The 144179-nt window shown below is 40.9% G+C and overlaps 2 protein-coding genes and 1 long non-coding RNA gene across 12 annotated transcripts in view; 1 reads left to right on the top strand and 2 right to left on the bottom strand.

Annotated features, from left to right (window-relative positions):
* The window catches only part of PDCD4 (programmed cell death 4), an 18329-nt gene extending 1895 nt beyond the window's left edge, over positions 1–16434 (bottom strand). Inside the window, exons 1-12 of one of the 4 annotated variants that reach the window (XM_041415601.1) lie at positions 16415–16434; positions 12496–12643; positions 11238–11333; positions 7875–8171; positions 7259–7353; positions 5511–5624; positions 5028–5249; positions 4664–4761; positions 3032–3146; positions 2090–2197; positions 895–1005; positions 65–204 (exon numbers count right to left, since the gene is read on the bottom strand). In XM_041415601.1, coding sequence (XP_041271535.1) covers positions 65–204; positions 895–1005; positions 2090–2197; positions 3032–3146; positions 4664–4761; positions 5028–5249; positions 5511–5624; positions 7259–7353; positions 7875–8171; positions 11238–11277 — 1340 coding nt within the window. In that variant the 5' untranslated portion in view covers positions 11278–11333; positions 12496–12643; positions 16415–16434. Of the gene's footprint in view, positions 1–64; positions 205–894; positions 1006–2089; positions 2198–3031; positions 3147–4663; positions 4762–5027; positions 5250–5510; positions 5625–7258; positions 7354–7874; positions 8172–11237; positions 11353–12495; positions 12644–13566; positions 13787–16119; positions 16210–16414 lie in introns of those variants that run through there. The other 3 variants (XM_041415600.1, XM_041415602.1, XM_041415599.1) reach the window with 3 other exon arrangements.
* Positions 16435–26541: 10107 nt separating this feature from the next.
* Positions 26542–129641, bottom strand: RBM20 (RNA binding motif protein 20). Of its 7 annotated transcripts, XR_005953471.1 has the most exons (15): positions 129196–129639; positions 52828–54007; positions 51149–51210; positions 50900–50991; positions 50459–50550; positions 46429–46572; positions 45411–45542; positions 43473–43552; positions 41983–42667; positions 40056–40154; positions 37988–38654; positions 35501–35620; positions 34682–34803; positions 29029–30776; positions 26542–28493 (listed from the first exon to the last, which is right to left on the bottom strand). XR_005953471.1 is itself a non-coding variant. In XM_041415816.1 (14 exons), the coding sequence occupies exons 1-14, from the start codon at positions 129327–129329 to the stop codon at positions 30666–30668; spliced, it is 3717 nt and encodes a 1238-aa protein (XP_041271750.1). In that variant the 5' UTR covers positions 129330–129640; the 3' UTR covers positions 26542–30665. The 7 variants fall into 7 exon arrangements, 6 of the variants coding, with proteins under 6 accessions (XP_041271750.1, XP_041271749.1, XP_041271754.1 ...); XM_041415816.1 differs by having other exon boundaries at positions 26542–30776; positions 41983–42664; positions 129196–129640; XM_041415815.1 differs by having other exon boundaries at positions 26542–30776.
* LOC121341886 lies at positions 98009–111614 on the top strand. The gene is made up of 3 exons (XR_005953472.1): positions 98009–98089; positions 103322–103441; positions 111072–111614. It is a non-coding gene; the product is annotated as an uncharacterized LOC121341886 (long non-coding RNA).
* Positions 129642–144179: the final 14538 nt, after the last annotated feature.

Genomic DNA, 144179 nt, shown 5'->3' with positions numbered 1-144179 from the left:
CTTTCTGTAACCTGTGATAGGAATGAAAAGCAGTGCCTTGGCCTATCTGCAATGAAAGAAGTACCTCGAGGGGCAGAGGTCTCTCAGGGGTTTGGAGATGATTCCAGCCTGGAAACATTCCTCTACAAAGCGCTCCAGCACAGAATAGGAGTGTGGCACATCCAGGTTGATGTCTGGGATTTCACAGTAAACCCGTTCATAGCCCTGCAGTAAGGATTCAAATAAACATCAGGTTATTCTATGATTTATTACAATGCTTTTAAATACCCTTCTGCATTCCAGAGGATTTTTATACGGTTTCACAAACCTAAAGCATTGCAACTACAAGTAGAGAAATAACATATATCAGCCCATACCATTATACAAATATCTATTCAGAAATCCAGACAGTATGAATGAAATCTGTATGTTAACCTGCCTGTTACTACAAGCCTAGTAACACGGGAAGAAAATTATCAAGTCTTCCATGTAAGTGAACGAAATGTGGCCACAAATGACCAACACAAGTTAATGCAGCAGGGGAGACTGGGGACAACCAGAGATGACTTCATCACTTCCCACCAGCAACACAGCTGGGTCAATTTTTATGTAAGTGTTGGTGCGGTCCCCAGTCTGCCCTGGGACAGAATTGCTGTCCAACACTCATCCTAAGAAGACACAGGTGATTCCAACTGTGCAAAATACTGCTTTTTATACTGCTCTACTTAACATTTGTAATTAGTAGGCCTTTATTGTACTACTTCAGTTATAAAGAACTACCAGATAAAAAGACAAATTTAAAAGATGAAGCAATATTTCAGCAGTTTAGATTATTAGTTTTAACCATTTAACTGCATAAAGGCAGCTGGAAATTTTGGAAGACTTTATGCAAAGTTATCTAAATGCCATACTTACTCTTTTCATTTGGTCCACAGTAATGACAGAAGACTTCCACAGAGTTTTCAGCAAATCCAGTATCATTTTAAAGGTCTTTTCTCCAGTTGACTCCAAAACCAGTACAATGGCCTAAAACAAATCATGCAAGTGTTTTGACTAAAATGACAACACTGGCTCAGGTACAAGGTGTGTGACCATATGAGGTACAGAAAGGAGTGAATGTGTTATTATGAATTTTCTGGGGAAAAAAAAGCCCATTTGCTACATGCACTCACAATTTCAGTTTAATATTATTATTATTAGAAAAGAAAAAACGAATGAAAATTCTTTGGATAAAATAAAAGGTAAGAAAAACTAGAAAGGACTAGACAGAGTGAAAAGCATTGCCTCTCTCTCTCTGGTTTTAGCACTACATGACTATATCCATATGGCTGCTGCAGTTCAGATGGCAATTAATTAATTGTGTGAAATTAATTTTGTATCCATGCAGGGGGTTTTAATTTTGTATCCATGGGGGTTTCTTATATGTGATTTTAGGAGGACTCATAAGCTTAAAATCTACTTAAAATACTGCACAACCTCCATCAACTGAAAAGATTCTGTAGTTCTGTTGTGAAGGAGTTTTCTATAACAAGTCAATTTACTGAAAAGGAGATTTTGTAGATTGTGGGTGTTCAGCTTTATTGGTAAACAACCATTTCCCAATTTGGCAGATAAAAGAGTACAAATGGGAACAGTCTCCCATATAGGCTGGGTCTGAAATATGTAAGCTTTTACAAATGTGCTGGGTGAAACAATTCCACCCTGAAAAAGGAAGCTCTATAACTTAACAAAAACAGGTTAACACCCATTAGAGTACTCAGATATCTGAAACTAGGGGGAAATAAACACCAAAACAAAGCGTGAGAGGATTTTCTTTGTTGCTATTCCTCAGCAGAAAATAATCTGAGATTTTATTTTCAGTAGCTTATAATAATCTGAATTCAACTATTTAACCCCCAGAAATTACTTCTGGATTTTCCCAGAGTCAGCAGCAGCTTACTTGTTGCACAATGCACACACAAATGAGCACACAAACCTTTAACTTGACATGAAACAATTTAGTTATTCAAATAACAGAACAAGCAACCTAAGCTTCAAATGGCAGTTATATTATTTGCATGCCCACATCAAAACACCAACAATTATTAAAGGGACCCTGATTTCTCCTTACTTCATATACAAGTTCATGGTGAAAATGGGGTACTTCCAGTTCCTGAAGGCAGCGTTCTGCTTCCAATACATCTCCAGAAAGCAAATACTCTTTCAGCAACATATCAATCTATTGAATTTTAAAACAAAACCCCAGCAATAATTAGATATAAAATGTAAAAGCTGTTAACCATTTTGATAATCCACTAGCAACCCAGCAGCAAGTTAGTTCCTCGAACTTGCTGCCAATGCTTTTATAAATGTAATTAAATTTAGGCATTAATTAAAATGGAGACATTATCAGTAACCTGAAACACTGTGTAAGCCAAATACCTATCCACAGTGTTGATACAGAAGCATTAAAATCATTGTTTTATAAGCTGTGTGTCACCATAAAAGGAGCATGTGGGTGGCATTAAGTTTATCCTCTCCCTTGAATGCCTCCTCCTATCATCTGTTAGGCTCCCAACCTAGAAATTGTAACATGACCTTTTCCTTTAGACCGGCTTACGTTATGGCATGGATCTCTGAACATTCCTCTTTCTTCCTCTCTTTTTTTTTGAGTTATTACTGTGCTTTTGATCAGCAATGCCAAAAAATAATAGTTTATCTAGTTTAGCCGGTTTCATCTTGGCTCTTTTAATTACTTCATCACTTTATACTGTGAGGTCCTAAAAACCTGAATGCTTACAAGTTTTGCTTGAAGCAAAAATAAACACATACAGAATGTTGTACCAGCATGCTCACACCAGTGACAAATACTACAAAATCAACTTATCTACATCAGTTCTACTACTTTGTCTAAATCAATTATATAAAAAAAGAAAGCCCAAACAGAACAAAACCAACACTCACGACGTAAGACATCATTGTAGTATGGGATACTTGTCTCTCCTTCCCTCTACCCCAAACAAAGCAAGCTCAGGCCAACAGCCCACTGGAGAGTGGGGCGTGTTGTCATTACCTCTTTGACCAGGTGTTTCACAGACTGCTGGCCCCCTCCGGCCCCCCAGACGCTGTCGATGCGCTTGCCTCCCTTGCTCATGCTCAGCAGCACCGTGGCGCGGTCCAGCGCAGCTCTAAAGGCAAAGGCAGTGCTTTAAACCTGATCACAGAACTTCATTCAAATGCATCTGCAACTTCCCCCATGGCCACGTCTCCTCAGGCAAAGCTACCAGATCTTCGGGAAGAGGTCAGGGTTATCAACTCCAGGTGACCATCCAGATCAAAAAACAGCAAAAAATAAGCTCCCCACATTGTCTTTCTGTCACTCTTACATTCCTGCTCGTATCAAGGACAGGTAACAATGGTGTGATGGCAGTAGATTAAATCACCAATTCAGAAGCTGAAACATCCTCACAAAAAACACCTGAATATTTTTCTTATGCAGAAATGGTTTGTATCCAGACTCCTCCAAGAATGCAGCTTGGCAGGCAGGTCTCAAACATAAAAGGCCTGCGTTGCTGCCACACTCAAGAACAGTTTTCTACTGAAATACTATTTTCCTTTTGGGTCTGAAGAATTATGAAACCTTTAGAATTTAAGCCAAAAAAAACACTTCAGAAGGTAAATATGTAGTTGGAAAAATAGCACAAGCTAGGGATGGCTGCCAGTTTATTGAAAAAAGAATAAAAAGGGAAGTGAGGTGACAAAAAAGAAGTCTGGGATACAGTATGTACCGTCCATGTAAAGGAGGAACAGTTCTCCCAGTCCTCATGCTGGGGGCAAGCCAATAACAATAACTCTATTCACCAAGATTTAATGAGCAGGAAAGACTGGCCAAGAAATAACAAAGGCAGCAAAGCATCCCAGATGTGGAGAATGCAGACTACAATCCTTCAAATCACAGGACACATTTATATAAGTGACAGACAGTTTTCTCAATTTGAGCCCCCAAGGTAGGCAGCTAAGAACCGCTTTTCCTTCTGAAAGTGCCAAACTAAAATCATGGTAAATGCAACTTCTGGAAGAAACAGGAGTTCAGCACCTCCAAATCAAGCCTGAAACATACACTTATGGGGGTAAGAAAAATAAAACATGACTCATTATTAAAACATCCCTCTTTGTCAGAGACTGTTCCTTCAAACTTCTCACACTGACATGGAAAACAATTGTACGTCTTGACAAACAGAGCATTACAGAGAAAGTCTCGGAAATCGCTGCACAGGCTTCAAACCTTTGCAAGGCAAAACAGTTAATCCCTTGTGTATTTCACAACATATTTACAGCAGCTGTCCTGATGCTATATTTACCCATTAATCACATTAAAGCTTTTTCTCAGACAAAACCTTCCATAACCACTTCTTCTTTCAGCTCATTTTTCACCCTTGAACATAAGCTGGACAACAAACCTGACAACCTCAACTCAAATGTATTAATACATTTTTCAGAACTCAGTATTTCTCGTCTGACTTGAGTCATTCTGGATTTTGTTGGTTTTGTTGCAGGTTTTGTGGTTAGGTTTTTTTTCATTTCAAATTTAAAAAAAAAAAAAGTTAAAGAACTGCATGATTTATTCTGAAGCTGTAAATTCCTGATCATCATCTTTGACATGTGGAATAGAAAACTGTCTGTGTAGAGAAAGCAAGGAAATTACCGAGCTTGGACACAATCCACAGTGCCTTTGTAGCCATCTATGTAGGTACTGCTTAGGATCCCATCTCCAACAGCTCTAGCAATGAACTGGCCCACCAACTGCAACACAACAGAAGCATTTTTAATTAAATGCGGAATTTCAAACAAGTTCTAAGTAGATAATTATAATGTGCTTGGTTTTCAGATTTTATTTAAATGAGCTGTTTCAAAGTGAAAACACAGCCCGGGTTAACTGGGAGACGATTACAGACAGTAAGAAAATCAATAGATACTTTTCAAAACACAGAAGTCTTATTTAATTTTATTTGATCTACTTTAGCCACACAAAGCTTTTGACTACTGGCATAAAGATTTATATAACATACCTGTGGTGCCCTGGGAGAATCCAACACCAATTCAGGTAGTTCTTTGAGCAGTCTATCAAAGGATTTTTCCACATCGGTTTTGCTGACTACTGTCCCACAAAGGTCAGAGATAAGCTTAGATGTCATTTCCCTGTGACTAGCCTTCCCCTCTAATGCCAAGGAAACAGCCAGCACTGGCACACTGTATTTCATTTCTCCAAGGTTTAAGTTCTTCAGCATCTCCTAGATACGATTTGAAAAACAAAACAATGAGATTTAATAGTTTTTACAATTTAAATATATACATAGAGCTCAAATAAATATGTCCTTATACAATTACAGATATGCTTCTGCTGCCATAATTACTATAACTGCTTGGGTATTCTTATAGTACCTTTCTTGCCAACTTCTCTATAAACTCATTCACAGCTGGCAATTGCATTATCCTGTATGCTACAGCTCTGACCCCTAAAACAAAGGAAAAAAAAAAGGCACATAACATACCGAAACTTCGTTAGTATCTCCATGTTCAAAATACTCCTGGATGATTGGTGTTAAAGTTTTTTCAAATGCTCTTTCATCAAGAGGTAAAACTACTGTTTCATAGACACAGTTCTCCTGTTTTAAAAGACAACAGAAGCAGATATCCTTACTGTCTTTTCTTGCACTTTATGCAGCACCAATGGCATCAAAATAGTGGTTTTTTAATCCTTAATGCTTTGTTCTTGGTAGTCAATAATCTGCCAAAAAACATTAGGCTGTGTCTCTACTATTAAAGTGCAGACAATGCTGGCTAACTGTCATACTTCTTCATATTTTGACTTTGCTGTTAGCTGAACTCAACTGAAAGGCTGAATTTACTGTTAAACAATGGTAAATGCACCCAGCTCTGTTCCTAGGATTCAGTTGATACCACAGTGCCTCCATACTGAAGGGAGAGCAGCAGAAGCTCCTGCCCCAGCCCAGCAGAGCTGGCTGTGCCACAGCACCTTCCCCTGCAAGTGGCACTCCTGTCCCTGGCAGGAACCCTGCCTTGTTCCCTCCCCCTTGGTGACTGTGTGACCAGACAGGTGATGCCATGCACAAATCACAGAAAAGGCATTTTCAGAATATTTGTGAGCAAAGACATTCCCTGTGGGGGAAAAAAGAGGCACACAGCAACTGCCTCAAGGATCACCTGTCCTGCAAAGTTCCAGCAGCACCAGACCTCCCTGCTCTAGTTTAGTTCCCTACTCTGCACCTAGAGAAGCAACATTCAGAGCAATACTACAGAGCTGAACAAAGACATCTGATCAAAGATGATTTTCAACCAATGTTTAATGGAAAGAAACTCCTCATGATCAAGAAGTATAGTAGAAATCAAAAAACCTATCCTTCCATCACACCAAAGTTACAAAAAATATTCATTCTTAATTAAATTTTGTTCTGTGCACTTGCCAGCCCCCTTTTTAATGGCTATTTCTGTTCATGTAAAGTGTCAAATTTTAGGGAAAATTGATCCTGGAAGGTTTTGGTAATCTCACACACCACAGTATCAGCAGCTATGGCTACAGCAAACAGCCTCTACTCAAAGGACACCAGCATTGTTCTGCTTATGTCACATACAGTGTATTCATGGTCAGTCTTGCAATTGTATTGATCTCAGAGACTTCAGCAATCTCTGTTCCTGATCACCATTTCCCTTTCAATGATAGAAAGCCCCTCTGCCCAATAAGCTTTGCTTTCTCTCCCCTTCTCCCAGTAATAAGGCTGTAAGATATATTTATTTAGAATATGTTTGTTATGGAAGATTGTATGTTAACAAAATGTCCAAGCTATCAATTTCATGAAGTATTTGTACCAAGCAGACAAGACATTGGGCAGGCTGGGAATAGATGGAAGAGAAAAATCTATAAAGGATACTGTCCCCACTGAACTCCCAACTTGAGCAAGTCTGTGTTGCAATTTTAACACAGTGTCTGTGTGCAGTATGGAGCAGCACTGCAACATCCATCTCTAGGGGAACCAGCAAGGGACAACACACCTGGGGAAGGGATGCTGCTTACTCAGGCACAGAAAGAGGGCTTAGGGATAAGATTTGTGAGTATTACACTGTGACTGCTACACCAGCTTTTTACTAGCCAATAATCTATTATTGAGCATAAAAATGAGCACTTCAGTGTAGCCAGGCTAACATTCATGTTAACTCACAAGACCATTGAAATCAATAAAAGGAAATATAAACCAACACTGCAAAGAAACTATTTGCATACCTGGTCATCATCATAATTAGGATCCTTAATATCTACTTCTTCCACATCATAAACTTGACCTGGTGTTCCCCAAACTCCTTTACCACCCGCTCCACCTGGAAATATATGGGAGAGTAAGTAAGGACCACCAGTTTACAAACAACACTTCTGATTTCAACACAGCATTCTTCCACTCAAAAGTGATCTATCACTGCTTGTGCCCATCTCCTGACTAACAATATATGCTGAAAAGGGTGTGTTTATCTGACAAGTTCCCACTTCCTCAGCCACTTTTCATCACTTTCCAGTAAGACATGGAATGGAATGCACAACAAGTCCTGAAGGCTGAAACTGTATTTTCAAATACAATAATGATTTAAATTTGCATTAATAACAGTTCAGATTTGTGCACTAAGCCTGCTAAGGAAATGTACTTCCCTCAAAGACAGATGTTGATTGCTTACAGACATTAGATTTGCTGCCACCTGCTATTGCCACCCACTAAATAACATAAAGGGCCAAATGCTTGCACAGAGACTGTGGTTTATGACAATGATTCCCAGCAGAAAAAAACGTACTGTGCTTTGAACAAACCTTTATCTTTCTCATTGTACTCTCTCCACTAAGCTACACCAACCTTTCTTTGGCAGACCTCTTCCCTTTCCAGAGCGGGATCGCCTGTCCAGGAGCTTCCCCTTTGGGCTCGTGGGTACCACTCCAACCTTCAGTGTCTCTCCATTCTCACTAACAGAGTCTCCTCTCCCGGAATCTCTAGAGGAGTTTTTCCTCAACCGCCTCTTTGCTTTAGCATTTATTTTGGCTTCAGTAATTGAAGTTGCAGGAATCCAATTTCCATTGATTTCAGTTTTTCGTTCCTCAGACCCACCATTTTCTTCATCACCAGAAAATGGAGCATCATTTAGATTCTCAAGTTCTTAAAAAGAAGACAGAAAAAAAAAACCCTTATAATTTTAAACAGTTTTATACTAGAATACCAAAACACATTGCATTTAGAAAAGATTATAACATCATATAGAACTCTTGTTTTCAACAGTGTAAAGGCAAACATTGTTTTTAAGGTATGTCTACATACTGCAGTAATAAGGAGTTCCTTATTCCCCTGCACAAAATATCCACAATCTAAACAGAGCAGATGTCAAGAGCTGCAGAGCAAATTAATAAAACCATACATAAATACATAAACCACAGAAAACCCCACCCTTGTTAAACAAAAACTATCCAAACTCCGGAGTGCATAGATCTAAGTGCCTCATTCTCACTCCTCCCACTCTTCTCTTGATTTAGAAACAAATGAAACTGCCAATACAGTAAATTCTGTAGGAACTCACCAATGTTACAAGACTCATCACCAAAGTGAAATTAAGTCCCTAAATCATCGACCAACATTCACCTTATTCAATTCAAGGAATTTCAAACACAGCTCACTAGCAAGAAAAGCAACAATTTAGACATAGAAGAATACAAAAACATTACTAATTTTATTTTTTGAAGTTATGGGGGAAAAATGCTGTTCACTAGAAAGCTTGGAGAGCTTGGTAATGAAGCTCCTAGAATGTACAGCCCTTTGAATCAGTGGGATCTCTCTTCTCTATGGATTGTCCCTCACTGTAGCTGCTGTCAAAACTGTTTCTAAACACAGCACAATCAAATATAATAGGGCTGTTTTGTACCCAACAAAAACTCTCTCACTACTTAAGGACCTGTAAATATCTCAGAGCACTGAGAAGCACAAAAACTTCACTCTCTGAGGAAGCACATTTAATGTTTAGGTCTAACGTCTTATTTCACAAAGTTAAGTTGTTACACAGGTCTCCATTTCTTCAGAACTGAGTAGAGTCCTAAAGACACAACCCACAGCCCCAACACTAGCAGGACAAGAAGAGGGCACTCAGAAGAAGCTGCCTTTCCAAAACTGCTCTACAGAAGAGTTCACTGCCATAAACCCAGAATATGAAGAGTATTCAAAATATACATTTGAACTTAGCTAACATAATAATTCACCCTTCCAATATCTGCTCACCAGCAACATGTATTTGGCAATATTTTTCAGAATTATGTTTTTTTCACTTTGAAACAAGTTCATGAAAAATTGTTTTTAAAGCAAAGTGGACTATAAAATATTGCCAATCTCCAAGTATTTACCCCTATCAAAGATTATTTTAAATTGAGCAAAAGTTGATGGAAAGTTGATCCTTTTGTGATCACAGAAATAACATTTAGATACTGGTGTTCAGAGATGTGAATGCTACAGCTGAGCAATAATGCAGCCATTCCAGGCTAAGCTTCATCTTTCCACTCATTACTCCCACAAAAGCATTCCTTTTATGCTTGCAGCAAGCTAAAAAAGAAAAGCATACATCACATCCAGGAAAAGATTTCTCACAAGCAGCTTTCTCTGTTTGTCTAACATTTTAATAAAACAATGAGAGATTTGCATAAAGCTAACAGAGGGGAAAAAAAGAGCAAACCCAAACAGGTTTCCTTCCTCTCATTCCCCAGGAGACCCCATGAGCAACAACCAGCTCCTCTCAGTCAAATCCACTCAAATTCTTCTTCATGCTCAGTCTGGCATGAATTCCTCCAGTTTAGACCTCAGAAGGCTGTCCAGAAACTCCACTCTTCAATGACCGCTTACTTCTCTCTCAGTTTCCAAAGGAAACTGCCAACAATTAACACAAGTCAGTCCTGACTCTGACAGCTAAGGATTAAAGGCAGGCTACAGTCCAACCTCCTTACACAATCCTGATCTCAGGTTCAAGACTAAAGGAAACATCTAACCCACAAGAATTAGTATTTCTCACTGCACTAGTACACTGGTTTTTATATAATACTGTAACTTCCAGCTTCAGCCTCCTTCTCCATAAGATGGCAACCAACTGGTCCTTCACTATGAGTTACCTAGCTGGGCTTGAAAAACAGACTGAACACATATACTATTTCCCTAAAACTTATATAATAAATTAAAATAATAAGAACCTATAAAATGGTGAAGATCTTTCTCCTAGCCTCTTATTTTCACCTCATATAACATATACATATATAGGCAGTAACAGTCTTCAATCAAATTTAATACTTTGCTTACTATACATTAAGAAGTTATCCAAATTTATCTCATTATCCTACCATTCAGCCTAGCAGGCTCACTTAAAATCTGTACTTTTATGGGCTACCTTTGTTAATAAAGCCTTCTACCAATTTTAACTGTCCAAACTCTGCCAACACAGCTCTCCTGCAGCTTTCCACCTATTAGCCAAATATAATTCTAAAATGTTGAGAACCAAGGTGTCTTCTGCATGAACCCAATTCTGCTTAAATATCAGAAATCATATGGATATATTGCCACCTCAAGTGCATTACCCACCATCTTAAAACAAATACATGTTATTCTAAAGAACATTTAAAACCTCTTTGACATGGAAGTCAGTGCAGACCATCACAACCTTTGGAAGATACAGAAAACAACATGAATCTGTGTCACCACAACTAAGCATCATAAAATAAATGTGATATGGACAAAGCAGTCCATTTCATGGAAGCCTCTAAGATGTACTTCCTAAATTTTTCCCATGCCAGCCCACTTTCAGTCAAGCCCTTCAACATTTGTTTCCCCTAATTTTAAAGTAAATTGCTGCATAAAAACAGAATTTAAACACACCTCACATTTTAAGTTTATTCTTTTGTTCACACCAGCACTACTTGAACTCAGATGATAAGGAGACAAGTGCAACTACTGTCCAGCAACTTACAGAAATGCTAACTTTATTATTTTAATAAATTTTAAATAAACATAAATGAGCAGGATTCTTTGATATACAATTGAAGAAATTATTCTGTAAGTTTTTGATTATTTTTTTTCTAGATCAGTATTGTTAAAAAAATTATCAGGTGGTGCATTTTTTTCTACTTAGCTACCCTTCTGGTCAGCTAAGCAATTTTAAGTTTAAAAAAAAAAAACAGAACAACTGAATATATTACTTACCTGTTGGGGTAATATAAATGTGTTCCTTTTCTATTTCCATAGCTGCTTAACAGAGCTGACTGTGAAATGTAAAGTCTTAATGTTTTCCTCCAAGGCCTAAACAGAAACAGAGAAGCTTAAAGGACAAAAAACACGAGATCAAAGTAAAGGCAAAGGCTTCACTCACAAAATATAAAAATGGGGGGGCTTCAGCTATAATTAACTATTAGTAGCAGCTGAAAAGTTCCTGGGAAGGTAAATGGTGTAGCAAGAGAGAAGCACACCCTCCAACACAGCTAAGCCTGGATGCCTTAGCAGCTGTCAGTTCTGCTGCTGATAAATGGGCCAAAAGCCGTTATTTTAAGGGTAAAAGCCCCACGTACACAGCTTTTTTTAGCTGATAAAAGCCACCTCTATCAACCTAGACTGTCCTGTTCTGCCAAGTGGTTATCTGTATGAGTGTACAATATCAATGTTAGAATTGCATCCACGAGAGAAACGTTCCTCATGTGAATGATGCTGATAAAATGGTACCAATTCATCGAGTTCAGCCCAGCCCTCAGAAAACAAGCTAATTTTTGATCCTCCCCTTAAGGACACAGCTATATGTACACATACAGTAAAACAAAGACTATCAAGCTTTCACATCTGTGCTTCTGCACCCTTCAAACACTCCTTGCAACCACCATTCAGTCTGCAAGGTATAAAGTTCTTGTTTAAACACTTCTCTTTTTCTGCTTCTCTTTCTCCCCATTCCTAGTAGCTGCTATTCCCCAAACCACCCCATGCCACTGTGAACAGGATGGCATCATCCATCTTTACTTTATGTACACAAAAAATTTAAGCAGTCCCAGAATTCCCTCATACACTTCCTCACCTGCAAGATTTTCACAAATCCCTTCATAGGCCTGGGAATATCACTGCTATTTGTGTCTGACCATAAGAATTCAGGAGCCCTTTTTTCCCCTTCTCATCCTTTGCTGCCCTGAAAATTGTTCACCGTTGAGTGGCAAGATTGTGACACCAAACAACTGCATTCCCTTCCCCTTTTCTCTTCCCTGATTTTCCCCTTTCATGCCCACTTGCCTGCCACAGACCCATTAATGGCAAATGATTCATCACAGACCGTTGGCAATAAAGAAACTCTGGTTTGGGGCACAGCATTCAGCTGTCATGGTCTTGTATTTCCTAACGCCAAACTAAACAGTTCCCAGCCTTGTGCAATACGAGTTTTCCCTGCCCCACACATTTTTTTAAATAAACATTTTTTGCGAGTTACCTCAAGCAATCATTCAGGAGTTCTCAAGCGTTCCCAGTCACTGTTGGTTGAGATATTTTTCCGTGTAGGTCTCAGTCTAATCTGTGCAAACTACCTTGAAAGAACAGTTTTATCCTTCCTAGTGGAATGTTCCATCAGTTGTCCGCCTCTTGGGAAAAGACAAAAAAGGACAAAACCTGTGTTAAATAATAATCACAGCTTCCATCACTTGTAACTAAGTTCTAAATTTCAAGTGGAGAAATGCTCTTCCTGTACAGGACCCTACTTGAAATCCTGCACCTGTGGCAACATAATAAACAACACCCCAACTTCCATGTACACCACTCTGAGAGTGAGCACCCTACTTTGATTATAACAAGCATAATGGAATATCCAAGCCTTACAAGTCCTGCTGTCATACTGATCAGGAGATGGGAGATCCAATCTCTCTTTAGCAATGCACCTTCTCACTAACTCAAACCAGAAGATTCTGGAGCTTCAGGATGCTGGGATTTATCACTGTATCCAAAACCCATCATTTTCTCATTTGCAGACTGACATCACACAGCATTACCAATAAACCTATGGCACACAATTCACACAACTGCCTTTAAAACATCAGAATCCATGTTGGATGAGATAATACAGGAACAAAATGGACAGAAGCCACTTTAGGCAGAACATAAATGCCATGGAAATTTTTAAGATAAATCAGTGATATGAGCAGTACTTTTAAAGTAGTTCATAAGACAAGGGTATTCTTCTAAGTCACTGAAACCCACCAATGAAACATGCTCGGTGCTCTGTACCCACTACCATTTCTTGCACTTCATCTAAACAAGCAATTCTACCTCAGCAGGCACATTAACCTTTAGAAACAACACACGCAGCAGGACAAAGCTTCCAAAAGTTATCCAGACCTCCCGAGGCGCAAAGCTCCCTGAGTAACTTCCACATAGCATGCACTTCTTTTCCCCCCTCGCTAACTTGAGGCAAACACCCCCCACCACCGAAGCTTTGGAGGCCTGCCAACACCAGCTGCTGTTCTGCAGCCGCACACACAAAAGCCACGGTAAGATTCGGTTCTCCTACCAAACCCGAGCCGCTGGCCGGGACCAACGGCGGCGCAGCGCCGGCGCTGAGGAGCGGGCGGGACCGACGGCTCAGGCCGCCGGACCGAGGGCTGCAGGCCGCTGGGAGCGGGCCCGAGGGCTCGGGCCGCCGGGGCCGGACTGGAGCACAGGCACGGGCCTGGCAGTGGCCGCCGCGGCCCGGGAGCGCCCGCAGCTCCCGGGATGCCGCCACCCAGCCCCGCCCCCGCGCGCGTGCCCGCCCGCGTTTTCTGCCCCAGCGACACGGCCACCCGCGGCGCCGCCATTGGCTGGCTGCCGCCCGCCCCGCAGCCAATCGGCGGGCGGAGCTCGGTGCGCATTCGGCTCGGAGCGAAGGCCGGGGGAGAGCAGGGAGGGCGAGACCATCGCGGGTGGGTGCGGGGGGCGGGAGCGGGAAGGAGCCATTGGTGCGGGGAGCGGAGGCGCTCCTGGCCTGGCGGCCCGTTTCCCTGTGGGACACGGCCCGGAGCGCCCACACCGGGACAGCGTCCCCTGAGCCCCTCCGCCGAGGGGGGCAGGTGTGAGGCGGCAGCCCCCGGGAGGTGGGAGAAGGGCTCCTCACATCCCGCCCGGGCGAGCTGGGTGCTAGCAGCGGGGCAGCCGCGGAAACGCGACAGCTGTGCCTGGTTCCTCCCCCACTGCTGCTCTACTTCTTTAATTAAAAGTCTATTTTTCTTCCTTTCATGAAGAAAACCATCAGAAAAAACCAACCTATTACGTCTTATCTGTGTGTGTTTCTCTCTGCTAAGAAGGGGAGCTCAGGCCGCTGGCTGCCTCCCTCACAAGCCCTTCCCTCGGCGGGCCGGGGAGGCCTCAGCCGCCCGGGCTGGCCGCGGGGCCGCTGCTGCTCCGCCCGCCGACGGTGGGAGCTGTGCGGCCGCCTTCTGCCCTGCTGAAACGCTTAACACACCTTCAAGGATTAGGTTTACATTGACAGGCAAACCGTGCACGTCCGTCCGCAGCCTTCCACACTTCCCACCTCGTTTTAGTTTACGTTTACCCTGTTTACTCTACACGAACTGCCTGAGGGCACACACCTAATTAGAGATGACAGTCTCCTCTAATTGTCATGTGCTTTGCCTCCATTCAGGTCTCTCAAAACTCAGCTCACCCTTTGTCTTCTCTCCCTAATTTGTCACTCCAGGGAGCCCAAGCTTTGGTACTTGTGCATTGCAGGATTTTCCAGCTGCCAGCGAGAGAAACCTCCTCAGTTAACCAGATTATGACTTGACTTTTGTAGTATTATTAAATATTTTTCCCGTATAATTCCATTCCAGATTGGTACACTTCTGACTGAAATAAAAGCCAAAGTTCCCTTGTGTAAGAGCCTCTGAATTAATTTACTGGTCTGGCTCTCATGAATCATCCAAAATAGGTTTAAGATCTAAAACAACAATCAGTAAAAAGAATGTGCAGCACGATTGCCGTGTTTTCATGATACCTTCCCCATCAGCTAAATGACAGAAAGAAAACCTTTCTTGCTCATGAAGACACTGAATTACAGAGTTTTTCAAGTCAGAACAGTCCAACGTGCTCACACAAGATTTTTTCACACGCGACCTAGAGGCAGCTTTAAAAGATGTTGTTTCCCCATCAATCAAAAAATAGTTCCTAGTTTGTTCTCTGCACCTCTGCTGACTCGTGCATACCAAGCAAACCATCACACTGTCATCACCAAGATTTGGAAAATAAATTCTAACTATTAACATTGATCGTGGAATTCAGCTTTCCCTGCAAGGCAGAGTGAGGCTTTAAAGAGATTTCTCAGGAACGAAGAAAGAGGTGACAGAGAGACTGAAACAGTAACCAGAACCTGCACAAGAGAAGATGGCTCAAAATACGGCATCATGCCAATTACACCTTTTAAAGCACCATGGAAAGTTGCTAAAGGATTTTCTGCTAAAGTTTAGGACTGGATCACTTCCAAGAGGCCTAAAAGCTGGGTCAATAGTCAAAAGAAGATGAAAACCACCAAACCATCCAGCACACCTCCAGACAAGAAAATTGTGTGTTTTTTCTTTCTTCTGCTGAATATCTCTATTAGCAGGTGGGTTATCAATCACTGAAAATCTCATCTGCACATATTTTTTGATTTGTAAAGCACTATGACTTGAAAAAGAGCTGGTATGTGTGAAACTTATTTTGTATTTTTCCACTGTATCAACCAGCCCACTAAAAGACATCACCTCTTTTTCCCTTTCTAACCTCAAAGCTGCCTGCAACAAGTAGAAATCAGCTGATCACAAGCTAACCTCTGAGCTGTAGAGACCTACTCGCTCCCTCCTGCCCTCCCTCCCCCAGGCATATTAACAGCAAACATACCACCAAAATCCCCATTAAAAAAAAAAAAAAGAAAAAAAAAAAAAAAAAAAAAACACCAGCAAAATTCCTCCTCACATAGGGGTAAAAAAATAATAAAAACCACTAAAAAACCCCAAATTCCTTGGAGCGTTTCTGGTGGGTTTGCAGCTGGAGGCAGCAGTGAGGGGTGTCCAGCCGGACCCCGCTGCCCGACTCCCGCATCCCGGGTTACCTGCGCCGCGCTTCCAGCCCTACAGCCGCCGATCACCTGGAGCAAAATGCTTGCACGGAGGCGAGCAGGTCACTTTCTAGCAGTCTTCCTTCCTTTAGAGCCTGCTGGGTTGTTTTCAAACTCTCCCCTCCCTTTCTCACATGCAGGCCAAGCCCTCCCGTAACACCCAGGGGAGGAATCCATTGGCTGGAGCTGCCCAAAACGCGTGGAGCAGCCCTTCCCCCGTGCCATGCCGGCTGCACAATGGACAGCGAGTGTCTCCGCTGCCCTGGCCGCGCCGGCCTTTGCTTCTCACCGAGCTCTGGCTGAGCTGCCGCTGGGGTGACTCGCGCAGGGCTCCCGACCTCCCGCACCAGAGAAAAGCAGAGAGAAGTTGCCTTGGGTTAGAAACGCCACGGAACATTTCCCTTGCGCTCCCCACTGCGGATTTTTCAAAGTTTTACTTTCTGTTTTAAATATTTTCGATAGGCAGCATCTGTGCTCCTGACACCTCAGCAGTGCTGTTTGATTACAGTCGAGTCTGTTACTGTGTCACTTGGAATAAGAATTTCCACACATAATGCAGACAGCAAAAATGTATCATATCTGTTAAATCAATCTGCTCTGTTCAGTTGGCTGTCTCTTGGCCTTCTGCTTTCTTTCCCTTCAGACTACTTTTATTTTTGCATCTTCGGCTAAGGTGCCTCCATGAAACGAACTGCAAACACAGCAAACCCATTCTTCATCAGGCAGCGTCAGCTCCAGGTTGAAAGGGTACTGAAACACGCCTTCACTTTTTTTTAATGCTCAGTAATTAGAGCTGCTTTTGAACATCCTCGTGCAGCTCCATCCGAGAGCTGGGAGCGGGGCTGTGCTGCAGACCTGGGTGTGCAGCGCCTGTCGGGGCTGGGCGCCCTTGGAGAAGGGATCGCGTTGCGTTTGCCCGAGCACGGAGACCGAGGAGTCATCCACTGCCATGGCTTTGCATAAACACTTTCCCGAACCACTGCCTTGCGTCTCTCTCGTGGTTTCCCAGGACTTGCCCCTCACATTGCACAAGAAGCCTGCCCTGTTCAGGGCTCTGAGTACACCCTCCTGGCAGCGGAGCAGCGGGTTTGCTCCGTTAAACTGTTCCAGGCACGTCTCCTCCGTGCTGCCGCTGTCATCTGTTCATTCTTGCCTTAACAAAGGGCAGTCACGCATCTGAAAAGACGCTTTACTGGAAAGGGCTGAACTTGTGAAATGTGCAGAAAAATGGGAGTACTCGATTTAAGTGTTCCAGACGGTGAGTTCATTTAAAAGTTAACAACCAGAAACACAAAATGCCACCTCCACCTCAGAATAATTGTCCCTTTTTACTGGTTTACTGTGGGAGAAAATCTTAGGGAGCCATTTATTAAAACAAGGTGTGTTATTGCCTTATAATTATTATTTGACAAGCTGAGGTCCTGTGATTAATAAATCATGTGCCCGTTTTTTGTGTGTACATAATCACATGCTCTATATTTATATGGATAGAGGCTTACAGAACATTTACCTTTGTGCTTAGGATTGGCAGGAACTTCTGGCTATCAGGTCTCCTATCAAAGGCACCATGTGATATAATCCTTATTGTGACCTTGCCAAGTTCCATCCTCAAAGCAATTCAATATTTTGCATGCACGGCTGCAGTGGGGAGGCCATTCCAGAGCCACATTGTCAAATGATTGGTAACGATATTCTAATCAAAATGTCTGATGCCTCCTTTTGATCATTTATGCTGTACCAGCACTGGCCCTTAGCACCATCAGCTCTTCTCTCTTCCCTTCCTGGGAGTGTTTGTGTGGAGAAAGCCTCATGCTCGCAGTATTTGCTTTGCAAAATGAAGTGAGATAGCCTCTCCTCAAGCTCACCCCAGCCTTCAGTGCAGCCTGGGCTGCACCTCTCCTGCTGCCTTCCAGGACTGCATTTCTCACTTCCTATTTCCACTGTTGACAATTCAGTTACCTGGTGATCAAAGCGTGAGCTGCCAGGGAGCTTGTAGGAAAGGCTTTGGTCATTTGTGCCTGTGACCGCCACTTTCTGCTATCTGCCTTTCCCTGCGTAATATTTCAAGCCTTCTTTCTCCTGAGGTTGCTTCATATTTTCTGTCATCAGCAAATTCACCAGTTCTCCAGTAACATTAGTGCCAAGCTCATTTACAGAAGCACTTTGCCAGATCTGCAGAGTGATGTTTAACACTCCCCTGGTAACTGCCCTCCAGCCTGACAGCCCTGCTGCTCTTACACCAGGTCTTTAAGGGGGTTATACCTTGTGTAAAATCACCTCTCCCTTTTCTTAAGAACTTTCCACATGGCACCATATGAAATGTGCAGTGTCAGTCCAGAGAGGTGAGATCCACCCCATTTCCTTCACTAAGCAAATGGCTTGCAGCTTGCCTTACCCAAGAAAGATAAATGGGTTTGATAAACCCATTTCATCTCATGCCATTTACCTCCCTCTCTTTTGCTAGCCTTTCCTTCGCCATTTTTTTTCTGAATCTGTCCTTATGCTATTAAGCTGAAACCTTCATGCCTCTTCTTGCCCAAATCAGTTCACTTCTGTACAGGTTTGCTGTGCTTCTGTCCCTGGCTGAGGGACCTGTTAAAGACATCGGGCCAGTTCTTCCAGAGCTCTGGCATGTGGATTAGCCCGTTCCTCTGCCTTCAGCGCAGGAAGCAGCCCTGAGATTTGCTTCTCTCCTGGTCCCAAACATTTCCATACTCCCATCCTATTATCCCTCACATCTGCAGCCACATGATTAACATCCTCAGCAAAAGTTAAAGCAAAGTGTGAGTTCAGGTTTTGCACATACCCAATGCATATTAACCTCTATCCCCTATAATTTCTTCTTCCTCCTGTTTTCTTCAGCCATATGCAATGAGGAAAAATTTCTCCTCATTTTTCATTAATGTTCTTTAAAAGACAAAACTCTGACTCCCTTTTGAGACATAGCTTTTATACCCAAACGGTTCTTTTGCTTTTTAAAATTATTCCTTGCAATGACTGTTCATTCTAAGTAGCATTTCTGAGGTATAAATTCATCCAACTGCAGCATCTGTCTCCAAGCTTTTCCCCTTGCCTGGGTTTTATCTCCAGTGAAGTTAACTAGAGTTTTATCCCCTATCCTGGAGTCTCATCGCAGTGAAATTTAGACATGTAAATCCCCAGGCTCCTAAGGAAAGCTGACTATATGGATTAGTTCCTGTTACTTATTTAAATATGCCCCTTGGAACTCTGAAGCTGTATCAGTCACGCCTGCCTTCATAAATGGGATATAATATTTTGAACAGGGTACTGTTTATGACTAAAAAACCTGCAGCATTTCAAGCCTCCAAGAAAAAATTTGACCAGAGTGGATTTTCATTATAGTTCTAGGGTAAAAATAAGTAGATCAGTGGTGGAACAGAAGAAGTTGGCCTTTTAGATTTTTTTTTTAACCTTATAAATATAACAGTGCCAGTTATAGTGTTTACCTTTTGTGGTAAACACTAACAAGGTGTTTTACCTCACTGGGGCCAAGAGACTCAGCCAAGGTGTTTTCCTGACCATTGAGGTCTAAATGTCTATATGCTTTTTTTCACCCCATTTCACGTCAGCTTTTTTCTCCACCTCTCCTCTTCCTCCTTCCAACTTTCTTCCCAGAAAACAGAACACTGTCCCTAAGTCCCACCACTGGCCTGAAGCCAGAAAAGTGTCAGCATACAAGGACTTGACATTTTCAGCTCTTCTGCTGCAGGGCATAAAGGTTTGGCACCCAGTGCCTCCCACAGCCCAGCCCAGCCCACTGAGCTGGTCAGAGTGTAACATCTCCTCAAGTCCTGGCAGGTGTCTGAATGCATATCCAAGCTCCTTGGCAGGCTGGACCACCTGGTCTGGAGGGAGCCAGTGCTGATGCACCTTCACTGTAGCCAGAGCTAGTGGGAGAACAGCAGCCTGGCTGCAGTGCTGATACAGGAACCAGCCCTGGTCCTCAGTGGTGTCCCCCAGGGTATCAGGGTTGAATTGTTCCCTGTTGAGAAAGGTCCTTGTGGTCTTCCCATGTGCATATGGCCAGTGCGCTGGAGGGATCGGGCTGGAGATGGGGCTGCAGTGGCCATGCTCAGCCCAGGGGCATCACACCTTGCCCTCCAAGCCCTCCAGGCCGCTGGCTGCACTCACCCACCCCACACCATGCCAAAGCAAACTGGACTGCAGCCCCAGGCACAAGAGTTCCCAGGACAGCCCCTCAGCCATGTGCAGGGCTCCTGGGGAATGGAGCAGGGCTTGGGAGTGGTGAGTGCTACTCCCAGCCAGGTGTATCCAGGGCACTGCCCAGGCTGTGCAGATGCTCCAGGTGGGCTGAGTGCTTCCCCCATCTCTGCCCACCCCAAGGAGCTGGCCTGGCGCTCTCTCTGCCGGAGAAGGTGGGGTGTGTCTTCTCGCTGGGGCATGAGCCACAGAGTCAGCACTTCGGGGCTGGGTTCCCACCTCTGACGCCGACTTACTGCATGACCTAAGGCAAGTCACTTAGCTGCTTTCCTGTGTTTCCTGACTCTGCTAAACGCCAGGGATAATAAGTAACTTTGTGTGAGTGCTACGAAGCTTTGAAATCTTTAGATGAAAAGGTGCTGCATAATTGCAAAGCATTTTTAATAATGCTAATCATTCACTTCGTTGTGCACTGCCAGTCTCAGGCTGCAGCAGCCTCCAGCAGCCACCTAGGGAGCATCAGGCTTTGCTCAAGTGCAGCATTTTCCTGAGTTTGTTTCCATTTTTACCTCATGCTGGTCCAAACAGGAATCTGAGCTCAGCCCAAGACCTGACAGAAAGCTGCAAAGTCAGAACAGCGCCTGGGCCTTGCAGGCAGGAGCTTTCTGGAAAGCAGGGGAATTTGGGGGAAGGGATTTAAACAGCTGTGTTGACAGCACAGACAATAGGGATCTGATTCAGGCTAAGGGGGGCTACGTGAAAGGCGGCACGACACTTGAAATTAAAGCAAGAGTCAAGAGCAATGAGGGGGAAGAAAGGAGGATTACTTGGGTTGAAATGCTCCTGCTTTGGAAGCAGCCACAACCACGTGTCTCAGGAGATGACTGGCTGGCACCAGCCTCCTCTGCATCCCAGAGAGCCTTTATCCTTTTAAATGCACTCTGCCAGGGATGCAGAGGCTTCTGGGGCAGAGTGCTTAAGTGTGAGCATTAATCCAGAGGATTACAAAAGCAGCGCTTTTGTGAAGCACTGCAGATAGATGAGGTTATCTTCTTTAGTTAGGCCTGCAGAGCTCATGTTTAACCACAATATTATTTTTATTTGACTCACTAAATAACAGTAGCTAATGATGCCTGCAGCTCACTGCAATCCAACACCTCCTCTTCCAAAGAGAGAAGACAGTGCGCTGCTGGAAACTCCTGTGATTTTATCACAATTTATGTGCTTTGGAGATTATATCCTAAAATCCCAGCTCCTTGAAACAAGGGAATTTTAGCTTTCATTTATAAACAAAGTATGCCCCTAGCCCTCAAGGTTTTGTGGATGAAAGGTTTGAAACCATGAAACTAGTGCAACCTAAAAGCTAAAAAGAACCTGGGAGGTGAATTAAGAGATCCTAAAGTTTGTGGGCTAATTTTAAAAAAATTTAAGAAAAGAAATAGTCAGCAAACAACTTTGTCTTGGGAAACGGGGCAGGGCTTGGGCCGACTCCTGGTTTTTTGGGACTTGGGGTTGCCAATATGCCTTTGAACTTTGCAGCCATTCATAAATCCTTACATAACAACAGCAGCCACAACGCGCTGGAGCTCTAGAAATGCTGACATGAGGAATGTGGTGGGAAAGATTCTTTTAGAAACGTATGACAACTCACCTTGAAGCATTACCTGAAGCCTCAACAACTCATATCCCCTTGGAAAAGGAGCATCTTTCTGCTCTGGGAACTCATTTTGCTCTGTAGTAAACCTTTTGTAGGTGAAGAAGAATTCAAAGTCTCCATAAGATCACAGAACTGTACTGAAAGAGGTTGAATACATGACTTGGTCCCTTCCATTTCAGGAAAGTGATTCTTCTTTCTTTCAGTGGGTGGTCTTTGCAGAAAGCCTCCAGGACCAAATAAGAGCAAATGTGAGCTTCAAAACCCTCATAAGCATCACTCTGCTTTATCCTGTCTGCATCTTCAGGCTCGTTCACAGGCAATCAAGACAGCAGTGTGGGTACCAGCTGACCCACCCCAACTCCCTGCTCACACCTCCCTGCTCCTGCTGAGCCAGCATCCACTCTCTCAGACCACCTGCATGGTGCTTTCAGCAAACAGAATGTACTTCCCACTTTGCCATGGCTGACAAGTGATTAATGAAAGTCAGCTGATGCCATTCCTTGCTATGGTGTGAACATGCCCCTTGTGCAGACATGGAGCAGCTCCTGGAAGGAACATACCCAAACAATATTTCTGAGGGGTTTCTTCTGGTTTTTTTCTTCCTTTCACCAGGCTGGCAGAGCTCAGTGCTCCATCACACTGCTCATATCTCCTGCTGTTTTAAACAAGTATTTAACTTACCTTAGTGCTCAAGTAGTTTTCAATTCAACCAGGTTCTCTCACTGCTGGTTTTAAGATCAGACCCCACAGAAGGGGCTTGGGAAGAGATGTGCTGAACTACAGCAGCAGCTCGTGAATCAGCAGGAAGAGAAAACAGAGGAGCATGTAACTCACAGCTTGTGAACAAGCAGTCACAGGGACATCAGCCTGCTGGTATCTTGGAAGACTAATATCTATCATATCCATCCTGCCTGAGTTAATCTTTCCCAACTGGAATCAGGCACTGGAATAGCTCAGCTGGAGTGGTGCTGACCCCCATTAGCATCAGGACAGACCTGGGCTGCTCTTGCTGTTAGTCTCAGTGTTCTTTCTTCTCACTCTGCTATTGAGCACACCTGTTTGAGGTCTCCCTTCTTTCCAGAATCTTTCCAAATCTGTGGATTGTGGCAAGGGCACCGTGGGGAACACTGACACCAGTCCCTGTGAATGTCTTGGTGCAGCCATGTCTTGGCAAGCTTGTCACCACAGTTTCCACCTACAGACAATGCTGTGGGAGGTGACAGTGAACAGGGCTGATAAGCAGGTCAGAAACTCAGCTGGGGCACACCAAAACAACTTTACTTGTGGTTGTAATGGTGAAGCACATCCCATTGCCAGCTGCTCAGTGCTGAAGTCCATGCAAGGCAGCGCAAGCCTTGCTCATGCACACACACACACCCCCCCTCCAACATGCCCACGCCTTGGGAGCCAGAACCTCTACAGTGCACTAACAGTTCTGCTGTGAAACTGGTTTTTACATCTCAGCACTGACACAAACAGGCAAAATTTTCCTAGTTCTCCACCACAGGTGTGCAAAACACAGTGTGGCTACACCCCATGAGCTCAAGGTGAAAATGTGCTGCCAAGAACACGTTGCTATCTGCCAAAGATAAACCAGCTGCAATGCAAAAGCAGCCCAGCCAGAGAAGAAACCCACAAACAAAACAGGCTTCCTGTGTTCTCTAAAGACACCAAGGCAGTGTTTAAGGAAGGTGGAACTAATATGCGTGTCCTCAAACAAGGCTCAGGAACAAGGGGAGGACAGCTTTTAAACAAGAGCCTTTGTTTCTAAGGCACAGGGAAGAAATTTGGCTGAGAAAGCTGCCTCCTGACCCAGGGCTGTGCTGCTGATACTTTACTGTGTTACCTTGAGGAATAGTGTCCAAGACTCTGCCTGGCAATTATTTAAACATTTAATAGGCCGAATTCAGCATGCCCTACGCAGCTTTCTAGTTCACAAAAAGCTTTTGGACGTGCCCACTCATTCAGATGATCCAGTTAATTAAAAATTGATGTATGCTTGTATTTCAGTTTAAAGGAAGCTAGTTCAGGTAGCTAGCTGAGTGCTGCTCCTGACAGGCAGCCCTTTAACCAGAACAGGCCTGATGTGAACTGAGAGCTGCTGGCTTTGGGTATCTGATTAGAAATCTCACCCTGCAGAAGGCTGATGAAACTGTGTACAGATCAGCCTTAAGAAAACCATCTTCACAGGGTGGAAGATGGAGCCTTGTGGCCCCACTGCTCCCCTGCCTGCTCCCACACCCTCATGACACCAACCAGGGCCCTACTGACCCTCACGCTGTCAGCAAAAGGGGACAGGTAGGACAGAAAAAATGGAAACTACCCCTGCTTCTTTCACTTCTGCATCTGTGAAGTTCCCATGGTGCCATGAGTATGTCAGGTTAGTACAAGAGCCAGATTGCCAGTGCTGTAATGCATCATAACTCTGCTGAAGGCAAGGAAAGGGGAGGTGGGGCATGGCAGGAGAGCTGGGAAGGACTGCTGACCACCAGGTCAGTAAAACCAGCTCAGGCCCTGCAATGACAACCATAGAATCACTGGAAAGGATTCACAAGGATCCTTGAGTCCAACTCCTGGACAATCCAAAAATTCACACCATGTGCTGTTTATCTAAATGCTTCTTCAACTTTGTCAGGCTTGGTGCTGTGACCAGTTCCCTGGGGAGCCTGCTCCAGATCCCAGCCACCCACTGGGGGAAGAACCTTTTCCTAATACCCAACCAAAACTTCCCTTGACACGACTTCAGGGCATTGAATGCTGATCTTCATAAGTACTTTGTGTTTCACTGCTGCATTACCTAGATCCACTAAGATGTTTTAGGGAGAATCCCTGTCTCTTGTTGAGTCCCTCTCTTGTCCCCAACCAGGGGAACTTTCTCTCCACAAGTACATACCACATGCTCCCATGGCCTTGTGTTGCAGCATTGCATCAGTGAGCGAAGCACGTGAGGAGAGCTCGACCTATTGACACAGATTGGTGGAGACCAATGGAGTTGATGTGGGAACGTAAGCCAAGGCAAACCTGTTCTCTGGGCTGCCCTTGCTGCCACCTGCACAAACACAGCATGGTCCCAAGGCTGAAAAAGCAGAAGGGGAAGGCTGCTCCATACAGTGCCTGCCAGCCCAGCTGATGTGCCAGGGCAGTGTCCCCCAGGCAAGCCCCACATCAGCCTGGTCCAAAGCCAGCCCCCTGCATGCCCCGGTCCTCCCTCCTGGTCAGCTTCCCACAGAGGGCTCTGTTTTTGGGACAGCCTTGACCTGCACTGCAGGGCAGGCTGGACAGCCCTGTTGTTTTACAGCCTGGCTGTCCAAGTGAGGTCAGCCACAGCCTTGTGTCAAAAGGCCAAGCTGATGGTTTGTTCACCTGTGAAGTTTTCCAGACCTGAGTTCCCTTTTCCACCAAGAATATTAAGCATGACAAAACCTGGACTAGAAACATTGTGTTTGAACACAAGAGTTTGGAATTTTTTTTCCGTGGTATGGATATATGATTTCATTTGCCTGATTTCTATAGTGAGAGAATCACAGCTCCAATGAGATGGTATCACACAAACAAAGGTTTCAATACATCAGGACAGAAGAACTGAAACCATTTGTGCTTAAAATACATGACATGTGTGCCTCACCTGCAAAACAGTTACTTAAAAGACACTGATTTAACAAGCTGAAGTCAGAAAACTGACTGCCCATTTTCCCAGCCATTCAGTGGGGCAGACAGGACCCGTTTCCCTCCCAGATGTTGGGGTGGGAGGTGTAGCTCAAGCTTTGATAGTGCCCCATGCCATGCCTTGCACATGCACCAGACATTGGTGTCTCAGTTTTCCACCCAGTGCTTTCCACGGAATGAATTCATCAGATCTGGTGGTAAAATCTCCCCTCAGCTCTTGTCCTCTTTGCAGTCTTTAAATATTTAGTACAAGAATGTCTTTAGGTCACCCTGGCTGAGGCTGAGTATTTTCTCCCAGGAGCTCCGGTTGGTGGTGAGCCAGGGAGAAGGCCAGAGTGGGAAAGGTCCTTGTATAGCTGGGGTGGAACTGGGGAGGACACTGCTGAAAAGAAGAAAAATCAGGAAAGGCAGAGGGACAGCAAAAGGGAAACGGAGGAATTGGGTAAACTTAAGGGACTTAGGTTGAGATGACATGGAGAAAGTTCCTGGCTGGGCAATATTTTATGTGATGCTTTCAGAAGGCTGAGAAGACAACCTGGATGGAGACAGCAAAAAGCCAGTGGGAACAGACAGGTTGCCCAGTTCATTTGGAAATAAAGAGAAAAAGGGAAGCAAGGACATATCTAGAGGGACAGGAGTGGGTAATTAATGATAATTACAGAGTGAACTGCTGAGATATGCTCACTTCAACTTCAGCACCAGCTGATGGCAATCATTCACAATCTGTACAGTGGGAGCTCCCTGGGTAAGAACCACAAACCACAACTTGTAAAAATTATATTTAACAGCAAACCTTTTGTGCCCCTGTTTCATTCTTACTCCTTAAACTATCTTTTATTCATTTTGATTTTTAATAGATCCCCTGGGAAGCTAGAAGCATGTTGTTTCTGGGACAATTGCCCACCGATGTATATGCTTTATAATTCTCTTTATTAAAATCTTTCTTAAGAAACACAAATTAAAACACTTTGCAATCAGTTACACAGATCAGTTAATATTGGTGACAGTTCCTACATAATTAAACAAGTACTAACAAATTTCAACTGTTTACAAACCAAAACTTAAATTAACAAGATTATATAAGCTCAATAAATAGTACATCTGGTCCAGTTCAAGTATAATTCAACAAATCACAGCCTTAATCCTTAGAGAATAGAAAAAAACCCCTGAATATAACCAGCCTAACACTAATTTAGTGTTAAAGCCAATGTGGAACTTTGTCTGATCTAATGGGGCAAATGTTTAATTCTTTCATTTTTTTCTTCAAAGGAAGTAGGTTGCAGATTGACATTAAAGACTATTTGAGATCAATGCAGATTTCACAGAGATTAAAAACATAGTCCCTATTACAAAAGTGCAATCTTTGGTTGAGATGTATTGAAATGGTTTTGATATATTAAGGAAGCTCCTTTTTAAATATCAATATTTGTTTGGCTAGACCTGAGCCTGCTTTGCGCTATATACATATCTATATATATATATAGATATATATATATATAGATATATATATATAGATATATATATAAATGAAGTGTGGATTATAGTGATGATGAATTATGCCAACTCAAAAAAGTGAAGAGTTCAATATAATAAACCAAAAGAAACAACACATTTTTACACAAGCTGAGGAAGGTAAGGGACTGCCTACAGCAGAATTCTTTCTCAGCAGAATAGGTAGTAGAGAGAATTTGAGCAGATCCTGTCAGCATTGCACGATGGCCTGTTGGAGAGGGAAGGAGATTATCTCTGAGTTCTCAAAGTGCATTGGGCTGAAAACTGATCATGGGCATCATTAGGAGCTAATTGGGACTTGGGGTTGCTTTCAACTGTTGAGGTTCTGGGGAGAAAGGACCTTCTCAGAAGGGGAAGTGCCCATTTGGCTGTTCCCAGGATTTTGCAGATTGCTGTTTTGTCAGACAGAGCCCAAAGGGACGGGGTGTCCAAACCACCTCTACAAATGTCTGGCTCTGCTCAGGTCTGTGGGCCTGGGCTCTGCACCTGCACTGCTCACCTGAGTCATCTCCCTCCAGAAGAGGAAACTGCACAGGGCAGAGATGCCCTCTAGAGCCACCTCCTTCCTCAGTGGCAAGCAAGGGCCTGTAGCTGTGACCCAAACAAGGTGTTTGGAGCCAGGACATTTCCTGCTGAGCCTTGGTCAAGACTCTACCTCTGGAGACTGAAAATTAAATGGCTGGGGACCAAAGGATACCAAGACCCACTGTATCAAGAAGGGATTTTGTATTCCTAATGCAACTATCTAGGGGAAAAAAGGAGGTTAAATACAAGCTGTGAATAAAGGGAGTGAACTTGGTTCAGAAGCAGAGGAGGGGGAAAGTAGTTTGAATCATCTCCCATAAATCCAAAAATAAGCCCCTGGGTAAATACTCATTTTAATTATTCTTCTGCTGCCAGTCAAAATCTCATGGTTACCTGCTGCTTTCCCTGCCTGCCTGTATCCACCTGTTGTCTGTTTTCAGAAAGTGTGATTTAAAGCTCTTTGGCCTGGGAAAGTCTTTGTTGTGGATTTGTGCCTTGCCTATAATAAAGGCAGTGGACCTGTAGCTTCTGCTGCACTACAAATAAAGAATAATAACAGTGATACTTTTCTCATTTGAGGTTACCTGGGGATAAAGCTGCTGGAGGCATATGACTTTGATATACAGTCAGCTATGTCTCACATCCAATTAAGCTTAACCACATGGTCTAACAAGCTCCCATTAGGCTGGTGAGAGCCCCAGTTTGATAGCAGGGTTAGCTTCAAAGATCTGATGCTTGATTTCCTTCCCTTGTGTTCAGTTTGTGCTGAAGGGCACGAAGGGCACTTCATATTCAGATGATACATGGCCAGCTAGAGAGCTGCACTCTAGAAGACAATTGCACAATCTTTACTGCCATTTTCATCATCTTACAGCCTGCAATACAAGCTCTTGTCCTAATAGCCCTGCGCTCAAGTTTCACTGCAATGTGAAAAACAAACAGTCAAAGGAAAACCCAACCCTTGAAGGAAAAATACCTGGTTTGCAATATTGGTGGGATTTTTTCTTTCCATAGGGGAAAAAAACCCAAACCCTGCTACCAAAAAAAAAAAAAACCCAAAAAACCAAAAAACAAACAAAAAACAAACCCAAAAACCCCAAACAAAAACCCCATCAAAAACCAAAAAAAGCTCCCACCAAAAAAACAACCCCTCCGACCCCCAAAGACTAAAACTAAACTAGCTGTTTTAAATGACAGATGGACACAAGTCTTAACATACTTCAAGCCTGGACAAAGGAGGATTTAGGCTGCAATGTTTTTCATTTCCCCTTGTCACTTGGTAGGCTCTGTCTGAATCTGGGATGCAAAGAATCCCTCAACTTGCAAGAAGCAGGAATTCCAACTATGAAATCTGAACCTACCTCTGGTAAAAATGAGTGGAAAGCACAGGCCATGGAATGGAACAGGGCTTCAGGCAACAACACCAGGCACCTCTGAGAGACACTGCCTGGCTACAGGGTACTTCAGAGAATGAGCACAGCTGCTGGCACAAGACATAATGGAACAAATTCTTTGGTGGAAGCAGTTTTGGCAATTTAGCCACTTTGCAACATTATGCAACATCCCTGCCATTCTTAGGGAAAGCTAGAACCTTCTGGGAAACTGTTTCCTCTGCACAACATCTAAAGAGGACATCCAGAACCAGCAATTTTTAGAGAACATACTGTGATGAATATTAGAGTCAGGCAAAGAATAGAAATGCCTGCAAATCCCCATCTACCCAGATTGCACAGGGCATTTTATAAACTCTGGGATCAATCCTGGCAATGCTTTGCATGCGTATTCACTTTAGTACACAAAGCCCTATTGAAATGAACCAGAAACTTGTACAGTGCATTTCAAAGGGACTTTGCAAAATACTAAGCAACAACTGTGCAGAAACAATAGGTCATAATAATGCCAGAGCTGCTGGTGCATCCTGTGTTCTCAGTGCAGTGCTCCGTGAGCCATCAGTTGTTGTATTCACCTTAAAAAATTCAGGGAAATAAAATACAAAAACAATATTAGAAATCTGGCATCTTTCCATAAAAACCAGGAAAATTCAACATTGCCAAGCTGAGGAAAAGCAAGCTTTAAAGAAAACAAAAAGACCCCAAAAGCAAGGATCTTGAATAAAATGTCTAAAAGAGTCATGGTCCAAACATGTGGCACTTTAAAAAGCCTCTCATGAGAGTTTCAAGTCTGTAAGACTCAAAGTTGGCACCCTTTAGAATTATCAAAAAGAAGAGTTTCAAACACAACGGTCCCTGGAGAACACCCTGACCACACCATGGAAAATGCTGAAACCAGAGCAGGCTGGCTGTCAGCACGTGCATTTGAACTGCTCTCGCTGTGCTGGGTTCAGGCTTTGAGGTCCCTGGGACAGACTGTGGCTCCCCCAGAATTCACACAACACTGGCAGTGTACAGTCAGTGCTTGACAACACAAACATTTGTCATTTCACCAAGCTCTAAGACATGGAGGTGAGTGCTGATGGGGCTTACATTATGCCATCTACTCACTAGTTTTAGCAAAATGGCTTTATACCTATCTCTTTATCCTATGCAAATCCTACTTCTCACTGGGGCAATGAGTGAAATGGCTGAAGGTATTTTAAGCAACATTAAAGCCTATAAATAGTCACATCTCCTTTCCTTCCAGCGTCCACTGGAGGATGCTGAGTGCTTCTAAGTACTCCACCTGACCTGACATGTTACATCAGAACTAAAACTTTAAGAATCCCTGAGAATTCTGATTTAATCTAGGAAACCACTCCCAGCACGCAGAGTGTGAGAAAGAATTGCTCCACTTCTAACAGATATGCCAGCATTGCTTCACCGTGGGAAACAGTTTCAGGCATTTTGGTTTTTAATGGCACTCTGGGCATAGATGCATGGAACATGCTCTTTATTTCCCCTCCTCTGTACAGTGCAAATTGACAGTTATATCATAGAAATTAAAAAAAAAAAGAAAAAAATTATCAGCATTCACTCATTACAGCTCTTCCAGTTCATCTGTATCATAGTTTTTTCTTTGCAAAGTGAGGAACGATGCCAGTGTCATCCTGAGGCAGAGGGCTGCCTTCTTCCTTCATTTTCAGGCTCTCTTCTGCAAGCTGGGATAGATACTTCTGCAATCACATAAAAAAAACAAATCATTGTTACCAAAACTGAAAATATTCAACACAGGATTCTTTATGCCTCTTCAGAGCTCTAACTCTTCCAATATCTCAAAAGGGAAGAAAGTACACAGAAGCCCCATTTTGGTGAACACTCAAGCTAGAAAATACGGCTGTGTCAGACAAACTACCTGAACACATACAGAGCCTCAGAAGTTCAGAGGTTTACTGGGTGCCACGGGGGGAACTGGTGACAGAACCAGGAGGACTCCACTCCCCATCAGTCTGTGCAACCAGACCTCACCTTCTCTCTTCTCCCCTGTGCTACTCGGCAGGAACAAACTCCACTCAGTCAACTGAATTCTGCCAGGAAAGTACTGGTGTGTCAGAACATAAATGTGATTTCAGAGTCTTGATTTAAAGTTTATATATTATATTTTCAGCATGTCCAGTTCAGAGATACACCTTTTTTATGAGAACATTTTGTTTTAAGGGAATAATCACACTCAGTAATAATTAACACAATTTAGAAGTTTGGCTAGAGTATTTACCTTTATTGTGTTTCTCTAAGATAAAGCCTTTCACTCCTTTGGGTACTCACTGAGATTCAAAAGAACAGACATGGCCAGTGAGGCTTTCAGCCTTTTGGCAGTGCTCTTAGTTGGCAGAGCTGCACACAAAATGGATGATGAATGGGTATGGGTCTTAAAATAGTGCTCAAACTATTTATTCAAGGTCAGCAGACATAGAAATGGATGGAAAGAAGCTTTTTCAGCAGCAGCTAGTGCAGAGACACCTGGGAAATTCCAACATAATAATGTAGAGGTATTCTTCTTAATGATTTACACACATCACATACATCACACTCAAGAATAACTGATCAGCACATTATTAGGGTCATAGAACACCTTTTCTAGCTATTTACTCATTCTGATTTATTTTGAAAAGATCACTTCACATCACTGCAAAATTTTCTTTACTTGCAGGATTTCCCCAGAGTAGAGTTTACTCTTTGGCATCCATGAGGAAGAGATTAAATGAGAAATGGCTGTAAAAATCCTAAGGGCTGTGTTAGAATTGCCACATTCTCTCAGATAAATACAAGTTTTGAACATAAGAGGTTCATCTGAAAGTTACTCAGCAATGGTAATGAATGGACATAGCCATGGACTGCACCCTTATTACACTGACTAGAGAGACTGTGCTGTGGAAATTACACAACTCTCAGTCCTGATCTCTGGGTGCAAAATTCCACGTGGCAAAAAGCCAGAGTAAATGTTACAGTAGGATACAGATATATAGGGACCATAAAGGCTGGGAGACGTGTTCTGTACAGCATGAACTGTAATAAATCACTAGCACTTGTCCCTGGATCATATAACCCAAGCTTTTGGGGCTTTTCATGAGCACCGACCAAAACAAGACTGAGTTTCATCCACTACCTTTAGCTGATGTTGCCAGTTATCATGAGTACCACAAACACCAGATCTGAAATTTGCAGATTCAGATTAATATACAGAAAAATGGCAGTCAAGCAAAAAATGTATGGTTTTTAAATTTAAATATAAGTTTTGACAAATACTGCATAAAGCCAGTGGAAAACAGGATGAAATACTGCACTGAGTTGCCCAGATAGCTTCCACCAGATGAATGGTGACAGCTTTCTGTAGCTGGAGGAAGGGATGGCAAAAATATGGATCTTTTTTGGATGTAGGAATTGCAGTGTAGCTGTTAATACAAATATCATCTGGGAAAAAATTTATTATGATGAAGAAAATGAAAAATTACAAAATGTCTGCAAGGCTGACAAAGAAACAGCTGATTTTTTTTATCAGTGATTGATGTTATTTGAGGGGCATTATAGTTAGATAAAGTTGACTAAACTTACTTCAAGACAAAACTATCATGATATAAACAAGGCTTTTGGAAGAAAATTGGCAAACAAGCTGTTCAGTGTCACATTCAAATCCAAACACTGAACATATATTTTGAATGTGTCTCAAGGAGATCACATGAGAGACAACAAATAGCAAATCACCTATAAAAGACTCAAAGCTGTGACCCAGTCTGGGACACTGTTGTTGTCACTGGATGATGGCATTTGGCATTCAGGAAGGAGAACAGGAACACTGCAGCAGCACTCCAGAGCTCCACTACAGTCAGAGTCCATAGTTCCTACATTGGTGGATACTCTTGTTAATCTGCATCATCACAGGAGAAGACTCATATTCCTTGCAGAATGCATAAATTATCACTATAGCAACAAAAAGGGTTTTAGCAACACAGAACACTGATTTGAAATTTGCTAAGTTTCCACTTGAGGAGGTAAAAGTTGGACGAGACATTTACTTCCTGTATGTAGTAAGATAAGAAGTATGGCTCAACAGAACAGCCTGTTTTTATTACTGCATTTGGCAGATTTAATTTTAACAGCTTTTATAGTCTTTGTTCTTTTATCTCAAGTCAGTGTTAGATATCTACCACAGTACTCATGGGAAATGTTTTAATAGGGAGAAAAAGAGGTTATTTTCAGACTAAGTCAGTTTTAGTTGGGCCTGTTTCTTATGACTTTAACAAAATAAGTTAGAAAATTAAAAAATAAAAATTCCTCTTCTTCGCTGGAACCAGTTTCCAGGGGCAGGGGCAGGAGTTGCAATCTTTCTTTAGTATGAGTTTCTTAGGGACAGACTTGCATGTGATACACAGCCTGCACTGAGTGGTGCCACCTCTGGTGAATCCTTCTGGGTTTTTTTGTATGAAGCAAAAAAAGGAATGCAAACTGGGCAGCTGTTTTTCAAGCTTGCACTTGGAGGGTCCATTATGAGCAAGCATCAGAGCTCTGTAGGAAGTCTTTGGAAGCCAGAGGCCTTTGTATAATTACAGCTATGGAACTTCAGGAAAGCCAAGAAGAAAATTCTCCCGGAGAAATTACTTGACTGTGAGTGTCAATGCCTACTAGCCAGCTAAGGAAAGAGAGCTATTACTTGAACAAGAGCAGAGGTACCACATTCACTGTGGGCAGAGGGAAGGAACAGAGAAAGGAGAAGCAGCTCTGCTTTGCTCTGCCATGACTTTTGCTAACAGTATGAGAATGCCAGCACAAGAGTGTGTGTGATGCACACACCCTGCTCACAGGTAGGGACTGGGGGTGGGAGCCAAGGTCGTCTCCTCTGAGGAGCCCTGAGCATGGCACAGGTAATGCTCAGGCTGTTGTGACTGATTCTATTGATGGTGCATCTCAAAAGTGACAAAGGCAGGTCTTTGAACTGCAGGCACACATGGTCTCCCTGTGCTGTTATCAACTGCTGACATGTTTGTGTTACATTCTTATGGAGCAACAAGCACTGACATGCTCCTGCACATCCTGATGGAAATTACTCAGCAGTGGTGCTCTGCACACAGGGAGGGGACTTCAGTGGGCCACAGGAAATGCCTCGCAGAGCCCGTGTGTCACAGGGAGCTGCGAGCTGAAACACGCCCAGAAAGCACACCAACACAGAAATGGGTCTGGCTATGTTATCAGACAAATGCCATGTAAAATGCTCCTGACATTAAGATGTACTGAACACTGCTACTTCTGGGGTCACTCCCAGTGACAGAAACATCTGGGACCCTCTGAAACAGGGAATTAATGATCTGAGTTGCATGATGTGCTAGTGACAAGGACCAAATGTAGATGAGAAGATGAAATCATCACCTGCCCTCATTTTACTTGCAGCCCAGAAGTTGATTTCAAGGACCTGAGAGTGAGAAATTAGCATGCTAATGATTCGAACTACTGAAAAGTTTGTTTACCTGAATTTCACTTCATCTGAATTCTGTCCACAGACTAAAAACTAATTTTTTATCGCATCATCTACTTTACACACAAACCACCCCATAAGCTTGTTGTTTGGTAGCTTCAGGTGTGTTTTTACCTGGAGATTTTTGTAGTGAACAGTACTCCTGCAGTGACTTGTCTTTGCTGTCTCTTCATTTGTATAGAAGAGTCCACAGAGCTTGCAGTAAAACCCAGTTCTAGGCACCACAAATTCCACACCTATTGAGAAATTCTGAATTACATTAAAGTGTCAGTATAAATCCTATCCCTCCCATAATAAACTCGTTTTCAAAGAAAAAACATGCTATTTAGTTAAATATTAGGAATAGGAAATTGAATCCTGGATTCACTTCTTTATTTCCCTAATTTTGCAATATTGAGCTGCAGTTTAAAATTTTGTGCATTGAAAACACACCTTTTCTCTTTTCTCTTACATATACAGGCTTTAAAATGTATCTTGTCATAATATTGACTGGAAACTTCACTCTGTAACGTCAAGGGCTAGAAAAGCAATAATACTTTTTAGCAGTAAATTAATGTTTAAGTTACACCGATTGCCTTTGAGGATGTACTTCTTCCAGGTGTTTTGCTCATAATCAGTATTTACACAGTAAAGCCAATACTTTTGCTTATACTTTATGCCAAATACTTTTAAATTACTACGTATTTTTTCATATGTATTTCATATATAGTCCAAGGGAACTCATTTCATCTCATCAGCTGCCTTTTGCCATTCATTTGGAATGAATTAGCAATGATCTAGAATCAAAAGGCTGTTTCTTTCAACAGCTACCCGTCTGTCATATACTCTGTTCCTTCTCTCCTCACATCTGTTCTGGAAAACAAATATAGCAAGTAGCCTTAAAGTGACATCTTGTTGTAAGGCCTGGGTATTGCAGTGGGCGGCCCAACGTACCCAGGGGAATGCTGAGCTCGGTGAAGACGTCCTCTTGTTCCCAGCCTGCTGCAGAGGGCCTTTGTTTAGACTCTACCTCCGGGTATTCCAGAGATCTCATTTCCAAGTACCTAGAATTTGCTTAACAAATGAATAAATTTATTGAATGAAAACAGTTTATTAAAGAGATGTTTGTAAGCTTCTTGGGAACACTTTCTGGGTGGATTATAAATGAAGTAAAATACGGAAAAAAATGTTTTCCCATTCCAATCAGAGGCCTATTTGGTGCAACTCCAGCAGCTGTACTATGGCATGCAGTCACTCTGATTTGTCCCAGTAGACCGTTTTTCTATTTCTAATTTAATGCTATGTTTGGAGGGGTTTTTGTATTTAAATCTCTATATAGAGCTATAAGATTACACACCTCTGGCAGAAGCATGGCCTGACTGCAGCTTTGTAACCACATTTATTACTGCGTGATCAGACGTGCAGCTGGGCTGACACAGGGGCTGCTGAGATGGTCCTGGGGCAGCAGGACCTGATGAATACAATTCTCCAAACCTGCCTTTTGTAGGATCCTTGCAACATCATCGGCATCATCTCCCTGGAACCACTCTTCTCCCATCCTCATCTCTCCAAGGGATAGTTCCTGCTTTACGGCTCCCAGCCACTAAAAAATTTTGGTTTCTGAATAGTGGGGATGGGATGGCTGGTCCCTGCTAGCTGACATTAATTGACACAGCAGGAGATTCAAGATGTGGAAACACTGGATTCATTTGCTTAGATATAGCCAGTCAAAAGAACAGTTGATATCCCTTCCCATGATGTCTATCATATTAATTAATTTTATTTAAAAAGAAGAGGAATTTGCTATCACAGAACTACAGAATTACAGATAAACTGGTCTGATTCCTCTTTTTCAGTTCTTACATCAAAGAACTACCTCACTTGCCCTGACAAAATTTCTATTGCATTGCAAATTTCACCTAAATAAGGGATATATTTTCTTATAAAACAAACATATTTTGCCCAAATCAAACTCTTCCTGTCTTTCAAGTTTGTAGTTCAAAGATCTGCAGTTTCTGGCTATGAGAATGAATTTTTCTTCACTTTTAAATATGTTTATTGCATGATTTAAAAGAAAATAATATAAAATCCTAACTGGTTGGCTTTCAATTTAAGTTTAAACCTACCCCAGGATTCCAATAATGCAGCAGAGAACCTGGAAAATCCCCAGTAAGCTGGTAAGATTTTCTTAAGACATCCAGGGCCTTTGCAGCAACTAAAGTCCCACTTCAGTTGATTTCTGTGCTTCTGAGCTGGCAGCTGCATTTGTAGAGGGCCTAGAGCCTTGGACTGCAGATCCCAGATGACAAGTCCATGTCAGAAACCCGGGAAGCATGAGAGGCCCTGGAGCTTCCAGGCTCCCTGCTGACAAGCTGGAAGCTGAGATGCTGGAAACACTAGTAAATATGCTCTTGAGACACCCAACTCTTTCATCAGCTGGCTGCCCAGGAAGCCCAGGAGAGCCGACTTTGCCCTGCCCAGTCCCATGGCAATATTATCTCCAAACATGCAAAGTCTGGCAAGGTGTCTTCAGGCCAATCAGTAAGTATTAAAAACCAATGAGTTTCAAATCTGTCCTGGAGGAAGAAGTTAGCTCAAAATCAGATGTTCACATGAATGTTTCCAGCATTGCACTCTCAAAAATCTTCCATGAGCTTCTTTTCAAAAGCTCTTGTCCATCACATGGGCTCTGGCAGCAATTAAAAAAGCGCATTTCTGACCAACATACTCAAAGTAGTTTTTCGCTTCATCTCACTATGCACAGCCCATTTGCTCAAGCATCATGACAAGGAACTGAACTGACTTTCAGACCTCAAGATCCCTTTTTTTTTGATGGCTAAAATATAAATAGGTAGCTATGATTACATTTATTGACATTATCTCACAGCACATCCTATCACTTATATTAAAGGCAGCATGCAGTAGATAACAGAACATGATAAGGCAAGTCCTTGCAAAAGGCATATATTTGCATGAACAGGACTGAGAAGTAACAATCTATGCATGATATCTATGTTAATAATGCTTCAGTACAGTGTGTAAGAATATCCACCTTGTCCAGGAGCCAGCCAGACATTACAGATACTTTTCTGTTGACCTTCAGAGACTGTCACTCATTTCATTGACAATTCAAAATAAATTTAGCAAGGCACTGAAAGACTTCAGCTAAACTCATGTGAACCTTGACATGACAATTATAGCAGCTTATGCCTTTCAGAAAGCTTGCAAGCTGCTTATCATATTTCCTTTACACTATTCATCTAAGAGGCTCTAATGATTTAGCTTGGCCAAAAGAACTGGGGTTCTTTTACTAAGCTGCTCCAAGGACAAGCCTTGATACTATTAACAACACTTATTCTCGTTAGCAATAAATTTCAGTCTACCCTCAGAGAAAACACGCAAGGCTCTCTGCAGGCTGAAGGGAAAAAAAGCAGTAGTTACCCTTGGCCTCTGGACACTCTTGGCTTCCATGTCTTGTTTCTTCGCTAGCGTTTTTAATGAGCGTTTCCGTAACTTCTCTGCTCTCAGCTCCTTGTGATCCCATCTGTTTGTAATCATCTATAAATGTATCAGCGAGCTGGAGAGTCTCTTCTTTCAGATGAACAGAAGGTATATGGTGATCTTCAGGCTCTAAACGAGTGTCAGAGCTCTTATCAATTTTTCCTTCCTTCTGCTGGCAATCAGATTCCTTAGCAGATTGGTCTTTCAATTCCTCTGGCTTCTGTTCCGGGTCCAGATTTAGGCTTGATGCTTCAGTTGCAGCATCATCATTATCATCATCCTCATCATCTTCCTGACAGCCACTAGAAGCTGCACTGCCCTTTGCTGCTCTGAAGTTTGTTTCTAAAGCTTTATGGGCAAATTTGTCTTCACTTCTTGTTAAGTGGCTGTGATCATTTTTCAGTTCTAACATGGTTGACATACAGGGACACATTTCTGAAGCAGCTTTATTTTTTTGATCAACTGGGACTATTTCTTCAAGCTCAGTTATATCAGGCTCCATAATTAAATCATCTTCTCCCACTTCATCTACTGTCACTAATTCCTCCATGTTAGCAGGATACCAGGTCTCACCTTCTATTTCACTTCCACTCTCCCAGTCTCGGTCCTGTCACAGATGTAAAACATTTGAGAGATTGGTGATTATAGATAATCATTGTTAAAAAGTGGTCCTTGAAATCAGGAAGAACCTCGACATGGCCATGTCTAACTCCTCTTGTGTTTTAGTTTCAAAGAGTGATATGCCTTGGTGCTGTGATTTTAAACCTTATGCACAAGGACAAAAAAAAAAATCTCTATTGAATTATCACATAAACTTCTCTTTGTGAAGATTCTGTAACTGCCTTGGGGATTGCAGTCTCTCCAGTCCCCTGCTTCATGCTTTTCTGTAAGCAGTAGAGCAAGGCACAATGTGTCACACTTTATTATGCAACTGATGCTACTATGTGATCCCCTTCCTCTGCCTCCTTCTCAGTGCAATGCAAATATATTGAACCCCATTTGAACCACTGTGGCTTTCACTTTCCTGCACCAGGTCCTTTAAATTCACATGATGACTGAGAAAACATGGCTTTCTTCTGCAGTCATTTCCTTCCACCAGCAAGATCCCTCTGCCAGGGAGCCACTGGCCTAAACCTTAGGAAAAAGCAGGTTTACAGTTATACTCCAAAGCACATATTCTGAAATACATCATACATGCAGTTTCAGACTTACAGGACTTAGGCACTAATACTGGACTTGAGAACTCTTAGAATTAAAAGGTATATCTTACTTTTAAGACACACTTGCATCTTAGATTTCAACTCCCAGACTCCTTGTGTACACATAATCTATTAATAATCTGTATTCTCCTCCTGTTTGGTCATTCCCACACTTCCCCTCCTAGAATCCTAAAACAGCATGAAAACTCTGTGAGCTGGCACTGCTCTTGCCAGGAGATCAGTTTTCTGCAGCAACAGATATCAATATCTTCCATATTTGACCATCAACCCATGACCCTACAGAAATGAAGCTGGAGGAATTCCAGGGACATTGCTATCCCCGATTGCATGCAGCAGTAGGGGCTCTGTAAAGGCATTACTTAATTAAAACCAGAAACAATCAGAAGACTGCTATCTATAGTTCATAAGGCCAATGTTCTAAAAAGTATTCATGATAGTCCCCTCTTTCCCCACTAACTGACCACATCTCCTATTTTTGGGCATGGTTTGCAAACTTACCCAGTTCACTTGGGCATACATTCCTCACAGCTGCCACTGCCAAGCGCTATGTATGTGAAGCAACGTACATGAGCAAAGAGTAACTAAAAAAAGAGTTCTGGAGACTTCAGGAAAAGCTGTCCCTTAAAGCAGAGGTCAAGATAGGGCAAGCTAATTTAGACAACCTCCTTCTCCAACCCCTTTATGTGGTTTTTCATGAGGGGTTAATATTTCATTTGGGAGAAAGTTCTACCAGACCTGAGGTTTCAATAATTTTCTCAAAGAAACTACACCAACAACGTGTCACCAACCTTTTCTTTCCTTGTGTTTTCCAGAATCTCTCCGGATTCTTTTCCTTGTTTATTATCTGAAGGTGAGCTCTTCACTGGAACTTGCTCCTCTTTTTCAAGCTAAAATAAATACACATACACGTATAGCAACACACACAGTGGTGCTCTAGCATGTTTCTATTCTGGGTTTAGAGAAGCAAAGTCATTCACAAGGTCACATTCTTTATTTCTAAAGTTTATGCAAGTCAACTAGGCTGTGGGAAAAGACCCAACAATGAATTCCATTAGCAGAGCTGTACAAATAAAAATTAAGAAAAAGAATTTTAAACAAAATTAGAGGTGTAATTTATATCACGGAATTGGCTGAAAGACAGGTGGGGGAGAATGTCAATTCATTAAAATTTCCAGCCTCCACTCTTCTGTTCTCTACCCACATTTGTTATGTTGGCTCAGATGTGGTAAGGAGAGCAGCAGTGTTAAACTGCAGAAGACCTCACGTGTTTTGTTTATTGACACAGGATCAGTTGAAAATGGAATTGGTTGTACAGTTCATACTTGGGAAGAACAAAACCATGGTACTACCTCATATTTAGTAAAAGAAGGACAAAGCAAAAGTGAGTCCAAGACATACAAAACTATTTCTTCCTTTTAAAATAAATTACTAGCAATAGTCCCCAGAGAGGTATGTCTTTAGCAAAGCCACTGTAAAACAACTTGGAAAACATGCAGAGGAGTGTGATTTAGGATGCTATCTTGACATTTCTCTCTGACGTCTCCTCCCAACCATCATATCATAGTAAAATACCAGCCAAAGGAGAAAGATGATAAAATGTGGTACAAACATGCTTATCTATGGTATGAGGCAGTGCTGCTGCTGGTTACAGACTAGTGAGTTAGAAATCTAGGAAATTCCACCAACTTAGCTCCACAGGAGAAGAAGTTCAACTAGAAACAATTGACAATGGCTCTGGCAGCACAAAGGCACAAGCAAGAGATGGAGCTCTGGTCAGCCAAGCACCTCTGCAGCCTCCTGTGCCAACAGACTTGGGGGTGGATGGCAGCAGCTATCCCTGGGGGACTCCAGGGGCGGCAAGGTGGCCAAGAGCCAGTAACCAGATCCCCAGGGGGTGGGGATGTGAGTATGGGCTGTCATGAGACTGAGCAAATGAGGCATCTGGATGGGTTCCCCCTCCTACTTCTTCCCAGAAACCCACAAACATTGCCACTTTACCACTGGAAGTATTTCTCCAGAGATTGCATAATTTTATAGGTGAGCTGATTCAGTGCTTTCTGTCATGGGAAGAGATTTCTGCCAGAACATTGAAGGGAGTGGTGTGAATTATCCCTGCCACAGTTGAGGGTAGGGACACATGATTAATAGAAACAATTGCTCTGTTGAGTTATCCAGAAAGAAATGTTTCTCATTAAAAGTTCATTCCCCATTTTAATAGTATAGCAACCACTTCCCTGTATAAATACTGTGCACCTCTGTAAAGTATCACTTAATTTCCAGATAACTCAATCCTCCACACTGGCAGCGGAAGCAGGTGATGGATGCAGAAAGAGCAGCTATGGCGCATTTTGCACAGAGTTAGCAGGAGGACAATTGCCTCTTCACACACAACCTGCATGCAAATAGCAGACTGTCACTTGGTTTCATTTTCAGCTGTCTGACCCCATCCCCTCATCTGTTACCCAAAGATTCTATAGACACAAAATGATAATGTCCATATAGCCAACACCACAAGAGTGTAATAGATCTGTATGGTCTGGGCAAAAACATGGACAAGATGGCTTCCCAAGACGACTTCTATTCCCTAATTTTATCATGGAAAAACATTTCATATTGCTGGCATCACACCTACAACAAATTCTCTAAGATATTTCAGAAAATGTATTACTTCATCACTTACACTTCTTCTTATGTATACTTTTAGATCTTATTTACCTCATTTTCAGGAGATTTGGTTTCCTTTACATCACTGCCTTCAGCAGTAGCATCTTCTTGGTCTTTTTCAGTTTTCTTCACTTTATTCTTATCACTTTGTTTTTGCCTGGAGCCCTCAGATGCTTTGCTGTGCTTCTGTTCAGCTGCCTCCTCCCTGGCAGTGTCCTCATTGTAAGAATGCCTGTGTTCCCTTAACTTTGCCTCTTCCTTTCTCTTAGATCTCCCAGGTAAATCCTGCAGCTGCCTCTGAAACTTGTCAGATTTTGACTTAGAGGACTTTCTGTAATAGTCATCTTCCCTGTTCTTGTAGCCAGATAAAGGGTGAAGGGACCCAGGGGAACCAGTCTTTAAGTATTTTTCTCGGTGTCCTCTGCCTCCTTCAAGCCGTTCATCCAAATCAAACTTGTCCAGTTGTCGGGAATAATGTTTCCTCTCGTGTAACCACGTGTCAGTCCTGTCCCTCTTCTCGTCCCCATTCTCTCGCCATTCCCTGCTATCTCTTTCCTCTTCCCGTCGAGAATAGGGGGACTGATCCCATGCCTCTCTCCCATTTCCCCAGTCGGTCCTGCTGGTCCCCAGCGGGCTGTGTGGTGAGCTGCAGGAAGTGAAGCTGGGCGTGTGGGACCGAGGTGACAGCGAGCGGCTTATGGGGCTGCGGGAGCGGGGCCTCTCAGTGCCATACCTGCTGCAGGGGGAAAAGGCAGCTGTAACTGGCTGACCCACTGCTGTCTACCAATTCTTGTACACTGGAAGCTCATGGGGACTGCCCTGGGGACTGCGAACCTGAGACCCCAGGCCTTTCACAGACATGCACTGCACAGCTGCAAACAGTGAACAGGAGAAAAGGCAGTGTCATAGCCACAGAGCTTAACTAAATCCCCACAGAACTGTCAAGAATATATTCATTCATTCTTAAAAGCATCTCATAGGGGTTTAGCATTAAAAGCTTGTAATATTTTAATACCTTTACAATGACCCTAATGTGTATACCCTTAATACTCACTCAGCTAGGGCATCTCTGACACAAAAGTGACAAAGGCCACCTGTTTAAAAGAGATGTTTTAGGACTGTGATTCCTCTCCAATTTTGCTGAAAGTTCCAGAAGTCAGAGAGAACAGAAATGTACCCAAATACATTTTAATCTGAACTGCCTCCTTCCCACTTGATCTCAAAGCACCCCCAGCCTTTATGCTTTTCAGTCAACAGGGAGAAGAGTGGAACAGTTTCATTTTTATGCTCTTCACATGCCACACATACTTTCTGAGACATAATCAGTAGGAAATAATTATTTTCATAACATGCACAGTTTCAACTGAATCTCATTATACAGGCCCTGTACCAACTATTGAACTATATAAAAATATATACTATTTTATGAGTGAAATCCGAATTAGGAAAGCAAATTAAATATCAGAGGGAAGCACACAGATAATGCTGCTTCTACCTGCAGGTTTACAGACTTCCAGTTCCAAACTTTGGAGACACTTTACCTGTCCACTTCACGCAGCAGGTCCCTCTCCCTCTGTGAGTGGATGTCCTGGATTATAGCAGCCACATTCTTACCTGGTTTCTAATAAAAACAAAGACACTGTTTAGCATGCTGCTCTACTCTTCAAGCTGATACAGGTGATTTGTCCTTCAAGAAACAGTATCCATGCTTCCTTCAATTATACTATAACTAGAAATACTTCGTTTCAGTGTTGTGGTTACACTTGCTTTTGTAGTTGGCTTCGCAACAGCACGATCAAAGCAGTAAAATGATACAAACGGAAAATGTGCTCCATTACGTTGTAGCACTCTCATCTCATATTTGGCTGCTCTAACAGGCTTTGAAAACTAGCTTGTTTTCAAATCTTGTTACACAATCACTACAGAGCATCTTCTAGAAACTGGATCTAAGAGGAAACAAACCAGACAACTTTTCTGATACAGAATCAGATATGTATAGCAGCCTATCTCTGATCCTCTAGGTATGAACTGCGCTCTCTTGATCTCAGAGTTATTCATGCTGGAGTATAGCTCTAAAGGACTGTTTAGGAAAGATATGTGAAGGAGAGCTTCAGACAAGCTAAATGCAAGATGTATACTGAGGTGTTGATTAATCCTAGGAAGGATGCCCTACACAGGCTTGCAGTTCCTCAAACACTTGGAGCACACACAGATGAGAAACATAATTGTGCAGGAACTCAGCAGTTTGTAGCAGTATATGCTAGCTCATGCATATTTCCCTCTATTTTTATTTGATTGCTTTCTTTTGCAAGCAAAATAATTCCATGACCTGAAAAACTGTCATTGGAGAAGCAGAAAAATCTTCCTGGAATCTAGGCAAACTACCACATTCTCCTGGGTAACTCCTGCCTCTCTGTCAAGATGCACAATCTCCACTACCTAACATCTGAACCCCTCCCTGTACCACATTAGGAAAGTCTGCCCTGATTTATGAACTTTTGGCAGCTCATTTTAAGTCTCCTTAAGCTAGTATACACACACAGGAGAGAAAGAGGCTTTTCCAAAGGTCAAGCCAAACCATCCAAGTTCCTTTTTTTTTTTTTTTTTTTTTTTTTTTTTTTTCCCCCAAGGCTCATAAAGGGACTCTTAACATTAAATTGGAACATTACAGAGCTGTTCTACAAAATAACTTTGTGCTGTGTTAGGTAATACAATATGGAGCTCTTAAGCTCTGCATTGCCAGTTCTGGTCCAAGTCACCATGAAATAAAATTACTCTCTTAGCATTACATGGCAGTATATAAGCCTCTATAAATACTTTCACAAGAGCAGTGATCTCTGGACATCACTCAAGTGTCCAGAACAGAAGTGTCACACACTCTACAGAAAGTCTAAAGAATATTGCTCTGTTTTGACTCTATGTTAAAAAAAAAAAAAAAAAAACAAAAACAAAAACAAAAAAAAAAAACCTAAAAAAACTTGCTTTATAACTTAGATAACTCACAAGAAATAAAAAGAAATCAGTATGCTGTTTAGTCCTGTTACCACTCCTTGGTGTCAAGACTGTGCTGTCTCAAGCATGGAAGCAGTGAAAAAAGCATTGTTCTGGGCTTAATGCCTGACTAAAAGGATAGACCCATCTTATTTTTGCTGACATGTTATATCATACACATGGCTGTGTTTTAGACCTTTGTTAGACCAAGCAATGTAGGGAGCCTGCCCACAAGGAAACTCAGAAGGGATTTTTGACATAATGGTATGAAAGGACCAGAGAAAATGAGGTCTCTTCCAAGAGGTACAATTTAGAATAAGAGCAAGTGTAAAAGATTGATAATACACACTCCTTAGTTTATCTTTATTTCTTTTTCCATCATATTAAAGCATTAACTAGAAATCAGTAACCAGCAAGAATCTTTTAAAATGTATTCTCCAGATGTGTCCTGGAAACTCATATAATTTGATCAAGAATGACTATCTTACCTTCAGCTGCAATTCCTTGTATCTTTTAGACATCCTAATAAGTAACTTGTCATCATTTATCATAGCAGGTTTTTCTTTGTAGTACTGTACCATGGCTTGGGCTGCTTCACTGTAAGCCATTTCCAGAAAGGCCTAGCACAAATGGAGAGAATTTTACAATCTATTACATAATTAAGAATACAAAGTAAAAGAGAAAAGGCAGTACAATAAATTTTCCATGGATACTTCCATGCAAAATATCTTGATAGTACAAAATTGGGCAACTTTCTAGGCCTGAAGCTGAAATTATAATACTCAGTCCATTTCTCATTCTTTCTTTAACTGCAATAGTTGTTTCAAACCAGTTATTAAAGCCAATGAAGATGGTTCAGTTAAAAACTAAATGACTGATATCTAATCTTCCTTGACTGGCAGTGTTCAGAGCCAGGCTGGAGGGGGCTCTGAGCAATCTGTTCTGGTGGAAGGTGTCCCTGCCCATGGCAGGGGCTTAGAACTAGATGGTCTTTAAGGTCCCTTCCAACCCAAACCATTCTGAGTCTGTGATTTTTACACATTACAATCATTTTCCACTAGCATGGATTCTACATCCATCCATTTTGTCTGCTGCAGGAATGTGAGAGAAGATACTCTGTTCTTACCAGCTTACACATTGGTACACTTAAGATACTTAGGGTATACTTAAGCTACTATAAAGAACAAGAGAAGTCTGAAAGGAACCCTAACAAATGACTGAGAAGGCAGGAATAATTCACTTAAAAAAATTAGTAAGAGTACAGTTTCACAACATTTTTTTCATTGAGATTGCCAGGATTTTCAAACAAGAACTTGTTTAGATGTGGTCATGTTTACATCCTCATCTAATTCAGTGACCACCAACATTTTTTCACTTCAAGAGCTGGCTTCATATGTTAAAGTTTCTATTACTAAATATGAGGTTTCCCCACTAAGACTCTGCCTTCATGTTTATGTCTTTATGTCTTTATGCCAACAGATGTCTGGTAACCCCACATTACAGTACCTGATTAGTAGATTTCATGAGGATGTAGTTGGTGACCTTTCCAAACGGGAGGCCCAGGTTAATGACATCATTCTCTGTGCAGCTTCCCTCGGGGAGGTTGCAAATGTGAACAACTCGACCCAGTGTAGATTTCCTCTGGGGAAACTGGGGGAAAAAAAAACCCAACTCAAACCAATGATTTTATGTTACATATTCTCTCCACTAGATAACATCTTACATTTCTGAAAAAAAAATTAAATGCTTTTCTCACCTGCTATTAACTAAAAAAATATTCTTTAAAGCTTGCATTTTACACTCCTGGTTTAGAAGTACAAATGGAAATGGAAATATGTAGCTGCAGTGCAGGCTGCAATGCAGTCTCCATCCCTGGACTTTGCAAAGTCCAGAGGGGATTTCTAGAAGGGAGACTGTCCTGCAAACAGGATCAATACTCCTGCAAAAACTAACTGCTCACTGCAGTCCTTGCTGAATTTATGGATATTGAAAATCAGTTTATGTGACTACATGGATATTCAGGATAGTAGGAACTAAATTTAAATCCTTCATGGAACAGACTGGGCCTGGGGTAAAAGTGATCCCACTTGATTTGTGAGAGAACACACAGCTGTACCTGGGGTTAGAAAACCTGCTTCTTTTCCCTCTCACTGCACCAACACACAGGAGAAAGGACTTCCCCCTGGGGGCACAGTGCACACTGGACATGCAGAGAGGCAGAGCTCCCAAAGTGGGCTGGCACAGACACAGAGCACTGGAGTGGTGATCACTTCCCAAGGGTGGAAGTCTATTTTGGAGTGCTGGGGCAGTTCCGAAAGAGGTGCCCATCTCCCTGGCATGGGAAGCAGCCTCCACGCTCCCTGTGCAAAAGGCATCAGGGTACAGCCAGAGAGAATGTTAATTTACCATAGCTAATGACAAGGAAAACGTCACTCACACAGGATTAAATCTTTCCAGACTACCTCCATGTTTATGACCTCTGCATTAGGATTTTACTGAAGAAGTAACTCTACCTTCAGTTAAAATTGTGCCATTCAAGGGAAGATGCAAATCATGTAATCTTGTGGGATCAAGTTCACCAGAGCCATCACAAATGTTTGGCTTGTCAGCAAGTTCACAAGTTACACAGCTAATGTTATCTTATTTACACCTCCATCCTGTTGCCTTCCCTCCAGGCTTCACCACTTAACCATTGGTGTATTTTTGCTGCATTAGAGCCCTGCATTACACAGTGATCAGCTACTGAGCTTGCATCTCACAGAGCCCACTCAGGTGCATAAGGTAAGTCAAAGAAGTGCAAAAGTCCAAAAGTAAGGTTTTTATTCTGGCAGAAAAAATAACAAAGACCTGATCCTGAAAAAAAGATTAAGCAATTCAACTCCAACTGAACAGAAAAGGTAGTGATGTCTGCACGCATCTGGCAAGGCAGCATGTAGCACAGAACAGAACACTACTACAGCTAGAGGAAAAGGAAAAGGAAACATCAAATGCAGTCCCAGTGTAAGAACAATCCAGGTCACCAGTCACCTTCTGTTTGTTTTGTTAGATCTGTTAAAAGATGGTATGTATGATTCTATTGGACTAGAAAGGCTCAGCTCTTCACTGCCTTGGCTCCAGAGCCCACGTTCCCACACACAGCCCTCAGAACATTAAATCAAACAACTGTAAGACATTGCCACCTCCCCACAATTGGCAATGGCTTAAATTAAAATGCTATGCCATAAACCTGCTGTAGTTCTTGATTAAGAAGTGGTCACATACTCATGCCAGAAGTCAACAGGCTGTACCAAGCAATAATCTTGTCAGCTGATTGCAGTTAAACTGGATCCATTCATTAAACAGAGCTGTAAATCATGGCCAGAAAAGGAATATACACCTTCCATATCTACAATCAGGAAGTTAGAGGAGCTGTTGCATGCCAGGTGTTGAATATAATTTTCAGTAAGACTCAAAGTTAACTTTCTTGGCAACCAAAGTCTACTAAGGGTTATCAATGTAGCTGCATGGCTATTTAAAAAAAAAAAAAAAAAAAAAAAAAAAAAAAAAAGTCTAAAAAATTTATTTACAACTGCAAAATGCACTTTGTATTATTTACAATATTATTTCACCCAATTTGGTAATTTTTTATTACAGCTGCTTTCTTACATTTGTTGTTGTTGCTTCTTGCTTTTCAAATTCTTTATCCCTTTCTTAAGGTTCACATGAAATTTTTTCTAAAGACAGTAAAAAAACTGCCAATCTCATCCCTCCAGTGCTAATGGCTCACCACGCCCAAGTGAAGACTGGTAGCACTTGCCTTTTACAGAAGGATAGAGTTATTTGCAGATGGACAGCACAGAGCAAGCTCTTCCAGAAATCTGAACACTTTGTTTATGATTACATGCAGGGTCAAGTGTAATCTCCTACTGCTCAGTTAAATGGCAGCAGCTTAGCTGAAAGGGAATACTACCATGCAAAGGTGTAATAAATTATAAGCCACCTGGGTTGCAGAGTGAATGACAGCTGGCAAACTCAGTCTTAACACCTCTAATATAGCTCCCTGTTCATCCAATACGCTTCTGAAGAAAAAAGGGATTTACAGCATCCAGGAAAATCAAAGTTATTGTTTCTTTTATGTCTCAAAATACTGCAGGTCATTCAGAAGAGGACTTCTTCAGGCAGCTTAAATGATAAATAGTGACAGATTCTAAAGAGAAATGACACTGGTATTAGCAGTGATTTCATTTGTTGTGAAGTTGACAGACATGATGAAAAGGAACATTCCTCTGCACCCACTACTAGTCCACCTCTGACCTTGGAGGCAGCTGTCATGAGTAGCTCTGCTCTTTGCTGGCCTGCACTCACAGTGTCTGTGACAGGCAGAAGCTGAAACCCCTTCAAATAACCTCTTGCACAGTAAAACAGAACTGTAGAAAATCGGTTGGATTAAGGAAACCTGGTGAACTTTCTGCAAGCAGTGCCTGATGTGAACTGGAGTGCCACAGGGACACAACTCAGCCTGGCTTTTCAGAGTGTCTGAGACCACTTCAGCAAAGATATATACATAAAAGTTAACAAGGTGAAAAGTTGAACCCCTGGATTACTGCTGCTATTCCATGAACGCCCTAACATAAGTCTTCGGTGTGTCCAGCTCTAGTTGTAGCTTTCTGATATGTGATGAGTTTCATTGTAACCCTAACAAATTTGTATTTTCATTATGAATATGGTTTGCTTTTATTTCTCTTATTTCCCCCTTTTAAAATGTTCCTGCTTTGTCAGTGTAAAAACTCCTTTTAATGTTGGTTCTTTTTCCTGGCATTTTTTGATTATAGAGCTAGGAATTCAAGTGTGCATTAGAGCAATATAACTAGGTACCTGTGTTGAATGCGGGGCAGGGACTAATAAACCTAAACCATGGAAGGCTCCACATCAAAACAAACGTGCTGAAAGGCTACCAGTGACATCAGAGGATATAAATACTACACTAAAATAAACTAAGGAAAAGTTAATCCAGTATAATGAACTGATCTGGGACCTCCAGGAGAACAACAGTGAAGCTGCAGCCACTGTCTTTGCCACTGTTGCTACCTGGGAGAAGGACCTCAGTGTGAGAGAGGCAGAGAGCAATTCTACAAATAACCAGAGAGATAGAATGTTGCTTGATGGGTTCAATATTGAAGGTAACTCAAAATTAATCCAAATCTTCATTCCAAACTGGAGCTGACCTTCCTGGGTCAAAAAGACTCAGACAATGCGGGGGAAAAGTCAATTGAAAACACACACCAACCTATTTACCCACCTCCCCAAATAACTCTGACAAGCAAACAAATGTTAGCACTGGGGAAAAAAAAACAAAAAAAAAAACTATTACCAAGTTCATATTCAGTCAAAATCAAAATCATAAAAGAACTGCAGGGAAGCTGAAATAACAGAGTGAATATTCAGACTACTGTCTAAAAGAAAGCCTTCAGGGTTTTAATTCCAGTAAGCAGAAGTGGCTTCTACAAGAATCTCAACACAGACACTTAAGTACTTTTGCTTAGGTACTCACTCTTACCCCTGATGGAGGAGAAGAAAATGTAGGACCTGGCTGGCCAAAGGATCTTGCTGGTGTAGCAATAAAAGATGCGCCAACATTTGGTGGATAATCTAAATAATGGATTACACACATTTCATTAAAATCTTGGCTCATATTAATTGCATTAATGTGCAAGTAAGCAATGCCCCATTTACATAGTAAATAATTTCATAGTCTCTACACCAAATTATACACTGTTTTGTTGCATTATGAAAACAAGCTATTGTTTGAAAGAAAAAAAAACATATTTCAAAGGGCACAGTATTCGCTTTCTTTTTTTTTTTTTTGTGCACCACTCCTCAAAATTTTTCCTTGGAAACTTTTATCACATTTCATTTTAAAAACACAGTTCTCCTCAGAGACTGATTTCCCTTTCAACTAAAAAAAGTGTTTTTAACTACTGCACATACAACCATTCACCTTCGATACCAGATGGATTGAAAACTGCTGCATTATTTGGCGATAAATGCAAGGTTCCATCTGCTGAGCTTAACATACACCGGATACCAGTGCTGGAAAAGAAAGAAAAGAACTTTAGGGACATGCATGACGTACCAAAAATATTGAAGCTTCATTGTTAGGCACTAAATTCCCAGTGGAAAACAACTGAAGTAAGAGATACTCTGTTAGCAATTCAGTTTGAAGAATTCACTTTAAAATAATACTTACTTATCTGAAAAAGCCATACATTTTTGAATGTGAAGACTTCCCTTAATGTGCTGATCCCAGTCCTATGTTGAAACAAAGAGACAATGAACACAGGAAAAATCGTGACAAATTTACTAAAGATTATTCTTCCATTCAGTTTACCTTATTTTAAAAACAATACTGAGATGCTGAAGATCAAACCATGTGATGTCAGAGCCAAGCACACCTTCAACCAATGCATTTACTGATTCATTACTTGAATGTTAAATTATCAATTATTTTACAAAAGGAAACCTTCTCAGTATTAGCTTTTGAATTCAGTGTATTTCTAGTAAGGGAGTTATTTCACTCTTGCCAAAGACCTCATCCTGCAAGGTGCTAAGCACCCTCAATTCCTGCAATGTCCATAAAGAATGTGTTCAGTATTCAAGGCAGCCAGGACAGTGCTTATTATTTCACTAGATCAGCAACATTTATCGAAGTACATTTAGCTGTTTACATTTCTGTGCTCCAATTGAGGCAGCGCATTAAACACCAACTAACAGATCTCCTGAAACTCATTGCAATGGCATTCCACCTGCACTTTTTAAGTGTTAAATAAAAAAAAAGAAATGCCCAGCATGCCCTTGACAGCCCAGCCCCACAAGCAGCAGTAACCAAAGCAAAACCTTTTGCAAGCAATTGCTAAAAGAGTAAACGGTAAACATGAAAGCAAATATATTCAAATATCCCAAATCCCCAGGGTGTGTAGGGATCAGGTACTATTTAACCTGCTGGACATTTTCCTTCTTACATACATGCTGTTATAATTTTATTGTCAGGCCACCATCAGTATGAGAACACATGCCTTTGTGGTTAGGTGCAGGTCGTGTGATGTGACAGAAAAGGTCATAAGGACTTGTTGAGCAAGGCTCACCAGGAGGCCAGAACAACCATGGATGGCTGTAGGGCTCAGAGGGCCACTTAAGTGGCATTCTCCAGACCTGACCTAAATAACGTGACCTACAACACACTGCCTAGGAAACTGGGAAGCTGTTTCTTGAGGGTGAGGTTGAATTTGGAGCTCCCTTGGCAGTATGAACAGAGAAGTGAGAGAGAGCACAGCCTGTACCACATGTGCTGAGCAGATTCGTGCTTTCAGGTCAAAGTCCCTGGGGACCTTGAGCCCTAAATTATCTTGTGAGACACAAGGAAGAAAAAAGTCCTACAGAGGAATAGTTAAAATAAGTTTATCAAAAAATGCACTGGTTTGTTTAAGCAAGCTGCTTCCATGAGGCTGTGTTAGGGAGAAGCCTTTGGGATCAGAAAAACCAGATGAAACTACAGACTTGGGGCCGCAACACTGGCTTGAGTATCGGGGGATCAGCTTCGAGCTCCTCCCTACCTCGCTCTGGGCCCATGAGGTGAGCAAGGACCTCGGCTCAGACCTCACGTTTCTCACATCAGTGCTGTAATCTCACCATCTTTCACGGCAGCATGTGGAACAAAACCGGATCTCAAAGCCCCGGAAACTGCCATGAAACAGATGTTGTACCATGGCCTCAGCAAAACTATGGCCCTTTGTTTCTGCGTCTCTCAGGGCAGCTCTGTGGTGATGGACACTGGCAGTGAGGGGTGGCAGGAGCTGGTGGACAGATCAGTCACCTGACAGCCTGTTCAAGGGTCTGAGCCGTGCCCAGGGACGCCCTCAAACCACTCACCTTCAGATCGAAGATCTTCTTGTCGCACAGGGCGCAGATGTGGGGGAAGTGGAGAGGGGCCACGCCGCGGAGGTCGCCAAGCTGGTGCGGCGGCAGGGAGCGGGTGGGCAGTTCGGGCGTGCCGCCACTGCGCTCTTCCTTCTGCCTCATGCGAGGGCTGCCGAAGCTCTGCGCGCTGTGGTTGAGGCGGCCGAAGGCGGGGGGGGCGGCCGTGCTGAACTTTGTGTCAGGTGTCGGCTCTTCGGGGTTGTACAGCTCGTTTCTTATTTCATACTGCTGCTGACTCGCTGACGGCCACAGGCTGTCGCCGGGCATGAGGTCAGGCTTGTTTTGGCTGGGGAAATTAGGGATATTTTCCCACTGGTTGCTTGTACTGCTGCCATGCAAGACAGGGCCAGGATCTCCTTTCGGATGGGAGCCCGTGTGTGGGTCGCTGGGGAAGGCCCGTGCTGCGCCATGCTGTGCTGCTGCCCCGTAGGACTCCTTGGGAAATGTCGCTGCCGCCTCATGCTGCAGCTGGCCGGGAGCCCCAAAGTGACTCTCGTAGCGTGGCCCTGCTGCTGGGCTGCCAGTGTGGGTGCCACCAGCAAGGAAGCCGTGCTGGCTGGACTGTTCCCCCTCCGAGGCGAATGCCTGAGAAGCGCCAGTGACGGCATTTTGCTTGTTGTACTCGTAAAAGCCTCCTGCAGCAGTAGATGTGGAAGCACCTGCCTTGTTGAGACCCACCACCACGGGTTGCTGGCCAGAGGTCGGAGCCATGACACTTCCAAAGGGACTCATGACAATTGCGTTGGGCGCCTGGGCCTGGACGGCTCCCAGACCTCCCCCTGGGGCAGCTAAGGCCGGGCTCTGGGCAGGAAAGGCAATGCCACCAGATGGGAACCTCGTGCCGGCGATGCCGGGCCCCTGGGGCGGGCCTGCAGAGTGGCCTTGCGGGGCGCTCATCACCGTGGGGTGCCTCAGCTGGTTGAAGAGGGGCTGCGACATGGCCACTTTGGAGAGCACCTGGTTGAGGACAGTGGCAGCGGCCGGGTTGTTGGTGACGGCGGTCTGAGCCAACTTCAGCCTGTGGAGCGTGAGCTGTGCCTGGAGCTGCGCCAGCTGCAGGCTCGCCGGCGAGGGGAGCAAGGGGCTCGGGGCGCCAACAGAGAACGGACTCTTCTCCAGGAGCTTGGCAGCACTGCAAATGATCAGCATCTGGGTTAGACAAATTCACCCCACCCCTACCTACGCTCACCTCCTGTTAAAGCCCAGCATGGGATACACAGCCGCTGCCAGAGGTTTAGTGTGTGTCCAAACTCAGGGAAAGCAAAGGCTATACAGGCCCTCCCACACCATCCCCGAATCAGCAATTTCCCCCCTTTTCTGCACTTCATGCAACCTCCAGCCTCCCTGCTGATACATCTCTGATCCTAACTGATTTTTTGATATCATCACGATTCCCTTTTCCTACAAAGCAGGCAGATGTGAAGAAGAGGACATCAAATAGGATTTTAAAGTCAGCCCCACAGGTATTTCCCACCTAGCACATCTGGCTGCATAAAACAAGAGAAAATATTCCACATTGTTTACAGTCCTTGTGCTATTAATCTGCACAGCAGCTTGTTCCGTAACAAAGCCTATAGTTTTGCAAATGCAAATATAGAGGAGAAAAAAAACTGAATGAGAAGCAACTACAAAACTACAAACAAGCTGTCCTCAAGAGTTTTCCCTGTTCAGCTGGAATATAAGACAAAATTTCTGCAGTGCCAGCTGGTGAAAATCAAGGTCTTTATACTTCCTAGAAATAAGAGGTGCACTGAGTGTTGTCCTTCAAGTCTCATATATGGGATGAATAAATGACTGAATTATCTGCTTGAATTCCAGAGCTGGGAAAATAGGAGATGATTTTTTCAGGCATATGGTGGTTCCTTTCTTTGGGAAACACCTTTGAGACATCTCATCAGTTCACAGCACCACCACCAAACTATCATTTTCATGCTCCTACTGAAAAAATGTTATCCTTCACTTTCCTCCACCTCTGCTCACAGACAGCACAGCTACTCATTGCATTACAAATGGCTGTTCATTCTGACAGTGAGAGTAGAGAACACTCACACAACAGGGATGTGGTCCAAAGCTCAATTAATTTATATTGTAAAAATGTATTGAGTTTCAATTGAGGCCTTTCAAAGTAGCAGGAACTATGCATCAACCACCACGCAACCCTCACTGTTAATAATTGGCCAATTTGCTAAACTGCATGGATGAAGCTGTAGTTAATGATAAATGTCTTGTCAGCATGCTACATTTGAAAACCACAAATTAGGAAAACATCTGCTTAAATCCAAAGTATGACTAAGAGAAAATGAATGGGTTTCATATTTAACATTTAACTTCCACTAGCAACTGCAAGGCACATCTGTCTCCCAAAACACAAAACACCGTTTGGATAAATGCATCATTATGTAATGACACGACTCCCTGCCAGCACAGGCTGACACCAGTGCTCAGCTTCAGAGCTGAGGTGCCTTTTGTTTCTCCATGTGGTTTCCATCACTTACTGTCTGACTTGCACTTACAACCCAGTTTGCTGTAAATTTTATTATGGATGAGAGTCAGGGCGCAAGTACAGTCAAAACAACAAGGAGGCCTCACAAACCCCAGCCCAGGAGTTCCTGAGGACCCAAAAACACTGCTGAGGAGTGCATGTGGTGAGAGGGGTTAAACAAGCAGGGGATGCCACAATGGCACAGCACTGTCATTGCCACCGGGGGACATGGCATGGCCCTGTGCCTAGGCTGTATGTGCCACCAGCATCTGGAGTGTCCTGACTCATGGCACGTTTTCTGGCATTTACCACAGTCCTGACAACTGTTTCATTTTATAGCTAGTTATACCCCTTGTTCCTTAAGTAGCTGCAAAACTCTTTTAAAAACTTTTACAAAGCATGCAAATAGATCTGCCCAGTGGTCTCAAAAAGAAAAGCCAGCAGCATATAAGGTTTTCAGCTCAGAAGCCACAGATGACTCCTGTTCCCAGCAATCTAATTCCACTGTGCTGCAAGCCTACGCAGCAGCGTGCTTATCCCAACAGCTGCAGCCACTTCCCAGCTCTGGTGGCTACCTGCTGGACACGGGCACAGGATCCCTCTCCAGAGAAACCATCTCACTTGACACTGCTACAAGCCCTGAAGCGGCCTCAGCCTCCTCATGTCTTGACCAAGTTTGGAACACTGCTTCCAAGAACCAGCATCCCTGGCTGGGCAATGCTGTGGGTGCTGGCTCTCCCCAGATCTGTGCTTGCTCCTGGGATCTGCTGCTGGGTATGGGGAAGGCAAGGCCAGGAGTGCCCTGTACAGCTGCACTGGAAATGCTCTGGCCATTTCAGACCAACAGCCTTTGGACCCTGCTGTGGAGCAGGGCAGCACCAGCTCCCTGTGCCTGCTGGCTTTGTCTCTGGATTGCAAGTCAGCAGTCCAAACCAAGGAAAGACTGGGGCTGCGGGAAACCTTACCGAAAATGAACATTGTATGAAGAAGCCACAGCCTCCAATCCTTTAGAGAGGAACAGAATAAAAGAGTTCCCATGTACAAATAGATTTGGGAATAACCAAAGCTTCAAAATCCATGTCTATTATGAATTTCTGGATTTCAGGGTGTTTTGGGTTGCAAAGTTTATCCTCCCACAGCAGAAACAGAATATTTTATTATCTAACCAAGGCAAAGAAGGAAGTGCTTGTTCTTGGGTCAGTGGGAAAGCAGATATGCAGATACAAGGCTGAAGAAGAGCTGTACATAAAGCATCTTTTAGAGAGATACTCAGATTTGAGGATTTCTGTTCTGCTGTGAAATACATGGCACAAGAGATACACTGGGTCAGCATGCACAGCTTTGAATAAACTTGCTACAGACTTACTAACCTATTGGAGAGTGCAAACACAAGGTGAGGATAGCACTCAGCTAAGGTATTTTGTGGGTGCCATTCCCCATTTGAACACACCTCCCACCCCCAGCTCATCCTCAGGTTACCAAAAGGCAGCCCCCACCTGCTCGTGGGGGGTCTCTGCCACAAGATGATTGAAAGCAGCTGAATGAAGCTCTCATTCTCCATCAAGCGCTCAGGGAATTGGCCTACGTCAGACAGAGTTAGCTCTATCCCGTGCAAAACATTCCCGATTATAAGGTCAGCAATGTAAAAAGTAAACAGAAGTTGTCCTCTGCAATTATTTATTTAACACCCGCTGTACAGCTGGCCTACACCAGCTCCACTAGGAAGGCCAGAAATGCTCTTTCTTTGCTGAAATCATGACAGGCAGGAGTGCTGCCACATAGTTTTGACAAAGAAATCCATAGCCTGGACAAGTTTTCACACAGCTCTGAGAGACAGAAGTTGAAATTGTACATTGATATCGCAGCACTCACAATGGGATTGCGAACGCCGGCAAGGTCATATCACCATAAATCAATTCAGCCCACCTGCTATCCCTGTAATCTTTATTATGCTTTTAGTATCCAGGAACAGTGTCAGAGGTAAGGTATCTAGATGGCTGGATTATTTGAGCAATCCTGTCTACAACAGTGATGAAAAGGTTGACCACAAAACATGTCTATTAGAACAGACCAACAACCTGGAGCTTAATTTTCAACTGACAAAATGAAGGGTTTCAAAATGCTGCCCAGCACCTTTCAAAACTAGGAAAGAAATAAAAAAATCTGGACTAATAAATTAATGATCTGAGTTGCAACTATTTATATATTCACAAATATTTGAAATGCTGCATAAGGTGTGAATTTGAATATTTTTTTAAAAAAACCTAATTCATAGCAGTGCAGAATTTTTCTTTTATCTTCCATGAATCTTGCATATATTCTAAGATTTTTGCACTCCCTCCCCAAGACATGTCTTTACATATAATTACACCTAACTGTCAAAATATTCGCATGAGAAATTTTTAATACTTTTTGTTCCAGAGTGTGCCTTTTTTTTTCCCCCCAAGCAGCCTGTATTACTATGTTAAAATTTCAGAATTAAAATGACAAGGACTTTAACATGCCCAAGTACCCTAAACATATCATCACTCTGCACTAGTACAGTATTAGATTTAAATGTGTGCAGTAGCATGCTGGATTTCCTAAAGCTGCTTCTGATTCAGTTAGCAAACTTTAAATTAATGATCCAGGACTCCTGAATACATCACAAAGAACCATTTCCTAATTATGCAAGCACAAAATAATTCTGTTATGCAGAAAGGTGAACATATCCCTTCCCTATAAAGTATCACTTATGCAAAATATATTGGGCTGCCTTCTCTAAACCCATCCAAAACAATTGCCACTGTACTAACAAAACAAATAAAGGTGCCTTAAAAATACACAAATCGACTGTTTGATGATGAAGTTGGCAAGATATTAGGGGTAGATGTAGTTTTCAAATTAAAATGCATAATTTGACAGTACTTCATTAAAATTGCATGTTTGCAAGTGAGGACAGAATCCAGCCTCTTGAACACAAGGGAACTACAAAGTCAAATTTCAAACACTGTTAGAAGTAAAGACAAAGTTCAGCAAACTCCACAACATATATTAAATATAATAAAAATTAATTATTATAATTACATTTAATACAATGCTGTTTTGCTGATCTTATTAATAATACAGGGTCTATATTCACTTTTGCTTGTTGAATAAATCCAGCACTTATACCAACAAAGACTGGAGCATTGGTTAAAAAATGAACTCTGGAACTTTCTCCTATACCCTTAGATTGTTTCTGGCTGATACTAAATAACTGTTCATTTTCCTTTCAGCTCCACAAAAATTTGTGGTTTTTTGGGTTTTTTTTTTTTTTTTTGGTTTTTTTTTTTTTTTTTTTTTTTTTTTTTTGTTTAAGTAAAATTAATTTCTCGGCCATAAAAGCTTGGAAAGACTGCTGAAAGGAGAAAACCCTTCACCTTCATAATTTAAGCTCTGAAATCATCTACCACCAAACTTTTTTTTCCTGAGTTCTGGTTAGAAATGATGAAAAAAAGAGATCTTGTTTCCCAGTAAGTTCAGCTAATGATGGGGAGCACTAAAAACCTTAAGCTACTTGAATACATGTATAAGCTGCAAGTAAAACCTTTCTTATCCTAAATAATGATTTCTAAAGCCTTCCATCACACTACTGAGAGAGGAAAATAAAACATCAGCCAATGTATACAAGCGCTTTGCCAAGTGAGTTTTGCATGTTTGATAATGCTAAACTCTACTAACCGGACAATTATCCAGCCTAACAGTTATCTAAAGATGAAATGTAAAATGTTATCACAGAGCTGCTACCTGATGTTTACAAAGCTAATGGGAGTTAAGTGTTTGCCTGCCACCAAGAGTCCTTCTGCTCCTGTGAAACTTTCAAGCCAAAAGGTTCTCTTGCCAGGCAATTTTCACTGAGAAAGGAACAAGATAAAGGAACAAAACACAGTAGCTTTGTCTTGGATAACAGTTCTTTGTTTTGATCACAGAAATAAAATTGGAAGTGATCTTAGGAGGATGGTTAGACCAGTTCCTGAAGCTGGATCGAGCTGAACTCAACCGCTCAGGATGTATTAGTTTAATCTGTTCTTAGGAAGCTTCTTTGGCGGATATTTCATGACCTCCAGGGATAATTAATTGCTCAAATTCCCTTAATTTTATAAAACTCATCAAAAGCCTATGGTGGCTGTCTGCTTACACCCTAAGCTCGTCATGCCATGCCCACAAAGAAGGGCGTCTCTTACCTGTGGCTGCTGCTATCATATCCTCTCTGCAATCATCCCAGCTCCTTTTTCTACACATTTTGTGTGCTGCACTTGTTGGCAATCCCAGGCTGATTGCTTTTCTTTATAACAGCACAGCTCTGTGGTTCCCTGTTGCACGCAACCCCTTTCCTGAAGGGATATTGCCCAGATATACTGGTTGGGAGGAATCTTGGGAGCTCAGCTGGTCTGACTTACCAACAGTAAGGACTAGCTCAGTCCTTGCTTCTTTTGACTGTCCAAAGGATTAATTGTATCACAATTTCATTTTATTTTCATCAATATTGCATCCACATTAAGTCAGATCTGGTTTGTCAGGATTACTCTAAATGCCCGAGTACTCCAGAGCACTTGTAAATCCTGTCCTCTAGGCACTAATTGCAGATCTAATGGATACTTTGCTCACCCAAGTTATCAATGAAGGCATCAAATAAACTAAGGATGTTCCAAATAAGGAAACTGTGGCACGCTTTCCATTTGCTCTCCAAACACCAGTAATTCAAGGACATGTTATCCACCTTGAAGCCCTGCTTTGCACGCTTAGGAGACCATGTTTTTTCCTCCCTGACAGTCACTTCTGCTAAAAAAAAAACAAACCAACAAAACGTATTTGCATTTGCAAGAATAAAAGGGTGGATCACCACTGGTGAGACTGATTTCTTATTAACAACTCTTGCTCTGTATTTCTGGGGAAGTTATCTCATATTTTGTTGTTTAAAATCAACCACGTATTCTGGTTTCTTTGCAACAACATTTGCTTCTATTTCATTCTAGCTGCGTTCAGTTGCTGAATCCAGAGCCATAGAAAACAAGAATAATACCAGGTACCACTGAGGTCTACACTGGCCATCACATTTCCAGTATATGTTACTCATACAGGTTTTATCCTGAAAATATGCTTCTTATATTGTGTGGAACTCCAGACTGCATACTGGGCTTATTTCTGCTTTCCCATATGCAGTGCATCTCTCCATAAATATTTAGTTAGGTAAAGTTCAGCTCTTTTCAAGTAAGGCACATAGTCTAGCAAAGGTACTACATAAACCCAAGGCTCTAAGTCATTATTTCCAAAAGCTGGGAAAGTTATTGTATTGTTTCATGATATTTAAATGTTTGGTTTTGGTGATGTGCCACCATATGTCAGAGATGTCTCTGAGCATTAGTGTGCACATAGGAACATTAGTCTATATTTTGATTTTCAGTAGGCAGCCATACTAATTCCTTTAGCTATACTGCAAGCATCTAGCTGCAACCGCTTCCCAAGGAAATGTAATCCTTTATTTACTGAAATTAAAGAACAATATTTATCAAAGTTTATTTTAAATTTACGCTAAAACCTCTCAGAAATAGCTGTAGCACCAGATCAGTGCCCTCAATAACATTTTGCAAAGTTCTAAATTAGCAGAGAAATCATGTCACAGTTTTGTGGAGCTTTCAGGGCTTGCTATAACAGTCTGGCAGAGCCGTGCTGCCCATGCCTGCCTCCCCAGCACCGTTCCTGCAACAGCTCTTACCAACTAGGCTTCAAATACCCTTTACTGACCGAAGTCCTGGTTGGTTGGATGATCCCTGCAAACCAGCATCCCAGTAGGGGTCCTGTAGGAGGGGTGTTGGGGGACCCCAATAACTCAGGACCCCAACAGCCATGGGCCCTGTGCAGATGGTGGTGTTGGGGTGAGAAGTGCTCAAACCCCTCCTGCTCCTGCCCCAGGCTGCCATCAAAACAGCCCTGGGGACTTGCCTGGGGCCGAGGAGCACAGAAGGTCTTTTGGGGGATGAAAAGCAGGAGAAAAGATGGTATGGACCATAATGCAAACCCACAGGGTGAGCAAAAAGGCAGGGACAAGGATTAGCATTTGCAGAGCCAGGTAACTCTGTCGGGAACAGGGCAAGGGCTCCAGCAGATGCACCCCTGCCCCGGAGTGCTGCTGCTCTGCCACACAGCTCCGTGCTCCCGGCACTGCTCCCGGCCTCCCCTCGGAAAGAATGGAATTCTGGGGGGGAAGGATCTGGAAAGCTTATTTTATTGTAACAGAGAAAAGAAAATGCAGACTTTAAAAAAGAAAAAACACAAGTCAGAAACCCTTTAAAGGTTTTTACATGAGCGCATAGACAAATGCCCAACCGAAAAATAATCCTTGACATACAGTATTTACTACAAGAAACATTACAGCAATATCTCACCACACCTCCTGCTAATGTGTTCTCTGCATGACATTGTTAACCACTACAATAATAATACGTTTGAATGTATCAATATCTTGCAGTGGCTGGAGGCACAGCTGTTTTCATGTGTATCTTGAAAGTAGGAGCCATAATATGGTAGGCGGATAATTCCAAATTTGAATAAGCTACTTCTATTTCACAGTAACGTAAGACAATATAAAAGCCCTTTTACCAAGGTAATATCTTCAGTTTGTAGACAGGAAAATGACATATAACTTTGGAAAGCATAGAGTACAAAGAAGGATTTTTATTTCTAAAGTAGCTTCATTTGTGTTCAAAGAAAGGATTGCCATTTGTGGGGAAAAAAAAATTAAACACTCCTTTTGTTTTTAAATATTAGTGCCAATGATACATTTGAAAAGTTTAATGAAAAAGCATATTAGTAAACTAAGTTTCTAGCAGAACACCACTGACACAGGCTACAGAAATCATATGCAAACCTAAGCTCTTCTGTTTGTACCCTAAGTCAGTTGAAAAGTGACAGCTTGTGACCACAAGTCACCCAGGAACATCACAATCATGTCAGAATTAATCCACTATCACCATCTCCCCTAAAACCTGTTTACATGCTATGAGCTACTAACCAACATAGCACATGAGCGCAGGAGCAGAAATGCTGGAATAGTTCCTGTATGAAGTGGCCGAGATGTTTTACTTTCTCTTTACTGCTAATGTTGAAATGTTGGCAATTTAAAGTAATAAATTAAAAAAAAAACAAAAACAAAAAAACAACCAAAGCCCCTGAAGCTTCAGCTATTTTTCAATCAGATTTATGATTAGAAAACCAGAACCTCTGAGAATTTCTTAATATATATATATATATATATAACATGACTATATACTTCGGCCTATTTTTCGGTTTTCCTTTCATGCATATTTTAAAACAACATAAATGTTATAAATTCCTATTGTTTAGGTACTCACACATGTTACTGGTGTACATAAATTATATATGAACCTTGTGAAGCCCCAATCTAAATCAACTGTTACTGAAGCATGTTGCACAGCCTTCCTGATTTCACTGTAACAAGAGCAATGTTCCTTTATCCCTTTTTGGTTATATTTAATTTAAGGATAAAACATCAAAGAAGTTTGCTCTCTTTCCATGATCTCTTTGAAATGAGCCTTTAATACTAGGCCACAGTACTCATACGGTTACGCTGAAGTAATGCGCAGTGCATATTAGCCTAGAAGCTTTCATTATCTGTTTTGCAATGAATGTTGCTCACTGTTTTCTTTAATGAATTCCAATTTCTATGCTAAAGAAATTTAATGTGAATCTTAAATGATATATAAGAGGTTTTCTTTAATTTTCTTATGTTAGAGGGCAACTGTTGTATGAATCAGACCTGAGCATGTTTCTTCTGGCAGAAAACAGCCTGTGCCAGAACTGTTGCAACTCTTTGGCTTTGAGAAGTTTAATTTATTGTCTTGAATAATAAACTGCCATTCAATCAACCTTGTGAAACAAAACATAAAACAGGACTGTGCTTAAATCTTGAACAGGAACCAAAAGAGTTTTCCACAAAGGAAATAAAATTGGAAGAGGCATTTTGTATTAAATAACATCAATTATTTTGTTCTCTCTTTCTGTCTGCCTTCAGTATTAATTAGGAGTAACTGACAGTTAACGTGCTCCAAGCTCTGCACAGTAAAATTGATTAATATACTAAGACAGAAAATAAAAATCAGTTTTTGATGAAAAATATCAGGTTTCAGAGCACTGCATGTGGCAGCTGTGAGGAAGGAAAAAGTGTGAAGATATTAACCTATCCCCAACACTGAGCTGGGCATTTGCCCAGTCCTGCTGACAGAACTGTCAATGGAGATGGCCGGCCACTACTTTTTGGTGAAGCACTGCCTTATTTCCTCTTAATTTTTGCTTGATGGTCTGTCCATTTTTACTATAATGCATATACTCTGCCGAGTAGCTACTGTCTAAATGTCTATGGAACTTACATGACTGAAGAAAAATAAGTTTTTACTTATCCCACTGGCCTGCGCAGTAGATGTTACATCAATAACACAAGGTGTATCTTTTAACTGCAAAACACCCTGGGACCCAGATTCATTTTTCTGTGGAAAGGCATCTAAGAAAGTTATTACTGCTATTGCCTTTTTAAAAAAATCTATTATTTTATTTAATATTATTGTATTTATTTACCAGCTTTTACTTCTGAAAATAAAAAGCTCTCTTGAAGTCTAAAGTATCAGTTATTAGAAAATCCCCAAACAATAAAATGATAAAACGAAAAATAATAATGCTTTGATTCTTCTTTTTTTATTCCAAAGAATTCTATTCACAGCATAATGAAGGCATTTCCAAATTCAAACATCTTTGAAAAATTTTGGTATTTTGAGTTCTTCCACGATTTGCAAATAACTCTTTGCCCAGTGGTTGTAAACAGCACTAATGCAATTCTGCTCTGCGCTTACTAACACAGACTATGAGGCTTATTACCGGGTGGTTAGCCATGGCAAATCAATAGGATACAATCGGGTGTGGAATGCCTTTTAAAGTCTAAAGTCTTTATTACAAAAAGCTAAGCACGATAAGAAGCTACTGCCCAAAGCAGACCGTATCTTTAATCTGAAATCCCAGTTAGCTGTTGCCGCCAGAGCTGCACTTCCCTGTCTTTTCCCTTCATTACGGAAAGAGCTGAACTTGAACATTAAATTTTAAAGATTGGTAAGATACTCCACTTGGCATATTAGTGTCCCTCCTTGCTGAGAGGATGGGGACACAGGCATTTCGGCATGGCAGTGGGTGGACACGGGTGACACGACATGATCTTACCTTCTTGCAACATGAAGGGCTGCCGGGAGCAGCGAGCTGGTGCGGAGGGAGCGCGGCCAGGAGCCGATGTCAGCGTTGCGCACATGCCTCCCAGTAACATCCCACTGACATTCTACCTGCTCTCTGCACCCCGATTATTTACAAGCTTCCTTCCAGAAAGTCACAACTTTAGGAACAAAAAAACCCACCCCAAATGGAGGACTGGAAGGCGGGTCACGTGGCCACCAGGAGCCGGTCCTGTTGGATTACACGCAGCAAGTGTGGATGGCAAACAATATCGGTTGATGTTTATGCCATATGTTCTCGATCTCTTCAAGTATCAGCACCAAAATCCTGTTTCTGTACAGTGTAATACCACAGGATCCTACTGGGAAGAGGGTCACAGTCTAATTAGGCAAACTGCAGAAAAAACACGGCTCACTAATGAAGACTGAGGGAGACTGAATTTTACAAAGCAAACCCTTGCTCTGGAAGGCAACAAGCATTACCCAGCTGAAGTTTTAACAGTTTCTTAAAACACACACTCAAATACATCACATCTTATCCCCTGAGCAATTTGTCCATGTTTGGGCTGGCTGCTTCCTAAGGACAATTGAGGTTTTGAGAAAAGACACTGCTGATATTTGTTAGCTCAAGCAGTATTCTCGCTCAAATCAGCTCTCCGCCCGCTCGGAAACATTCAGCAAAAGGAAAAGTCATCACCCAGCACTAATCCATTGCCCCAAAAGTGTACGAGTGCTGACCTGTGCCACAGGTTCTGCTGGGACCCCAAAACAAGAGCAAGAGGTAGCGCAGAGCCCGCACACCCGCATGCAGCCTTCGGCAAGTTATCTCAGCAGGCTTCTTCTTATTGCTCATCCACCTTTTCCTTGAAAACCAAAGCTTTCCAAGAACAAATTTTGCACTTTCATTACCCAGATATATTACACCTTAAATCTGGGTGGCAAAAGCAAGGATCTTTCCCATATTCCACACTATTAAAATATTAACATAGACAGAAAACCTTCTATTTTGCTGTCTCTGCTTCTAATATCAAGCAGAGAATTCTAATATGAATTGACATATATATGTCAATTAAGAAATAAATGCTATTATTAATAAAAAGATGAGCTGTTCTCTCATATCCAAAGATCAAAATAAGGCAAATATTCCTATTTTGCCATATGGACACGAGCCTCTTCAGCCCTTCAGACAATGTTTCTTACAATAAGAGCTTGCTAAACTTCCTTTTTCCAGCATTAGTCTGGAAACCTTTCGCAGTAGCACTGGCACTCTGTATGTGACATGATCCTTCTATGGAAGATGCCATTTCCAAAATTACCTTGCAGCAAGGCAAAGCACAAATTAAATCATCCTGCAAGTACACACCTCTTACCTTTAAAAGAAAATATAATCCTGTAATAGTTCACACTCGCTCTAAGTGGAGACTGGAGGTTCTCCATCCATATTTTCTAATTTTTTCTTGCCTTATTTCTTCCTTTCTGCACCGCGTTAGAGAGCTCTCCCCGCCCCTCAAAAGGAGAAAACTATTGTTCAAGTTTTTGGCTTTTTTCCAAATACAAAACCCCCAATGTTTAAAAGATGGCAAAGACCATGACTGAAAGGGGAAAGGCACCTAACAGGTGGTCCAAGGGGGTTCCTTCACACATACAACTCCCATCAGGAAACAGCGTAAAATTCAGGGGAAGGAGAAGGAATTAGTAAAAGCTACAGGGCTTTTCTACAGCCTGTCACATCTCCCCCCGGCACAGGCGCCCTCATGCTCTGCTCTGCATCTGCATTACATTAAACGGGGTGAAGAAACACAAACCAACTTTCACTCGAATCTGAACTCTCCACTTCGTGTCACCCTCAGGACAATCATGTGAAGCACATATGGCGAGATCAGCCTGGGAACCGCATGGGGACCTTTCCGGCCAGGAGCAGAGCTAATCCCCACCACTGCCCGCACGAGGTTCATGTGACTGAGCGCTGCAGGTTCTCCCTGCCCGCAGCTGCCGGCCCAGCCAACTGCACCCTGTCAGCAGGCGGACCGGCATTCTTTCCACCGAGTCAGAGCAGGCCAGCGGTGAAGGAAAGCAAGCAGAGTAACACAGGCAGTTTGATTTCAGAAAACACTGCCTAACACACAGGCTACGCGGCTGCTGATCTCTCCAAAGAGGGAAAAAATTCACTCTCTCAGTTATAAAGTTTTCCCCAACCTGCATTTTCATCTGTCATCAGATACTTGAGCTTCCCTTCACACCCAGGGAAAGAACGTGCCCCAAAACTGTGGTGTTCCAGGCAGTCTGGCAAGTCTCATCCCTGTGGCATGTCCTCACCTCATCTATCTGCTAAGTTAGAAGGAAAGATGAAAGAGAACGAAACAAGCAGCTAGTCCCTTCCCTTCTTGCCCACAAGGAAAGATGTGCCATTCAGAATAAATCAGTTAAAAGTCACTGTTATGTGCCATTTTAGCTTTTTTTGCAACCTTAAAAGTGATCAGAAGGGATCAAAAAACCCCATTAATTTTGAAAGTGGATGCATTTCAGAGAGAGACTATGAAGTCTCTCAGCTGGTTCAATTTCAGCTGGGAGCGTCTTCATTGTTTTCATATAGTCCCAATACCCACCTTTCTGGCACATGCAAGGTCCACTGACTGCCTGATGTTCTCTGCTAAGGTAATATGATGCTTTCTGGGGCTGGTGAGATGAGGAAGACTCACTGCCAGTCTTTAAATATCAGTGGGAGTAAGGAAAATAGCCATTCAAACCACTTGGATCAAAAAATGAAAAAGCATAGATAAAGTAATGCAGCTGAGAACAGATTTTAGCTGAGCAGTTGGCACACAAGGAGAGATATTGAGGCAAAGGCAAGAATATATTTGATGAGGAGCTGTAAGTCCTGTGATGCAGCTTTTCAGAAAATTTTGCTCTCTAACTCTCTAATTTGGGATTGTTTAGACTTGACTTCATAATTTAGCAGTCAATCTTTTTATATAAATCACCTATGCATAATTTTTGGGCTCTGAAGTCTCTTCACTTTTTAAAAAAAATCTCTTTTTATTGCAGCAAGCATCAAAAAAATTTAGATTCTACCCTTATCTCCAGAATTTCTGGATCATAGTATTACTGTTACAAAACCATCAGTACGTCATTTTGAAAACATCCTGAGAAGTCAGATGCATCAACGCAAGCCAAGCAGAAATGTGACGGATCAATTTGAATATTTAAACAGCAGAATTTAGAAAAAGAATTGGACCAAGATCTCCAGATGTGGGAGCATCCCCACTCAGAGAAGACTACTGAATAAAGAACATATCCTGATATTTGGATGGAATACGAGCCTAAAAGTCTCTTGGCATAAACCACCTTCTACAGAGTGGGGTTTGGAAGAAGTTTATCTCCATATTCCACAAAAATGAGCTTTAGAGCCATGCTTGTATAATACCCAAGAAATGAGATGCTCGCAGACAGAATGGTGGTTGGATCTGCTGTAAGAATTCCCACATTTCTAAAACAATCAAATAAGTTTTTTTAAATGGAGTGCGTTTCATCCATCACAACCTTTACAATATATGCACAGTAAAACAGAGATTATCTTCTTCACCCAAGGAAAAAACCTTAAAAAGCTGTCTCCACAGTGCATGCAGAAAATTCATATGTATTTCTTCTGTTTTTACTCAGAGACAGTCACTCCTCCCGAGCTCTCATCCAGTTCCATATAGCAATATTCAAACAAATTATTTTAAAAAGGGAAGCTACAATTCTTTTTGTAGCCAGCATTACAGCCTATTTTGACTAGGATAGGAAACCACCTTCCTTACTGGGACTGGAATCAGACAATTTCATCTACAACTTCTTTATGATAGACAGGAAAACTGAACATATGTCTTGAATGTCTATATCTAAACTAGTAAGTTGAAGACCAGAAATATTCCACACAACTGTGGTTCCAAAATGTTTGGGTATCTGGACATTGACATTTTTGAACAACCACTAGCAAGACCATTCAAACTTCAAAAATTATTTTTTAACATGACATCAAGAAACAATGACAGACCATAAGTGCAACCACTGTTCAATAATAAAACAGGCCCATATCAATATTTCGAATTTTTTTTTAGATGCCCAAGTGCCTGTAGAGATTGAAGCTTCAAAGATTGGCAACACCAAATCTGCCAATGTATACTACTGAAATCACAGTGTAGCACTGCTGCCAGGGTCCAGGTCAATCCTGGTATGAGGGGGGATGAGCTGTAAAACCTGGGTTTGGGATGATAAAGGACCCTCTGGATCACAAAGTATGAAATAGCTGTGTTACACCTGAGGTCAGACTCGACTGTTTAGTGGTCTTTTCTAGCTAAGAAAACCTCTACCAAGATGAGATTTCCTCATGTGTCCAGCCTTCACCCTTCTTCTCCACCTGGTTCAAAGACTGTGCTAATCTAACAAGTATTTTTGCTGCACATAAAATACAGTTTAGCGGAGAAGATAGTTATACTTTAAGTGGGACCAATAAATCCCCAGTCATCCATATGTGTAACACAGGCTTCTCACTGCAGAGAAATGCTGGCCCCCTGCACTACTGCTGGCTGCTTCCATCTAAGGGCAGAGCACAGCCACCTGCTTTAATGATGTTTTTCCTATTTTTCTGTTATTACTATTAGGCTTTGTATTGTAGTCCATGGTGAATGCAGTGGTTCGTTATCACGCAGGGAAATAATTGGGTGGATGGGACAGCAGGTGAAGATAGTGTTCAGTGCTCAGCACCATTATAAAGAGATCCTGAGCAGTTTCCACAGGTGCATTGGTTTGCAGTTACTTAATTGGATTACCTAAAATCCTCCTGCACAACAGATCAGTCTCAAAGTCTCTTGTCAGATTTAGTAAGCCTTCACTCAGGTCTTCCAGCTATGATCCAGCCAGAGTTCTCTGTGTTGGTAATACTTTTAGACACTTTCACCCTCTGACTTGTCTACTGAAAGCAAAGCCTTTGTTCATCACTGGAGCTTCAAAGAGAATAATACACACAATAAGCTCGGCTGCCTACTCCAGCATTAACATACAGATAACTCAGAGGGCTACCTAGATGTCATTGATGAAAACTCAGTAACAAATAATTTAATTGAGTTTTGTCACGTACATGGTCAGCTAGGCTTTCACCAATACAGGATGGTGTTTTCTGCAAGACATCTGGTCCTGCTCAGTTATTTTCACATAATACAATGCACTGATGTTGTGGAAATTAAAACTATAGCAGAACTGCCATTAAATTTGCAGCACAGGAAAGATTCATTAATTTTCTCCTCTAGGAATGAGTGTGGCTCAGTACATGGAGCTAGACAGCCCAGCTCTTCAGCAACTCTGTCAGGAGCACGCAGAGGTACGCAAAAAAGCTCTTTCCCTGTCTTATATGTCTGTCCTGAGGGGTGTGATGGAGACAGCCAGTCCCAAGTGCCATCTGCCACACTACATGTGAGCATCACACTCTGCTGCCCCTTCACATGCCTGCCTGGATTAGACAATGTCAACAAGATAGTTACACCCTTCCCTATAAGGGCACATGTGGGGCATCCAACTCCATGAGCACCAGGGGGAGGGACTGCAGGGAGAGGACAGACAAAACACAGGCTTGAAGCCTTAGGAAGCAATGCCAATCTACTCCTGACTCTTGAAACAGGATCAGAGACCCTGGGAACAGAGCCCTGGAGCGGAGTCGAACACACTGAGCAGATTTTGTCCTGAACATGAGTCACCTGACGGCAAGGCATAAGACAACCCAGCATTTTCGTGCTGTCAGCCTTTTTGGTTCCTCATCTCTCACTCACCCTCTCCAGGTTTTGCACAGCTGGTGTGGTGAGTACAGCAGCCCTGGAGCATCTGAAGTGATGCTCACGGGGAAAGGTCCAAAGACCTCACCAGTCTGGAGTATCTCCAGGCAGCGCTGCAAAGGCAGGAGGGAACAAACCCAGATTGTACCGGATGCTTCCCTGTCTGTCGCATACTGGGTTTGCTCAGGAGAAGGTTGCTGACCTGCAGCATGAGCAAGGACATGCCAATGGCCCTTCTGGCCTCCTGGCCTCCAAGGAGGGAAAGAGGACAAGCAACACTAGGTCTATAAACTGATCATGGAAAAGATACACATTTAAAATTCAGCTAAATGTTGGCTCGAAGATGCCCCAAGGTGGTAAGTCCGAGAGTTGAGCAGAAGATGAAATTGTTAGCAAAAACACAAAAGGAGTGGTTGGTTAGAATGTATGTTCTTCCATCTAAGGGACATACCTTAAGGAAAAAAAGATACTAAAGTATTTTCACATAAATCAGCTAAATGTAGATGCGAAATGTTGCATGAAAATCACAGAATAAGCCTGAGATTTAATATCAATACTAACATCTAGGATGAACCATTTTAATAACATCTCTACTCTGCTTCTACCCAGGAAAACATGCTGATGCAGGCTGGGAAATCTGAGGAGCAGCTCATGTGATGCAGACTCCTGACATTTCCCCAGACATGACTAAGCTTAAACAAGTGGCATTATCTGGTGCATTTGAAAGCAAGATGTGAACAACATGACCATGGGGGCTTTTTTTGGTACCTCTCAAAATGTTCCTGTTCAGGATCAGGATGGGGTTTTTGAAGTGAAGGATATTATGAACAAGTTAAAATATGCTTGCAGCTTTCATAGTCTTGCCAGCCTTGAACTTAGGAGAGAGTGCTGAGAGATAACAGCATGAACATACAAAACAGTAATTCTGTGAAAATGCCTATAATGGAACTAACACCATTCCCGTGACAAAAATAACTACAATTCCTATCACAGAAAACACAGACTTAGCTAGAAATAGAGTCTAAAAGCAGGCACTCTTAGTCAGTTTTGCAAGTTTTACATCATCACAAATTGGTATTTTAAGTCTACTGCCTCCAAATGTAGAATTAAATAGTAGGTCACCACAAATGCTATTTTACAGTCATGAAGCTGAACACACAAGTGAGCTTTGTATTAACAAAAAAATTGAATAAAATGAAAATGAAAATAAATGTATGATGTGAATCCCAGATGCTATTACCCTGATGTATGTGCTCAGCTCAGGAACACCAAGCTCAAACAGCATCCAAGCCCCTCTGCAGGCAAACCCTAAAGGCACACACCAACCAGAACTCCTGCACTGCAGTTTCCCTTATTCTTAGCATGGGATTAATTTTATTCTCCATTCATAGATGCTTCCTAAAAAAAAAAAAAATCTTGATATTACAAATGAAGACTTCTACTTTTGAAGAAAGTAGAGCAAAGAGCTCATACTTAACCTTAAAAGATTTTCAAAACACATATGGTGTGGCGTTAAACAGAGCCTCTTCAAATACAAACCAATGCATGTTTTCCATCTTCAGAAACTTGTAATTTCTCATCTTTCCTACCCAGACTTTTGCATGCACCACCTACTGGAGGTGCCCACTGGCTGATACTGCCACCCAATGGCTCTTTAGTCATTAACAGATTACAAAAAATAAAATCAAAGTAGATGTAATGCAGAACCAGTTCTGCTTCAGCTACGGGAACAGAAAGCGCCTTCATAGTAGGACACTTCCAGTAAAGAGCTCTTCTGAAAAATGACCAGATAAAATACATGTTAAAAATACTCATTTGAGGATGGTGGAAATGGAGCCAATTCTCAGAATTTCTGCTGAATATTCCTAATACCATCTCCAGCAATAAACATGGGGGAGTTATTCAACTGACATGGACAGCAGCTTCTGCACCCAGTCCTCAGCCAGGCACTTCTGAAGATGTTCCCCCACTGCAGGAGAAGGGATAAAGAGCCTCTTTCTCCTTCTCCTTTCTGGCTTTCTAGATCTGGCTACACTTTAGCCCTTCCTGACATGAAGCAAATCTTACTGGCTCTCAAGGCTTTTTAATTCAGGGCATGGTGAGGGATCCAACAAATCATTTTGTGATCTCTGAATATGTATGTATGTAGAGAAAGTAAAAGGGCCTTCAAGAAGAGAAGTAAAATTAATTAAAGACTAAGGAGAAATAGAAAGCTCTGCTTCCATTCCTGCAGTGAAGTCCATAAGGGATTTCTTTGCCACAGGTGGAGGAGAGCCCATGGTGGGGAAAGCACAATGAAGCTTCCTGTGAGGAAGATGGGAGTTTACACCTGGTGCACACCTTGACTTTGCCTTTGAATAAGAGGGGGGGTTCCCTTCTTTCTCCCATCCCAAGTGGTCCTGAAAATGTCTCCCCATCCCAGTTTGTGAGGCTGACTGCATTTGTTGGCACCATTTCCCCCACAGCCAAGGAGGGTCAGATGGCTGCAGCACAGCCCCAGCCTGGGCACCTCTCAGGTAAAGACCACCCTTGAACTGCTCCTGTCTCACAGGAACCACCAACACCATCAGCCACTCTACAGGGAGTTATGGTGAGGCCTTCAGGAAGCAGGACTCCAACAAGAAAAACAAGAGATTTTGTTTTTCTCTGAAAGGTTACAAATGGTTACATGCAGCAGAAATATAATTCTGCATTATTATACATGCTACAAAGTATCAACAATTTTACTTTAATGCAATAATTTGATTCATAAAGCAATGCCTAGTAAGTAGTTCTTCATGTCATTTTCTTGTTAACAAACAAGACTGAACCTGCTTTATTTTCTGCATACAATTATGATGACAAGCATCTTCATATGTATTTGCTATGTCGTAAGCAGTAGTAAAATAATTCCATTCCATATATCAGCAAATTTTTACCCACTAAGTACTAAAAAAAAATCCTTTGGGAAAAAAATTGTAAGTACTTTGTTCTGGACTCACAGCAGTTTAAGACACCCACAAGGAATGCACTGAAGTAACAGAGGGGCTGCAGCTGGTCTTCCTGCTCTGTGTGTGTGTGCAGGGCACCCTTCTTCCTGAAGTGGTACTTGGTGAGTGAAGGTGGAATAACCACTAGATGGGGATGTCTGGCTTCAGAATGTTAAAGAGACAAGAGTTAAAATCTTGAGTGTAAGAAACTCTGCAATAAAGCTTTTCCAGAGTATTGACAGGAAAGAAAAAAAAAAAAAAAAAGGAATAAGAGGAACAGAGAACACATGCACTTTCCTTCTCCATGTCTTTTGCTGGATTGAGTGAAAGACCATGAATTGATTCATATTGTGCAAGGGATAAACAAGACAAAAGAAAACAGGTAGAAAACAGTATCAGATCAATATGGATATTTCCAAACTGACTCTCCATGTCTTTTGCTGGATTGAGTGAAAGACCATGAATTGATTCATATTGTGCAAGAGATAAACAAGACAAAAGAAAATAGGTAGAAAACAGTATCAGATCAATGTGGATATTTCCAAACTGACTGAAAATAGTTTCAACAAATATCCAGGTAAGACCAAACTGCTGGTGTATCTCCTCAACTTCTAGCAGGTTCTCCCACTTCTCACCATCTCTCTTCTCTGGCAAGGGATCTTTTGCAGTTCCACCTGCTTGCCCTTTTTTCCACCCTGGATTCACATGTATCCTCTCCTCTTCCCTCCAGCATCTGGCTGCCAAATCCTGCCAGTTGCCTATCCATGTCTTTTCATCAGGTTACAGCCAGAACTTCAATATGCATCTCCTGTCTAAATGAATGGGAGCCACACCTTCATAAGATGTGGTCCTCATCCCTCCCACCATGACAAAGCTCTTCAAGTGGTTCAGTAGATCCCAGGGCTTGAAGCCTCTCCTAAAAGTCCTCACCCTCAAACTCTTCACAGCACAGGCAATTATTTTTCTTTACCACTCTATCAGCTTTGGGGCCCACTTACTCACTTGTCCCTCTTTCCCCCTGTGAGTGCAATGTCTTCTGCACTAAAATCCAAGGTCCCTTTTTCCTCCACCTTCAAATCCCCTCTTCCAGTATTACCCTCCTTCCCAGCCAGTGGCTAAGCACAGAGCAGCAGAGCAGTGGGGGATTACTCAGAGATACTTAAATATTTCATACATCACTTGAAAATTCCAGTATATGTCAAGAGAAGGCTGCATTCTGAAGTCAGATTCTTTTACAGAAGACACTTGGGGAGCCCAGTTAGGAATACAGACAGATTCGGGGTTATTCCAAATAATCTGAATCTTCCTTCTTCCAAAGCTGAAAACTATAGACTCACATAAAAGCTTTCTAACTGATATTTATTCACATTAAAAAAACATACGAAGCCTTTTAAACTTTTCATCGGCTGCTTTTTCTTGTCCCAAGGTAAAAGCAAAACAAAACACCACTGTTTAATGCTTTGAAAGTAGCTGGCCATCTCCTTTTAAAACACTGTTGTGTAAGAGTGAAAAATGGCACAAAATGAAAAAAAATTATTTAAAAAGTTTCCTTCAACTTAAGGGGCAAAATCTTGGATTTATTTCTAAAGCTGTGTTTCAGAGATGACACATATTTAGTCGGGCTTTCAAACTCTTGAGTAAACAAACAAAAGAAATAGTCAATGTCCAGTATGCTTTGTCATAGCTTTCAAATACTGGAAAGCAAAGGTAAATACCAAAAGCACTGCAGGCTGTATTCCTCACTACCGTTCTTTTCACTCAAAGATAAAATATTTATTGATCTCAGCAGTACAGACTCAGCCTCCTCTGGGCATTTGCTGTAACAGATTAGAGATCTGAGGAAATGCTGTTAATGGTCACATGGGAGCCTCAGTGCATTTAGAATGCAATTCTGTCACACCACAGTGACAGAATTAAATTTTTCAATGTAATTCTAAAACTTCCCTGCCTTTGCGCTGCTAAACATTCAGTCAGGCTCATTACAGACTCTGACACGCTCTGCATCTGACTGTAAAGGAGCATTTTGTCATTTGCAAGACAGCATTCCCCATTCTCTGGTCCTGCTCAGTGCTCTGTGCAGCCAATTAGGCTGTGGAATTCCCTCCCATCAGGCATGAAAAAAGTAATTCACTGCATTATGCTTGAGCATACCAGTATCTGGGTGGGCACTCCTATTTGCTAAAAGAATAACTATATGTGTGCATAAGAAAAGACTTTAACTACAGCTCCATGAAAGATCCTAGGCAGAGATCTCTTGAGGAGCTGCAGACAATACTCCCGAAAGGAAACCTGATTCTATCCTCGGAATTACAACATCATCCACTACAGCAAGGAAGCATAAAACAGCTCATTAGCAGCCCTATCGAGTGACAGACCTAAAGCCAGCTCCAAAGTCATCCACACCTGTCTGCCTACAGTGACTGCCAAAAAGCCAAATTCCTTCGGGATTAGAATCCTTGTCCCTTTTCTACATCTGGATCTTACAACCCCAATTTGCTGCAGGGAATCACAGGTTTTAGAGCAGCAGGGTGCACAGCAAGGGTGAAAAGATAAGCAGATGATGTAGATCCTCCCCACAAATGACCAAATTCCACACTGCTATGTTTTAGATGTGAAAACCCAAAATGCCATTAAAAACACATATCAATTTTAAGTAGCACTATTTGAAGTAGCACAATATTAAGTCATCCAGCAAAAAATACACACTGGCACTTCTAGTACATCTGGTTCCTTTATGGTTATAAATGAAAATGCACAAGCCCTGCCATGATCTTAGGATCTCATTTATAGTAGGCACCATGAGGTGTTCTTTTGATGGAGTAAGAGCAAACAGCATTAATAATATACTAGTTATTGTGTAGCTTCATGCTGAACTCCAATACCACAGTGAAAAACCTTAATTATGATAAAGCTGAGCAGAACTCTTAAAAGCAATCCAGAAAAATCTATTTGTCCACATCACAATTCACAATGATCTGAATGTGTCATCAGTCTCCCAGGACCTGTTTTCTATAAGCAGTGGGATTTTTTTGAACATACTTTACATACAGGCCTAAGGGGTGATCTATCAAGAAATTTGATAGTGAGTTCAGAGAAAATTAACAATTGACATGAACCTGTATCTCTCAGAGATTCAGCAACAGGACTACAAAGATCACATCCACATCATTCAATTCTCTGTAGGGAGAAGGGAACGGCCCCAGTTAGATCAGACAAATTTATCCTTCTGGAAATCTTTCCTAATTGTAGCAAACTGCTAGAAAAAATATGATGAATAGATAATACAACATGGTAGAAAGGGGGAGAGGAGAGGAGAGAGATGCAATTTTCCCCAGACATTTTAATAAGAAATTTCAGATCATTGTAATGAAAGTATGAAAAAGTTGAAAGTGCTGAAAGTCTGAAAAAGGACTCCTCACTAATGCCACCCCGTTTGTTTTCCTTCCTGATATAATTAGCATTATTACTATCAGAATTTACTGCACTGTTACAGTGAAGGACATAAAACTAGATGCAACAGACCTGTGGTTGTACACAGCTGTAATAAGACCAACACCACTGATCCTATACAGTGGAAGAAAATTATACAACAGAAAATTAGAATTCCTCACACTGCCAAAACACTACAAGGTACAGAACTGAGGCACAGCACATTTGCAAGCCCACATGTAAGAATTTTTCAGAAAAAATTACAGTCTCGCAAGAAGTAAAAGGTAGAAGAAGCCTTCTGATTATTTCCCTAAATTATTCCTTCTACTACAGGAATATAAACCTATGTGGGCTCTTTTTCTTTATATTAAACTCAGTTTTAAGTTTTTATCCCAAATAACATTGAATCTAAATAGGTGAAGACATGAAAAGAAGGCCTGGGACTTTTCTGCTTGGGAGAGAAAAGGATTTAACAACAGTCTGAGTTTCTTGATCAGCTCACTACAGTTTCCTCATTGCCTAGAACTGCCTTAAATTGCAATTCTGATTGTAGGCTTAATTAATTCTTAAAAGAAATGCATTGCTTTGATGTAAAGAAAAGATGCACTAATGCCATTTAATCTCTCTCAGCTTGCAAAGACTTGTGTAGCAAAAGCTTGAAGCACAATGATGATCCTGAAAGGAAAGTCTCAATGGCAGCACCCACATCTAAACACCCACTTGCTTCCCTCCACTGCCAAGCTACTATGTATTCAGCAGCCAGCACAGACACCTAACCAGCATCTTCCAAATTCTGGAACAAGCCTGCATGAACAGGAGGCAGGGCAGGGCCAGAAGCAGGTTTAAGGAGGCAGACAGCTGGCCTAAGAGTGGCACAGGAATTCAGTAATCTGGAGGGCTGCATTCCTGGCCCACATGAAGGGACCTACAGCCCCAGCTGCAGGATGCAAGAGCTCAGAAGCCCATTCAGTTATGTGCTAGGGAGAGATTCACACTGGAGTAAAAAGTCACATATCATGGCAAAATGTTTGTGAGAGAAGCTCAAAAGCTCCTTATTACAGGTGGGAGGGCAGTAACTAACAAGAATCCACTTAGTAGGTTTCCCCTCCCTGCCAGAGCATTGAGACATTTCAACTATTTCTCACTCAGCATTTTGCCTTTTACCTTAACAAAACATGCAGAAATTTTAAGGAATTTAACCACCCTACCTGGGGTTTAAAAATCTGTATCTCTGGTTAAGAGTCTATTTCATACAAATGCACTAAGAGCACCTTCAATAGGGTTTTTAGGAATAAGTACCTACCTTATGAAGATAATAAAAGTCAGATCCATTGGAAACAGCTGCAGGTTCTTCTAACCCTTGCAGGGCATCTTTAAAGAAACCCCTCGGATCTGCAGCTGCAGTGCTGGGTGGGAGAGCCCAGGGTTGTGCCTGGCCACTTGGTCACACACACAGTCTGGAAGTTGATGCACTGGATTCTGCTCTGCATCACCATCCTACCCTTGCTCAGCCAGAACTTCAAACCCCACGGTCTGTTTGGGATAATACCTTAAATTCTAAACCGTGCCCCCCTTCCAAAAAATGTACACTAACCCAATTCATTCCTTTTGTTTTATCTGTTACGCATAATCAGTGTTCAACTGCACAGTAGATGGCAGTAAATCTTCACATGCCATGTTAGAAACCCTCCAGCCTCCCTTAAGAATTTAAACAATTTATGAATACATTTATGACATTTTTCAACATACTGTAGAAGTAAACTCCCACTCAGCTACACAACTTCAGCTTTCTCACCAACCTTTTCCCTAGGTGTACACACACGATTCTATTATTTCACACATGGTTCATTCTCAACAGTTCTTTTATTTTGAAAGAGCAAATGTACACACAGTTTAGTGCTCTCACATGAAGACTGGCTTATTATCAGTGTAAGGTAACCCAAAAACTTATGAAATGTTAAACAGAGGATTCTTAATCACAACTGCAAATGTGTTGACACACAGAGAGTGAGGAAGGGAAAAAACACACTCGGTGTTGCTGACAATATGTCAAACAGCATTACCGGAAAGAGACAAGCTGCAGCATGTGATTTGGATGGCACTTTGGGACACAGAAATGCATCTTGATTTAGATTTTGTGCCATAAAAGAGCATCCTCTTCCTGCCAAGCCTCTGCAAAGCTCTGAATCTCCCTTAATTTCTCCAACGTTCATCATTTAACCTCTTCTACCAAAGGCGCTATTTCAAGTTTTAAAACACTCCACGTCGCAGTTCACAAAAGATACATTTGCTAAGTATTTTACAGCTACAGATATGTCTGAGTAATTTACAGGACACACAAAGCCATAAAAATTGAGCCAAGAAATGGTATTCATAGAGGGTTTAATCCAGAACATGAATTGGCAGAGGTATTTCCAGTTCTCTGCCTTGGTTCTTGGATCATCATCAAAATAAATGAAGATTTGCTAGACAAGCATTTTGATCAAGTTCACAGTCAGTTAAGTGGCCACTTTTTCAGTGAAATTGTAAAATTCACACCAGTGATGAAGGCATCCCTTTAAGTGCCTTCTCTTACAGTGTACAAATTCAGGTCATCTCCAAAAAATATTGTTATGCCTTGTCGTGTTTCAGATACTTCCATAAAAATCAGTGAGAAGCCATAAAACAGTCTCTCTTTATAAAGTAATGATGATACTAATTCAACCAGATTAATATTGTACTGACTTGTAACAGCATACAGAAATCTGGTTTACATCACATCTTTCTGGCGGACTGCATTCCAAAATAATTTTGGTGCCAGCTCTCACATTCCCAAAAGTGTTTTAAAAAACCACCTTGCAACCATCTGTAGAGGTCTCTTAGCTTGCATCCAGCACTTGAACACTGACTCTCTGGGAATTCTGGGCTAGCATTCAAGATCAGTACCCTGGCATCTGCACAGGGCAGCACAGAAGTGTGAAATCTTTGGGACTCAAAACTCCACCAGAAACATCTTCTGATCACGCTTCATTTATATGAAAGTCAGTCAAACGGCTCCTGCAGCTCTGTTTCTCATGAGCAGCAGCTGAATTGCTTGCACAAAGCAATTTGCCTGCTGCACTAAAGCAATTGCCTCTGCATTGCTTCAGTGTGCTGGGGCAGCAAGGACAGATTCATGCCAGGACTCACAAACAATACTGCCCTTGTACCCTCTCTGTTCCAGCGTGGGACTTTCTTGCAGGGAGTGGGGAGTGCTTACCAACAATACAACTTTTCTTCAACAGAATAATGTTGTATATTAATTTCTCTTGTAATTTTGAAGTACTCTGTACACACATTTGATCTTTTCTACTTTTTAAAAGGCCCCATCAGGGAGGCCTAGCAGCCATTTACTGCAGAAAGAGAAGGCAAAGAGAAAGCTGCCTACAAACACCAGCCACCACAGAGATGAGCGGGATGCAATGCAGTACCTGCTCAAGCTGAAACTGCTTGAATCCAGGAAAAAAAAGTTAAGAGGAAATTTTTCTTTAGATGCTCACAGCATTGTTAGAAGAAGAAAGAGGAAGAACCTGCTTTAAATCTATCAATTTAGTGGGGTATGAAAAAATCTCAGTGTTTTCAAGAAGCCTAACAAGAACATGGAGGTTGTACCTATGAAAGGTTTCAAAGCTCTGAATTAAAATTTACCTCTTTGGTCTATCAACAGCAAATGCTTCACCTTCCAGCCCCCGGGCTAAGCTCACTGGCTTCACACTATTTCACAGCATCTACATCCTCAGCAAAAGCACAGGATCCTCTACCAGAGCAATTTCAGCCCAAGACTCTCAGTCAGCCCAATATAACTTGATTTAGGTGACACACAGAGGAACGTTATCAATTGTAATCTGATGTTTCACAGTGTACGAACATCTCCCTTCTCAAATGATGAACTGGACACCTAATAGGGCCACAAACTTAAGATTTCCTGGTCAAATTTTTATAAAATCCCCTCACAAGATAATCTAGTGTCTTCAAAGTGGCATCCATGATTAGAACTGAAAACTTGCTGAAGAAAAGGCTATACACTATAAAAGAGTGACACCATGTCATTCTTTTCCTACCCACTAATTCTTCCCAGCCATTGAAGCATATGTTTAACTTTCAGTGGGTTATTGGTGGATTTAAGGCAGTGGAATAAATCAATTAACTATTTATGTTGCTTCCAGTATAAGCAATACTGGAATTCTTTGGTCAGTTTAAGCCCCAAACACTACACATCAATGAAGCCCTGTAGTATGGAATTATATTTACACATTACTGCAAAGAAGCATTTGTTTCACCCTTACCATAGGATAAAGTGTTCAAGAAAAGAAAGCAAAAATCCTTGTGGTGAAATGTACACACTCACTTTGGAGAAGATAATCTTTCAGTATGAACCAAATGAGTTAGATAAACATCTCTTCACACTCCAGTAAGTTATGAGCCTCCTCCACATTAAAGACAACATAAACCAGCTGAGTCACATGCAGTATTTACAGGATGTCCACTTCTACAGTGGACAATGCCCCTACAGAGCCTAAATATCTTCAGCCTGAGTAAGAACTACAGACAATCCGTGATACTGCCACAGTGAACACAGAGGATCCAGACACTCACAGACTTGTGACCTTCACCACAGCCCATCACAGGCTGCTCACCAGCATGTGGACAACCCTATTTATGGCATCATCAAGCCCCGGCAAGTTATCCCCTGTCTGAGAGCTTGGAGCCCAGCATGCCTGAACCATCAAATATCCCAGCATTCCTCACATGGTGTTCAGTTTGCTCTAGCAAGACAGACAAGTCAGGGTTATCCTCAACCTGCCTTGGTTTTAGCTCTAACACAGGTATGGGCAACACAAAAGGAAATGATGGTGTGGTATGAGGAGCCAGTACTCACAGCTGACTACTGGTGATCAGATTATTTCCATGACACATAAAGGAACAGAAAAAGGATTTTAGCAGAAGTGTTTGCTCATGAGTCAGAAATCAAAGTGGAGGAGGGAGCAAAGCAGTAGGGAATGATGAGAGATTTTACTTTTCACCACTTCTAGCTTTTTAATCCTTTCACTACCTCCCTACTGGATAAATGCAACTTGAGTTCCTATCTTTACCTGAAAACTGCTTCTTCAATCTTCTCCTTTTGCAAATTTTGGTTCAATCCTGACACTACCTCATCTGCCTTTTCCACTCCTCCTCTTAGTATGCTGCAGAAAATCACAGGTTCGCAAAGTTCAAGTCTGGACATGCCGCTGGCTCACCCCACATCACCCTGCATGCCACAGCCTGGGAGGCTTCACCTTATTAACCCAGTAACATGTATTTGAGTGGAAGCAAGACTTTCTGCAAAACACCAGCGTTTTGATCTCATTTCCCTTACTACTGCAGTGCAATTTTAACTCAAATATCCTTTTCTGAACTTACTACTTTGGATTTGGCTTTAGAACATATTGTGTTAACAAAGGCCCAGCTTGCTGCACAAACTTAGGTTACAATTTTGTTATTTAAAACTGCAGCAATTTTTATGCTTCTAGTAAACAGCATCTAGGTTTACTCCAAACTGTTGGTGGAATTGCTGAATAAGACTGTTTCCAAGTCTCTGTAAAAAGATTTCTATTTGAAGGAAATTCACTACTGCCAATGCTTCTCAGACATTTCAAAGTTTGGGGCTTTTAATACAGTAAGAGTTTGCTGTACAGATATTGTGGTTCTTCCCTAAAAATAAAAGGCCTAGGAGATATGAAGCAAAATACATGGCAAACATGAAATCTCATTATCTATATACAAACATAAACAAAGAAAACTAAAAATCTTGGGGGGAAAAAAATCAGCTAACTCCTTTTAACAGAAGATTACACTGACAGAAACAACTATACTTCTACCCTCTTCAGTCTTTGTCAATTGTACTCACCTTAAAAATTCCTGTATTATTGCTCCTTGCTCGTATCAGACTAATCACACTAGAGCTACACAGACCATTCCACCCATCATTTTCCAACACTTATCCCTTCTTCCTCAATTTGAATTTTTTTTGCCACATTCCATGATTTTTTAATTAAATTCTCATGGCAAAAATGTCTGGGAATTTCTGGATCCAACTTCAGATTCTTTGGTGCAGGCAACCAGATGGGTTGATTTTTAATGCAGTTCTACTAGGAAAAACATTACCATATTCTCACTAAATATTGACTTCAGTGTACTGTATGCTTCTGATTCGATACAATGAGGTTATTCTGCTCTTTTCCAAAGAGAAATGAAGTATTTACTGGAAAGCAAGATATTTCTTGAACAGTTCTGCTTTTTTTTTGCATCAATTCTAGCTCCTTTACAGTCTTTATCTGCTACTGGGTCTCAGTCCTTTCTTGTGTTATTTTCCTGAAGCATCTAAATTCTTCCATCAGCCATAGATATTATTTTATACTTCCCAGAGAGAATGTCCCTGTTGATTTTTCTGTTATGTGAGAGGGAAGACTGCAGTAAATATTCTGCAAGGTTTCTTTACAAAATCTCAATTTAATTTATTCATTTCTAATTTTTTCTTCTCAATCAAGTTTGCTCAGAAGATTTTTCCCCGGAGTGATGAAATTCAGCATTTCTGAAATGCCACATCAGTGTGTTAGCCATGCAAACCAGCATATGCCTCTTCTTTGGGAAGTAGGTCAGGCTCACTGGTCCCTAGGCAACCACCAAATCTCACTCCCTTGATCAATTCATCTGCATCCCTCTTCATGACGTCTGAAATGGGTTCAGCTGGTATTGTGTGCTCTGGCTTTTGTATTAAAAGATTATTATCTGTTTTTAGCAATGCTAAGTGAGTTATTATTGGCTGCATCAGATCTCTGGCACATTGAATGGCCCATTTTTAAATATTCCATATCTGCTTTCCTTCTCCTCCCACATACTGTCATATAACAGACTAGTTCCCATTGGTCTCTGGCTTTATTTAAGGGATTCTTTTCCAGACCTTAATTATCAAATTAATCCTCATGCAGTCAAAACTCAATGGATATGAATTACTCATCAATTCTTTAATACTATAACATCCAGCTTGATTTTTTTTTTTTTTTTGTCCTCATCCTTTCTAAGAGTCTGGATGAGCACATGGGCAGAGAGGGAAGTCAGAGTACACCCCCAGCAAACTGCATTGCACTACCAGGGCCTTTGAAAAGCATGGGAAGTGAACAGGCACCATAGAGCAAGGCAGGGTCCAGAAAGCACAATGACAGAGCTCTGTAAAAACCTGCTTCCACTGGGGCTGCTGAGATCCCTTGCAAGAGTTGCATTGAGTACTCAAAGCTGCTGTTCAGTCACAGTAGCCTGACCTGGCACTGGTTCAGCCACTGAAGTATCCATGAGTTTTATGACCCTCATCACACAAATAGTTCCCTGCGGGTTTAGTAATACACTTTTCTTAAAATCACTGAGAATATCTGTTCCCTCCTGCTGGTCTCCCACAGCTCATCAGAGCTATGTGAGCACACATATTTTGTATTAGGGGATCAATCTGTTCACTGCAAACTGAGGTCAGTTTGTGCATTTGACTTAGCAATAACACCCAATGCAGTAAATTAAATGTTAATTCAATGCCTTTATATCTGCTTCTTGTAATGTCAGATATGCTTTGCCTTCCAGTTTGCTGCATGCAGAGAGCTCTGCAGCTCCCTGGAACACAGCCCAGAGCTGTGCCTGGGCTCTGCCATTAGGGTAAGTTCTATTGGTTTATAAGAAAAGCTCATAAGGTACTGTATACTTTTCCTCCTTTCTCCTTTGCCAATTGTCTTCTGATTATAGCTCAAAACTAAAATGAAAACAAGGACTGTTTTTCCTAACTACATCTAAAGACATCTTGTACAAGTAAGAGTAAAAAGATAAGAAAGTCCAAACTGCAACCTTAAATTATGATGGAGAGGCTAAAGCCAGCTACCAAAACATGGATATTATTGTGTAAAGGCAATGACTGTATTACACTCTCATACTTAGTAACTACACCTGCATGATTAAAGAAAAGACATAATATAAAGGAATTAAACACTTATTTCCTATTTACATAATCCATACTTGGATTTAAAACTGGTAAAAAGGAAAATATAAAAACAAAAATATGTGAAACTTAAAGGAAAATGAGAACGACATATTTTTCTAAATGTTCTTGCAGATGAGTGATGGGCATGAAACAAAATTTTTTCTATATTTGGTTGAAAAAAAAGTGTCACCTCTAGTTATATCTCATAAAAGATACAGAGAAGCAAGGGAAAACTTCTTAATAGTGATTAAAACTGGCACTTAGATCCCAGTGTCTCAGGAGAGAGAACCACGATACAAGACCAAATCCAGCCACTGACCTAACCCTGGCCATCGCCTGCCCCAGCCCAGCTGATGGGGGCAGGGAACAGTCATTCCACACAAGCAATGTCAAGTGACAGCAGTTTTACCTGACACATACTCAGCAGATGCATCAACAACACAAGTGAAGTAGATGCTGCTTAGACCTTCCCTAGGGAAAGCATGAGAAATATACCTAGATTAGCTCCTCACCTCCATGGGATTGCTGCACTAGTCATGGCTTGTCTTAATATCAGCATTAGCTCTCCAAAGTAGCAAGCAGAAGCTTAACAATAACAGGCATTTAAGGAAAACTGTCTTCATTCCTCCATATCTCACCAGTTCCAGGGACCAGGGGTTTGGGGCCTTGGCTTTGCTTTGTGACTGGTATTGACATAGCTGCAGCCTTAAGATCTACTGGGCATGCCAGCCTGCAGACACAGCAGATTTCCATCTGTCTTCATCATCAAGCTGTGGCTGTCAATCCCACCAGCTTCACGGGAAACTTTGGTGTTACCAATCAGCTTAGCCTACTGTGCACACGCCACACAGCTACAAACCATAACATTATTGTTTTTACAAGGGCAGTGGATTTAAAATTGCGTAAGCCCTTCAACTGAAGAAATGGGAGGCTATTGCACCAACATAAATGCACATGTAAATGGATGAAACCATATGCACCAGTGTCTCGGGATGTATTTGAACCTTGAAGCTATGACATATATATTTATGCACAAAAGAGAAAAGGTATTCTGTATTTCTCACAGGATGATTTATACAGGAACTGTCTTTGGAGCAGCAGTTCACCACAAGATCTCTGAAGCCAGCAATGGCAGCAGCATCTTCTATAGATACAGAGACATGACAGGTGGGAGAAGCAGACAAGACAAGATTTCTTTTAGGTGTACAAAGTTTGTATTTCATTCATGCTATTTCTGAAATGGAATAACATCAGCAAGTAGTCATGAGGCCACAAGTTAGGAAATTACATCATACACTTGGCACGGACTGCGGAATATAAATAAATGTGAACATCAAACCTTTCACAGAAACAGATGCAAAAAGGGATTCATTTGCTCCTGTGCAATTTGCAGTTTGCAACATTTATGTGTGGATATGCAAATTTTTTTTTGCTTCCCAGGAGTCAAAACAGTTCTGGCAGACCTGGGCTGTACATTGCTACATGAAAGGAAGGGGGTGATTGTTACAAGACACAGAGCATATCACAGAACCTAACTCAGTACACCAAAAATCATAAATCCAATAATGTATGTAAGGAACCTTTTTCCTCTATCTCCATTTCCCCATTCAGAGTAGTTATAGAAAGAAAAAATACTCTGTGTGCTACAATTTAGTATGAGTAACCCTAATAAAAAATTCTCTGTAGCCAACCTTACAATAGAAACACTCTACCTCCCTCCTTCCCTCTGGGTTATTTTAAACACATTTGCCAGTGGTTCAATACTTAGAGCCAGACCCTGCAAAGATAAAAACACAGGAATAATTTTATTACCACAACCTGTCTTACAAGTACTTCGTGGAGCAGATGTGCACACGTGCTTCCAGAAAAAGGCATTGTGAATCATATCTGACTTAAACAGATTCAGAGCCAGGGCCTCTCTCAAAAAGGAAGCTCCTACTTGGTTCTGCTCGGCACTAGAATGAATAAAATGCCAATTTAGCATCTACACAGTTTTCAGAATAAGTGTGAGCAGACAAACCTACCTGTCAGGCCAAACAATTTGATAAATCTAAATTCATAATAATGTAAAAAAAACCCCAAACCAACGACAAACAAAACCAACCACCTTTTTGGAAATATTCTTAGCACTTCTAGCACTTCTGCATGCTGGTCTTTAGTAACTTTCCTTCTTCCTGCCCACTCCCACAAGGGAATAAGCAACAGCCTCAAGATGTTGAAAAATTATGCAAGTGAATCCCACCCCTTCCACTAGCATCCCTGCTTGCATGGGGATAGCACTTTCCAGTGCTACAAATTCCAGGCAAAATATTTCATCATATCTTACTGCCTGACAACCACCCCAAAATGTAGAGGTTTTGGTATGTACTATGCAAAAGTATACAGAATCAATTCTTGCTGTTCAGCTCCCCCCATCTTGCAACACTGTAAGAGCTGGAGAAATCACCTCAATCTGGATTTACCACATTAAAGACTTCTATTGGCTGGTTTTGCTTCCCCATAATTACCTTTTGGTATTTCAATCTGCAAAATCTTTTCTTTATCCAAGAACTCCTATGTGCTGTAGTACATCTACTTAATGATGCTTTGCTGTTTTGGATTGTCAGCTATTGAGTGCAATGTACTTTTTACAGGTGAGCAAAGAGAAGACAGGAACTGAGCAAACCCACCCAAAGCAGGACCACGACACTGACATTTTCTTAAATAAATCTTAACAGATTAACACACATACTTAACGAGCAGGAGGTGTACACACATGACTTCAGTAAGCCTTCCACAAGTTAAATCAATAGTGCTCTACAGCAGAGAGGTTCACTGCTCACAGGAGCTTAGGTAGCTACTGTCTGAAACAATGCACAGATTAAATAACTGCAAATTCTAGAAACATGCCAGAAAGGGTGGACTGCTTGTCTATTCTAAGATTTGCTGCATTTCTCTGTCTTGCACCTACAATTCATAACTATATGCAGAAGTCATGATTTCTAATCATTAACTGGAATCATGATCATATAAAACTAACTATCCTGCAGCATAAAATTAATCTAAACACAGAGAAACAATTTCAAGCAAATGACAGTCTTACTGACTGAGATTTTACAGATGTTGCAAGGATATTGCTTTCTTGCTTCTAGCACTGCCATAATTTTAAGACACAAATCTAAACACATCTTTATAGTGTTGGCCTTCAACCTTCACACTTGGCTGCTGTAATCACTCCTCTCCTAAATTTTTCTTATTTTCCATAAGGATTTCACTTCTTTTGATCATGGCCCCTTACTCATTCCCTCTTGCAGTGCAGATAGTAAAACAGAAATGTTATTTAAACACAGAAATCCTTAAAGTAGATTTCAATGGAGCTAGGGGCTATTTTTAGCCCAGCTAGCACAGAGATGCACCGAAGTGTTTACTAGCTTGAACATAGGTCATAAAGTCTGCATTTGTTGATACCAAAGACCACCTGCAGTTTAGATTATTTATGATCAGTGACAAGTGTGTATTACTCCCCAACAGGCAAATACATTTAACTCTTCTCTATCAGCCATAAAGCTCTTGAATGGACAATGCAGTAGTGACCTCTGTGTGTCTCTAGAGTGTCTTTCCATCCTTGTGCCTCTGGAAACAAACAGGGGATTTGCTGCCCCCAGACTTAGAGGCTTTTCTTACTGCTCAGATCAAAAGGGAAGCCCCAATTGGACATGCAGGGCCAAAATCCCTCAGGAAACCTCCGAGAAACATCAGGCAAATTATCTGGAAAGCAAAACAAGCCCATCTGTAGAAGACAGTGGAAAGAACTTGGGAACTCAGACCTGAGAACTGCATATGTTACTGTATATCCACCACTTCACGTGTTATCAATTTCAGTATTAATTAATCTCAAATTAACCCTGCAGGTAATTATAAGTCCCTGTGAAATATTCAGATATGAAATGCAAAGCCACTTTGACAGTATTGTCAATTATCTCTACTGCCTTTATTACCTATTGTGTTTGTATTAGTTTCCCGTTTTCTGCCATTGTCACTCCATGTCCCTATGGCAAATTCATGAAGATGTTTCTAAAAGAGTCTCCTGGCCCACCTCTCCCTTGCTGACTGCTCAGGGTAGGAGGCTGAAGGAAGTTGCAAAGGGCAACAAGATCTTAACTGATCAGGTTTAGGCAAATACAAGAATTTGATCAGAGATAGCGATCCACAGGATCAGGACCCAGTTGCTTTATGGTGGCTCTTTTCTGCTCTATTAAACAGTGGCTGCATCTCAGCCCAGAAAACCCACTCTACAGTTCAGCCCTGTAATAATACAAAGAATGGAACAATGAATTAATGGTTTTTCAAATCAAGGAAGTTCTCCCTGGGAATACTGCCATTATTATATTTACCTACTGCAATACAAATATGATAAGCTTAGATTTGTAATCACCCCTGGTTTCCTCTACAGTCAACAGATAAAACTGTGGGCAACAAATAAAGTCACATGATGCTTATAATCTGGATTTTGGATTGCCTCATTGGGAACAATGTAACACTTCTGTATGACTTCTTACCCAATAAACAAAAATAAATTTAGTACTGTTTTAATAAGCCTAATGAATAGAATAGAGCTTTTGAAGTCAATACATATTCCCATTTTCTCTCCTTTTTATAATCAATTAATGAAAAATAATGCATAAATAATCTTGTGTCTAAACCAGGTGCACAGTGTCACCTGGAATCCATCCTCTAAGCACAGAAAACAAATCTGAAATCTGACTTTCAAAACAGAATGATCACTCCATTCCTCACCAACTCCAGTTCACCATACAAATTATTCTGGATAAATTCTCATTTGTTATTTGGGTGAACACAAGTCTTCTTGCAATTAATGTCCATGAAAACCCAAGCTTAGTCTGTGTCTCTTGTCATGCCTAGATGAATACTAACACTAATAATTTTACACAGTGATTATCTATCATGTAAATAACTACCATGACCTCCTCAATATCAGTCCTTAGTACACTCAGAGCAATTAGAAACAACTATCCTGCTGTTATTCCAAACTTTGATGAAGCCAATAGAAAGATTTCTATTTATTTCCAAAAATAATATATTATTTTAATTATATACTCATGGCTTAAAAAAATGTTGCCTCTGAGTCATTAATTAACTTGCAATCAAAATACTCTTTGCAAAAGTACCGGGCAAGACAACCCTGGCAGGTTTCCTGGAGTTTCCTGCCAGACCACTAAAGTCTGCAAGGTTGGGCTTCTGCCCCTCCACCATCACCCACCAACCCGGCAAGCCCTGGGAGAGCTGGCTGTGGACAGGGCTTTTGGGGCTGCTCTGCTGGATCTTAGTAAGGTGCTGGGTAGTGCATGACTGCATTTTGCATTTGTGGATGCAGGAATGTGAAGCACTGGCTCCATGACTGACTCCATCCTAGGAACTCGGGCACATGCTGCTGAAACTGCCAGGAAGCTGCTTCTCTGTAAAGAGCTCCTCCAGCTCAGCGTCCTGAGCAAAGACCTCAGATGCAAAGCAGCAACAGATTCAGAGCCAGTGCCTCTCTCAAAAAGGAAGCTCCTACATGGTTCATTTGAGAATTAAAAAATAACAAGTCAGAAATTTTATATCTTCAATGCTTGCAAGAAGCAGCCCAGTAGTTAAGATCACACAATACTTGCTGTGTTTTGTCATAGAGGGACACTGCTTTAACAAGCAAGCTGACACATTCTGCACTGGCTTTATCTTCTAAATGATTTCACATTCTGTGCCAAAGTCAGCACATTAGAATAATCTTGCCCTGGAATGGAATGCGGGAGAAATTATTTATTAAAAATATTCACATACATATGTACTTCTCAAAATAATCTGATGTTTGCTCATAGTAGTAGCTAGAACAATCAATAGATTAACAACTTATTATCTCTCTCTTCTGTGAAGATTATAGTTCTCTGCTCCTTGGCAAACATTTTGGATTGTGCAACAACATTATGTTTCATTATGCATCACTGTCACATACTTTGTGCTATGAAGCTTTTGTGCGAGATGTCAAATTTGTTACAAAAATCTTTGAAGTGAATTAAATTTTATGCTGTTTCATTCAATTGCTTATTGATGCCATTAAATATCTTCCCAATTCATATTCCTGACAATGCAGCTTGAACTGCAGAAGACTTTGAAAAGTAACACTTGTTCACAATTCTTGAATTAGCTTACACTGCTGAGCCACATGGAGCCCAAACTTCAGCCTGGTTGCACAAGTGATTTAGAAAAACACACACAAGTGAAATTAAGGATTCCAGATTTACCACTGGGATATTCTGCTGCATTCCCACTGATCTCCATAGCATTGGTTAATAGCAAAGGTCACTTTGCATTCCAGCACACTTGAACAACCCCTGAAGAGCCACGCCTGGGCTCTGGAGAGCTACTGAAGACTAACAGAGCAGAGGGGAGGGGAACAAGGACAAGATGTCGCTGATGCCTTGAGGTACACCTTCATAAACAATCATGAAAACTCTTTAGGAAGAGATTGAGTTCTAACAGGTTTTCAGAGATCTGAGTCATCAAGAGAAAAAACAGGGCACTTCGTGCTAATTTTGTTAGAACTTACTGATTGCCACTACTATTTAATCAGCATACTTAATGTCATTCATTATGATGAATATTCATTTACTGATGAACAAACCTTCCACCACATTTGTCAGCAATAATCAGTTCCTCAGGGGAAGGCTGAAAGCCTCACAGCCCTCTGATGAACATGCTAAAATACACCAAGAAAACCAACAGTAGGAAACTGAAATTGGCTGTTTAAATATTATGTTCAACTGGCCAATGTACATCTCCTCAGACTCTCACGGCGTCTTGATGAGAGATTAAAAGCCTTCTTGGCAGTGTGTATAGGGCAATCTGTATCTCCCGCACATCAGATTCCTTCCTCCCCTTTAAACTAATTTTCAAGCTTTCTGTTTTGCTCAGCTGAAGATAAAACACGTTTAATGCTATACAGGTGAACATGCACGGCTCCTGCTGCTTTTGTGGTAGGATCAGAAAAAATAGTGCTACCCCCACAAGTTCATATAAAAACAAAAAAACCAGTAAAACGTGAATTAAAAATACGGTAGAGGAAAAATGTGTTTTGGGAAACAAAACAGCAGATGATCCCCAAATTTAGAAGGTTTATCACATCATGCAATCAGGCCCCAAATTTCAGGACAGCCCAATAAAAGCTGCTACAAACCCAGGAGAATGGGAGTGCTCCAGCTCAAGTGCAGCAGACCTAGAGTTCTGATATAATGCACAGGGATTAAATAGTGGCCTACAAATACTCTTTCTGAAGATTAGTGTAAGGCTTCTTTCTTAGATAACATAATTATGTCAAGAGTCAGTCCCGTTTCTTCTAGTCATCAATATCTTTATGCACTGTCATTAATATATTTTTAATTTTCTTATTCCTAGTGAAGAGAGAGATCCCATTAGGATTTGATGTAAAACCTTCTTCTCACACAATCTTATTGTATAACTTGCTGGCAAATGTATCCACCAGGGAACAAAACACAGAATTTATTTGATGTTTCTATGCAACTGCCATGGAGCAGATGCTCCAGCACAGAAGATTTCCAGATTATCAAGATGGGGTAAGAGCAATGTCATGGCCTGTGGTTGTCCGTGTAAGGACATTTATCAGAAAGACAGCATCATCCTGTGATGTAACAAAAGGTACTTTTAAAATGTTTTTAAGTAATTAAATAGGTTGTTTCTAAAACACGACAGACTGAGGAATTCATTCTCCCAGCTGATGTGATTTTCTTGATGCTGAAATAGACTCAGTAACACGGTATAATCCTTCCTCTCAGTCTCCACATATGCCAGTGGATATTTCCTTTAGGAACATGGATTACAAGGCACTCAGACAAGAGGCTGGAACCAGAGTTTACTGCCTGAACAAAACATTAGGCTGTTCTTCAGTCTGTTTTCTTGAAGTCAAGAAAACTTCTCCCCTACTCTAGCAGGATGGAAACATCTGGAATATTTCACTTTGACAAGTCACAGAACAATTAAACACTTAAGAAGGAAAGCAATCCGTCAGCTTGTGGGGTAAAAGAGATTCACATTTTTTATCTCAAAATGTAAAGGTGGCAGAAAGTTGTGCAAACATTGATGAAACTTCAGATTGCTATCCTGTGGTTGTGAACAAGAAACTGTACCTTTTATCTAACATCAAATAAATGCAACTCATGCAGGAAAAGAAAGACATCTTACATGAGAAAACAAGCAGCAAGGAAATTAGTCTGTAAAACTTAATTCCTAAGATACTTATGGATCTGGCACGGGCCAAGCACTAGAAAAGGAGAAAGGTTGGGATGGGGATTTGTGTTGCCAGAGCTCTGGAATGCTGCAGTGTATGTATAAAAGAAAGCCTTTCTTAGAACTGCAGGATCCACATGGCACGGTGCACACATGGTGCATAGTATGGCATTAACTGAGAAGAGGCTCTGAACAAGGAAACATCTGCATCTTCTCCTTTTTACATGCCTACAATGTCTCCTTCACAAAGGAATTAGGTGCCCCATCTGCATCAGAGCTAGTGCTGGCCAATACAAAATTTTCCTCTGGAAAGGATTTTTTCCTAAGGACAAAAGCTGCTTTGAGAGTTGAACTTGATGCTATTCTGCTCACAATGTACTTCAATAACATTTTTTAAAAATTATCTCTGATGCAGTTTTCCTATCTTCAGCTTATTATGGTAGTATTTGCATTTTTTTCAATGCACTTTCAGTGAAAAGCCACAAGTAGGTGAACAAAACTGATCATGTATATAAGTACCATGAGAGACCTGACAAAAATAACATTTAACCAGTGAGGAGGCGCCCACAGGCCATATGCATGTGGGTTTACCCATTTCACTGTGCATGACTTGGCTGTGTAATGCATATTTTACATCAGCTTCTACCCTGACGTTGTTCACATCAAACCCTTGTAAGAAGATCGACAAGCTCTTAAGAGGATATGAAATTACTGACACAACAGAACACACATAAGCCATGGCTTAATTCAGAAGTGTCCTTAGGTGCCACCTTTTCCTAGAGTATTTCCAGCTTCCACAAAAGTTTCTGGAAAGCAAGAGAGCAGTATTTAAAAGTCAGCAACAGTTTAATTTGAATCTTACACTATTTACATCTGTTTATCTTTTTTTCCTTGTAAGGTTTCCATGTGACAGGAGAGTAATTTGCAACTGATAGCACTGAGATGCATGACTTTGCATACATTACCCACTATGGTGCAGCATAGAGATATTTCAAGATAGCTTAAAATAAACTGGCTTGAGCACAAGAAATGGGTTGAGATGTAACAACACAGAGCTCTGCCCACAGCTTCATCCATCCCAACAAGTACCAAAAGCAACTGGCACAGCTTGCAGAGATACATTAGGCTTGGATCAGTGCCGACCTCTGCCGCTCCTACCCCTTTTTGAGCAGGCATTTTATTCCATGTTAGCAGCACTTCTGCAGAGAAAGCTTAGGCTCCTGCCACCCATGTCCTCCGTGCACAGCCACTTGTCACCAGCCCTTGCAGGAACACCCACACCAACATCAAACAGGCAAACCAGCCATGTCACATGCCACAACAGCAGCTGTGGCATCTGCAGAGAGCAGGAGCCCAAACCCCTCCCGCAGAACCCTCTGGAGACACTGGAGACCCTGCACTGGAACAGCGACCGTGGTATCCTGCACTGCTGCCACACTGGGCAGGGGTCAATGTAAAAGTAAGGAATAAAGATTTCATGTACCTCAAAGGTGATTTACAACAAGTGGAGAAGGGGAAATGGGACAGGAAAAGCTATTTTCCTCCAAATTTGTGTGGCACATGGAATTTCCTTCTTAGCATACCAGGTTCTTTCAGGATATAAAAATTGTAGTGACTGAAAAAAATAACAAGATGATGACATAAGAATCAAAACAAAAATTAGGTGTCTGAGACACAAAACTATATTAATACTTTTGAATTTAAAAAAGTTTTGTAAAATTGTCAATGTCCTCTCCTTTTCGGCCTGAGCAATTATGTGCTAAATGTTATTAAAACTGCAAATATCAAAGAAAGAGAATCAGATACACTCAGTGAAATTCCTGATTATGTAGGAAGAAAGTATGAAAACCCCAAAGAGTTAAAAGACCAAACATTAGTATACTTTCAAATATCAAGTTTGTACTCAATTGTTCATCAATTTTATCTCTTCCCAGATTCAGGGATGTGATCTTTTCTGGCTTTAAAGCACTTCCTAAACATCACTTCCACAACAGTACCAAAACAAACAATGCACTTGTATGCAAGAGTGCATTTTATGATCTGTTACATCAAGATTTCCTGAAGTGTGCTTAAGAAAATGGCCACATGGAAGAGGACTTCTTTCCATCTGCACAACCCAATTAATTTCCTGTTGCTTCTGGTTTTTGGGAGGTTTTTAATGCTATAGTTCAATTTTTACTCTACTCCCTCCTCCAATCAAGAAAGGAATCTAGAAATTTGAAGGGTTAAGTCCAGGAAAAACTCACAATTTATTACAGAGGCTTACATAAAAGCAAAAACAGCCGCAGTGGATTAATGTATTTCCTTTCCCACAGCTTTTTCACTTAAACCATAACTGGGCATATTTACTGCAACTCTTCCATCTGCCAGCGGCATTGTGCTGACACATCCGGCACACAGGCTGAGGACTGATGGCAAGGAGACAGGTCCCACCACTGCTCTCAAACTTTGTGATTAATATAGCATGAAAACTGGTGAAAAGCCACACTTCAGACATTGCTGACTATCAACAGTGACCCAAATCCCTGTTATTTCAGTCCTTTATCCTAAACTCGAGTCAAGTCTTTAACAACGTAAAATGCTGAGAAACCAAAACTAAAATAGATTGTCATCAAAAGCTCAAGGGTTATAATCAGACTTGCTCCTTTTTCTTACATGTCCTGCATAGTCTGTGTAGGGGAAGAAGAAATGGCTCATGCAGGCATTTAGTTTTTCTTTTATGAAAAGCAGTACAAGCAAAGAGGAGGTACTTACCTTTTGACAAGGTCAAATAGAGTCCACATCACTGTCAGAGTTTATCCTTTGAACCAATCCTTTCAGCAGGCATATATATAAACACACACACTTGACAATATGGGAAGTGTTACTGATAGATAAGTTATGTAAATGATACAGTGTACTATAATCACCTCTAAACTTATTCTCAGAGTTCAGATGTTTCTGGAAGAGATCAACCAGCCTCAATGTCACTCCAGTGCCCCAACATGACAAACCCACTAACTGCAGCAATGTCAGAGTAATTCTTCCAACAGCTTGGTGACCTCTTTGAAAACTTCTCTCCAGCCTAACACTGGCCTGAAAAAACCTAGCTCCTCCCCAAACTGAAAAATGCACATAAAACCCTGTATGTTGCTTCCATGTAGTGAACTTCAAGAAAAGTGATATTTTATTTTCTTGTTTGTGATGGCAAGCCTGTTTTGGGGGATGGTTATTTCTGAAGTGTCATTCTTAATTACTAGTAAACATGTTGACGCAATTCTGACATTGAATTTCACCCCTATTTCATATTTTCTTTCCGTCCAACACTTTCTAATGATCAAGATGGCCAAACTCACAGCAAAATATGGCCATTTGAGCAGCTTGAGAAGGCCACCAAAAGCCACATATAATCCCAGTTGTCAAGAAAGCTGAAATCCAGAGGTCTTCAGACTACTGGAAAATACAGCCATCCCAACCACCCTCATCCTACTGATGCACCAAGCAACAGCAACACAGCCAGAACTGGATAAAGTAAACACGTGTAGCTCCCACACCATGGTAATGCTGACTTCTTCCAGCAGTTAAAGTAATGCAGTCTCCGTTTGCTGAGAACAACAGGCATGCTTGGTGCTACAGATGTTTATTCACTGGGAATACAAATCGGACATATCAGCTTGCTGTGCAGATGTCAACAAAAACATCCAAGATCATACTTCCAACTGGGCTTTACACTAAAAGCCATGGTGTGAACACAGACAGTCTTTCCCTGCCCCTTGAAGTTTCCTGGCAGGTGCTTTTTCCTTAGACATGACTATTACCATTGATGACGCACATCAATGCTTTTCATGCCCATTTAAAAAGAAAAAGCTGCAAGCTTTCTTAACTCTCTGCTATAAAACTTAATCATTTACATCTTAGCACAAATAATATTTCCATGTGCCACACTAGTCTCATCTGATATCAAGCTGTGAAAAAAGAATCACCTACTGATCTTGACAGGCTTAAAGGTAATAAAATGACTTTTGGTCAAGAGTGTCAGTTAAGACGGCAATCTCATAAAGAAACCTTGTAAGAAATATCACCCATTGCTGTTCATAAACACAAGCCTGGTTTGGCTATATTCAATTACAAGCAAAGAAGGATAATTAAACAGTTCATGATATGGAATGGCTAAAACATGTGCAATCTTATTTATGTTCTCTGCATCTGTGTTTTCTATGGCTTAAATTATAATACTGATCTTTTAAACTGCACTCAGAGAGTATCCCAGTTCATACACATGGAATGTGTATGAATGATACATTCCATTTTTAATTAACATGTAAATTTAAAATGAAGCAAGATATTCCAGAGCCTTACCACTAGCCAAATATAACTGGCAAAAAACTATTAAGATATTTACTTTTGTGTCAAGGCAACCCAAGTACTTCCAGAAGTAGCCCATGTGCCAGTTTACTTGTCAGTGTTATTCCTCCCCTTTGTTCTCTCCACCTTAATTTTGTTTTTTTCGGTGCCTCAACTCACATTATTTAATCCACAGTGTAATGGGGACCTCTAGTAGCTCATTTTTCAAAACCGATTGTAACCTCTACCCGTGTAAGCTGCAACTGCATTTTCCAGCGCTCGGGGCAATGAAACCACAGAACCCCTGCTAAAGCCCTCTAATCCTTGACAAAGTCTTTGAGGTGGAGGCACCCAGCGCTGTCAGATGCGGCAGGGGGACGGCACGGGGAGCTCTGGGTGCCGTGGCGGTACCGAGGGGGGCAGCCCTGGCCCCGAGGTGGCCGCGGGACGCCCGCCTGTCCCGTCCCGCCTGTCCCGCCTGTCCCGCCGGCAGCGCGGAGCGCCGCCTGTCCCGTCTGTCCCGTCTGTCCCGCCTGCCTGTCCCGCCTGCCTGTCCCGCCTGTCCCGTCTGTCTGTCCCGCCTGTCCCGTCTGTCCCGCCCGTCCCGCCGGCAGCGCGGAGCCAGGGGCGAGCAGCGCCCGCGGCTGAGCCAGGTGCGTGATTCCGCAGCTCTGCCGCAAATGCCCGCTCCTGTCCTAGCACCGACAGGCTGCTCCCGCCCTACATATCGTGGGAAACATAACGTCCTCGTGCTTTCACTTAGTTACTACATTTTTAATTCATTTTTGCAGTATCATGGTAGGTTACTGCGATGTCTGTAATTTCATCTGCCCTATATTCCATTACTTTTTACAGATCTTACAGGAGTTACAAAATAATTGTCAGGTGTTTTTATTTTGCATGTTCCTTAAAAGTACTTGAAAAGAAAGCACTGATAGTTGGTTTGGACATAAAAATTGAAAGCAATCTAATATAAACTTTATTTTTTTAAAAAAACAGTTAGTTTCAAGCCTTCTACACTCAAAGAAAAAAGAAAGAAGAGACTGCATGATATGTGTGTTTCTAGACAGGGAATTCATAATATACATGACTGCTCTTTATTTCCAGTTTGTTTTCAAGTGTGTGGATAACACACTACGATAATTTTTGTTTGGCAAACACTTTAAGGTAGAAGAATAGAAATGGATCGATAAAGTACAGTTATACAACTGAACAAAAACTAATCTACTTTCAGGATATTTAAACACATGCAAAGAAAAATAAATTCGTATCCTTAAAAATTTTAAAATGCACCCTTAAACTTACTGTAATAGTTAAGCATAACCATTAGTTGACTTCTCTATTATAACGTGGACTAGTAGTAATTAAAATTATTTATGTAATGATCTATTATACGTATATATCCCCCACAAAAATAGAATGCCAAACATATCAAATAATCTTCTGACACAAAAAGCTTATATTATTCAATCTTCGTAGTACACTGATATTTAACTATAACATGAGAATGTTTTTGCACTTGTTCCCTGCGCACTCTGGACAGCACAGAACTTTCTGAGCTCAGTGAGGGTTTCAAGAACATTTCTTCATTGCCAGTATTGACACACATATATTAACTTCTGAGAAACAGAAATTATGCAACATTTTAACTACTCTTACATATTATTTTTCCCTTATTACCAATCAATGGTCCTTCATATTTGCTATACTTTCCTTACACTGTCCTTCTTGGAAATATACTTAAAATTTACTAAAAAAAATAATTTAAAAATACCTAATTGAAAAAGATAACAAAACATCAATTCAAGCTAGGTATTACTATTTTTTAAAAACAAGTTTCTAACATAAGAAAAATTCCTATTACAGCATTCACAAAGAATGAGATGTTTTAAATGAGATTTTCCTACAACAGCAAACACCTAGGATTATTTTCATTGTACTTTATTCCAACCAGCCAACAGCATAGCAGCTTCTAGCTGTATGTGCAACTCAATCATTTCAGAACAGCAGTTCAGAAAAACAAATTTCTTAAATGTGGAAGAGATTGCCAGCTGCATAGTAATGGGAAATTATTCTAAAAGATATAGCAACTATGATACTTGCTCCCAAGTAATTAGAAAAACATCTGTTATTTACATTGGGTTTTTGGTTTATAACTGTTAGTCTTTCTTTTCTTTTTACCTCTAGGTGATATTTCATTTCACAGCAAAAGGAAGTTCATAGCCAGTTTTAGATTATGAAGGATTACATGGCATTAAGACTGTCAGAAGAAAGAGTGAAGGCAAACTGTGAACCAGCCAGATTAACACCAGTGCTGCCACCAGGATTTTCCTTCCAGTGCCTGACATTTTACATTTAAAATATTCTTTATTTTTTTCGTTTTGAAACTAATCCTTCAAACAATCTTATCATTATTTTTATTTGAACTTATGATATGTCCAGTGTTATAGTTTCAGTATTTTATAGACCTCTCTGTTAAGAAGGATGTAACAAACCCATCTAAGGCATTAACTCTTTTGTAGCTTGTGCCTTCTTAAAGATTTTTTTAAGACGACAATTAGACAACAGATGAAATTGAACATTCATTCTTAGTAACCAAAGCTGAATACAAACAAATTTTAATACTCTGAGCACAACAATGAGACTTGTACTCAAGAAAACCAGCAGAAACTCAGACGATTGAAATACCCATGATCATTCTTAAATTTTGGGATTTGCCATAAAAATGAAACAGCAAGAATAAACACACTCAACTGCCCCTCAACAAGTACTGCATCACCCCCTTAATTGCAGGGTTTTTCCAATACTAGAAACATCAAAAACAAGTTGATATACTTTTAAGATTATATGCTATCATATATGATGATGAATGAATACAAAAAGCAGTCATTAATGTACTTATCTACTATTCAGTAACACAATTTCAATTATGGTTGTCAACCCTTCACTTTCAGAGCTTTCCTACAAACTTTAAAATTCCAGAAATAAAGATGACTGTAACACATTTTTTTATTATAACTGTTTTGTAAAATTCACTGCAACATGTATTCTGAAGCAGAGTCTTCATTTTTATATTAAAATTTATTTTATATTATTACTTAGTATGCAGGCAATTAGACCACTTATTTTTAAAAAGTCTTTTAAATAGAAAGTAGAGTTTTTATAAGTTTCCAGACAAATTTTCTAACAACTATTCCTTAAATCTAGCAGTGTTCAGAGTCAGGCCATAGTAGCCCATTTATGGCTTCCCCATTGCAAATGAAACAAACAAAATAATACATACCCAACAAATCTTTTTGACATGATACACAAAAACCAAAACTGAATCTAATAAAAGTAAATAGCACTACTTGTGTAAAATTTTGACAGCATTCTCTGACAGCATATTATTTTGAAACAGAGGCAGATGAATTAATATGAAGAAGTATAGAAATACAAATTGTCCACCAAAATATTTCTTCCTTTTATTAACTAGCCATTTATCTTAGAAACTGTTGAAATACATTCTGCTAAAAGCTGACTGCTAATATGATGTACTTGGGCCATTTTCACTGCACATTGATCAGGGGAAACACTTTCATGCTGTACTGAAGATGCACAGGTATTTTTTAGCACTCTTTCAAGTATAGAAAGAACTTCCTTAAACAACCTGATTATGTATTTAATGTTCTCTGCTTCACTGAACATTCACACAAATTAAATCAACTAAACCAGAAAGCAATCCAAAAAAAAAGAAAAGCATAAATTTGATTTTGCTTACAAAATTCTGAGTGTACAATGAAATGCAGTAAAAACTACTCAAAGATTTTGCTTGTTTATTATTTGGTTTTATCATTTGTTTTGAGGGCTTTTTTAAAATAAAACCTAGAATCAGGCTAAACACTCTCCCAGAAGTTATTTGTTTAAATTATTTTACAGTTTTCCAAGGGAGGGCTGGGTTTGGAATTTAGGGTTCAGGACCTTCAGTGGAAAATCTGCCTGAACTCCAGTCTCCCACACAACACAGAAACCTGGCCTCTAAAGAGATTTAGTCCATCAGAAATCAGCTCCAGATTCAAACGCTGGCTCCTGTAATTCCAGGTGTTCTCAAAGCCATGTTAGCGTCACAAATGGAGAGGATTTTACCCTTCCCCACATCCTGTTTAAAGAGCAGATGTGGGGGCTCCCTGGACCCTGACAGACAACTCTTTGTTCCCATTTGACTGGAGGGCGTCCAAGCGTTCCCGCTAAAGAAAACTGGGTTTCTCTGTCCCAGTTGTCATGAAGGAAGGAAAATTGTTAATTCCATTGGCTCTTTAGGGGGCACTTCTCTGTGAGAGTGGTCAAGGTTACCAACATCTCCACAGCTTTGACAGTTGGCTCATTTTAAGGTGCTTTTTGTTTTGTTTTTCTCTTAAGCCCAAAAATACAAGTGAACAAATTTTCATGAATAACATCTCTAGGACTGAAGATCTACTGATGAAAATTAATTTGCCTTGGGCTTTATGTCTCATGCCATCTACTCATAAAGGAGTATTTGAAATCACTAATTGAATGCAATGAGATAGTTTTCCTGTGCCACAAAGCCAACATTCCCATTCTTTCTTTAGTCATTTTATTGAGAAATTTATTCCCTCTGCTGGTTCTCTAACCAATCTTAATACTGGATATTAACACCTATTTTGCTTAGATACCAGATAGCATGCAGAGGATTCCCTGGGAGGTTTCCTGAAGCAAAGATTCAGAGAAAGAAGTGCTAATTCTAAAATAGAAATTTTCACGCTCCAGAGAGACTAATGAGTAATACAGAAAACTCAAGCCAACTGATTTTGGAAACTTTGCATAAAACTAAAATTCTGAGAGATTTGAACAGGAGTCTCTAAAATATTAATTTTTGGTACAATCTCACTGAGAGATATGATGAAGATAATAAAAGGAATAAAAAATGTATTTTCATGCTCCTGAAACTGAAAGGTTCATAGTGCTTCCTGCTCTTTGAGGGTAATAAGGCAGGATATATTTATTGGTATAACTTATTAGATAATTTGGTAATTTATTGGAGTTCTAAAACAGCATGATTTGCTTAGTTATATGCCTATAATATATGCACTGAGTAAAAAGGCACTTTTTAAGTACACATGGAAAGAACTGTTCCAGAACTAATTATTCCTACAGAATACAATTCCATTCTGATTTGATTAAATGTACATTAACAATGGCTTTGGAGTATTTGAGATAAACAAATTTCATGTCACATCAATGAGGTATTTTGTATATTATGCAAATTAGTAATTTGCAGTTTAAACTCCTTCACAGGTATGCTCCCAGTCCTGTACACAGCAGGTCACTGCCAGTACTGAAAAGTTTTGCTGCAGTTTAGCAGCTCCAGTTTTCAGTCACACAACACTGCAACAGCGGCAAGATTACGAGTTTTCTTTGCCACTCCATTTACTAGGAAGCATTTTACTCAAGCCATATTGAAGACCAGAAGTAAGATCTAGCTAAAATAAAAACACACAGGTCATTGCTTTAGAAAGCAAACGCCAAGTAAAGGACAGCAAAATACCACTGAAGGAATCTGTTTCTGATACTCTACTGACTTGTATTACCTGTTTGATACATGAAGAGCCTGAAAGCTGGAGTTTGGAAAATTTTAAAAGTCACCATGACAAATTTTAACATAAAAAATACCAATGTGTTGCAGATGTTAAGCCATTTCTACTAGTCAAGCAGAATATTTTGGCTGTTTAAATCCTTCAAGATAGGTGGTTTAAACAAACAATCCCAATTCTCCAACTGCAGAGGTGGAGAGGACCTGGCTGAGACAAAGCAGCTCATTCTTACCACAGTTCATTTTTTTGTGCTATTTTTTTTTTCCTTCTAAATTTTTTTTCATTTTTTGACAGTTGCAAGATGGGTGAATGACACTAAAAATCGTTGACACTTTCATACGGCAACTCCACAGATCTCTAACCAGGGGCCGCGTACAATCCACCGAAAAAACCGACAGTACAGTTATTTAAGAGGTAAACACTTTTGTATCTACTCATCTAGTCCTAGGAGTCACTGGGGATTAGTCTACGTTTACAGTCCATAGGATATGGGAGTGCTTCAGAGCAGCCTAAACTGCTACATTTGTAATTTTTTGTAAGAGCATTTCACAAATCTGTGTAGTCAGATTTACAAACTCCCAGGACAAAGAGAGACCACGTTGTCTAATTCAGATTTTTTAGTTAATAATTAGGATTGTTCGTAGTTAATATAGGAGTATCACTTGTGGGGATGACAGCAACAGAAACCATTTATTGTAATAGTAATTAATAACATACACCAACAAATTTCTCCTGAAGGATATGACCTCTGTTGCATCGGGAACAACAGAGACATAATTAGCCTATGATTTATTCTGTAATTTCAATTTAACTTCTGTTTTTCACCTGACACTCAGAAATTATCTATAGTGACATAAGTAAGAAGTATGATATCAAGGAAATATCTGTTCAGCTCTTATAGTTACTTTTTAAACTTACTGAATACCAACTTGCAGCACTTTTTTTTCATTCGGTACAAAAATACTCTGAGTGAGATTTTATAAAACTTGTTCTAACTATTTTAAAATAGTTCGCCCCAGTCCATGAGATTAATATTGCAAATAAATACCATTTAGACAGAAAGCAGTTAATACATTGAAGATGTTCAGAGAAGACCTTATACACGCACTACTGGACTGTGTGAACTGCCTCTTTGATAACTGTGTTTGGTCTGATTAAGAACTCATTTTGGAAGAACTTCAGTTTTCCTTTGTTCACAGCAGTATTTTGCCCTCATACAGAGATTTTCGCCCATTGACTAATAAAATCATATAGATGCAAATGTTAAATAGTAGTTTCTGCAAGGCTTCACTAACACAAGCTCAAATATATATTATCTGTCACCTTAATTTTCTTTTCCAGGTATAATTTACTGCTATTGCCAATCACACAAGAATTGCTCATGTTGGTAGGCACGTCAAAAACTGGCATAAAATAACCTCCACAACTCCTGAAAAGTGTATCCTGTATTTATCATGAGGAAAATGTTCCTGTAATGTATTTGCCATGGTATGATTAAGTTGAAGAGACAAAGGCAACTTAGTGATTATTAATAATTACATTTTTATACAGTCTGAATACACACAAAGAACATTTGGTTTTCTGTTAACACAGAAGTTCATGAATTTTCACTTCTGCTTTCAAAGTTCTGCTTAAATTTTGCAAATGTGTCTTTAGATAGGGAACCATTCACCAGTTAAATGTCTATATTGAATAAATTGTTTCTTGTCTTTGCCCCTTTCCTTCCAGTAAAAGAAGTTGTTATAATATGTAAGATACTGAAAACAGAGAAAAAACTATCACTTTGCCAAAACTACCTATACTTATCCATAGTAATAACAATGCACAGTCTCTTATGTGATTTTCTTCTTGTGCATTATTTATAGATAAAAATAAAAAATAAATTTTCGCAGTTACAGTTTATTTACATTATTCTATGTTTTTAAATACCAACCAAAATAAAGCCAATAAAAACATAAAGTTTCTCAGAGATATAATTCTTTGTTATTAACCCACAACCAGAGACAGAGTAGCAACTCTGCAGTTAAGCTGCTTTGCTCTTTCAGCACTGCAGGGTCCAAGAATTTGGGGCGGGGGCAGTGTCAAGCCAAAACACTAAATGGTTAAACAAAACCCATCATTTAACATAAGGTGAGTGAATGGGCCCACTACCACACTCCAGCACCGACTAAGCACTTTTTTATGTATTCTAACAGTCTGCACAGAATTTGATGTGCTCCTTCTAAAGCTTCCTTCAATGCATTACCTTTATGAGGGCGTATATTAAATTTTTACCACTTATCTAACAAAAAATCTTTTAAAAAATGCACGCAAATAACTTCTCCTTGAATAAAACATGATGTAATTGCAGTGGTCCATTTTAGAAAGGAATTAACAGGAATTAGCTGCTTAATTTTAAAAAAATCCCAAATGCACCAGAAAAATACACTTTGAAAGATGTTTGTAAAATTTTTTATACTTCCAAACTGTTTACACTAATTCATACTTTTAACAGATCTCTGTTTAAGGAAGCACGGCTTCCTATGGCTTCCTGATCTCACTAGCAGTGTTCTCCCACAGCCCTGCAGCTCATTGAGCCTTGCTAGAGACTTTAATGAACATCCTTAAAAATAGAGAAAAGTTTATAACTTCTCCTATCTAGGTATTTTAAATGCCAGCCCTATCAAGCAGACCCAGGAAGGATAAGGGTATGTTGTCAACAAAGGAAAAAAGAGATAAGGGCTTCTGTGCCCACCCCCTTGACCTAACAAAAACCCAGAGCTTGATATTGGTCTCCAGGTCAAAAATAGACTGTCTGCATCTGAAAGCAGCAGAGAACATTTCCACAGTTACCTCATTCTTAGTTGTTTTGCAAACCACATTAGGCACTTCAGAAAAACAGCACCCATATCTGCTGTGGAATCATTTGGGAACAACTCTGAATGATATTTATTAAAAAGCATGTTTTTCAAGAGCAACAGAAGCAATTAAGAAAAATAAATCATACCCTGAAGTCCTTTCTCTTGTACATTATGCTTTAAATAGATGTCTTCACCAAGCCACCACTAACCTGTTCCACTGAAAATTAAAATCAAAACACCATAGACCACCCTCTGCCTTTTTTACTCAACACAATATCCCACACTGTAGGCACAAATGCTTAACAAAAGATTGGCTAGCCACACACACAGTGAGATACAATGTGTTCTCCTTCTTATCTACCAAGGAAAAAATAGCATTAACTACCAAATGTTATTCTAAGCAATTTAAAGAAACCAATATCATCAAGGCAAATGAATACACTACCTTTTCTGATTCATTATCTTTGTTTTTGCGTTTCTCCTCTTATAAAATTTTGTCTGCTTTCCTCTGATAAAAACTCAGTAATTCCCCATGTTCTTGCTGAGCACTCATGTGAGTTCACACGGTTCAACTGCTTGTGTTGTCCAAGCCAGTATAGCTTAAATCCCAGTCAGCCAGGAAGCCAGGCAGATAAGCACTGGCCTATGGAAAATTTATCTTTTGAAGGGGAACAGGCTGCTTGAAACAGAACTTAAGGTCAGGACAATCTGTAAGTTAATGTAAACTAGAGTTTGTAGATGAAGGACCTAGTAAATGCATTGAACAAGATTATCTGCCAGGTTCCACTAGGTGCTCCCAATTACAAATTAATTTTATCTAGGCAGATTTTGGATCCACACTTTCTCCACTACAGAATTTTATAATTTAGTAACAAAATTAAATAAACCAGATTCTGATATATGCAGTTTGATTAATAAAAAGGTGTTGGGATGCATTTTAGCTGCGACATGCAGATTTCCTTGCAAACCGACAGAAGAAAAAAACATTTTCCAGTGGAAGGCTCTCTTGCATAAGAAACTTTTTTCTTCTTTTTTAAGGAAAATCTTTGCTTTTATTTATAATCATATATTCTAAAATCGTCTGTTCTATAGACTGAGTACTGAAACGTTGTTTTCCAATAATATACACAAGCATAAATTTCATAATGTGTTTTAAATTCAAGATCAGAAAGCTCCAGAAAATAATTAATATTTGCCTTTCAAAATCTTTAGGTATAATGGAATTCTAAGACATTGAATAGTTGCAAAGAGAACAAAAATTTCACTAAATCAAGGGGGGAAATCATGTGTAAATAGTAACTGAAAGCACAGGTATTATTAACTAGTATTTAACTAATCACATTTGACAAAGTATCAGTGTATAGAACAGAACACCCACTAAACCAATGAAATTAACATTATTCAATTACATTTGTTCTTGAAGATGACTTCCTCTTATGTAAAAATTTGTATTCACAAATTTGAACTAAAATAAATTAATGAATTATATCCAAGCCTAAGCTAAAAATGAATAGTCATTTAATGTAAAAAAAAAAAAAAAAAAAAAAAAGGTAAAAAAAAGTTTTTTCTGTATATACTCTAAAAAATAATTCAAAATACCACTAAGGAGATTCAGACATGACTAAATAGCTTTCATTATATGAATGAAAATAAATTCTAAGCTAAACATTATATACATTTCGTTTAGAAGGGATCAAGAATTTGACCTGCCTGTCTCCAATCGGAGATTCTAACCCCACAGGAATTTCTTTTGCTTGAAAAATTAACTCCGGCTTTTGGAAGAGGGTGTTTTCAGTGACACACAGTCTTCTTGATGGGATACAAATAAAAACGTGTTCTCCTTCTGTACTACATATATATCCAAGAATGGGAAACAATTTAAAATTTACTCATAAAGTATTGGCTTCTTGAGCTAATCATTTCACCTTCTGTGCTGCAGATACCTAGAGAACAAGCACAAAAATGGGACATTTCTGCAGTTGTCTTGGAGGGAAGAAATACACTGATAGAGTAAGCAAGAACGAGATACAATATGAACATATGTGAGACATTATTTTGTTACATCTAAATAGAAAATATTTAATTACAATAAAATTGCCTGATGTGCCACAGCATGTTACTGTTGACCGATGGATAAACTTAAGTGATTTTCCATTTTGCTTGGCCCAGCAAACACAACCATTTAAAACAGCATCACACAGCAGTTGTACATCACTCCCATAACCTAGTCAAAAGAGTCTCTGCATAGGACAGCACTTCTGGATGGTTATTGTTTTGATGACCTTATATTTTATCAATGGGAAATAAATAAACAATACAGTTTGATATCCTCTTCTGTAATTTCTGCCAAAAAAAGTTTTTTTCTGTAAGTAGAACAAAAGACCATGTCCTGTGATTGCTTCATAAAAGCCTCCCCTTTTAAACAGAAAAAGGGCAAGGTTAATATGCACAGCCTGATGTTTAATGACTGAAGTGATTTATGCAGGATAAATGGTTTATGGTTTGCTCTGCAGCTTTCTTATAAAAGTTACAGTTTGACATGGCGGATTTAGATAAACACAGCTCCTAAGAAACAACGACAAAATACGGCGCCGAACTACTGATTAACAAAAATTGCCTGATTTGGGTTAATTAGAAATTGAGAGCTGAGGTGGGAAGAAAAATGTAGTTAAGAATGTTAAAGGAACATCTACATCATTAAAAAAAAATCTCAATTTTATCTGAATAACTTTTTAACCAATTTGTGCTAAAATGATCCTGTACTACTGCTGCAACTGAATAGATGCATGGAAGTATTTTAACCATATTATGCCTAAAGAATTTACTTCTAGACAGACAGCTTTTATACTGAAATATAATTTTTTTCTCTTAAAATTAGAACATGATGGTAAATTCACAAAAAGCAGAAGAGAGGTAAAATCTTTTAAAAACAATGTCTTTTGATCAACTGATTTTCCTACTGCAGTACCACCTTAAACTGCGATGGAATTTTAAAAACTGTCCTGAGATATCCAAATCAAACTCAGGGTATCTAACAAATTTCTCAAGTTTCTATGACTAATAGTGTATCACAGAGTTGATAGTTATGGGCTAAATGCGATCCTGACCTTTTGCGCTTACGGCTGCGAGCCCTGCAGTCTGTGCGCTGAGCCAACACAAAATCTATGCTTACAGCAGCGCTCTGCACACCAACAACCCTCCCAGGAAGGATCCCCACTCAGTTTATAGCCTCTTTAAAATACAGCAAAGAGTTCCTAGAATCACAGAAGGTTCGCTACTCCTCCTCAGGAAGGTAATGTCTTTTACAGTTGTTCCCCCCTTGATCAAGAAAGTAATTTTTTTCTTTTTTGAGGAGACCATGTTATGCTAGAAAGCTGCTGTTAATAGAGCATTTTCAGGCTTTAGATAAATTTCAGGCTTTAGATACATTTCCAGAACATAAAGTTTTGTCTTTCTATCAAGTCTGAAAATCTCTGGTCTCTCTCAGTCAAACAAATGTTGAATTTGTATTCCTACCATCTTAAACCAATTCAGTGGGCTGGATTTCTGTGCAAAAACTCTTCCAGGTGTCCAGTCTGCTGTGGTTCTCTATGGCATTTCTTACAAACAGGAAGAAGCAATAGATATTTCTACTTTGTGCTTTATATACAAGATTCAGCTGTTGAGGAAGAAGCAGCCAATTATTACACAAAAAAAAAAAAAAAAACAAAACCACCAAAACTAAAATCAAAGAAGGCTTCATAAAGGAGAAGAAACTAGGAATATTGCAGATCTGGACATAGCAGGACATCAGGAAGACTAAAAAGATTTTGAGTGGGAAAAAACCTGATGAAAAAGCTGCTGAGGAGCAGAGGAGGAAAGGGAGGAGGGCAGGAAAACAGCATCCTTTCAAGAGCTTGTCCCACCTCTGTCCCCTCTCTCAGCCCTTAAATCACTGGTGAGCCCATTCACCACAAACTCTTTGCAAAAAGAAGCAAAGAGGTTACATGAAACTGAGCATCACAGCTCTTCCCCTGGGCTTGGAGGAACATTTAATGAAAACTGTAAATAGGTCTCTGCTACCCTTCAGTTTCCAAAAGCCACTGTCATTAATTTTGTTTCAGAGGACAAGCTGAAGAAATCAGGATGGCAAAGCACTTCAATCACCAGCAACACTGCAGTAAGCAAAGACAACCTAAGTCAATAAACAAGCCTGGCTGAGTGATTACAAACAACAAATGCTCCTTACAGGCAGCCAAACTGAAAATCATCAGGAAACTGTAAAATGAGACACGTGCATCATGCAAACCTCTCCTCTTTCCATCCTTCCCTACAAGGCGTTGGTCTGACACTGAACTGTGGAATTCCCCAGAGACTTGATAAAGGAAAAATAAAAACAAATACCAGTTAATCAATGCCATGCATGATAAAAACCAGATGAGGGAGTCACTGGGTAAAACAGCATCACACAACCATTAAAAAAACAACTGTGCTGGAAACTGCTCTTCTTTCTGGTGTTTCTCAGCTCCTGCTCCAACCCTCCTTGCCTGAGAACCTACAGACAGGGTAGAAAGTGTTATGCCAGATCAGACCAACTAACCCAGTGATCTGAGCCTGCCAATGGCAAATTTTGGGCAGATGATCTATGGATATTTAGACAACCAAAAGATACTAAACTCACATCAGGAAATTTTCTTGTTTCCAGAAACTAGTTAAAATCATATATTTTTGTCTCTTGCTATTCTTCTCTCCATCCCATTTTTCTGGATTTAACCAAAGGGTAGGATAGCCTAAAGAAGTGCCTACAAAACCCACTCTACAGGATAACTGCCAACAAACTGAAACCTCCTACCCCAGCCCTAATCTCCCTTGAACACTTCTTGTATGTGGGTTCGAGTGAGAAACTACACAGCTGAATGTCAGGATGCACAGGGAGTTTTCCTTCCCCATGTACTCCCTCTTCACAGCAACACTGCACCTGTCCCAGCACAGTACCCCTGGCGCCTTCAATTAATGCTGAGAAAATCCTGAGTTAAGTGCCTACTTAAATTTGATGGGTTTGCCATTCAAATGATGGTCTGTCAGCCTAATAAAAGCACCAGTTAGTAAACAACATTACTGCACGAACACTGGCAGAATTATGAGCAACTGCAAGCTGCAATTAATTTGACCTTAGCTACCATGCCCACACAACCAGCGATGCTAATGCTGTGATTTTATTTCAGATCAATGTAAACAGCAACAAATCAACATTCCTGCCATTTCTCCGAAGAGGAATCAAAACTACCCACTGCAGCTAGGGGAATTTGCAATTGAACAGATGCAAACGACTTCATAGCCCTGAGGAAAATGGAATTCATTCACCAATGTGTAGCTTGAGCTAAGCTAATCCGAGTTGCATATCCAGTTCTCGAAGAGCTCTGAGTAGCAATCAATCTTCCTGCATTCACCAAGTGATTTGTTAATCTGCAGTTTTCATAACATAATAAAGAACATATGGATTAACCAGCTATTGTTCATAACAGCCTGATGAGCTTCTTAGAGTCTCTTGGTTACTTACTGAGTATAACAGTATCCAGTGCAGTGAAACAAACTGGGCAGTATGGATTACATCATGTCCTACCATCTGGAAAGCATTACAATATAATCACTAATACTGTGAAGCCTCCTGAATCCGTTCTTCATTTATAACGCGACTGTTTGAGTTCCAGAAAGAGCATCTGAAGAGTGATCTGTAAAATATGTTACTGAAATCCTAAGTAGGATATTGTTCTTAATAAAAACCATACCTAAGTACAAACTCGATTTTCAGCTTATATCCTTAACCAATTATGCACCAATGCATAGCTCCACTGCTAAGTTTTCTTGTTAAATCCATTCTTGCAATGGATTAGTTAGCTCAGAGAATCCATACTGGGATAGTGAGCTTTCCAGGACCAGCAAGGTGATTTGAACATTCCCCAGTGCCCTCTGTTAGGTGTACAGAGAGACTCTAAAGAGTGATGGCATAAGACAACAACACAGAAAGCTGGGTCACAGCTCAGGGAGTGGGTGGGACAGGCGGGCAGTGGGCAGAGCCACTGCAGTCCCAGGGGCTACAGGGTATTCCTGGTCTATCCACTACTCCTGTGCTGATGGACAGAAAAAACTGCTCACAGTCAGCTGCTGAAGAGAAATGCTGCCCTAAGAATGCACCACAGAGCAGCTCAGCAGACATTGTGTTTTGTAGAGACGCCTTTAGCGTCACCCACTTCTCCCAGGAGTAATGTCCAGCATCCTAGCTTATTTCTGGCCCAGGATGCACGTGCTGCAGGGCTTGCTCTTACTACAAGAGAAGCCAGCCTTGCTCCTTGCCAGCAAGGGACTAGCACAGCTTCTGACATGTGAAGCAAAGGCTGCACAACAGCCCTTACATCCACTTCTGTGAAACTTGTTCCACGGCTGAAAGCCAACAGGGGTCAACAGCATGCAGCAATTTAGTTTCACAGTGAATCCCCTTTACAAATAGCCCTGGGCTGACAAATCCCACCATGCTCCTTAAGATATTTTTTCCAGTAAGACAAAGCCAAGCCCTTAACAGGGCAACCTGCAGAGAGCTCAGTAAATGAAACCTCTGGATTGGCTTTCCCAGGCAGCCATTCCCATTTTACTTCCAAAACTTCAGTATCCCTAAGGAGATGTGCAACAGAGTGATTATCCACAGTTGAAGAATATATATCTATGTCTGTGTGTGTATATATATAAAAAACACACACACACTCTCCATACAAAGCCACACTGATACAACAATCTCAACTCTTCCATGATCTCCACCTCTTCAAACAATCGGGTCAGGCTAACTTTGTCACAAATTTATCACAAATGTGGTGAAACCTATAGGAGGAGTACTTTCTAGAAGTAACTGTAAGTTAGGTCATGTGACAGGTCATGCAATAACCTGAAACCTCAATTGGAGAAAAGCAAGCCATTTGTTTCTAAAATTATGGCCTAGAAATATAAAGTCAGTTTCCACCATATCAATGCTTTGACTCAGGCAGCCCCAGAAATTTGGTAAGAAACCAAGTGATCTTTTGGACAATGTAGTTTATCATATACATCGTTGTTCCAACACTGATTTTACACAACTGACTGGTGAAAGGAGCACAGGCCTTTTTGGATGACACAGCAGCTGTGTGGGAGACCAGGAGTATTTATACATCGGGAAAGGTTAGTAATATTAATAGCTAAAATTGTGCATAATCTCTAAAACAAGAGCTCCTTACAAAAATAAAACTGTAATAATAAGTAACAAACATACACACCCCAAAAAACCACGCATACATAAAAATGTTAATGTATTACACACATCTCTATTACTAACACTGGTATAGATGTTTTCTATTCCACCTGCACGACATGCTACACAAGAAAGTCTGCTTTCATTATCAGATCACATGACAGGAATTTTGCCATTATGTTTATTCATTTCAGTGAAAAGTGCTTTATGACCTGGCTCCTTAGTTTTATTACTCACTTAAACAAATACAATTCATGGGCCATTTTTGGAATAAAAAGGAGGATGTTTCAAATTCTTCAAATTAAGTCTACTATTACAACTATTTAAAGCCCAAATATGAAGAAAATGTCAGAATTTTTATAGTCTTTTAAAAACCAAATATTTAGCTCAGCTAATAAATCTGTTCATCTGAACTCTGCAGCATTTAAACAAATGGATAAATACTCAAGTTGCTAAAAAAGAGGTAATTCTCCAGTTGTTTAACCCCATCTACTGAAAAGGACATTAGAGAATTCAAAGTGTCTGCTTTAAAATAAGATAAAGCTGGTAAGATATTTTTAAACAGGCATAGATATTACAAAAATAGTTCTTTTTGCCACCTTGAGAAGTGCATTTTTAAGATAATCTAGAAGGTTAATCAGCAATTCTTCTAGACTTGCATGCATAGAATTCTCCTTTCCTTTTCAGTACTCTTCAGTCAATGTTGAAGGTAACTGCTGTCCTGATCACCAGCTCATATTGAACAGATGAGCACTAGTAAATCAAAAGCTGTCCAGATCTCCTACTGTGGATCAACATATACATAATGGCTGCTTGCCCATGACTGGAAATCCTTCTGATAGCTTAATGCTGTCAGGTGCTTCATTTCCAGTGGCCAAAACATAATGTAACATTCCAGAGGACAAATTTTTCAGGCTTCATTTCCAGCACCGAAGTATGTGAACACCATTAAAACCCAGTGATTTTGCCAAGATGCTTTTGTCAATCATGTGTTTCACTGATTCATTTACAAAAATAAACATATAAAACGAATCAGTTTAGAAAGCTAAACAGCAGCAGAAGGTGCAGACAAAGATGACAGAAGCAGAAGTTCTGTAGGTACTATTAGTTTGGCATTTTTAACATTGGACTACAGTCTCAGTTGGAGAAAAGACAATCTATTACTGTAATTATCATTATTTTTTTAATTGTCTAGGTGAATGTCACATCTGTATTGAAGTCTGAAAATTAAATTTTACATTTCTCAAAGAATAAGCAGTCTGAGTATTTCTTTACAGGATGTAATACGCTCACATAAATCTTTGTGCTGACAAATTTTCATTCTGAAGTAAAAAATGGGCAGCAGTACAGGAGAGCACGAACAGAGAGACAGCAGCCAGCCAAGGCAGGAGGATTTACGGAAGAGATGGCTTGCCAATGGTTTTCTGGAGAGGGCAGGGAGGGGGTGGAAGCTTGGAACAAATTAATGGGCAAACTGTTCCAAGCACCAAGATTGGCACAGGAAGACGTGTCCAAAAGACTGTGACTCCAGGTTTGTGTTACTTAACATCACTGTCTGGCTATCTAACTAAACTGACTCTAACCCCTGTGAATAGCAACATGTTTCTCACCCGTGACAGAAATGCGCTGTCATCCAATACCCAAACCTATGAAATCTCCGGTATTTCTGGTAAGCAGAAGATGCGTGAAAGTCCCGCAGTCAGAACAGACTGAATCCCAAAGTGGGATTTGCTGGGCAAATGTAATCACGCTTACTGCCATGCCCAGGTACCAGCCACCCTAATGACAGCTTGTAGCAGGCCATTTACTCATTCAGCTCTAGAGGGTAGGAGTGCAAACACACTCCCATATACACGCTGCTGCAGGAGTATGTGGATGTTGAAGGTTTTTTAAAACGATCACCTCACCCAACTTCATCTACCTGACAGAACACAAAGGACCCCGCGCATTGGAGCCTGTTCACTGCTTAGCCAGACACAGGAAACTGCAGGGAAAACTCTTCCCAAAATCTCTGACACCACAGCTACTCCCCACTGACAAAAGCAAATGAACCAGGAAAACATTGAGAAGGTTTCTTCCATTTTCCACTTTGGTTAGGATCAAGAGCAGTTACATGAGTACGCAAAGAAGCGCTGTGTTCTCTCAGGAGTGTCCTCTCCAGTGACAGGGGTCAGTTGGGAATAAGTCACACAGCCTGTGCTTCAAACAGCTGAAAGTCAACGAAGTCAAGGGACAAATGCCACAGGGAACAGAGACAGCCTTTTCCTTGTTACCTCATGAACACCGTGTTCATGGACAGGGTGTTATGGGTGCTGAGATGGGAGCAGAGGGTTTGCAGGAGGAAGCACACCCTCTGCAGGCTGAGACTGTGCCACTGGAAAACAGCAGTGCTCCAGGCAAGAAGAGGCAGCTCAGTTGAAAGGAAGTTGCACGGATTTTTTTCAAATTCACTGAAATGCAGGACGAATTCAGTATATCTAAATCAGCAGAAAAACGCTACACATCTATGGTATATAAGTAGTTCCACTGCACCTCCTGTTCTGGGATCACATCACCCCTTTCACACAAAGAAAAGACATAAAACCAAAATAAAATAGGAATAAGCTTGCACAAAGCAAAAGATGTAAAGAAATGAAATAATAAAAAGACATTCCCTTTCATTTAATATGAATACCTTTTTTTGAAGTGCACTTTCTCATTATATTTTCCAGAAGAACACATGGAACAGATATACAAAAACCTTATCTACTTGCTAAATTTTAACATATCAAAATAGATTTTAAACACTTACCATGAGGTTTCCATCACTGTAAATAACAACAATACTACAAATTAAGCATAAAACTAATTAAACAAACATCAAGTAACAAAAGTGTGTCTACAGAAAAGATTAATATAATTATAGCTCAGCAATTTGAGAAGAGAATATTTTGAATAAGTAGGTAATTAAGTTAAGAGAGGCCTAAAGAAAGATTTCACACTCACATTCATATGCTGAAGCAGTTTAAAAATAGAGAGCAAGAACTGCCTGACTTCATGTTTTAATTTTAGCTGGGTGATGAGCTGGTCCCAAAGACAGAAAGGGACAGCAGGATTTTTTTCTCAGCAAAGTGCCCTTCGTATTTTTATGTGAAGGAAATGCAGTATGTTCTATTAATATCCTGTTGTGGCTGTACATAAGCCTAGGCACCCTTTCAACCAGGAAAAAGTTCTGGTTTGCTTCTTCAAGTCATTTCACTTTCAAAGACAAACACAGAAGTTAGAGAACGTCCCTACTGCTCTGGCCACTTCACAGGTAAATAACATCCACACAGGAATAAACACTTTGTTTTCCCATCAGTCACCTGCTGCAATTACTAAAGCTGCAGTTTTACATCAGGAGGAGGGAAAAGCAAATGATTGAGTTTGTACCTTGACTTCATTCTCATTTTAATTAAGAGGGGAAAAAAATGTCAACACCAACCAGAAAGGTGGGTGGGTGCAGCAGGGAAGAAATGTTGTTTGACTCAATGCTGGCATAATGCCTAGGCTCTCCCAAAGGAGCTGGGAGAAGTACGCAGACTTTTCCCACATAAAGGAAGATTCTTCCTCTGGATATGGCTCCCTCATACATTTCACCTTCCTGACACTTCTCTGATTAACTTAATCCAATCAAAAGCTCCCCCTTTTGGGTCCCTGCCCATCCAACACTGTTTCAGGCTGGCAAATTTTGACAGTGGGACAGTACTGAAATTCTTCTTGTTCAACAGCATCACATTGAAAACTATTCTGTCCTTCAGGGAATGGCAGAAATGAAGGCTAACCAGCTTGCAGATTATTTTTCTGACATACTCTTCCCAAAGTGTCAGCTATGCAAGGTCAGATTCTCCCCCAAATGCTCCAGTGTCACAAAAGCACATTTTAAACTAAGACTAATTTTCTTGATAGATGACAATGGTTAAAACCTAGGCAGGAGTCTGAGTTATACCTGCAGTGAAAACAAGCCTGCTAAAGTCTCCCATCCTTTTCCACAGTTACATTCCCTAGCATGTATTTTAGAGCAACAATCAGAAAGATCCCCCCTCTTATACTTGGCATTTGTTTATAGATTCATCTGAGGCTCCACCTGTAAAATTTCACATGCATTAATACTGGTCATTGATTCACTCCAGCTCCTTCTGTGAACAAGCATTTGCAAACCTTATTTGCCAGGGAAGTGAAATGCAAATCAGTTGAAATTTTCATTAACAACCTGCTGGTCAGCACTTCCTAGGTGAGGATGTCCTGCCATTATAGTAATTGGTGCACTGCCTTAGTGTACTGTGTCCCCAAAACACAGAAGGACCATGCCATCCCTTTTCATGACCTGCTTCCCATTCTTTCAGCTCTTGAGGAAATAAAGCAGAGCACAACACTTAGGCAGCTGAGCCTAGGAAGATGTGAGTAGTTTGTTTACATCCATATAACCCATACCTTTTGTTTTTAATCTTAACACAGTTTTGCATTTTTAATTACCACAATGTGTTTTTTTCCCACAATCCTACCTAATCCAATCCCAATTTATGTTAGAAGTTCCATACAGTTCTGAAAAACTTTTTCCATTATGCTGTTCAGATGAAGGTCACTGTCTTTTCTTCCAGCAGAAGTATGCTCTGCATTTCATTTGTACACATGAAATGAGCTCATTTACTCTTATCACTCCTAGCATTTCTAGTTTAAGTGTCAGATACCAAAACAGGCCCAGGCATCAAGAGCACTCTATCCCCATCATTGGAATGACAACTTCCACTTGACTTCTTGCATCAAATGAAGTTAAAGCACTTGAAACTAAAGACTGAAGAGATGACCAAGTCCTTTTGTTTTACTGCAGACTCCTCTATTTTAGAGATGCTCCCTTGCAAGAAGGTTGTCAGCTGATATTTTTACTTTCTCCTGCTTAAGTTCAACACAAAGTTTGTCGGAAGAGGTCATCACTCACTGCATCACTATTTATAGTTAGTTACTCTATCATTATCCTAACAAGACCTTAATCAACAAAGCCCCTGATCCTCCTAAATTAAAACTGTAACACGAAGGCATTTTTTGTTTGAAAGAGCTTTTAATACAAATGAGATTTCTGCTTTTCTTGCTCTAAAGTTAAAAAAATATTGAAAATTGAAAGACCAATTCTTCATTTCCCTTCCTAAATCATTCACAGAATGCTTCTCTTTCACCCTCCCAGGTAAACAAATCCTTCATGGATTCTAGGTATGAAAGGTTGGTTTTCTGTGGCAGAAGACAGAGACATGCAATTTATTTTTCTATCTTCTGAAAAAGGAAAAATACCTTTTGAAAGAGTTTAACATGCAGAGAAAGCTTCCTTCTACACAGCTCTCTTCAGCAAGGTAATACACCAGACTCCATCAAGGGGCAAGTCCATTTTTGGCAAAGCAGTTCCGATTTCAGAAGGAAACATACAAAATATTCGTATATATCTATATCCAAAGAGAAATTCAAGTCCTATTTACCACTGACAAGCAAACTCTTGGCCACCTAACATTATTTATGTAATTTATAACATTGTTATGCTTGCTCAAAGAAGCAGTCAAGTCTGAATTTGCTTCAGAGCTCGCCCAGCAGGATCTAAATGCAGGGGAATGATAGGAACCTCTCTGGCTTTATTAGGCTGTGTGGCAGTACTATATAAGAAGCATTCTCCAGGACTTAGTGAAGATACAATGCAGTCCCTACAGCACTGGCTTTCCTGCATGTGAGGGGGATGTGTTTTCCAAGCCAGGCTTCCAGGTGATCCAGCAGCACTCCCACCATCTACGCCCGCTGCCACCCATGCAGTTCTGTTCTTAGCGTAGTGCTGACTCCTAAAAGCTGGTCACTCTGCCAGCTTCACTACAGATAAATAAGTACAATTACCTCAGGGAACTTAAATTAAGAGCAGCCTCTCTGTCTCACACAGTTATATACAACTCTGTCATGCTCAAGCTTGAAGATGCATTTTTTTTCTTGCTTCCTTGATGGTTTTGTTATTTATTAAGAAGAGGGGCTGGAGGTGGAGGGCTAAAAATTACATACTTAAATCTCCTTGAATTACTAAAATGTCTAACCCCAGATCTGGGGTCCATTTGTCACAAGTCACACTCTTGGTCAGTCTGCTTTGTCCACCAGGAGCCAACCAGCAAGCCCTCCTCCCACGCTGTGCTATTTTGTGCAAACTGCTAGCTTGGAGGAAAAAAAGTAAATACAGAGCTGGTTTACTTACAGTGAGGTCCCCCTGGCATGCAGCTAAGAGGTGAGAAAACTAAATATAACAAACTTAAAACTACAATTATTGTAGGGGAGTTTGCCAGAGCCGCTCTGAAGCTCCTAATGGTCTGTTGGGGATTTATGGATCAGCTGTGAAAATTTATTCACAGCTAAAACTTGCCAATCAAGTCCTTGGCTTTGAACACTGCCACCAACTTCTACATAATACAGTTTGAAATTACAGAAATGTCAAAGCAAAACAGTAGGTTTTAGTGCTTCAGAGAAGGGTACAAGAAAAATCTATCATACTAAACAGACCAATAAGACAAGCATGCAGAGGCTCCCTTCTGAATGTTTGTATCTTTGTATAAAAGGGTCTTACATTTTTACAGAGCAGGAGGAGATTACAAGTGCTGCCAAAATACACAGTAAGAGACAGTATGTTGTACAGAAAAGACTACAAACTGCTGTCTTGCAGTTTAAGAGCAGATTCCCTCCATAAATTTTGCCAGCAATCCAGAAAATAGTATTATATGCTGATATTTTATGTTCTTGCCATATGGATGGGGATATAAAATTTATAAAAGCTTCCCTGAAGCTTTTATCTGCTATTTTCATGTTATTGCGTTTTAAAAGGGTAGCAAAAATAACAAACAAAAAATCCTGAGAACTTACACAGAAAGCAAAGCAAGGAGCCAGCTTAGATGAGAGACATAAGACCATGCCTTATTTCTCCCAAATGCTCGGCACAAGTGAGAAGACAGCAGCGATGGCCCCCTGTGAGGGCAGCGCTGTGCAGAGGAGCTGATGGGCTCTTTGTAGACCCCTCTCCACCTCAACTCTGCAAATCCCTGCAGCTGGTGAGGCTTCAACACTCCAGAGTACTGGTCTGAAAACATGTCAGACCTTTAATATGCTATTAAGCACCACAAAGGAGCATGGATCCATACTGCTCCCTGCACAGATCCATACTCTTTTAAAATGGACGTTTTAATGCTGCAACATAAGTTAACTTTCTATTATTTACTTTGGATTCTACTACATTAGGTCTCTTCTGTCAGCAATTACCCCAAAAAACAAACACTGAAGAGTCATGAAGCCTTGCAAATTTAGATGATAGGATCTGATCCTTTAAAGCCTTCTACACATAAATAATCCTCATGTATATGAATAAGGCTTTAGAAGATCATAGCATATACACTATATCCAAAGAGGAATTCAAGTCCTATTTACCACTGACAAGCAAACTCTTGGCCACCTAACATTATTTATGTAATTTATAACATTGTTATGCTATAAATTATGTTATATATTTATGTATATAATGTAAAGACATATTGCTTTACTCTGCACAGATCTACTTTAACCACTTACACAACATGATGAAGTCACTTCTAGCACTTGCAAATTTCTACTCCTTTTTTTATTTGGAAGCAAATTCAATTTTTTAGTAACCTGCAATGCACAAAACCTAGGCTGAACAGTAATAATTCCAAGCCTTGTTTGGTCTGATCTACCAAAGATACAGGACACGTGATTAATTTAAATTTCATTGTCAAATTTGGAGTATTTAATTAGCACTTTTTTATTCACCAGAAGCTGGGAAAAGGAGGTACTTTCAAGTGCAGAAAATGAGTTGACTTGAATTCAAGTTCCACAGAACTTTGATTATTTTATTATAACACTTTACCTATGAACCTGTTTGCCCATGCCACCCACATGGGTACCTATATAAGCATCTCAGTTACTATTCTCCTGTAGTTCTTGCAAACACGTTCACCTCTAGACACAACAATGACATTTTGCTGAGTGTAATGCATGGCAGAGTAACCTGAGGCAGACCTCCTGGTTCATCTGAGAGTCAGCAGAAGATGCCAACAAAAGGGTCAGCCCTGTCTGCACCATGAGAAGGTGTTGCTACACAATACAACAGTGACCTTGAATGAAGCAGTAAATAAAGAAAAGAGGCCAATATTTTGTTGTGAGTTGGCAGGACAGTGGAAAATTGTAGGTGACCTTAAAAGAATGTGCCATGAGAGGAACACAAATGGATGGTGAAGAGTACATGGATAGCAAGGGTGTGAATGTTAAGATGTGTAATGGAAGACTTTGAAAGATAAGAGGAGCCTAGGGAGGAAAAAAAATCTCATCCTAGTTCGTTAATATTTCTCCCTATGGTTTCAGGAGATGACAGTCATCTTTTATCCAAATGCCATCCTTAGTCTGAATTGTGCATAATCTTGGACAAAATTTTATGTGGAGGAGCAGAGGAAACCTCTGACAATCACCAGAATAGCATCCAAACTGCAAACCATGCAAATACCCATAGCTGTGCCCAGCTCTGCAGGGACGGAGCAACCTTCCTTGTACCAGAAGTTAACCTGCTCTTACTCTATTTCCAAGAAGAACAGAAAGAAAGGTGAGAAAGACATTATTAAAATATTTCCTTAAAAATGAGGCCAAAAATAGAACATTAAAAGTTGGTCAGTGTAAGGAACTCCATGTGTCATCAACCTAATAAAACTACTTCGTGCATCTTCCCTTAGAGGGAAAACGTTAATCAGCAGAGACAGAAATAAGATTTGTTCCTGCAGAAACAGACAGTATTTGTTATCTCAGTAAAGTCAATGCCAGCCATCAAGCCACTTGCTGAAGAGGTACTTAAAGTCTGTTTCCTAAAATATTAAAATATAAGTAAAAATGCACTGCAATTCCTGCACATTTCCCAAGCGGCTCTAACTCACAGACACCATCAACTCACACATGTCTGCACATCCAGGAAAAAAGCAAAGCCATGACACATAAAACTGTAGCTTTTGACACTACCAAATTCAAGACGTTTGACATTGCTTGAATTCTAAAACTCTGCATCCCAATCTACAGAAAATCACAAGTTTCATCCAAGTTGAGGAAAGTTAAGACTAGATAACACCAGATGCTTTTATTATGTCAAAAGCTGGTAAGTCAGAGAAGGGACCAGAAAGCTGTCAGGGAGCTTGCTCATAACCTGCCCAAAATGACATTTTCTCTGTTCATCCTGGCCAGCAGAAAGTATTACTCAAGGGAACACAAGTTAAAGACCTCCTTATCCTGTCCCTGCCATTTATTCAGAAGAAGCAATAATCCAGAAGTGGAATCTCTCTCCAAGGAGTGATTGTCATTAAGATTTCACATAACACAGGCTTTAGAGTTAACAGCATGCAGGAGACAGACTACTCCTCACAACCAGCATAGCTACAGATTCCTGTCACCCCCAGAGTCAGGCAGTGCTCACGGCATCTTTGGAGCACTCTGCAGAGGCTGGTGAGACAGCTGCACATCTTTAAACAACCGAGATGACAAAGAACAAATCTGAACTGCATCATTCATGCAACATCATTCATGCAACTCCACCCTGCTCCTGCTCGTTGCCTGCTCAGCTCATCTCCCAACACAGACATGGAGAAAACTAACAACAAATGCATCCTCCTTGCAGTTCCTCAGATGCACAAGATAATTGTACCACAAGCTTCAGAGTCAATGTCAGTTAAACTCCCATTTCACAAGTTTGCATACACACACCCAGAGATGCAGTTAGCCTGACACAAAGCAACTGCTTGTGCACTCGTACCTACTGATCCTTTAAGAAAACAAGCCTTTGCCCCCTTCCTGCAACAGAATACCCGATGCTTTCATTCCGCATTTCTTCTAAATAGGCAAGAGGCATTTGTAAAACAGGCTAGGCTTGAGCTGTCAGAACAGGACAGATATTAAACGTTTCTAAAGCCCAAAGGGAGACGTTTTCTGGTTTCCCCCTCTGTGTCAAGTGACAGCTCCACTGTGATGGGTCATTAGCGTGACAAAGGGAAAGCAGCTGGACATAGAGAGGGGCAGAGGCTAACAGAGCGATTACATCCTTAAATCAACTACAAAATGTTACAAAGGATGAAGAGGAGGAAAAAAGGGAGGAGTATATGCAGGGGAAGAAAGTCAGTTTGATAAAGTGTCTAGCTGCAAATCATATGAAATGAATTAATTTAAATAAAAGAAAAATCAAGACAACTTACTCTTCTGAGCAGATTCTATTTGAAGGAGTACTTTAAAGTGATTGACATTATTATTTCATGCAAATAACCCATTTTTCCCCTCATAAATACATTTCTAGAGTCTCTATGAAGTAAAAATGTATGTTTGAAGATCTAGTTCCTCCCATTTTGATAGCCCCCAGAAGGGATCAGAACTGGTTACTGAGGTTTTCCCATCTCCATTTTACTTTCCACCAAATGAGATCAGGAAAATTTTAGCACCACAGCAATAGCAGTAGCTCAGCAGGTCACACACAACTCTTACTGTTAGGTGCACACAGCTCTGAAAGGACAAGTGGTGAATTAAGAGGAAAACTAAAGGAACATATTTTCCAGCCTTCCCACTGATCAGAACAGTATATTAAATTTCCATTAAAAAGCAACATCCAGGCAACTGAGTTTTACTAAAGAGGACTCCATTGTCATGTGTTGTATCCCAAAAGTCACTTAGCATATTTCTTCTTATAAATTATGCAATATTTAAGTTTTCGCTAAAGTTGGCATCACCGCTGTTATGTCTCTCTCCACTAAAATTTGACATTTCTGAGCAACTAAGAATTGATTGATAACTGATAATAAAAGTCAGATTACTTGGAAATGTTTGCATGCAACACATTCCTTCTAAATTCTTTTGTTCTGACCCCTTTCTGCTTTTGTACCTCTGTGCTCTCTCTTCAATCTTTTTATTTTGCCTTTCTGCCAGTAAGCTGTTGGGTTTTAAATCAGAGATTAAAGAAAAAAATCAACCCAACAGAACAAATCCAAGTCCCAAACTCGACCCTTTCAGTCATTTTTGTTTAAAACAGAGAGCCTCCGTATGATTAGGTAATCTTAAACCTTTGGGTCACAGCTGATATAAAGAGGGGGTCATTGTTTTCCATCAAAAAAAAATAAAATAAATTTAAAAAGAAATAAAAAAGAAATTTAAATTACATGACTTGAAGATAATTACAAACACAGATGCTGATTTTGGAAAACAACTAAACTTAAAGTTGAAGCACCCTCCACTTGTCCCTGTCCCCTCCATTCACACACATTTGGTACACACATTTGGCATTTTAAGTCCTGATTCTCAGGTGAGGTGTAAGAAGAGTCTCAATAATTAGACAGCAAGAAGCCAGACAATTCCAGAAAAAATGCATTTTCCCCCCACTGCCTGTTTCATAATATACAGAGACAATAAATGGCAAACACAAGGAGGAGCTTAACAATGTGGGTTTACTTCCCACATTCCCTGGCGAGTCCCACACCATGCTGCTTTTACAGCTCCTGTCCCTTGTTTTGGTAAAGCTGATCAGCTAAGACAACTACAGCCCCCTCTGTTTCGTTTTCATCTCCAGTCAGGGCTGTTAGATTTCTTTCAACACAAACTCTGTGAGTTTTCAGAGCCCTATCAGGTCGAGAAGAAACTGAGATTTTTGGAGATGTACTTTAAAAGGCAAGTAAGTATGGAAAGCCTGTATCAGTAACAGTAAGAAGAGAAACAGTAAAACCAGTGTTTCTCCTTGTTAAGTATCAGCTTAGCCTTAGCCATATATGCCAAACTATTTGCCATGACTAATGTATATAATGGGAGTACATTTCATATTTTATCTCTCCTGAGAGACTTTGAGTTGGGGAGGGGAAAAAAAAAGAAAGGAAAAGGAAAAAGAAAATCCCACACTACTCAAAACAAACAGATGATGCAAATAAAAACCCCACGTGTTTAACATAATGGGCTACAGTTAAAAAAAAGATAAACTGGAGATAATTTTTCTCAACAAGTTTTCTCCTTGCTGCTATAGGGAAATAAAGGACTCAAAGCACTCAGCACCAGCCTGCTTCCTCCTCTCTGCCCCCAGAACTGGCACAAACTGATGACAACTTGGGCGCAGATGTTGGAAATTCCATCTTCCTTCCAGAGGAGCTTAAAATCTCCAGGGCACAACCCCTTAGGAAAAAAAAAATAATTTTGCCTTTCCCCCCCATTGTTTTAAGGTGCCTTTTATTCAATTTGTAAACCAAACATATATTCCTATATCAACACAGGGAGTTTTTAACTGCTCCATCTCCACTGGACAGATATGACCCATAACAAATCATTAGAACCAAAAGCACACCAAGAGTTGGATTTCAATACAATGAGGTCTCCTATAATTGCAGAGTTTACTCATGACAAATGTTTTCAGCATGAATTCTCATAGAAAGCATTCTTCATGCAACATCTCTATAGTTAACCCACAGCCACCACTCAGTCCTTTCTCTCAGTTATTTCCAGCTAGTTGCTCTGTCAGACTGCAATGAATCACACACCTGGAATTATTAATAGGAGTCTCCACTCTCGCATGCTGCTTAGTCACTCCAGCCAATCTAACAGCAGGTACTAAAATTCATCACACACTGACCTGTCATGTAAAACTTACATGCATTTTGCAATGCAACTGAAAATTATAAACAAAACTTTCAAACCATGTCAATTTTCTTGTAAGAGCAGACTTACCGAGAGAGGGGGGAAAACCCCAAGGCAACAAACAGCTCCAAACACACATTGGTCTTTGCAGAGATATCCAATACGTGTTTCACTTGCTGACACTACAGATCCTATCCTGCATTTCCACTCCTTCCACACAACATCAGCAGAAACCGGTTATGAACACTGGCCAACATCATTACAACCGTTCTTCTTGTCAGTCTTCTGCTTTATTTCATACATAAAGGTATGTTTTTGTAAGTCATCCTCTGAAGCATGTAAATTCAGGTTTCCTTTTCCGAGCAATTTCTCATTCTCAGCCCTCAGCTTGAGGGCTTTGACTGCAATAACGCTTTTAGTTTTGGAAAATAAGAAGTATTTTCCCATCAAACATCACAACAACCTGCATAGACAGAATGCTTTAACTCTCTCAATCTTATCATTGGACCTTTACTATCAACACAACTGACGTAGCCACTGAGAGGGAAAAAGTACAACATGTAGAGAGCATATTTCAATTTATATTTTATTGTAGTTGAATACTATCAGCAGAGAATTTCAAACCTAGTTTGAATACTAGTAATACTTTTATATTAAAATTACATTATAAATGTTAAAGCAGAGGGGCATTTAAAGGATATAGTACATGCTACCTGTGTTGCATGAGTTCAGCCAATGTTACTACTAAGATATTTCAGATCTCCAGTTTCACTAAATTTTAATCCTTGTTCAAAGCTCAGCACTCACAATGAAGTTTTATCAGCTGCCCACATAGGAAGCCGTTTTTTAAAATTACGTTGCTCTTCACCTAACATCTGTAAACCTTCCTAACAAAACTACTGAAGGGGAAGAAAGAAGAAATCCAGAAAGCTTTCAAAGTTTAAATGGGATAATAAAAAATGTATATTTTATACAATACTATAATTAAAGACTTCAAACAGGGAGGTGTTTTGTTAAACACCACAGAATATTCTGATCTACTTGGCTCTGAATTAGTATTCTGCAACTGCACATTTGTTTACTGCAGTTCAGAAAGCAAAAAGACGGCAATTGTTGAAAAAAGTCAAGGAAAACAAAATGCTCAGAAAACAAGATCAGTGTTTTCTTTCCTGTAATGAAACCATGACTTCATTTTGTAGAAGAATCACTGCTTTCATTACATTGTATTTTACTAGTTGTAATACCTGTTCTAGCATGTCAGAAATAAATTTGGAAGAGCAATTCTGGATATTCCCCAATATCTCCCTTTCAATTATTCACTGTATATTCAGTTTAGATTATAAAATACCAAAACAAAATGCTCAGAAAACAAGATCAGTGTTTTCTTTCCTGTTATTATTAGTTATTATTAGAAAAACAAAGTACAATTTGCCTGCAATTCCAATTCAATTCATTAACTGACAGGTAAACAGGGGCACACCGAATTACGCCACGGGTTACAAAACTGTAAGATCAAGTTGCAAGACCTTAGATGGAGACGTTCGATGTTTGCCACCCTACATCACATTAACATGACAAAGAACACACAGAACACAGCATCTCTCTCAAATATTTCCATTAAAGGTAGGGTCAAATAGAAACCATTTCAAGTTTTCCTACCTATAATCTGCTAGGAAGCATGACTAGCAAGAATGTGCCCTCATACATAAAACACACCACATCAGAAATACAATTGTGAAGTATTCTCAAGAGATCTATCTGACTTGCAATAAGCAGCCACATAGTCTTGGTAATTGTGAGAAAATAAGGGTCAACTTTAGAGGCTGTAGTTTAAAATTTAAGACTGATTTTGAGTAAGTGTCAATTACTCTGTGGTTGCACAATAATTCACATGTACCACAGCAACAGGTCAGTGGACTTAGGAAGAGACAATTAGTATTTCAATTTCAGTGCAAATCTCCGAGTCTGTATTTCCAATCAGAAATAAAAATGTAGGTAATAAGAACCTTGAACGTTTTCATGACTAAGTTAAAAACCATGATTTAAAAGCAAACAGACTAAAAGAAAATCAAGCATCAAATTTATGGACCACATTCCGCTGAAAGTTTGAAGGTCCAGTTATTTACATATTTATAACAGCCGATGTGATTCCCAACTCAAAATAACGTTCATACTTTAAATTCGCAGTAACATCAACACATTGCACTTCAGTATTTCTGTACATGTGTGTATTTTGCAGATGTGAGAGAATTGAAAGCGTTTCCTCCATTAATTACATTGTTGGGTTTTGTTAAGAAGGTGATAACTGAGATGCCTAAGGCAGCGCCTTTGCTGAAGGGGTTGTCGCAGGAAAGCAGCTCAAGCGCAGCGCCAAGGCCGTGGCAGCTCCTCAGTGCTTTGTCACACTCGCGCTTTGCTGAGGGCCGCACACGGGCTCAGTCCACTTGGCGGTCTGGGACGTGATATCGAAAGCGGCTCTCAACCTTCACCGCTGCGCAGCACCCAGTGTCCTGCTCGTCAACTCGAGCAACAAATCTTAAAGCAATAGAAGGCAATTCTAATAGCTCCACAGCCGGGTATTTGTTAACAGGTTAAAAGCCCTTACCTCCTCTAATACATTATGACTGGGGAAAAAAATGAGACACAGTGCACTTAACCACCTTGAATCAGCACAGATCATCAGCTTAGGCCTTACTCATGCTTCACCTATTAGCTACAGAGCATTCGGTTTGTCTTCAAGCTTCTGATTTAGCCAGATAAGTATCAGTGGCACCACTACATCCGTGTAGCAGACGTGCTTTTTCCCCTCTTTCTGGATGGAAAACGAAACAGCAAAACGCCACTCGCATCACTGCGCCCATTAATAAGACTTCCAACCCGCACAGGTTACTTTTTCCGTGCAGTTTTGCAGAGATGCGATCGCTTCTGGCACCCCACGAGCCCCTCGCTGCAGGCCTGCCCGGGGCACCGCAGCAGCGGAGCGGCGGCCGGGCAGGCGGCACACACCGCCGCGGGGCAAGCCGCGGAAACTTCCCCGGCCCAGCTCCCGGGCGCGGAAGACGCGGTGCCGGGGCGCACCGTCGGGAAACCGACACGAGCGGCTTTTCGGCCAGAAAACTTCTGAGGGCAGCGAGGCCACTGCCGGTCTTTAGGGGAGTCCGTGCCCCTAACAGCGGGGACGGGCCCGCCGCCACACGCACGGCTAAGCGAGGCTCAGCCCCGCGGGGCACCGCTCGGCCAGGGCCAGGGCCAGGGCCAGGGCCGGTGCCGGGCCGACCCTCCGCCCGCCCGGCTGTCAGTCTGGGCGCGGGGGGAGGGAAGGGGGGCACCGCCACCGGGGAGGGAGAACGACCCGCGCCTGCCCGCCCTCCCGGCGCGGCGGAACGCGGGGCGGCTCTTACTTGTGGAGGAGCTGGGGCAGGCTGGGCGGCGGCGGCGGCATCCCTCGGCTGGGGGCCCCGCTGCGGGCATCGCTCTCCGGCGGGTCAGCGCCGCGGGGAGCCGGGGCCTGGCTCATGGCAGCGGCGGGGACCATACGGGGCGGCCCCTGCGGCGGGAGGCGCGGGTGGCCGCGCAGCCCTCGGCCGCGGCGGCGGGAGGGAGGGAGGGTGGCAGAGAGAAGGGAGGGAGAGGGCAGAGGACCGGCCCTGGAGACAACCGCGCTCCCCCCGCGCCCCCCCGCCGGGCTGGCGACGGCGGGACAGGCAACCCCCTGCGACTGAGCCCGCCCTGCCGGAGGGCTGCGGCCACCGGCGGGGGCGGCCGGTGCTGCGCGGAGCCCCAGAGGCGCTGGCGGGGCCGGAGGGAGGGGCGGGCGGAGCCCCCGGCCCGGCCCCACCTGGGCGCCGGGCCCGTTCCCTCCCTCCTCCGCCCGCACCTGCCCGATGGGAGGAACCCACGCCCCGCGACAGCCCGGCGGCTCTGCCCTTGTGCCCTGCTGGGGCAGCGTGGCTCGGGCGCACCTGTTGGAGGCAGGGTGGCTCGGACGCACCTGGCCCTGCCCGGGATGGTCCCGGGGGCCGCGCTTGGCAAAGGACGGGCTGTACAGCAAAGAGTGAGCGGTACCAGCCCCTTCACACCCCGGCAATAATTTACAATCATCAGACGCCAAAGGCAAGGGGAAAAGCGTGTGTACTGTTCTAATTCCTCTCTGGTAGCATCTCTGAAGGAATGTAATCAGTCATTTATCAGACATAGGCTCTGTCGGCTGATATGAAACGGGAGAGGAGAGTCAATTAATAAACCTTCTCGAGTAGCAGGTAATCTCTACAGCAGACCCCCTGTCTGGGCCCAACCACAATGGGCTTTTAATAAAGGATGTTGATCCTATCCTCCCCTGGCTTCCAAACACGTGTTAGCGCGATCAAGACCTACTCAGGAAGGCTTTACCTGCTGCTGTAATAACACAGGACTAAGGAGTGGAATTGCTGCCTGATGATACAATGTGACAAAAAAAGTTTTACCTGTGCACCTTTTGGGAGGAAATTTCAGACGACCGATGGAGCAGAAATTGCACTCTTGCATTAAACAAGTAACACCGAGAATGTTACTTCCAGCTCTTGCTCCCTCTGTAACGTGCTGTTTATTAGAGAGGAACAAGCCAAAGACCATTTCAGTACTTGCTCCTGCACTACCTCTGCTTACCACACACCCTCCTCCCAGCACGCACCCACACATACACCCCGAGGAAAGCAGAAACATCCTGGCTTCTTTGAAAAATTAATCCTAATTCAGGAAGACAAATTTTGAAGGGGTCAGGTTCTCCTCCCCTGCACCTGGCACAGTCATTTATAAAGATGTAGCCTCCTAAATGGGAACAAAATGCCACCTCCGGTGACTGGAAAATTTTGAGTTAGTTGCATTAATCACGTACTTTACACTTTGCAGATGGAGAGCACCAACCAGGTGCAGAATTGGACCAGATTTCAGTTGCACACTTAATGGTAATGTAACACCAATTCACCTTCTAAAAATGAATAGCCATCAGTACTTGTTTAGACACATTGGCTTACACTATATTCTGAGAAATACAAAAAATGGAGCTTCACATCCTTTCCCACAAGGAAAAACAATTTGCAAATCATGTGTTTTCTTGTTCAAGGGGTGGTCAGCACTGTGTAGCTACGAGATGTCTGATCTTCCAGCAAAGGAAAGGTAATGTCTCACAGACAGGTGAGGCAACTCATGGGAAAAAATGTTTAACATGTGGGACCATCTCTGCCCAAGGTTTAAAGCAAATCCAGGTGTCCACTGATCATCCACAGAAAAGTGGCTTTGTATGAATTTCCTGAGTAGCAGTGAAAACCCTTGAGACCAAGCACAGCCAACTGCTGCCTGTAATTATTTGAGGAAGTGAAAGATGGTGACTCATGGCTCAGAGGGCAACAGGAGCACAGCTATGACACTAATGCACGGCCCTGGATTAGGAGATGGATAGTCACAAGAACGTGTTACTTCGCACAGACATATTACATCACTTGTAATAATGGATCAAGTGTGTTTTACTAGGCATTACTATTTCTGCGCTTAATACATCCACTGTACAACTCAGCATTCAGTCTCAGCATGGGGTCCTAAAACTCTGCAAATATTTTCTCCGTTTATTTTAACAGTTCTCATCACTATGTCTGCTTCATGTCAAGTTTTTTGGTTTTTTTTTTTTTTTTTGGGGGGGGTGTTTGTTGTTGTTGTTGTTTGGTTTGGGGTTTTTTTTCCCCTCTTTTTCTGTCCTATCCCAGTGTTTGGCTTGGCATGATCTGGTGAGTCACAAGCACTGACCCCTGATCCCTGCCTTACCATAAGGCAGTAGCAAAGGCTCACTCAGAGGTTGTCCTACAGGGAAATAAGTGAGTGGGTATGAGCAGGCACAGACTGACTGACATTCATGGACCCTCTTATTCAAGAAATCAATACAAGCAGTTTTCTGGCCAAGCCTTACAGTATTTCTGGAACACTGCCATAAGAGAGAAACAACAGTGGCTGGTCCAAAAAACACACTTTTAGGGTCTGGGTTTGGCAGTAGAACTGAACAAGTGCTAACAGCTACACAAGTCCTATTCTCCTAATATGGAACATAGTTATGCACATGGAAAAATCAGAACTGTAGGTTTTTTCCACTTGGCTAGAGACATATTCTGTGTTTGTGTAACTGTCAGCTAATAGAGATTTTGTTAAAAATATTGGCAAAACACTGACTTTCCTGTTGCTGACTTTGTATGTATTAAATATCTATGATTTTAGATTAAAACTGCTATTTTTTTTAAGTATCTCTGCCATGAGTATTAATGACAGCTTATGCAAAAAACACTCCTGGCTAATAATTTCAGCTGAGATTAATATGTTTACTGCATTTCCCAATACAATTATATAATCCCCACCTCTTACAATGCCTTTTTGGATTTTCCAGTTGTAGCAGTCTGCATGCTAAAACTGAAATCCTGATCAAACTGCTGTTGTAACTTGCATGAGGATAAATCAGATGCAGCTCTCTGGTGTAAATGAACTCACGCCCAGGATATTCCATTTTTAGGAGCAGATCAAGAAAGGCACAGGCAGAACCCTGAGAAAAAGCAAGGGATCATAAAGTAGGACAGTGATGGAGCCAGGCACACACAGATATTGGGTCCCCAAATAGTTCAGCATCAAACAACAAAAACAGCAATGATTTCATGCTTTAAGAGCTTATTTAACTGTAGAGTTACACAGTAGCAAGGAAACACAACTAAGAATAAAAGATGTCAATCTACCTATTTGACTAAGGCCTTTCTTTGGTTCATACCTAAATCTGTTATTCTGTGACCTGAAATTTAATCCTTGGATAATTAATTGACTTAATTTTAATCTTCTGAAAATTAATATATAATCAACTCTTCATTATCAGGGAAAATAATCAGTTGGAAAAAAATGAAATATGGAAAACCTAGATAACGTGAGTACCTCAGGGCCAGGGCTGGCCCAGCCATGCACATTGTGCCCTGGTGTAAATGTCCTGCTCACTTAAGCTGCAATAAGCAGCACCAGTTTAGGTACCACTGTGTGTCTAACATGGTTTATTCCCAAAGTGGGTAAGGCACCCAGATACAATGGAGAATAAACTCTGGTTTTTACTGTTACTACTCTGCACAGGTACTTCAATTCATATTTATAAAGTGTGATCTAGATAGTGTTGTGACGGTTCTGCAGAAGCAATAGTCATTAAAATACAAACATGATTTCATGTAGAATGAGATGTCATCTCTGAAATAGGACTGAAGTAACATAAGTATCCAGTTGCAGGAATAAAAGACTTCATCTAGGAAGAATGGCAACATCGTACTCCTTAACAGACTGTGGGGAGAGGTAGAAAAGCACTCTCTTACTCAACTTCCAAAACTAATGAAGGAAAATTCAGGCTAAAAAAATTAAAACCACTTCAGTCAGTTTATGGTTATCAGTGTATCAGGTTTTCCCAGGTTACCCCGAATCCTCTTTCTGGAGCTTGCTGTACATGTTTTCTTGTTCTCTCTGATCACTGTTTGGATAGAGAAGCTGAAGACTGAAGCAGAAATTTCCAGTGCCTGGGTATGTGAAATTCGCCTTCTGGGTAAGTCTCTATTTACTATTATCAGCTTCTCCTGAAAAATATTTCAGTCAGCACCAGTTTTGACTTTTTTCTTTTCAGTGATTTTCTTTTCACTGGAAGTGAATGGCAACAGGTGGCCACAACTGGTAGGTTCTTTTGTCGTTACTCTGGCTTTGCATTTTCCTGCACCTGTGTGGGCTCTGCTGCTCATGACTGCATGTCATTGAAATGGTGGTGTTCAGAAACCAGGATACATTTATAAAGGAGCAGGTAAAATTTAAAGCCTGCAAGTTGCTTTATAAGCAAACAAACAAATTTTTCTTTCAAAACCCAATAGTTTGAAAGGAAAATACAGGCGAGATCCAGTCCTTTAGAATTAGGTGGTTATAGAACAGATGTTTTTGTAGGAGAACAGAATCACCTGAAGAATTTGATTAAACACATTATATTAGGAGCAAAATAATCAACCCATGAGTAACCAGAAAATGAAGCTTACGAATGATTCACTAAGAGATACAGCTTTGTTCCAGACTTCTGAAAGGTGAAAAACAAAACTCAGGAGCTAGAATGACTGCTGCAGTGTGCAGATCCTGCCCTTTGAAGAGTCAAGCAGATCAAGATGCTAAAGGATAAACTTTGGAAATAAGCTATCAGACACTCAGTCATGGATAGCTGAGACTTTCAAATATGCTGGGACAGCCAGCTAATGAAAGGCAAACATCGCAGAATTTTAAGCCTGATGCAGAACAATGTGGAATAGACTAATTATGTCTTTTTGTAGGTACTGTGGTAAGCTGTGTATTCCCTCAGAACCTTGAGCCAGTGACAGTATAATCCTCAATCCACATATTATAAATTTAGAAAGTACTGGAATCTACAACTGATCATACCTAGGAAGTATACACACTCTTTGATCCCAGAATACAGGCTTATGTCATTAATGGCTTGTATCATGCTCTTTTCTAGCTGCAGGAATGGCAAATGTTTACCATTTTAACTATATTAGCCAACTGCTTAAAGAGCAGCAGAATGTAATTAACGAAAACATAGTGGCAACAGTAAAAAATGAATGCTAAACTGCTCAGAGGAAAAAAAAGGGCTTTTGAAAAAATATCCTTGATGCTACTCTCATCTCTTCAGTTATCTCAGATAACTGAATATAACTGATATTCAGTTATCTCAGATAACTGAAATATGCATGTTAATAACCTGACTTATCTTTCTGTGCCTTCACTGTTACATAGTTCCATTCATATCATGGTGTAAGTGGTCTGCTTCCAGTCATCCTCACTTCTGGTTCTCATCCTTCATGGCCCCATAAGCACAAGAGAATTAACAAGAATTGCTTATTTATTTGTTTACCCCACTCCCTTCTAATGTGTGCATTGGGAGTTTTTCCTCTTATCACCAAAGTGGTAGGTAATAACTATGACATTTTCACTATTAATAAAAATACCCATAATTAATATATTTAGGGCAGATTTTACTTCAGTAATTTTTAATTTTAAAGATATAATATTAGAAGTAATAGCCACACCTTAAAAAGTTTAATTTTGTCAAGCCTTTAAATACTAACTCTTCTTTATGTGTATGCAAGTTCTAAGGGTATATGCACAGGTGGAGGTAAAGTCTAAACTTCATGGTTTCTTTACCCATGGAAAAACACTGATTTTTGCATAACTGTTCGTTTGATAGTGATAAATACTACTGACACACAAAGACTAAGTATAAATTAGATTACAAAGCAGGGTCTTTTAATATTTTATATGAAGACAAGTGATTTCTGGAAGTCTGCTTGAGCAGAACAGCACCAAAGACTGCACAATTTACACCCCTATAAGTGATGTTTGGTTATAGTGAGGATATGGCGGTCTGTTCCTGGGACCTCTCGCTCGTGAAAGATGTCCTGCAGGACTGAGTTTTTGACAGCCCACATGCGCGAGCCCCGCCTGCTGGCGTGAGCTGCCGAAGTGCCGTGGCTCTGGGAGGCTGCGGAGCCCGCGCAGGGCCGAGGCCGGGGCTGCACTGCCTCCTGACGGAGCGAGGCGCGGCTCCTTCCCCTTGTCCGCTGACAAATTGCACAGCTGTGGTGTTACATGTCAGCACTTGCAGTGCGGATCTCCGGAGACAAACCAGGAATGTTCTGCATGCCAGACAGTGGCGCTGAGCCATTACATTGAGACAACCTTCTTGAGGGAACCGTGGGCCCTGAGTGAACAAGAGTGGGGAATCCACTGACATTCTGACCTGCGGCCATGTAACCACGGGCGGTCTCGTGCAGCGAGGCCAGCTCTACAGTTGAAAGAAAAGAAGTCTTGTAAAAGTGTGCCAAATCCGTGTAGCATTTGCTGCGTAGATACTCCAGTGATCTCAAACAACTCTCGTGGCATTTAGATAAGGTAGGTGAGACTATGTGTCCCTGAAGTCTGAGATATGCTTTCATCAACATTCATGGTGAGCCTGAAGTTATTTGATGATGTTTATCATCATCTGGAATACTTCCAGTGGAAAACATGATCTTGCTGATCTGGAATCTAACTCAGCTCCTGCAATCTATATATTCAGGGTAACAGTCAACAGAGAAATGCACATTGACATTTAATGCAGAGAAGCAAAGGACTCTGAAGTTACCTGAAATGATCTGCTCACCTGTTGAGCTCATCTTCTAAAATTAGCCTTTCAGTTTAGAACCTACAGTTCTTTTTTGTTTCACTGAACTACCACAGCTGCTAACCTTTCATATGCTTCTTCCCCTTAGAAAATCTACAAGGACTTTTAAAGTTATTTCCCTATTAGGAAGCTGAAGAATATGCAATACATAGGATTGTAAAATAAATTTTGTAAATAATTATCACAGGGACTGAAAAATGAAACAGCAGTATTGAAAGAAAATTATGGAGAGAAAAACTCCAAAATGCTATTGTAACCATGGAGGAAAACACATAACTCTTATTACTGTCAAATTAGTCAAATTAGTTTATTGAAATGTGCCATCTAGGATAGGGAAAGACTAAGAATAAAAGACATTTTGACTTGAGCTCTGGAGGGCTTCTCCTTTGTTACTTCCCACTTTAGTAGTGAGTTTACCTCTTTCTTTATCAGCAGCTTGTGAGAAAGGGCATAGAAAACAGCAAAGATAAATACTGGGGTAAAAAGAAACATGAATTGAACAGCACTAACTCATGCTCACAGATAACACAGCAAAAGCTCCATCATAGAAAATAATCTTAAAAGAGAACTAGTAGCATCCTGTAGATGAGGCTACAAGAAGATGAATGCATAGCTTCTTGGAAACCACTCACAGCTGGTATGAGTAGTGTGCTGTCAAACTAGAAAGGCGTATAATTTGGAAATCTGGAAGGGTTAATTCCTTTTCCTATATTGTTATTCAACGGGCTGGGTAACCGAACAGATCACACGTCTGAAATGTGCCTGTGGGGTAAAGTGCTATAGGCAAATTGGAGCACAGAAAGAGTCTTCAGAACAATTTGGAGAGATCAGAGGAACTGTGAAGAACACAGGATTCAGCTGAGGAAGGACAGGTGTTAAGTCCTGTACTTAGGAGAGGAAAATATTTTCTGGGAAAGTACAGGATGGGGAATGACTAGACAGAAAACAGTTGTTCTGAACAAGACTTGGGGGTATTACAGAGGATCACAGCTGAACACGAGTCAACAATATCATGCAAGGAAGGCATCCATCAACCTAAGCTATATAAATAGGAGTTTTGTCTGATGTAATTCCCTTATTTTTCTTGGTGGTGATAAGGCCTCAGTAAGAACACTACATCCACTGAGGCAGTGGTACTTTCACTAGGAAATCGATTGAAAAATTCAGAAGAAAGGATAGGACAAACCAAAAGCCTACAAAATAAGAATCACACACACAAAAAAAAAAAAAAAGTGATGGAAAGGGCATTGTTCAGTCAAGAAATGAAAAGACTGAAAGCAGAAAATAACATTTAAAGAGAATGGAATAAATTTGTTTTGATTCCCAGGGTGAAGAAGATAGAGGAAAGTGGACTTGAATCACAGAAAGAGAGGTTCAGATTAAACCTGCTAATCACAAATCAGAGAATATGTCAAATTTTAAAACACTTGACGTAGCAACTTTAAAAATAGGTTGCACAAACCATCTGTCAGGAATGAATTAAACATGATCCAATTTTGGGTCAAGAGGAAGGATTAGGTACACCTAGGTGTCCCATCATCCATGATTATTGAAGCAAGCAAACTTGCTTCAATAATTGAATGGCAATGAAAAATCCATTGGAAAGCAAGAAGTGCAAAAGTTAATACAACTTATGTAATTTGCAGGTCCAAAAAGTCTTCATAGTCCCTACAGGTTCATGGTTCAGGTGGCTTGAAGATGACCAACAATTTATATTAATAAAAGGCACAACCATGCATCTAAAGAGGGTCTTGTAAGTGATACAAAGTATGGAAGAAGAAAAGGCTGTTTTCTTAGAGAGATAGAAGCAGAGATCACACAAATATTTTGAATGTTTGTATTTGTTGCTAGTGAAAGGGAAGTCACACAGTGTCTCTAAGGAATTAATGCATCACTCTCCCAGACACAGAAGCTGTTGCAAACACAGGCTCTAAACAGAAAATAAAGTTTCACAGGTGGAGTGGCCCTTAAATTCAGCCCCATCCAGGAAACCCTGAACCAGAGCCTAAGGAAATCTTAGTTTAACTGAAGCTTATTTTAATCCAAGTTATTAAATATTTTGGCTGGCTAATAGGCAGTCCAAGTAGTCTTGAAGAGTCTTGAAGAGTTCAAGACTCTTGTTCAAGAGTCTTGAAGAAGTCATGTTTCTACATATAAAATATAAAATAAATACGATCATATCAGGATAGTTTGCACTTAAATAATCCTGTCTGCAAAGGCAGATGCTTTAATCCACTCATAAACACAGGCTCTTTTCCCTCCACTGTTAAAAAAAAGATGTGTGATTAGACTGTGGCTAGCAATCCCAGGGTTAAAGAAGTGTCATAAGCCCCACCCACCAGTCACAGTCCACAAAGCTTTTACTTGGACTGCCCTTGGCTCCGATAGCACATCATTACTAATCTTCCAAACATTGCACACACACAATCTGGAATGCAAGGACTACCATGCAGTCTGCAAACAGACCAAAGCAAAGCCATTTGATTACTTCATGCTTGGGATACAAGGAAAAACAAAAAGAGCCTTCAGCCAGGAAAAGACTAAAGCCTAAAGTCCACCTAAAATCACATATGAAATTAATTCTGCTTTCTGGAAATGCTCATTTCTGGAAACCTCACAGTGGTCTCCTTGAACCAAAGAACACATAATCCATCTTAGGCACTGAAAGCTCCCTTACCTTTCACAGTTCACAGAGAAATCTATTAGGCCGTAGTTACAATATATGGACTATACAATTTATTTTTTTTCTTTAACAGGACAAAAAGCTATAAAAAAGAAAAAGAAGCTTTTAAAATAATATATTTCCTCTTTCTTTTTTCCCCTTTCCACTCGTTTTTTTCATAGAGAATTTGACATGTCATACAGTCTTTTCCAGTGAGCTGATCAATTGTCAAAAATATATAGCCTCAGGCAAACTTTATCAATCAGCTCATGCTGAACTCAGCCCAGGAGAAGGGTAATACTCCTGAAAGAATGACATAATTTGTCTTGATTTTTCTCACAAGCACAGTTGTGTCCTTAAAAGTGAGTCACATGCTTGAAAGAAGCAAGAAAACTTCTCAAGACACCTGTGATTAAAAAAAAAAGAAAGCCCATTGATAAGGACAGGCAGCAGAAAGGTAAGACAGAATCCAAAGGGAAAAATTAAACATGAGTAGTTCCAGTTCAATAAAATTCTAAGTAATTAAAAATAAATTCTTAGTAAAGAGAAATATCAGGAAAGTTCAAATTCCTCTGCCTTTTCAGAGGATGAGGTTGAACTGCATGTTCCCATCTTTCCAAAGTTACCTTAATTTCCAGTCTTCTGAGTTTCTGGGATTGGTCTCTTCCTTTTGTATGGAAGCTACTTTAGCTAATATGAATATATAAAAGGCAAAGCAATAGGAATTCAGTTCAAATGCAAGTTACCTCCCCTTAAGTCTGACTCTGGTGAAGGTTTCACAAGATCAGTGATTATTTTTCTCTATTTTTTTTTTTTTTTTTTGGGAGTAAACATGTAAACATAAAAATTCCTTCAATTCTCAAAATATTCACATAAAATTTGGTTTGGGTTAAGCATAAACAAAATGAACAATGATCAGAAGCAGTTATTTGGCTGAAATGTTTGCTTCCAGATGAGCTTTATAATATCTCCAGCTAAACTGTCTGTTCTTTCCTAGGATATGATTAGAGGGCAAAGTACTAAAAGTCCAACTCTTAAGTGAATGGCCCATGCAGGGATTGAATCCTCAATCTTGGTGTTATTAACACCATGCTCTGACCATCTGAGCTGATCTCATTTCAGATGGCTAAGGATCCATCCCACAGAGTACTGCCCAGCTCCTGTGCTTGCAGAGCTTTCTTGACTGTACCAAAAACACTGCTAGAGCTTGTGAAGGGTTAGAGCAGCCAGAAAGACGCAGCTCATTGGGTCTGAAGGGTGCAGAACACACCAGGAACCTCCATCACCTCAAGGGAATGGCCCCAGTTACACAAGTTACAAACAGCTTTGCCGTTGTCCAGGCAGTGAGAACAGATCCTCTTTTGATGCACATAAAAGCTGGATAACAAAATATGTAAGTGATACAATAAATTGCTTAACAGTAACCTATTCTTCCTTTGAGGTATTTGCTTCATTATTCCAGCTGCTGGTGAGTTAATGCTGGGAAACATGAGGATTGGTGGCCTGTGACATTTTATCAAAACTAATCTGACTACAGATGCTGGTTTTTAAATCCTACATGCTTAATCCTAATATTTTAAATGTTTTTAAATTGTCTTGACAGCATCCTACAACTGTAAGCATCACAGGTTAAATATAAATATTTTTATTTTTTTTTACATTTGCAGCTCATAACACATTTCTGAAAAGAGTCCTAGTGTGAGGCTGCACAGAGAACCTTTCACACTTGCTTTTCTTGGAGCAATCCCATTACAGTATCTGGCCCCCTTTCTGGATATGGCTCTGAATGACTTACTTTGAGCCATTCAAAACATTTGTGGTAGACCTAGGTGTTGAAAGTAGCTCTCACAAGGGCTGATCCAGAGCTTATTTAAGTCAACAAAAGTCTTTCCAATTGATTTCAATTAATTTCTGAACAGGTTCTGAATCTCAGGGCACTGCCCTTGCTATGGCAGCATGCTTTTTATACTGCTCATTTTATACACCTATCATATTTCTTCCAACAATTCTTTCCAAATTAAATTGCCTTCGGGTGCAAGGGAACATTTCAGAGAGATGAGGGACTGTAAGCTCTCTTATTCTCATTGAAATCAATGTGACTTGGATACCTATCTGCAATGTGTGCCATTTAAAATTTTCCACTTAATCAGGTCAGACCTCTCCGCAACGCTTTTCCCCATTTTTATTTCTTTTCTTTTCTGTGGATCACTTTTGCAGTCTTTTCTGATGTATAATGGGAAGAAGACAGGTCTTAGCACAGATGGACACTAAACATTGCTGAGAGATTGATACATGAGAAATCTATCTGGGAAAGTGCAGTTACAAAAAAAAAATTAAAAATGAATGAAATTGGTTATTAGCTCAGTTAAGATGTGATCCTCCAGTTTTATCCTCTGATTCCAGTAGCACACAAAAAAAAAGCTGGCCTGCTGCCATGATAAAATAGGCCTATCATTTTCCAGTGGTTTAAATATGGGTCAAAACATTTAATCAGACAATATTAATTTATTTTAGTATTCCCTGGGGAAACCCAGGGTGACTTTAACAGAGAACCCCTTCTAGCTTTTGAAACAAAGAAGAAATGGAAGGACATCCACTGTGATTTATTTTCTCTGGATGATCAGTGGAGAAATTGGATATGCATGACACATTCATTTAGTCCTCACTTTCCTTTGATGATTAGGGCTGAATTTTCATTCTGGTATATGGGGATTTGTGTGTGTCACTCCAAACAACTTAGTGTCATACATCTAAGTCCAAATGTAACTTTCTAAGAGTGAAGTCCAGAGACAAGAATCTCCAGTGTAAGTGGACAAAATAGAATATTGCAATAGCATGCAAGTAATACTTATGCTCTAACATTGAAGCCTGAGCCTCACAAAGGCTTGACTGAATTTGTAATTAAGATCCTTTCCCTAGCTTTGGTGAAAAAGCACACTGGAAATATGTGCAGGCATCAATGTAATGAAATCTATAAAAATTGATTAGCCATTTCAAAACATCTGTTACTTAGTCCTTTGCACACTATTGCAAATAACCTCAATAATGAGGTGTGACCAATTGCTTTATAGTGGGAACATTGCAGCCTCAGGCAAGGGAGGCTGAAGAGGTCTAGCTGTAGCTCAAACTGATTGCAGTGAAATGCTGGGTTTGTGTAGTTAGGTGCTGGAATTTCATTTGTTTATAACAATAATTTGTTTAATAATCTAACCATTTAAAAAAACATCAGAATTAGATAGAAATGTGAGCAACAGTTTTTCCAAAAAAATCCTTTACCATTTGGGATTACTTGGCATTCACCAAAATAAAGAAATTCTATGGAACTAAGCTAATGGAACAAAGAAAAGAAAGCTATATAATGGATTATAAATGTTTGTAATTGCTTCTTGCAAACCCAGAGGCAATTTGAAAGGCTATTGCTGTGGCATAATATTTTCCAGTTTCCATTCAGTCCCAATGTCAAGTGATACAAGCAATAAAACTCTCCCTTACCTTCCCCTGTAAGACTATTCCATACATCACATTGTGAGCAAGTTTTATTTTTGGACTGTGATGAACACCTCACAAGATCAGGCCAGCAGCAAGGCACCAAGCACGTGGTGGTGATACATCACATGGATTCAAAAACACTGCCTTCCACCACTGCAGCAGCAGCTGCAGCCATTGAAATGAGCACATAATTAAAAACACAGCACAATTGCATTACTGTTTAAAGCCTAAAGAAATATAATTCTCACTAAATAATCATACTGCACTCAGATACTAAACATCTGGTGGATCTATTTTAAGATTAGACATGTAGCACCCCTGGACAGGTCTCAGCACTAGAGGAATCAGATGCAAGTGCTCACAACCACACTTGCCCTGCAAGAATGAGAAAGACTGACCTTGAATGTGCTGAGCTGGACCCAGAAAAAGAGAGGTGGCAACAGCAAGCAACTCAAACTTTGAGGATGCAGCAGCTGTGCAGCTGCCTCAGCTTCACTTGCGGATAACCATCCTTGATTCAGCTCAAGAGAGGAAGCTGAAACACTCAGTATCTGAAACACCTCAAATCTTCGGTGTATATGTATTTTATGTGTAAACCCGGAGAAAGGAAAATAAAAGCATTAAAAATATGACTTTTTGGTATCCAAGGCTTGTGTCTTTATGTTTAAGAAAACGGAGCAATTTTACTCAGGTGGAAAAATGCCATGGCTTTGTTTCAGCTGGGAAGCTTCAAAGAAAATGCTTGAGGGAAGTGAGAGAAGTGCAAAAGTTTTTAATAGCCATTGTTATGCGGAAGGAGTGAAACAGAGAAAACATTCTCTTCTGTTATTCCTCCTTTCATAATTCCAGGCATTAGTGTTTGAAAACCTTGGCAGTGGAAGCTCCTGTGCTAGCAGGAAGCCCAGACTGCAGTACACTGACAAAATTTAAATCTGATAATACACAAAATTTCCGTGCTGGGCATTTAATATTGTAATTTCCAGTCCACACAGATAAACCTGTGCTGGAAGAGGTGGAAGAATGACATAAAACAAACCCATTCCCACTGAATGGTCTGTTTCAGCTCTAATTCTGGATAACAAATTGCATAATACACTCAGGGAAGCTGTTTATCTCAGCATCTTCACCGAATATTCCACTACAGTGGAAACTGTAGTCCTAACAACACCCTATGGGCAGACCTACAAACTGATGACAAATGCACTGTGTGGCTGCAGGCTTTCACCCAGGCTGCTCTCCATCTGTATTTGTCCTCCCACAACCCAGACTATTTTCCTGACAGTCTAAGCAGTGGGTCTTTTCCTCTCACCAGTCCAGCTCAAGGGCTAGAAGACAGGACTTTTGCTGCTATAAACGGGACTCCTTCAAATGGGCATGAAATAACTAGCCTTAAAACGTTTTTGAATGATCCTGATAAGATTTTTCATAAAGACATAGTTTATGGGGCTGTTATAAGGGTGTCAATTTTGGTGGAAAGAAGGTTAAAACAAACGTCCCAAACCCAGAAAAGCCATCTCAGAAACTGCAATTGGGATCCCACCAATGAACATGATTAATGGACCCTGGATACTGTTAAAGTCTTGTTGCAGGAAGAACTGTTAGCCTCTATAAGTTTTATTTGGCTTTAAATGTGTTTTTTAAAGAATTGGGTTTTTAGGTCCGAGCAGATATGCAAATCTCGAAATAATTTTGCTTTTTCAGCTATTAATGTACCCTACATAGTTTTATTTTGGATTTTATTCATTTCCCTGCAAATTCTACAATTAGATCAGTTAAATGGCACATTTTGTATGAATTATTACACTGATAGTGGTTGAAAGCACTTGGCCCACAGGCTTGTATCTCACTGTATACCCAAGGCCTCTGATAATCCTTCAGATGTACACTGTGCATCAAATGCTGCTTCACTAGAACCATACTTCCTCAATCTGCTTACCAAAAATCTTTCAAGGCAGCCAATAGCTGTGTGGTAAGCCACGCTAATCAGAGGTAGCAAAGGACTA

The sequence above is a fragment of the Onychostruthus taczanowskii genome, unplaced genomic scaffold, assembly GCF_017590055.1.
Source record: "Onychostruthus taczanowskii isolate IOZ18803 unplaced genomic scaffold, ASM1759005v1 scaffold5, whole genome shotgun sequence".
NCBI lineage: Eukaryota > Metazoa > Chordata > Aves > Passeriformes > Passeridae > Onychostruthus > Onychostruthus taczanowskii.
This window is presented reverse-complemented; position numbering and strand designations above follow the sequence as displayed.

Coding starts and splice junctions, on each gene's coding strand:
- RBM20 (XM_041415815.1), bottom strand. CDS start 129,329: ATGGTCCCCGCCGCTGCCATGAGCCAGGCCCCGGCTCCCCGCGGCGCT. Junction 50,992..51,148: donor TGTATGGCTTTTTCAGATAA/GTAAGTATTATT, acceptor TTTCTTTTCCAG/CACTGGTATCCGGTGTATGT. Junction 40,155..41,982: donor CCAAATCTCCTGAAAATGAG/GTAAATAAGATC, acceptor TATTTATTTTAG/CTTGAAAAAGAGGAGCAAGT.